This window comes from Mustela erminea, chromosome 5 (assembly GCF_009829155.1).
Source record: "Mustela erminea isolate mMusErm1 chromosome 5, mMusErm1.Pri, whole genome shotgun sequence".
NCBI lineage: Eukaryota > Metazoa > Chordata > Mammalia > Carnivora > Mustelidae > Mustela > Mustela erminea.
Window position 1 is genome coordinate 15,551,666 of NC_045618.1, and position 144,179 is coordinate 15,695,844.

At 41.1% G+C, this 144,179-nt stretch overlaps 1 long non-coding RNA gene across 4 annotated transcripts in view; it reads right to left on the reverse strand.

Moving 5' to 3' along the window:
- Window positions 1–136,968: 136,968 nt before the first annotated feature.
- Window positions 136,969–144,179, reverse strand: part of LOC116590416 — a 16,758-nt gene continuing 9,547 nt past the window's right edge. For all 4 annotated transcript variants that reach the window (XR_004285597.1, XR_004285594.1, XR_004285596.1 and 1 more), the window contains one exon: window positions 136,969–137,399. This is a non-coding gene — a long non-coding RNA (uncharacterized LOC116590416). The remainder of the gene's footprint in view (window positions 137,400–144,179) is intronic.

Genomic DNA, 144,179 nt, shown 5'->3' on the forward strand with positions numbered 1-144,179 from the left:
CTGGAGTGCTGGGATCAAGTCCTGCACTGGGCTCCCTGCTCAGTAGAGGGGTGGGTGGACATGGGTCGGCTTCTCCCTCTGACCTTCCCCATCTCACGCTCACTCTCTCTCATTCTCTCTCTCTCTCAGATAAATAAATGAAATCTTAAAAAAAAAAAAAAAAGAAAGAAAGAAAAGAAAAGAAAAAAGACAAGACAAGACATGTTGGAGTCTTAGCTATGTTTGAAAACAAGCAATTGAATCAATATCAGTGGTCACATATTGCCAAGGAAAATTCTGGTAACCCATTTTGAAATGAATGTCTGCCCAACCAAGGACACAATTCTTAACCAGAGTCACCTGAGAAACTGCTCCCTGTAGTAAAGCCATATCATTTGTAATCATTTACCTCCATCCTGAGCAGAAGGTTCCATCTATTTCAAAGAGCTTTTCAGTCAGTGGCTCTGTCTTCTTTTACTTTTCCTATTCTTTGAAAAAGCACTTTCCTCACAATCCCACTGGACACGTAGTTCATGGAATATGATCATTCCAGCGGGCCCTGGATATTTCCTGGATATTCAATATGGTGGCATGGTCACAATGACCTGTGGCTAGGACAACTTGAACAATGGACTTAATTCCTCCAAACCAGTAGAGGGCACTAAAATATTCGCCTTGTGTTTAAGTATCAAATCTGTTCTCAAGAAGAGATGGAGGCCCAGAGAGATTAAGTAAATACCTTAACTAAGAGCATCTCGTAAGTGGCTAAGTGGGGGTTCAGATCCAGGCCATACTGTCTTTCAAATGAACCCATTCTCACCCACTCAAACTCCTTTTCTAATATGCAGCATCTGTGGTGACTCTCTGTGTCTCAGATTCATTTTTAAAAATCGTAAAAATGTCAACTCCCCCCCCCCGAAAAAAAATAGTTTCTGTGGGGATGGAACATAAAAGAAAGAGCCGGAACATGCCCTTATTTTCCTAAGTATAACTCACCACCCAGAACAAGGAAGGGGAAATACGTGCTCTATCTGGTTTATTTGCTCAGCTGAAACAGCAACCCACAAAGCCCACTCTGGTCTCAACGAAAGCCCTACTGGTCCTCTTCCTGTGCCTAAGAAGTATCTAGCTTGTCTCCTCATCTGGGCCTTTACCTGTGCCGTTCCCTCCGTCTGGAATGCTGTTTCCCCTCACACAGATCTGTTGGGACCTTTCCATCCTCTGGGCAGCAACACCCTCTCCTCATGTACACCTAATTTGGCCGCCTCATCTGAAGCCAAGTCAGCCTTCTCTCATCCAGTCACCCCATGAGCCCCTGGTAGGTCTTGTTCGCAGCTGCCAACAGAATCTGAGGACATTGTTTATTTGATTTGTTTTAAATCTCATTCCTTCCCCTCTCTCCCACCAAGCGCAGGCATCCTGTCTGTCTCGCTGGCCGTCACATTCCCACGGTCCGATGCAGTGCCTGAATGAATGAGTGAATGAAGGCATGGCTTCTGGCAAAGTCATGCCACGAAACGGAGCCTTAGGAGGATAATTCTTTACCCACTTATTTTGGGGGTGTTGCAGAAGGAGCAACTAGAGCTGTAGAAGATTCTGTGACTTGTATTAAGCAGCAAGGAGGCCGAATCCACTCCTTTGACAAAATCCTAAGGACAAATCCATGGGCCTCTGCTCAGCACAAATGTTAAGGAACCGTATCCTATTCTCTCTTCTCAAAAGGGATCTCTAAGGATGTGCATGTCCATTTTTACACTGTCTTTCACTTTAGCGCTCTGCTAGGTGCTTTCTGCAGACAATCCTGCTACAAAAGCAAGACTGACCAAAAATACAGAAGCTCACTCTTGTAGGAGGGCACCCGTCACCCCGGGGGGTGACCAACGCTTTTTGGGTTTTCCTAAAAACCCTCAAGAAGACTTTTGTCCTCATTCTGTTGATAAGGAAACAGAAATCCACTGAGGACTAGCAAAACTTGGGGAGAAGTCCAACCTCAAATCCTGTGCCCCGTCCGCTCTGCCTCACAATCATCGTTCAGAACAGAAGATGCACAGCGTTCACTCATGGGTGAGTGTTTGCCCCACACCACAGACCTCCTGGAGCACATTCATGAGTCCATCACTTGAAAATAATGAAGTAAAAATCACTAATGCATGATTTGAGATAATACCTTACTCTCATTCACCCAACCGCTGGACACAAGGGTCGATTTTGCCTTCCAGAAGGGCTCTCTAATAGCCCAAAGTCATGTTATGACATAAGCCTCTCGGAGGTCAGGCTGAGAAGGCTGATGGGTCAGGGGGCAGACGGCTCCTACTTACATCCCATGGGCCCCCTCACCTTTCCTTGGGAATGTCCCCAACCTCAGAGTGAGGACGGTGCCTTGTAGTCACTCACCAGATTAAGGGCATGAACGTGTGACAACCTTGACCCACAGAGACCTCCGGAAGCTTTCCCTTTAAAATTTCCCTCAACTCCAAGATGATAAAAGCCCATCGCTGGGCTCCCTCTTGAGACTTCAAGATCACACATGTTCCAGCTTCTCCCATCCCCATCAGCCCTCCCTCTTGATCATCCTCATTGGCGCCTGGTGGGGTTTCCATCCTCACTGCACAACGATGATGGCCTCCAAACCCCACCTTCCCTGGGCCTGAGCAGCTCCAAGCATGCTGCTGACCCCACACATCTCCATGCTCCTGGGGGAGGTAGAACCCTGCTGGGGAAATGTGAGATCTGGGCCACCCCGCTTGCCTTTCAAACTACAAAGCAACGTGGCTAAGAAAGCGTGCGGGTAAAGTACAAAATTCAGCAGCCGGCACCTCCGTAGGCCTGTCCAAACAACAGAGCAATGCCAAAATGGCCCGAGCTTACACGGCCGAGTGACAAGAGAGGCAACTGTAATCTCACGAGTTGTCTGTGTACCTGGTCTTGCTCATGTCAGGTACACTGCACGGATCTGAAGCAGATGGCATGATTTTATAACTTTGCCAGGGCTTCACACCTTGAGACCAGATCCCAATTGTACGGTGGGTATGCAGAGAAAAAAAGTCTGGAAAGAATCGCTAAAATTACTACTATTCTCAGGAAAGATACAAATCTAGGCCAAAAAGGCTACTCATTACAACCAGCTCATCGGAGCCCTTCTAAAAATTTCTCATCACATGTTCACCCTTAACAAGGAGTGAGGGAATCATACGCAGTTAAATTTATATCTTCCATATTCTCCCACTGAAACAATTTATATTATTTTTTAAGGAACAATCTTTGGTATTTATTTTACAAAGTCGTTAAAACCAAATGAAGGAGTCTTGCTGTTAAATTGTAAGAACTTTAACATGTAGCCTGTAAGAAGAAGTCTTCGCCAGAAGAATAAATGTTTAGCACCTCACAATGGGTCACGGTTTTAAACATTATTAACAAAAATCTGCCGATATACTATGTCCTCCAAGAATAGTTGCTTTCTGGAGACAGAATCCAGGGCTTTGGAAGGGCCTCCAGCAAGGCAAAGTAGCACCCCGGAAGAGATTATAAGATATTGGTAAGAGCTTTTCTAGAGTTAAAAGATTTCGGGTTCAAATCTCCGCTCTCCTCCTACTAGCCTTTTGACCTTGAGTTGGTTAGTTACACGGCTCTCTAAGCCTTAGTTTTGCCATCTGTACAATGGGGACATTAACCTTGACTTTAGGTTCTGATTACAAAGATGAGAGGGTGTGTGTTGCACCTAAAAAAAAAAATGGAGACTAAAGTTTCCTTCCTTGAAGACTTACCCAGTACAATCGCGGGATAGTTTTCATTACTCTAAACTGTACATTTCTCTGAAATGAATTCAAGTTCTAACTCTCCTGGGCTACATCATATTGTTCTAACTGTTCACAGATGAGGAATTTGGATTAGAAGCTAAACTACAGAACCCAAAGGGAATTCTTCCTAGGAGGAATTGGCTCCAGTTATTAAAAAATCTTTTTTTTTTTTTTCCTAGGACAGCTGTACCCAGGCGACATTGCATGACACCCCAGCGTGTCTCAAATGATTTCTAGAGATATTAAGAAATCCTCAAGTTGTCCTCAAATAATTTTAAAAAAAAGAGAGAGAAAAAAAACACCTCACTTGGGTTTCAGAATGAGCATGTACCCTGTACGAACGTGACTATTTGGTCAAGTGATAAGGCTAGTGAACATAGAAAAAATAGGGGTGTCCAAAGTCCCGAAGATTGGGAGTCCTTTTAGTGCATGACTCTTAATGGCTTTCCTGATTTGTCATTGTAAGGATTCCCACATTCTTCAACTTGGTAAGTCAAAGGGTGTATGACAGGGTATAAAACATCAGAAAAAGCCAGGAACTCATGTCAGGGTCTGTGTGTATATTTATAAAGCAGGTGTTTTTGGTTTTTGGTTTTTGGTTTTTCTTGGTCACTTAAGTAGTGGATGATCCTCAGGGTGATTCCTGCATTGGCCTTTCAGTGTACAGTGGTGGAAGCAAGTAGATTGAGTCTGCACAACTCATTCTTCCTGGGCCCTTGGCTCAAATCTGTCCTTGGGAATCCATCCACACAGACTGGCTTCATCCTGCTTACCACTGCTGCCAATGTCAAAGAGCATGTCTGCTGAGGCAGCAGCTTCAAGCTTCTGTCAAGTAATGCTCCCTTTCAGCCCCCGGCACTCACTGACCCCCAACATGAAAGACATTGATTTCCCTAACTGAACACAACAACTTAAAAAATCATGCAAACCCCTCTCCAAAAATGAGAATGGGTTCTCCCTGTCTACTCTGAAGGTGTTACCCTAAAGAAATAATAATCTTCCTAAAATTAAACTCAATGCACAACAGAGAGAGGTATATAGCAAGTTTTGCGGAACTTACAGTTGTTGGAAGGAAAGAAGGAAGGAAGGAAAGGGAGAGAGAAAGAAAATGAAAAGAAATCGCAAACCACTTGTTCCAAAGGTCTCCTTTAATGGCATAAGCAAAACGATTTGCCCTCATTTTGAACGATTCCCAAAAGAAAAACATCACTAAAGTCCTTAGGTTGGAAAAATCCACCAAAGATCGCCCTTGATCTGACTACATCTGACTTCCTTATCATTTTCCATTTGAAACTGTGGTGAGAACATTTCTTTGTCAGTGATCAAAAACTCCTTTTTGATACACTTGGGCCCTGCGTTTGTAACAAGAAGGGGCCAGGAAGGGATTTCAGAGTTATGATTGTCCAAATGAAAAGCAAGACCAGAGGGTACAAATGAGAGCATGGGATTTGGGGGCAAGGGCTTGTGGAATTTTGTGGGAAAACCCATTGCTGAGAGAGGCCAGAAGAGCGTGGTTGGTGAACTGTAATAAAGATCATTTTTACGTTTATGAAGAACCTCAGATACCAGGAGTCTTTTACCAAGCAGGGGGAAAATCCGTTCATCACTGTGGGTTGCTATTGATCTTCTAAAAGTCCTCCTCATTTTCTCCCTCAAAAGACCCTTGCCTTTCTCCTGCACAACCCAGGCTCCCAGCTCTTCCTGGTTTGTGTCACAAGTTCAATTAGGTTATTTAGACACTGCAGACATTTAAATTCTTTGTTTGTGTATGTTTAAAATCAAGGAAAAATGTCATGGAAGGTTACCAAATCCATGTAATTTACCCAAGAAATGAGTCTACTGGGTAAATACATATTGAGGCAATTTTTAAAGTCATATTTATTTACTCTACACACCTCGGTCTGTGGAATAAATAAATATTTGAGCTGTGCATTCTGTGTTGAAGCACCTCATGAAAATGTATGCTGACACTAGATGTGCAAGAAGGATCTCTTCCAAGTTTTATATCTAAGCTGTTTGACTCTTGTGGGGGGGGGGTAGAAAAAGGAGCAAATGGAACCATTTTTATGGGTATAATTATCTGCCCACACTCTTCTCACCCCCCTCCACCTCCCAGCAACCCCCCACCCCCATCGAAACGTATTCAGGATCAGGATTGGCATCTGAAACTTTCCACAGTTTTCCCCTTTTCTTTTCAAAGCACTTTGCACCAAAAAAGTATGCTTTATACTTAATTCCTTTCAATCTCCGCCCCCTACCCCACACACCTCTCCTTCCAGGAGGCTTCAGATCATTTCAGGAGGGTCCCGCCGTCAGGGTTAGATCTGTTGAAATGGACGCAATCTTCAAATCTGTGGTTTTCTCTCTTTGTTCTCTTCTGCAGACCTGGGAGCCGTACCCTTCAGACATTTTATTGATCTTTCTCCCCCTTTCTCTCATACATGCTAATTGTACCTCTGTAGCAAAACAATCTTATTATCATGTTAATTAGTGGGAGGGCTGTTGAGGTTTTCCACTTCATTACCTACTAATTTCAAGATAAATGAATCCACAGGTTACTAAGTAAATAAGGTCACCTATCAAGCACTTGTAAACGTGTTTGTAAACAGGGAGGGGGGAGGCAGAAGGAAACATGTTTGGTTTTCAAATGAGTGGGCTGGTTGGGTTTGGCCTGGGAGTGGGGGGTTGGAGTTGGGAGTCCCACCGGGGGTGGCCCTGTCCCTGAACTCATTTGTAATGGAAAGGGAACGTTTGCTGTCCACCTGGCTTCCCAGTGGGGCATTTCCTTTCGTGCTCTCAAAGGGCTCTTTGTGGCCTAATTCATTCTGTGCATTGGGCGCTCTTCGTGGTGGCTTTTGTAGAGAAAGCCAGAAGTGAGGTTTACACCGGGCATGAGAACTTTGAAAGGGCCAGGCCAGTGGGTGGCGGGATCGTTGATCACACTATTTCTGGCTTCCCACCCGGCCTCCCGTCTGGGGCCGGGGCCACCCTCCCCTCCCCTCCACCCACCTCCCAAACCGGGTTTCTGTGGCTGATTCAAAAGTGTAAGAATTCGTTGCGAGGGGAATTAGACAGGAGGCCTGTCAAAAGCAAAGAGTTTGAGCAGGTTTCATTAAGGAAGAAAGGGGAGAAAAAAGAAGTCAGGAGACTTTCACCTTAAGTACCAAAGGCTTTTCACAAGAAAGGTGGCCTAGGAATGCCTTTCTTACACTCTTTTATCCATTTGTCTTTAAGAAAGGTCAATACGAATGAGTTACTCTTTTGCCCTTTAATCTGTTATTGATGCTAACATTTAAAAAATATAAAGTAAAGAAAAAGTGAAAGCCCCCCCCCCTTTAATTTGTATCCACCAGGAGATTCTGGTCTGGAACTCTGTGAGGACTCGATTTTGTGCGTGGTACCTCCAGGGGCGTCCTCGTCCAACAATCTGACTGGCATCTGAAACATTGAATTCTCCCTTCTTTTTTTTTTTTTTTTTTAATTAAGATAATAAATTGGTCTTAAATTATCCCTGAAATCAGACCAGTGTTGATTACAATGGGGCTCATGCTGTGACAGCTCAAGATGATGTTATTTTTATTCCTTTTCAACGAGATCTTAATCTCTCCCTGCGTGTAAACAAATTGTCACTGTAACCTTGTTCTAATCTCCCAGTCGAAGACCTTTAAAGCATTGAGAGATAACAGATCAGGCTGAGATTTCCTGAGCTGTTCAGCGTGTGCCGAGAGGCCACGTTTCACTCCCACTGGCTGGGTCTTTAGACATCGAAGGAGAGTTAATAACTACATCTTACATGAAAAGCTCCACAGAAACCTTTGAAAGCTGTATGTGTCGTGTAGTTACCGTTCTGGAACTGCCAGCCACTGGTCTGGATGAGAAGTGGAAGCCACTGCTTCCACAGGAAGGACGCCAGCCAGCCCTCCTCATCCTTCCTCAGCGCCGGGTCACCTACAGCATGGGGTGGGGGACCTCAGAAAAGAGACGTTCAGAGACACAGACACACAGAGAGAGACAAAGAGGGACTTAGAAAGGGGCAAGGAGGGTGTGAGAGAGGTAGGGACGGAGTGGGAGTCAAAAAGAGTGAGACTGCTGGAGAAAACGTTTGACCCAACCATGGGTAAACACCACGTGACCAGCCCACTCTGCTCTCCTTTCCACTACGTTCATGGGCAAAAACAATCCAGTAAGAGTGGATCAGGCGACCTTCCCAGCCAGTGCAATATGTGTGAATTTCCATCTCAGAATGTTCTCGCATGCCGTGAAAGGGGAAGTTCTGGAAACGTTACCCAACACTGATGCGCAAGAAGCAATTAAAATGAGACAAACTTGGGAACCCCAGCTACGAAACCCCAGAGGAACCATTCAGCTTGCTGGTTTTGAAATCAGTTAACAGCCATGCCCAGGATGTTGGAGACCCTGAGGAGCGATTCTAAGAAAATGGGGAGCTAGAGGCAAGCTCGTGGGAAAAAGGACGAGAATTCTCTTTCTGAGGCCTCATCCCAGACTCCAGCAGAACTCACCAAGGCATTTTCAGACACTCGTTGCCCTTCTTTAGGTCATCGCGATCCAACTTCCCCTGTCCTGTGACTCCCAACCTTTCCTGGCTAACTCTCTTAAAGAAAGAAAAAGGAAAGAAAGAAAGAAAGAAAGAAAGAAAGAAAGAAAGAAAGAAAGAAAGAAAGAAAGAAAGAAAGAAAGAAAGAGAGAAAGAAAGAGAGAAAGAAAGACAGTGAGGTTTAATGGGTGGTTTTCTCTTTAATTAGTCTCCTACTAATTAGTAGGACACCTTGATCACCCAAAAGGGGTGATTCGAAAGCAAGAGGAAGTTCTGCATTTGCTTGGCCTCTAAGTTGCTTCTTTGGAAATGACATGGATTTCTTTGTGTCCGTGGAAAAGTCATGGTGCCTGCTTCAGCTCTGTAACCTCAGGGGATCTGTTTAATTCTCACTGCCCTATAGAACATATAGGAACCCGAATTCCCCCCCTCCTCCCAGATCCTGAATTTAAATACCATTAGTCAGTGGACAAAAGCCTTTGCTTTGAGGTCTGAGCAAAGCTTTGCCCTCCCAGACAAATGAGTAGTTTATAGGAGGAATTGCTTGGTAATTTTCGGGCATGCTGTGAAAAACAGTCCCACGCGTAGGAAATTTCTTCCGGGGTCAGGGGCTGCTTCTTTCTGGAGTTTCTCCAGGGATGTTTTTCCTCTTTAAGAAACACTGGCTTTTATAATATTAGGTGATGTTTAAGTACCTGCTGGGTATTAGTCCGCTTAATTTTATTTTTCATTAAGTCAAAGGATTTGCACATAATTGGTTTCCCTCCGGGCTTTCATACCCACCTGCGGTTAGCGGCCAGGATTGGGATACAGCATCCAGACAAAGGTGTTTGCTTCTTTTTCTTTCTTTCTTCCTTTTTCCTTTCTTTTTCTTTCTTTCTCTCTCTCTCTTTCTTTCTTTCTTTCTTTCTTTCTTTCTTTCTTTCTCTTTTTTTTTAAACAACTTTTGGAGGCTTACATCAGGTCATTGGTTTACTTCATTTTTGACAATAATATTTATTGCGCTTTTTCAGAGTATGAGAGTAATATGTTCATTAAAGAAAGTTTGGCAAAAAACATGTGCATCTATTTCCTACCATTTATTGAATACTTATTATTTGCAAGATCTTGTAAAGCTTTGTACCTTGCAGGCGTATGCTGCTTAATCTCCATAATGATTCTGTGAAATAAGTAACTTACCCAAGACCATGAAATTACAAAGTGAAAAGTCAAGTCATGAAGGTAGATCTGTCTTTCCCTAAAGGAGATATTAGTTAGCCCTACCTGTGATAGGAGACACGTAGGAGGCACACTGTTACTATGTAAAGAGGAAAATTAGAATCAACACATCCACTGTTAGCCACTGGGTTGAGCGGATCCTTCCTTCTAAAGCCCCGTTGAGGGGCACCTGGGTGGCTCAGTCAGTTAAGCATCTGCCTTTGGCTCAGGTAACGATCCCTGGGTCCTGGGATTGAGCCCCCAATAGGGGGTCCCTGCTCAGTGGGAAGCCTGCTTCTCCTTCTCCCACTCGCCCCTGCCCGTGCCTCTCTCGCTGTCAAATAAGTAATAAATAAAGTCTTTAAATAAATAAATAAATAAATCCCAGTTGATTGGAGCATGTGTTGGAGCCATGCTGGTTACTAGCACAAGTTTTAAGTCAACCATGGACATGAAAATCCTGGTCTCAGCATTCATTGAGAAGACTTTCAGCATCTTCATCCAGTCACCCATCCGTACCACACAATGGGTGGCTTACAAACCAGAGAAACTCACCACTCCTGGTTCTGAAGGCTAGAAGTTCAAGATCAAGGTCCCCGCATGGACAAGTGAGGGTCTTCTTCTGAATCCCTGACTTCTCTTTGTATCCTCCTATGGTGGAAGCGGTCAGGGAACTCGGTGGAGTCTGTTTCATGAGAGAACGCATCCCATTCAAGAGGGCTGCATACTCAGGACCGGTTACTTCCCAAAGTCCCCACATCCTAACATCATCACTTTGGGGGTTAGGATTCTGACATATAAATTTTGGGGGAAAGCAGACATTTAGACCATAACACTGAGGAAGTTCCTTACCCTTATTATTCTTATTCTTCCTCTGGAATAAGGCATTCACTTCCCAGTTGATATGAAGATTCAGTGGGGAAAAAAAACCTGTATAGAAACCATTGAGCACAACAATGTAATAACTGAAGCATGTGAGGACTCATTACCCACATAGTATGTGGACACATACAAGCTACACACACCTGTTAGAAAATTAGAACGCTGCTCTGTACGGCTAGCATGCCTTTTAAAATTTAACATTACATCCTGAATATTTCCATTTCAGCTAATATTCTTTCAATGGCCATATATTTTTCTTTCTTGTAATTTCCCTATAATTTATTTAATTTAATGATTCTCTTATTGTTGCATGTTTAATTCATCTCAAATTTTTGTCGTTTATGCTTCAATGTAACCCTCCTACGTGAATCATTGCATAGCTTTTTATTTTGAGTCTCAGAATTGCCCTAAAAATTGTTGAGTAAAAACATATGCACCTTTTTAGGGCTTTCTATCAATAAAACCAAATGCTTTTCTGGAAGAAAAGTAAATTTACACTCTTGTAAGAATATGACCATTTTTTTTTTTTACCTTGACCGATAAAAAATAACCAATTTAATAGGTCAAGAAAGTCTCTGTGAAACTTTAGTTTTCTTTTCCAAATAAAAATAATTTTTAGGGGCGCCTGGGTGGCTCAGTGGGTTAAGCCGCTGCCTTCGGCTCAGGTCATGATCTCAGGGTCCTGGGATCGAGTCCCGCATCGGGCTCTCTGCTCAGCGGGGAGCCTGCTTCCTCCTCTCTCTCTCTGCCTGCCTCTCTGCCTACTTGTGATCTCTCTCTGTCAAATAAATAAATAAAATCTTTTAAAAAAAAATAAATAATTTTTATTTCTTTGTCAGTATCGGTGAAAAATTTTGTATTTCCATTGACTACCTGCATTAATTTTCAGTTATCAATATTTATCTTTTTACAATGTTCTATTGGTTTATCTATTTTGTTTTTAAGAATGCATTATAGATTATGATTTTTTTTTCAATTTAATTTCCTATATCTTGCAGGGGCACCTGGATGGCTTGGTCAGTTAAGTGTCTGCCTTTGGCTCAGTCATGATTCTGGAGTCCTGCACTCGAGCCCCTCATCAGGCCCCCTCTGTTCTTCCCCCCATCTCATGCTCTTTCTCATGTGTGCTCGCTCTCTCTCAAATAAATAAAAATAATCTTCTAAAAAATTAAAATAAAATAAAAAATAGTTTCCTTTATCATGCAGAATTTTTCATGCTAATATAGTTAAATGTCTGTTTTTATATGTTCTCACTGCATTTATACTTAGAAAGGGATAGAATATATTCATTTATATATTCTCCTAATTATTTATGATTTGAATTCAACAGTTACCTGTACTAGAGTTTAGTTTTCCTTTTAAGGAAAATTTGACTTAGGAGTTAATACTATGTTCTTGGGGATGCATATGTATTATCTCATTTAACCCCTGTCTGCCCCACCCCCCAAAATGTAAGGCAGCTGTTGGCATATCTTTTTCACAGATGAAGGTGTAGACTTGCTCAAGCGTAAGAAACATTAAGTGTCTGGCTGGTGAGTCAAATTCAGTTGTGCTTATTTAAATCAAAATAGGAAGAGGCTTAAAATCAAAATTGCTGAGTGTCTTTATCACAAAGAAGGGTAGGTAAAAATAAGAGGAGGTATGTGGCTTAAAAAAAGTTGGGGGAGTGAATGAATGGATTGATGGATGAATGGGGAGATGAATTAATGATCTAAAACAATAATTCGTCAGCCTGACAAAATGTCTTTCTCTGTCCGGTAGACCATAAGTCTGGATCAGCCTATTGCCATTTTACAATCTCCCAGCTCTAGTTTAAGGCGAGACTTAGGAGATGCACAGCGTCAAAGTAACTGGTGTGGATGAGAGATTCTCCACTACCTGAAAGCCAAAGTCAGTCCACAAGTGAGCACTTTGATTGGATGTTTTGTAGAGGGGAGGAACAAGAGCCTGTGAGGCTGATTGTTCAGGTCTGAATCTCAGCTTCTTAGCTCTTCGGCACCAAGCAAGTGAGTTACGTCTCTTCCCAGTTTGATGGTCTGTAAAATTGAGATGGTAACAGTTACTGCCCCAGAAGACTTTGGTTTGTTTGTTGCAGATCAATGAATTAATAAGTCTGAACCCCTCTAAATGGCACCTGGCATGCAGTAAGTGCTCAATAGATGTTACTCATTATTACTGTCATTATTGTCTTCCTTTACAAAGTTGCATGTGTGTGTATATGTGTGCCGTTTCATAAAAAAATAAAATATTCCATAGGGCTTTTCCTAGTTGAGTCATGTGGTCCTACATACTCCCAGGAAAGATGTAAGAACATAGGGCTACCCAAATGGTCTCTGATTAACCTTAAAAATCCAATCTTTGGAGACACACATGACTATTCTGAGGTTATGTAAGTTGCCTAAATTTCCTACAATTGTTAGCTGCAACATAGTTCAGATGCAAAAATCATGATCTGTACTTGTCAAGATGAAATCATGAGGGTTATCACATTTTGAAACTGAAACAATTTTATGATGACTACATCAAATAGGTTTTGGCAGTGTCTACATGTTGTTGGAAAGTGAACCTCAAAAAACCATTTATTCAACATCATTATGAGCCTCTAAACCTAAATGTCCAGCAAAGATCACAGAGATCAGTGTGCAAGTATGTGTGTGTGTGTGTCTTTGTGTGCAGTGTAGACAGTCTTAAATTGCCTAATGTTGGAAAAGCAGACGGTGACAGCCACACATGTAAGCACTGGAAGGCTTTGTGGAGCATGATCCTTGGGATCACATATCCAGAAATGCTCTCCCGTATCTTATCCATAGAACCTGGGCTGCCCACCATGCACAGAGGGCAGCCCGCCCAGTCAGAGAGCAAAAGAGCCACCTATGCAAACAAAAATGGCCCCAGATAACCACAGTTTGAAGTTTATAATAAAGAAACATCCTATCTCTGGATAAGCAGGGCCTCTGGGGCACTTCTATTTTTCTTCTTGGATTTCTGAAATCTCTTCCCCTCAAGTGTAATCTGCACTTTGCCCCTTCCGCCCACCACCATCACCATCACCCCTGTTCCAAACAAACACCCAGGAACTTTGATAGGAGGAGAATGTTTGCCTTGGTGAGCGGCTGGTTGATAAGTCACTTTAGGCTGAGCTGAATAAAACCAAGAAAGTTACAATGCCCCTTGTTAGTGACTTAATTTATAAAAGTGAAAAAAAAAACTTAATCATTTAAGAGCTTCACTAAAACAAAATCAGAAGATGTTATAAGAAGGATTATCCATGTCTTATAAGGAATTGATTCTCTCTGTTACTTCATACATGCCAGATTGGAACTTTGTACTAAAAACCTTAAACTGCTCACAGGGCAGCCAAAGGGGAAAGTGGTGACAATGGGTAGTTGTATCTGTACGTTAGCTGCAAATACACCTGTGTTTATTGGGACATGAGAGAGCTATCAAAGTTAAGAGACAATTTTAACAAAAGTATATGCTTTTTCGGAGAAAAGTAGAATACTGTGAAAGCCAAACAAGAAATGTTATAACTGTATCATTCAAACACACACAGATGTTTGGAATATGGTGCGATGTCTACGAGTAGGATAAGAAATAAAAGCATTCCGGACTCGTGCACGCTGTTGTACAGTAAGAGGATACTTCATTTTTTAGGCAAAACCTCCGAAGACTGGATACACCAGCAGGTTGCTTTGGGATAATGGAAAATATGATCTCATTAGCACCAGGTTTGTTATTTGTTCTATAGCAAAAAAAGTAAATTACAATATATTAATGCAGTTAGTGTTGTTTTTAATGCACGTGGGGATACAATAAAACTTTTATTAGGGAAGTGTGATGGCATGTTCGTGCTATAGTTTCAGCATCCGGCTCTGTTTCTACAGCCAATCACCTGGCCCAATGGAATATTCTCATAATGATGTCATAAAATTTGACTCTGATATTGTAAAATATGTTTATGGTAAGGCTGTTGGGATATTTTTATGCAATCTTATTAGAGCAGGTGCCTAAACCTATTATATTTTGCAGTCCAATTTCGGTGGAATTTTTAAAATGTCAAATTCCTAATCTGGAGTTTGAATGCTGAAATGATCACATTGTAATGCATAATAGAATATGCACCCCCCTCCAAGCCTCACTCATAGGAGTTAGCATGAAATCGCCACCGACGGTAGAGATCTAAACAGGCATTTTGTCAGTTAATACAAATATATTGGCCATATCAGGGAATTGTTCTCATGGACCATTGGGCATTTTATAAGTATATGTAACTCCATAATGTTTTTCTGAGTCCTCTTTAGTGAATACAGTGTATCTGTAGTTATTTTGCTTCTCCTGTTGTTGGCCATCATTCCCAATGTTGGCCATTCCCTCCATCCCCAACACAGTTAATCATCATTTTGAGGCCCCAGCAGCAGGTTTTGAAGGGAGGGGAACATATGTATGCTTACCAAGAGGATGGTGGACCAAGAAATCTAATGATAATTCTTGGCAAGGAAAGCTATCACACATCCCTAAGGTTTAGACTCAGAGCTGGGTTTGCAAAACTCTTATTCAGGGTAGCATGGGTTGTTCAAAGATAGGTATCATTAATCCACGTTTTGTGGGGGAGAAGGTCTTTTGTACAAATAATTGTTTGTTTAATACATATTAATCAGTATGTACAAGGTACAAGTCTAATAGGTGGGAAGATGATGGGAAGAGCCCCAAACTATTAATTTTAAATTAAGATGATATTTCAGTTTTCTGAAGTACATTTCTTAGACACCAGCCTTGAGAGATATTCCTTAACTATATATATAAATTATATATTAAATATAATTATTTATATATATAATTATATATTAAGTATAATTAAATATATAGGGAGATATATGTGTGTATATATATGCCAAATCAATTTAGAGAACTTTGCATATAATACTAATTATTGCAAATTTGCTGTGCACGTTCACACTGAGAAGTTCCTAAGACAAAACTGGTTGCATTAATGGAGTTTATTTCAAAATTATTTGATCACGCCATCTACTTTTTGGTCATTGTTATGTTTTTGCATAACATAATAGAAAATGCTGCAACAGGAAAAAAGTATAGCTTACATAAACTAGAGTAACTGCCTAGAAAAAATATATTTAAAAATAATTTGTTTGATTAATTAATTATTTGGTTAATTAGCATTATAGAATCTTAAAGCTGGGGAAGACTTACTTTTTTTACTTCTGTGTCACTTCAGGGCAAGTCGTTTATTTTTTAAATAATATTTTTCAACTTCTCCTTTCATTGAATAATTTGTGCTAAGCAAATTTTGGTCTCTGAAAGGTAAAATCCTCAAAAAATTTCTACACTCAAACTTAAATGAATTGCTATCCTCAGGGATTGAAATTCTGGTTAATTTAATTTTTTAATTAAATAGGAAAGTCTTTTTGTTTCGGCTCATTATTGAAAACTTTTCTTCGATGTATGGGCATGTTTTTATGTTTTACTATGGAGTCCTCTTGATCTCAACAGAGTTTTCTTCTATCATTTAAACTTTTCCATGATGCCGCTGAATTATTCTAAAGATCATCAGTGTAAAGATTTAAATGGCCATAGTTAGAGACATCCAGCATATAGGAGCATATAGTTCAGCATAGACTGAACTGAATTGGTGTATTTTAGAAACACAGAGAGAGTGCACAAGTGCAAGCTGAGGGGAGGGGCATTGGGAGGGAGAAGGAGAATCTTAAGCAGGTTCCACACCCAGTGGCGAGCCTTAGGTGGGGTTCGATCTCACAACCCTGAGATGATAACCTGAGATGAAATCAGGAGTCAGACACTTACCTGACTGAACCAACCAGATGTTATATTTTTAGATAATTTTATATTTTATTTATTATACATAACTATACAATTATAGTTATATATAAACTATATATATATAATTTTATATTTTTAGATAAAATTTAGATACAGAACTTCTTGACATAATAGGTTACATATTATATTAATTTTTTTAAAGAAAGGGGTTGAATTTTGTCCGTGTTCGTCACACAAGTTTCAAAATAATGAAATTTAAATATTCTTCCAACTTGATCTCTCTGTGTAGTAGGTCACTTCATTATATTGTTCTTGGGCCCCTAGACATGGGTGAAGACAAGGGCAAGACATTCCAAACTTCCAGACATTCCAGGGTCATTCCCAAAAGCATGGGCAGAGGGTGGAGAGAGAGATGAATTGGAACAAAAGGATTTTCCTTTCACAAGACACACAAACACACTCTGTGGCCTCCCCAGAGAAGACATATTAGTAGCTTGTTCTGCAGGGAATGAACGTGGTTAGGTGCTTTAACATCGAGGTAGTGGAAGGTTCCCTGACCAGGGAGCAGAAGGCATGCCTTCTAGAACTTTCCCTCTGCATTCCCTTTTCAGCTCCCTGTTTTTGCATCAGCAAAATAAGGCCTTTAACAATAGCAGAGTCCTGAATTTTTTTAAATGTGCAATTCTCTACAATGACCCATACCTCCCATCCCATTTCCCTTCATGCTTCTGGGAAAACCCAAACTGAATTTAATGTTGACTCAGCAAATAACAATGGTATATGAGCACATACTGATGTCCAGACACTTAACTCCATGCTCGGAGTTTGGCCATGACAAGGTCCTACTCCTGTAGAGCTTGTGTTCTAGATGGTTTACAGAACTGGATCTATCCACATTTCAGGAAAAGTATTAGTATCCATCTCTCACATGGCTTCAAGTCTCTCTTTCTCCCTAATTTGATCTGATTCATCATTCAATTGCCTTTGGTGTGAACAGCCTCCAAGTCTCTTTTAGGAAAGCAGAATGAATCTGAAATAAAAATAAATAATGATTTTGGACACTTATGGAGAACAACACACACATCTAAAATCTCCAAACCATGGCGCACCTGGGTGGTTTGGTTGGTTGAGTGAGTGACTCTTAGTTTCAGCTCAAATCAAAGTCTCGGAGTCCTGGGACTGAGTGCTGGGTTAACTTCTGCGTTGAGCATGGAGCCTGCTTGAGATTCTCTCTCCTTCTCCTCTGCCCACCCTCCCTCTCATGTGCTGTCTCTCTCTCTCTCAAATGAAATGAAATGAAATGAAATGAAATGAAATGAAATGAAATGATTAAATGAAATGAAAAAAATAAAATAAAATAAGGTCTCGAAACCCAGTATGAATTTCAGGGAGAATCCTGGAAAAGAATTGTGTTGTTGGCAATGACATCGTAAAAAAGGGAAGAAAAGAAACATTTCTTTAATTGATTAAAGGCTTTAATGGAAGAGAACAGAAAGTCAGGGCGGAGTAGTGACTGTGACTCATTACCACTGAGGAAGGTCATTTAAGAAGTATCAATAAGATTTCTTAAAATCCTTCCTATTTGTAATCCACAGAGCAAAGCTTACAGGAAAACCAGCACTACAAAAATTACAAATGGCCATGCTATTATATGGCACATAGTTGCCAAAGGCATTCAATATAAAGATTTTACTGAGGTGTCAACTGATATATAGCAAACACACAAACAGTCTCAAATGCTGTAAAATATGCAAGGAGACTGGGGCAAAATATTAGGCATATGAATTATATTTTTTGCAATGTAGGCTGAGAAAGTGCTTGCTAGGCACTGTAGTTAAAATGAGCCATAAATACCAGGGTTAATGTTGCCAATGTCTCGTTGAGCAAGGAGGAGGCTGTTTCCACCTACCATAATTTGGGTTTCCCAATCCATGTTTCCAATCCATATTTGGGGTTACAAAGTAATTAAACTATTTAAAACTGGTTTCAGGTTTCTCTCTCTGTCTCTCTATATCTCTCTGTCTGTCTCTGTCTCTGTCTCTCTTCTGCTCACTGAGCCATGACAGGCTGTCCCAGTGCCAAACACATTGTGCTTATCTATTGGAGCACTGTGAAGAATCAAGACAGAAAAGGGAAAATGTTGTATAACAAGAAATAGAGTTGGAGGATTGTTTCCTTATATACATGGAACCAAATGGATCAACTATGAAAAGAAAATTACCTTGATACCCACTTATCTATGGCATTTTGATTAAAAAATAACAGTAACACTACTACTTACACTGAGGAATAGTCAAGGGATTGGCATTGAACCCTTTCCATGAGTCAACCAATAAATAGGTTGTTTTGTTTGCGGTTTTGTTCTTAACTCAATACAATTATCCTTTTGTCTCTTTCTTGTTGCACTGACTAGAGAAAGTCAGGGTTGTTCTAATTTGGTTTGTTCTGATGGTGTTAAGAAAACAGAACTTGAGATCTGCCCTCTTAACACATTTCTAAGGGCATGATACAGTATCGTTCACTATGGGCATCACACTGTGTAGTACATCTTTAGAAAGAGACAGTCTTATTTCAAGTCTTCCCTTTATTATGTTTAGTCTATCTGATAAAGGACATCTCTGCTAGTCCTTATGCCAGTTCTTCTCTTTCTAGAGCCTCCAAATTGGTAAGGAAGTCCCTGGAGTTGAACTTCCACTCATTCCTACTCTGGGCAAATTTGAAGCTCAAAAAGGCTAGCTCTTCTTACCATCACACCTATGTCATTTGGACAGGAGAGCTGCTCTGTCTCAAAGCTGGGGGAGGAATGAGTCATCCGGAGAGGGTTGGCCAGAGACCCTCATAGATATGAATGCCTAATATTGGGGTGCCTGGGTGGCTCAGTGGGTTAAGCGTCTGCCTTTAGCTCAGGTCATGATCCCAGGCTACTGGGATCAAGCTCCAACAACATCAGGCTCCCTCTGCCTGCCACTCCATCTCCCTCTCCCTCTGCCTGCCGCTCCTCCCGCTTGTGTGCTTTCTCTCTCTCTTGTTATCTCTCTCTCTCTGTGCCAAATAAATAAATAAAACCTTGAAAAAAAGAATGCCCAACATTAAGTTTTGAGTTGTTGGCTTTGCTGTGAAGTACTTACCCAAGTTTGCTGTGCACACAGTTGTTCACCACAAATGAGGTTTTTTGGAAAAGTCTTGCAGACATGGTTCATGCTTATGTCACTGGGGAGCAGAGGAAGGAGCCATAGGAGGTGAGATGCTAGTGAATGGGAACTCAAAAAAAGTCAAACTAGGGCAAAAGCAACAACAAAAAATATACTCAGAGGAGGGGCGCATGGGTGGCTCAGTCGGTTAAGTGTCAGCCTTAGAGTCCTGGGATCAAGCCCCACATCAGAGCTCCCTGATGTCAAGGAGTCTGCTTCTCCCTCTCGCTCTACCTGCTGCTCCCCGTGTGTGCTCTCTCTTCTCTCTGTCAAATAAATAAAGTTTTAACAAAATACATATATACTCAGAGGAGTCTTTGAGGTTTGGGGGGTAGACACCTGGTTGTCCACCATAAGTAAAATGGATGTTTTGGCCCAATTTAGTTTCATTTTTTTTTTTTTTTAGGAATATGACTTCTAATTAACATACAAATTAAAATATGTAATATATGCAAAGCAATTAACATGGTGGCTGGCCCGTGTTGATCCCATAATAAATGGTTAATATTATTATTGTTATTTATTATGATGATGCTTTTACGTTCAACGTGACAAAAGGTTTTCTATTTTTGGTCTTTATCAGGAGGAAGTTCTGGCAATTATACACAATTGCCATGGGAAAACAGTCTTGTTCAATGATGATTACATTTTCCCATCATTGTAAGCCTGTCACAGACTCTCAGAGCTTTTCTAAGTGGGCTTAACTCTTATCATCTCTGAGAACCCAGGAGGAACTTGTTCTCAAACTCCAAAGAAGAGCAGTTGGGGAAATGGGTTGGAGCCATTGATGAAGCCCAAGTGTTCTTTGGTGAAGAATAGTTGGCTTCTTGCCCTTCCCAGTGAGTGGAAGGTAATTGGTGGCACCTTGGCTCAGGACCTTCCTTGTATCTAAGTCTTTGTTATAGCCAAGTGTTCCACATACCTGTCCACATGCCAGAGAGAAGACAAGGAGATCCAAAGAAGTTGGAATTCATTCCAAGGAGAATGACCTCTATTCCGGGTCTTACCACAAATTCGGAAGTATCCTGTGAGCAAACTTTTCCTTCCTCTGAACTTCGCTGAATTTCTCTATCCAGAGAAAAAGCAACATGGTAACAGATTTCTTATGCAAAAGCCCTCCCCAGTATATCCAAATCAGGTAGTAGAAATAACTACCCAGATTACTAATGGAGGAGTCACTATTAGTTTCCCAGACACTGGTTTCATTTCTTTGGTGATCCCAGCATATCACAGGGAAAATATCATTATTAATGATGCCACATTCTTTTGGCAACTTAGTGTTAGCCTTCCTACAATCTCTATGCCCAGGCCAAACATTTTCTTTCTAATGGGTTCCACATTCATGGAATATCATGACGGATTATTGAAAAGCGCAGGAAAGACGTGTGTGTGTGTGAGAGAGAGAGAGAGAAAGAAAGAGAGAGAAGATGACTGGAAACTCCAGACTTAAAGACACAACTTTAAATCACCTTTAATACATGGCGCCCTATAAGCACCATAAAAAGTCAAGAACTGTAAATAAAAGATAAGATTTGAAACTAGGTGGAAATACGAGAATTTGTAACAAAAATTTGGGCCCCATATTTCTAAATCTATAGTCCCCTAAAAATGAGTAGCCCGAGATGATAGAGGAAAACTTTTCAAATAAAATGATGCCAGATTATTGAAACATATTTAAGTTCCCTAAAAAATGTAAACATTAAGATTTAGAGGCCTGTGATTTATTGCTCCAGCCAAAAATCCAATAATACATCACTGCAGACGCGAACATGGTCATCAACTTTTGAAGGGTAAAAATTGGATATATGTCCAGGATGTCTAGCGGTTCCCTCCCCTGAGCTCTCCTGCTTGTAGCTGAACAGAAATTTCCCCAGCATTCTTTTTCCTTGGAGAGAGCCAAAGAAGTTCTCAGCATAGAGCACCCATCATGGACTTAGAACCAACCCAGGTATTTCTGGTATGTCTGCTGTAGCCCTCATAAACAGCCTGGTGAGGTAGGCATGAGTGGCCCCATTGGACAGGAGAGGAAACAGAATCAGAGAAGTTAAGCAGTGTGTCTGAAGTCACACAGGCAGGGGAGGAAAGCTGGAGCTCAGAGTCACAGCCTGCCTCCCGAGGTCTGCTCTGTGCATCACTCCCATCCCTTCCCGCATGGATAGGACTCCACAGCAGGTAGATTATATGCTAGTCTAAGCCCTGGTCACATTTTAACCCTGTTAATTCTCAGGCAGTGTTTGGTACGATTGTTTTACCTCCCCAACGAGCCTATTGAATTCTTTATTTAAAAAGAAAAGATTGAGGGACACCTGGGTGGCTCGGTGGGTTAAGCATCTGCCGTCGGCTCAGGTCATGACCCTGGGATCCCGATGTCGAGTCCCATGTCGGGCTCTCTGCTCAGTGGGGAGTCTGCTTCTCCTTCTCCCTCTGCTCCTCTCCTGCTCCTGGGCTCTCACAAATAAACAAAATCTTAAAAAAAAAAAAAAAAAAAAAAGATCACGAGCTCAAAATGTGTCCATATTCCCTCGAACAGCCTCCTCTACTCTCGAAGGGCCCCAGAAATCTACTAACATAAATAAGACTTTCCGTTAAAAGGGCCTGCCTGGGGGCGCCTGGGTGGCTCAGTGGGTTAAGCCGCTGCCTTCGGCTCAGGTCATGATCTCAGGGTCCTGGTATCGAGTCCCGCATCGGGTTCTCTGCTCCGCGGGGAGCCTGCTTCCTCCTCTCTCTCTCTGCCTGCCTCTCTGCCTGCCTCTCTGCCTACTTGTGATCTCTCTGTGTCAAATGAATAAATAAAAAATCTTTAAAAAAAAAAAAAAAAAGGGCCTGCCTGTTTCAAATGTTCTGATCAAACCTTTCTGTTCTGATCTCGCAGGGACACACTCCCCACAATTCGCAAGTACCTTCAGAAGAAGCCAGCCACGGAGCTCTGAAAAGAGAGCCCGGTTTAACACTCAAACTTGCGGCGGGGAGCGGGCCGTTTTCTGTGCAACTGTGTGCAATTCTTATCAGGAGACGTCCAGCTGCTCCTGCCTAACTAGCTTGGCCAAGCGACTCCCCCGGGCCCCAGTGCGGAGCAACTAAAATAAAATGCAGAAGGCACAACCCCTTCCCCCTCACAGATAAAAGGCAGTGGAATATATAGGCCTCATTTTAATAGGGCCGCGGCTAGGTCTCTGTTTTTTGCACCCACAGCTAATTGAAGGGGCGACTAGAGCAGACACAATCGAACACGCAGTAAAGGAGCCACCTCCCCACCTGGCTTGCACACACAATTAAATATTTGCACCTGCAGTGGCAGTATGTGTGAAAGTTATCCCTGTAATTAGTTGTCGGGGCAGAAATAGATGTAATTTTAAAAACCCTCTCTAATTCCAATACTTATTTTTAAATAGATATTTCAGTGGAAATAAGGGAACTCCAAACTAGTTAGAGCTTTCAAAAGCAACTATTTCATATTGAGTAGCCCCCCCCGCCCCGGTAATCTACTAAAAATATAGCTTTGTACTATTTCTTTCTTTTTTTAAAATACGTATAGAGATCCCTTTCTTTTTTTAAGATTTATTTATTTATTTGAGAAAAAGAGAGAGAGAGAGCGTGAGCGGGATGACGGGCGGTGGAGGCGGAGGGAGAGAAATAAGAATCCTTGAGCAGACTCCTTGCCGAGTGGGGAGCCCGATGTGGGGCTGGATCCCAGGGCTCTGAGAGCATGACCTGAGCCAAAATCAAGAGTCAGCTGCTTAACAGACTGAGCCCCCCGGGTGCCCCAGCTTCGTATTACTTTTCCGTACAACCCAGGGGCGTGTTCTTCGTATGTTTCTCAGCTGCGTTTGGCTGCCGTTTTCCTCATTCGTTCTCTCCTTCCTTTCTCACTTCCTTTATTTATTCAATAAACACACAGGTCACGTCCTGTGGCCTGGTCCCAGGTATCCTAGTGTGTCTAAGCCAGCTCATCTATCTAGAGGCTCACAGGCATGGACTGAAGCTAAGGTCGATGTTTTTAGCAAACCATTAGAATTCAATATGAAAAGTCCATATATATCACTTATCAGAGGCGATGGTCCGTGCAAAATGCCAGGCGGCACTTAGTTCTCCCAAGAAGGTCCTCCAGGGGAATATCTTGAATACTTTTTTAATACTTAAACATTTGAGGGGTGCCTGGGTGGCTCAGTTGGTTAAGCAACTGCCTTTGGCTCAGGTTATGATCCCAGAGTCCCGGGATCGAGTCCCACATCAGGCTCCCAGCTCTGCAGGGAGCCTGCTTCTCCCTCTGACCTTCTCTCCTCTCATGCTCTCCCTCTCTCTCCCTCTCTCTCTCAAATGAATAAGTAAAATCATTAAAAAAAAAAAACAACTTAGACATTTGAGTTTTGGAGGGCCGCTGGATTGCTCAGTGAGTTAAGCGCCTGCCCTCAGCTCAGGTCATGATCCTGGGGTCCTAATCAGCGAGGAGTCTGCTTTTCCCTCTTCCTCTGTCCCTACCCTCACTCATGCAAGCATGCTCTCTCTCTCTCTCTCTCTCTCAAATAAATAAATATAATCTTTTAAAAAAAATTTTAGAGTTTTTTTCATCAGTGGAAGAATGGTATGTATAACAATCTTGGCAATTACACAAGTTCCTTATTTGAAAAGATTCTACTGTTTAATTCACTTCAGATGCTGTTTAACAACATGAAAGAATTGTCTGTTTTTTCTAAGTGCTATGTCAAAGAGAACAATAAAGGGTTTTAGCAAGTAAGCATATTGCTATACTATGGGACAGGAAATGCTTCTTGGCAGTGATGAGAAACGAACCCCCCACCTTTCCCCGCACCCCGCCCCACAAGAGAGACAAAACGCCCATGTTTTAGGGACTTCAGTCCACCTGGATATTATCTGTTTATCCATAACAGGCCTTTGTACTGCGATTGTTACCCTCACATCCCTTATAGCATTCAAACAATGCGAGAGAATGTCTACAGCTTTAGGAGTAAATCTGCAACATCTAGATTTTACATGGATTGTTTCTCTTTTCTTCTCTTTGTACTTGAACGGGTGATTTCTTCCTTCGAAGAACATACTGCTTTGGCCTGATCATATCTTGTCTCCTGATCAGCTGGCCTGTTGAGGGGTGACCCGCGGAGATTTTTGTCAGTCCCAATCTCGTGATTATCACCCACTATGGAATTCCTCCTCAAACATTCTGAGTGTTTGGAACATTGGAAAAAGCACCAAGGGGACTCACTCTTTCCAGTGAGGGGACGTACAAGTTTGGGTGCTGGACAGGAAAGCAGCCGAGCGCTGGGCTTGGAGAAGAAGCAGGGGGGTGTGGGGGAGGCTGGGAGTTGGGGGGGGGCAGCCTCTGGAGCGTAAAGTGCAGCAGCTGTGGCCTCCCTTTGAGGCTGAGGATCAAGCAGAGAATATGAGATAGGCAAACGTTGGCTTAAACTTTCTTCTCTCTTTGATTGTCCTTGGACATCTGCCTCATCTCCTGTCAAGAATGTTTGGCAGCTGTTAGCCCAGAATAACATGGTTCTGCCGCGCCAGCCGCGACGCTGGGCTTCTAATACTTTAAGCCAACTAGTCTCCGTTATATGCCGGGGCCTGATACACAACTATGCTAATGCCTTGAGCTAACTAGCTTTCTCTCGGCCCTGGAAAACAAGGGGAGAGTCTTTGGTTTATTTTCCTCACGTGCTAATTGGCTTTAATTGTTGGCCAATTGGATTTCAAGTTCAGAAAAGAGTAGGCCGCACAAAGCCAATTGTTAACTTCAGACCGTGGGAGAGGCTGGCCAGTCCTTTTGGTCTCTAAAGTGATAGGCTTTATGCAGATGAACCTGTCTCTTGAACACAGGGGTCCAAAGGAGAATCCTCTGGGCCATACGGGTGGTTTCTTAAAATTCAAACGTGTCTGCAAAAACCAAGCCTTGAAATAGCTTACCATGAGTTGGGAGGAAGCTTCTCTATGTTTGTCCATTTTCGTAGAAAATGCACGCTATAGGACAACTTGGGCCTATTTCCTTGCATTAATGTACCATATTTTTATTTTCAGAGCCTTCCTCCTGTCATTAAGAAATGACCAGTGTGAGAAAAACTGCTGAGTTAAAAATATTAAAAATGCACATTTTTCTACTTGATCCATGAGACTGATAGGCCCTGATGGCAAAAATGTAGATTTATTCCACTCATATGCCTCCGTAGTACCCTCCTGAGAATTCACTCATGGTGAAATAGAAGCACGGAAGCCTGGGCTTTCAAAGGAAAGCGCAAATGGAATCATCGTAGCCAATTGTGCAGGAAGATCAGGACAGACACCATCAATAGCACTGATTTATTTTCAATGCCGGCCAGGGACTGTTCCTCAGGTAGTACGGTAAGCTCACTTCACCACTGATATGGAATGATTTTGCAAAATGCTGTCTTACTTCCTATCCTCTGAGTCAAAATGGCCCTCAAGGAGATTACTCACTAATGCCCCAAATTCCCTTTTTCTATATTGGGTCTGAAATGTATCTACAAGCACAAATGTTTCCACGGCTTTGATGGAATTGACCAGTCGGTCAGCTTACCACCTGTCAATGCAGTCACAGAATTTTGACGTTTTTGACTGAATCGCACAGGTGTTAAACTAAAGCCACTGGTCGATTTCAGAAAAATGGTCAAACCCAGCTTTCGTGATTGGGCAAAGTCAGAATCCATACCCTCGTTAGTATTCTTCTATGTGCCTTGTTAACGCTCTAAGCCTCTCATTTTTCTCAAGCTAGAGGCAGAAGCACCATGATTATACATGTATTTGTATATGCCTATATGTGAGGACCTCTGCCACTGCACGGGTTTTGCATTTCTCATGCACAAATGGTATATACAGCATTAGCATCCTGCCATATAGCCCTAATTTCAAATAAAACATGTTCATCACCTATCAATTTATTCCACAACTACTTTTCATTGCTAACCCTCATCTAGCAAAGAGGGTGGCAAGAGCAAGGTAATTATCGCTTGGCAGGCTGGGCAGAGGATTCCAGGCCACGTGAAGTCACTTCAGCTTTTCTTTTTTTCTCCCCAGAAGACTTAACAAGTAATTTATTACAAGTGTTGGTCATGGCCTATTCCCACTTCCCAGCTCCCTCAGGAATTGAAGCACCATGAGAGCAGAAAATCTTTGTTTTCTTTCCCAATGATCTTCAAATTCTTAGGGCTGTGCCTAGTACATCACATCTAGACCTCTGGCTGTAGGATGCTTGAGGATTCTGGGACCAGCAGTGTTCACTATAATGGGTTGGGTCAGAAAAGCCCATTCTGGCACTTAACTTTTTTTTTTTTTTTTAAATCTCAAATCCTTCTTTCCTTTAGCATTTTCCACTTGCTTATCTTGAATTATTTGACCTGCTCTGTATTGTATTGATGACAGTATTTTATCCTTTTTCCCCTAGACAGTGAATTCTCACACTATGGACAGTGCCCTTAGTGTAGTCAATAATGTGCCAACCACAGGACCCTACAGAGATTGGGCAAAGAGACACATGTACAGAATCAAGAACATAGTCACTTATGGATGAAACAGCAGTATTCACTACTAAAGATCAATGCTCATTAGAAAAAACTTCTTTTTTTTTTTTAAGATTCCATCTATTCATTTGATGGACAGAGATCACAAGTAGGCATAGACGCAGGCAGACAGAAAGGAAGGGAAGCAGGCTCCCTGCGGAACAGAGAGCCCGATGTGGGGCTCGATCCCAGGACCCTGAGATCATGACCTGCGCGGAAAGCAGAGGCTTCTAACCCACTGAGCCACCTAGGCGCCCCTAGAAAAAAACTTCTTGAACTTGACTCTATCCCATATACCACTCTTGGGCACTTGAGTTTGGTTAGGTGTGGTGAGAAGCGAAGGTTACTGTCCGAGTGATTAGAAACGAGACGTATTGTGATTCATTGGTGGTCTTGAGCAGAACTCAGAGTTATTAAAGAAAAGTTAAAGAAAGAGTTATTAAAGAAAATATCCTTAGAAACATGGGTCAGTGTCACCACATACTCCCCATATTAAAGCCAGGTTATTTTAGAATGTATAGTGTCTTTGACACTGGTATAGTGAAAAGAAGGGGCACATGCACCCCAGTGTTCCCAGCAGCAATGTCCACAGTAGCCAAATTGTGGTAGGAGACGAGATGCCCTTCAACAGATGAATGGATAAAGACGGAGATGTGGCCCATATGTACAGTGGAATATTACGCAGCCATCAGAAAGGATTAACACCCACCATTTGCATCAATGTGGACGGAACTGGAGGACAATATGCTGCGTGAAATAAGTCAAGCAGAGAAAGACACTCATAGAGTTTCACTTACTTGTGGAACATAAAAAATAGTATGGAACGCATTAGGAGTTGGAAAGGATGCGTGAAGGAGGGGGCGGATCAGAGAGGGAGACAAGCTATGAGAGACTCTGGACTCCGGGAAGCAAACTGAGGGTTACAGAAGGGAGGTGGGTGGGGGGATTCCCAGGCCTGAGTTTGAGCCCCAAATTGGGCTCCCTGATCAGCGAGGAGTTTGCTTCTTCCTCTGCCTCTGCTCCCACCCCCCACCCTTGTGCTCTCTTTCTCTCTTTCAAAGAAATAAATAGAATGTTTAAAAAAATAAATGAACAGATTTTTATATTGACATATATTGGGTATCTCAATAAATGCGAACAAACGTTATTAGAGAGTCCGACTCTATTGACGATGCAACCATTTCCCTCTTCTTCTATGCCCACGTGCCTTCACATGAGAAGTCATGAAAGCCATGGTAAAGGTCGGTCCAGGGTAGTTACCAGTCACCTGTCATGGTGCCCGACATCGTCAGTGTTCTGTGACAGATGGATGATCATTTAAATAAAACAATGGTCTGGGACCATCACCCTACACCGGTGCTAAGACATTTCACTCTTTCTGTATTACGGGTCCCGAGCCCTCAGAAAATGCTATGAATGCTTTCAATTTTAGAAGGGAATATAGGAATTCATCGACGTAGAGGGACTAATAATTTGATTCAATAACAAAGATGATCACGATTGTTTTAGTACCGGCCATTTGCGCTTCCATACGTGAAATACCCAAAGAGATTCTGAAACATTTTTCTGGATCAAACAGCTCACAACGTTAGCATCTCTCATCCAATAGCAAGCCACTGGTGCTTTTGAAAAGAAAAACAATTTTCTTCAAAGCTAACAATCATACATGATCCAGGGCTCCCGAACTGCAAGAAGCTTGTGTTTTTAACCCAGTGATTTTTTTTTTTAGTCTTGTTCTGTTGATATATTGCATGTGAAAGAAAGACAAAGGAGTTAACATACAAAAAAAAAAAAAAAAAAAAAATCTTTCCATCCAAACGTGGAAGCCGCCTGAGCAGCACAGCTGTTATGGGGCAAGGCTTCCATTCTGGGCTCGCCTGACCTCAGGCTTCTGCCTCCCCTTGGTCTCTTGGAAATATCTTGTCCTCCCAGGTGGGTCATTTTCCTTTGAAGACTGGGGCTTGGAAGAGGGATCTGGAAAGCCTCCTGCTATCTGCCTTTCTCTCTGCTCAAGACAAGACCACCCACAGGTTTGCCTGGAGAAATATTACACCAGCTCTGGGACGTGCAGCTCAGACACTAGCCCAGATTGTGCAGTGACGCTGATGAGTGACCCAAATGAGGACGGGGAAGAGGGTTAGTTGGGACAGAGTCACCGGAATAAGACAGAATATCACATCCCTGCAGACCCATCTCTCTGTCCCCCAATATTTAGCTCCACGACAAGGTAGATTTTCAACAATTTATGCCAATAAAGTATTTCTCTTATAAACGTTCCCCATCACTCTGATTCTTATTACCAAACTCATAGTGCCAAGTGCAGTATAAGTTTCTGCCTGCCTTTCATTTTATAATGAATATGCATTGTCTCCATGACCCCAAAAGGGAATCTTTCAAGACAGACAATGTTTACCTCTCTATACAGAAACTTTCCTGAGTAGGAACTGCTCACAGTGAGATTTTCTCATTGCTCTACCCCACTCTGTCACCCTGCCTCTGACCCCCCAGGAGATTTCCTCTTTTCTATTACTTAACTTTTTACCTGATTAGGCAAGACAATTCCAAACTAACTGATAATCCAGATGCTTCTTTCATAAGGAGGATCTTGCATCTCTGTAGTTGGCTTGCTGGTGAATGTTCCGCCCACCATGTAGGGTCCCCATTTCATTGGAAGGAAAGACTCCCTTAATTTTGTCTTGGGGCTGTTTCAGTGAATTTCCAAAGTTATGGGAACACAAAGCCACAGTCTTTGCAAGCGTGAATCCGACGAGATCACCATAAGCTAGCTGGTGGATAGCTCTCTCCACCCGAAGCCCCTCTTTCCGGATTCGTGTGTGCAGCATGCACTGAAGGTTCCTCAGTGACTCTCAGGGCCCCTTCTCGACCCCTTTGGCTACCGGATTACCAAGTCTCACTGCACCGTTCTTCAGCCAAACAAAGCTTTGTAGAGAATCTGATAGAGTCCGCCAGAGGTGTGTGTCTTATCCAAGACTACGCAAAGCATGTTATCATGAGTATGAGTGAGAAGAGGGTTTTCCACCCTCAGAAGAGATGACTGAGACAAAAGCAATTGCTCTCTCTCTCCTGGTCTGTAACAGCTCAGTGTATGTTCCATTCAAGGTCTCAGAAACAGCTGTCTGGACGGAGGACTCAAAGGGATGGACCCTGTTCTCCTATTAAGCAATTTTACAAGGCAGGGTAGAACAAAGATATGCAGACTGAATTAAGAGCATGAATCCCTAGAGAGCGCCTTGACCTTGACACTATTGATACTCCGGACTGGGTCATTTTTTGTGGTGAGGACTGTCTTGTGCATCACTGAATGTTTACCAGCATCTCTGGGCTAGATCCATTGGATCCTGGTATACGCACCCCTAGATGTAGCAACCCAAAAGCTCTCTTGGCATTACTAAGTGTCCCACTACAGATGAAGAGAGGTGACGGTGAATTTTAAAGTGAAGGAAGGCTGAATCTGTGGCAGAGAGAAAAAAGCATGTATCAGGCAAGATCATCAGCCGGAACAAAAGTCCAAAGTGTCCCAGGGCCTATCACGTAACACACACCTCCGTAGTCTAGCATTCAAGGTGCTTGATGATTGACCCCAACCTAGCTGTTCAGACTCACACTGCTGACCCTCCACCACCTCACACTCCAGCCACACCTGACAAATCACCACTGCGGTGTTACATCCCCCTGTTTCGGGCAGCCATGTGATCAGTCACTAGTAGGCTTTCTTTCATTCAAAAGCTTCTTCTTTACCTTAACCACTATGAAGGACTTTACCGACCTGTAAGACCAAGGCGTAACTCAGACAGTGATTCCTGCATGAAGCTCCGTACAGTCCCCACATCCGTGTTTCCTTCAGCGCTTTCTGTGTTGGTCCTTACCGGCTGTCTGTCTTCTTCCCAAGGGGCCTCCAGAGCCAGAACTATGTCTCCTGTTCATCCGTGAAACCCAGGTAAGTGACATCCTGCTCTGCAAATAATACGCCCAACATGAGAGTTCTTGGAAGGAAAGAGTGGCAGAGGTAAATATGGTTGAAAAGAACTCAATTGTCTGTGTACGTAAAAAAGCCATCCACTCATTCCACAAATATTTGTTGAGCAATTATTGTATGCGGGCATTGTGCCAGCTGCTGTGGCTCAGACAGTGTTCAAGAAACTGATTCTTGTGCTTACCGTCTAAGGGGGGGAAGGCGCAGATAATAAACATTTTCCATGCAATGTTTACATCAGGAAGAGCACAATAATAACATGGTAGCCACTATGACGGATAAAGAGTGGTGGGCTGAAGCTAGGTTAAATGTGATGGTCCAGAGAACTCTATTTGAGAAGGTGACTTTTGATTCTGATAGGGGATTCAGCTTTGTTAAGCACTGGGATAAGAACATTGCAGAGAGAGGAAAGGTAAGTGAGAAGTCCATGGAGTGGTAAATGGTTCACTTTAATTAAAAAAGAGAAAAGAGGCCAATGCATTAGAGTATGTGAATGATGGGAATTAAGGTAAGAAATGAAATAGGACATAAATAGTAGTAGAAAAGAGGAACCACCAAGAAGCCCAGACTATACACACATACACACACACACACGCATATATAATATTGCTATAATATAATATAATTTTATATTATAATTTGTGTGTGTGTATGTTTATGTGTGTGTGTGTGTGTGTATATATATATATATATATATATATATATATATATATATATATGAAATGGCCTTTGTTTTCCAGGCATGTCATGGGCCCTGTTCACCCAACACCCACTTTTCACCTTAGGGTTTATTTCAGGAGCATTGTTAATTTGTGTTTCTACCGGCCATAAATGTCTGGTCATGTAGATTTAGAATTGCCAGCCTCACTGAATGCAGAGCGGATATATATATGATGTAGGATATGTATATATATAATTAAATATATATTATATTTTATATATTTATATAATATTTTAATATAGTATATATTTCATATATTATATAGTATATAAAATATATAATGTATGTGTATATGTATATATGTATAATATGTATATATATTATAATAATGTATATGATACATTTTATATCATATATTAGAAATATAATAAAATACATAATTACATAAAATAAATAATATATAATTTATACAATACAATAGGTATATAATTATATATTTATTATATATCATTAAAATCATAATCATAATCTTCAGACATCTGAAAATAATAATATTATAAGCTGTAGCATTCAAGCTTGCAACTTACCTTATTGAATTTCAAGCTACCCATAAAGGATGGCGATTATTATTTCCTTTTTCTTTCAATTAGGAGACCATGAAAGTTAAGTAATTTCTCCAAGATCATATAATTAATGAGTGACAGAGCCAAATGTCAGACCCACATCTGCTCCCACCCCGTATGTTTCTGAAAGTTATTAGAAAAAAAATAAATGGGCTATTTCCCTCCAGCACATAGCACTTTCCTTGTTGTTTTAGTAGAACTAATGGTTATGTTAAAAATTAAAAAATAAAATAAAATAGTGTAACTGGCCATGAACCGCCAAGTAGAAATTCCTACGTGAATTAAGGATTCATGCATGTGCACTCACTTCAGTTACACTTTGATCACAAACATCGTCATATAGAAGAGTGTTATCACTTGCACTCTCCGTTTTCTTTTCCATGATTGTGGAAGATAGGCTCCTTGGTTCAGATGGTTTGGGATGTGGGAAAATTCACAGGGGCTCACTAACACTCAATGGCGACCCTGTGGGAACGTCTAGAACAGTGACAAAAACCATTGACCAAAAGCAAAATCCCACCCTGATAATAGTCGTAGGAAATGAAGAGAGACCGTTCGCATGGGATGCTCCGTAAAGGCTTAAAATAAATCCCATTACATTGCCAAGGGGAGACTGCTAAAAAGATTCTTTTCACCGTGTTCAAGTAAAGACTGGAGTTTCCCTAAAGGAGAGATGGCCTGGTTTGGGTTTAGATACATTTGTATTCCTGAGGGCCTCTCACAGTATATTTTGCTTTGTGTCAGAGCCATAAGACCTGGCTGGAAACAAACACCAAGGGTGGGGATCATTTTATGGCTTGCTGGGATGCCCTCCCCAAATCTTCCTTCCAGAACGAATTCAGACACAGCTCTAAATATTGGCTGCGTCCTAACACACCATACCGCTGAGTGGAGTTAGCTGAAGGGGGGCTGCTAACATTCCTCTATGTGGTGGTCTCTTCAGAAGGCATTGGATTACATCACCCAGCGGCCACCAGCTCTTCCTTTAGCCTCAGCAAACGTGGTGGTGGTGCCATTTTTTTCTGACACAGCAGGCCCCACTAGCGCCTGTTTGGCTGCTGGGGCGGAATCCCAGAAGTCAAGGGGTGTGGGGCCCAAATTGATAACTGTGTCCATTGGCTTTCCTTTTCCAATACCACCTCTTTCATTATGTTGGAGAGCTTTGTCCCGGAGAAGGAGATTATGCAGTGGACGGCAGAAGAGATGGAACTTCAGAAAGATAGAGCGCACAAAAAAGTGTGACAAATTGCCATGACAGGACTGGGATGGTCGCTTGTGATGGAGTGAAATTAAATCCCCCACCAAACAATACTTCTTTATTCTGTGTCTATGGGGACCCTTGTTGAGCCTAGATTGAGAGAGAAAGTCAGAAGAAGAGGGTTAGAAAGACGCAGTCAGACAGTCAAAAAGGATATTTTTTTTCTACATTCATCAGACTTTCTTCCACAAAATGGCAATATAAGACACATCTGGATATGCGGCAAATGTCTTGACATCCCGCAGCCCTTCTGGAAGGGCGTGGGACAATCTTGGTCTCTCCCGAATACTTATACTAATAACCCTAAGGTTAAGATGCAAAGCTAAATCCTTTCTCACATTTATGGCCTTGATTCACACCATTTCTGAGGATCTGTATTAGAATCCTCGTTCCAAACAAAAAGTGGTATTGATGCATTAGGCCTTTGTTTTTCTAGGCATGTCATGGGCCCTGTTCATCCAATACCTGCTTTCCACTTTAGGGTTTATTCCAGGACCCTAAGGAGAATTACTAATTTGTGTTTCTTCCAACCATAAATGTCTGGTCTCATCGATTCAGAATTGCTGGCCTCACTGAATTCAGAGCAGAGAGAAATTCCTAGGTACTTGGTCGTGAATCCCACCTTTTTAAAGTCCCCAAGGAAATTGCCCTAGCTCATTTCACAACATTATATAGAAAGAATCATACCATCTATTTCTCTTTCTTTTATCTAGAATAATGTTTTCAATGTTTACCTACCCTGTGGCGTGAACAGTATCCTATTCCTTTTTATGGCTGAGTAATATTCCACTGTATGTATATACCACATCTTGTTTATTATCCATCAGTTCATGGCCATGTGGTGGTTTCCATTGTTTGGCTATTACAAATAATCTTCTTGAACATTTCTATACTTGTTTGTTTGTTTGTTTATTTTAACATATGTTTTCACTTTTTGGACATATAAACCAAGGAGTGGAGTTTCTGGGTCATGTGGTAATTCTATGATGAACATTTTGAGAAACTGGCTAACTGTTTTCCACAATGGCTGCGCCATTTTACATTTCCACCAGCAAAATAATGAACGTTCCAAATTCTCTGCTTTCTCGCCAAACCTTGCTATTTTCCTGGTTTTTTACTGCCATCCTAGTGGGTATGAAGTGGTATCTTCTTGCAGTTAGGATTTGTATATCCCTGATGGCTGATAACATTGAGTATCTTCTCATGAGTTTATTGGGCATATGTATAACTTTCTGGAGAAATGTCTTTTCAAGTCATTTGCTCATTTTAAAGATTGAGTTGTCTTTTTATTGTTGAGCTGATGCATTTTGACAGGACAGTGATAAACACTCCAGAAAATCAACAGTATAGGACAGAAATAGCCAGGAGCAGAAGTGAGACTATTTTCATTGTGAACCATGGCACACAAACCTTGTTTGAGACCTTGCTCTGTCATTCAGAGGCTAGATGAGCTTAGTCAAGTTCTTGGCATCACTAAGTTTTATAATATGACAAATATAAGCCTGGAGTGGGGTAATGTACATGCCACTAATGGCACTGTGGCTGACAATGAGCAGTCAAATACACGTTGATGCATGGCTTGCATATTCAACTTGCCATTATGATTGGCGCCAATGAAAGAAAGAGAAGTAGGGAATTCTGGGCTAAGTGTACAGCAACCCCAAGACCAAACACATTCTTGATAGAATGGTTGTTTCTGCTCACCTCCCCATTGGAGGAAACTGAAGCATTAATCTCATTGCCTTACGTCCTCAGAGATAACTCAAAAAACAAACAGAGAAACCCACCCTAAACTTGGAGTGGGAATTTGGGAGAGTGTTTTAACCAAACATTGCTGGCTTTTGCTATTCTGTAATTCAAGCGGTCATGTGATAAGCATGCACTCAGCGACCACTCTATGCTAGCCGCATGGAGGTAAAGAAATCATGGTGCTTGCCTTCGAGGAAAAGTGGAGATGAGATAAGAAATCCCCAAAAGAGCACTCATATCATTTCCCCAGAGACATAGATCGACTGGTAGACTCCGTTGAAATGGACACTAATGGGTCACCTAGGTGGCTCAGTTGGTTAAGTGCCTGCCTTCAGCTCAGGTGGAAATCCCAGTCTCCTGGGATCAAGCCCCACAACAGGCTTCTTGCTCAGTGGGAAGCCTGCTTCTCCCTCTCCTTCTGCTGCTCCTCCTGCTTATTCTCTCTCTCTATCTCTCTGTCAAATAAATAAATAAACAGGGTGACTGGGTGCCTCAGTCAGTTAAGCATCTGCCTTCAGCTCAGGTCATGATCTCAGGGTCCTGGGATCAAGTCCCCACATTGGGCTCCCTGCTCAGTGGAGAGTCTGCTTCTCTCTCTGACCCTCTCATGCTCTGTCTCTCTGTAATAAATAAACAAAACCTTTCTAAATAAATGAATAAATAAATATCTTTAAAAAAGAAAAAGAAATGGTCATTAACCAAGAACTCTTCAGGTAAAGAAATCCTAGACTGATGGTATCAACCGGTTTAACTAAATATGTTAAACAAACAGTTGCAGAAAACAATCTTTTGATCATTTTCTTCATGAATAATTGTCAGTTTTGCTTTGGATCTGTGGCTTAGAAAACATATGGTTGTTTAACTCTACTCCTATATCGTAAAAGAGGGGTCAAGACACTGTACACCCTCATCGTTCTCTTTTGTTTGGATTTGATCTCTTCTCTTTAGTTCAGGAATATAAGGTCAAATGATGAAGAAAAATTGTAACCTCCCATTGTAGAAACAACATCAACTACCACTTAATTTATTTCAAGGGGTCTGTTGCTCCAAGGAGTGTAAGAAAATACCGAGGTAAAAAGAGTCAATTTACTAGGGCATGAGTTGTGTTCAGTAAAAGTTCAAAGCATCTCACTTGATTTTAGTCTGTCCATTGAGATCTACAAGTTAAGTCTGGGAAACTGCGACATGGAAATGGTCATCACCAATTGTTCCAGAGGCTTAAATGCTGAACCAAAGATGGGCTTCTAGTTTTTCTCTGTGCACTCGGCATCTGTCATGAGGGTATCTGGATCTAGGGATGCTTCGCCCCTCCCCCTTTCCTGCCTTCCCTTCCTCACCATACACCCATAAAGAAAGTTACAAGTGAGTTCCAGTTGTTTGGATAAGTGGCTAGCCAGCCAGGCACAGTACCATGTCCCTGCATCATGAAATAGACAATTTCTGTCTCCTGAGAGTCACTCATCCCAGTTTGGATGGATCCAGTCACTATGATGATGCCATTTTTGGCTTATTTGAATGCAACCATAGTTCAAGCTGAGAACGTTTTTTTAGATACCCGTTTCCCAACTGGTTTCCCTGCCTCGGGTTTCGTCCTCCCTCCCCGTGCACACCCCAGCTTCGGTTGCCATGGCCAGACTTTAAAAAACATTTCAGACTTAAAAGGTTAAGATCTAAGGGCTGCTGATTTTATCTGGGCTTTTAACTAACACAGGCAGGTGGATTAGAGATATGTGTACAATCCCTACTCTAGACACTTGGGCAAATATGCACAAGTGCTGGGGCAGCCGAAGAAGCAATCCGATGTTATTGTCTATTAATTCCAAAGTGGAGATTAAAGAAATCAGTAGTGTAAATATCAAAAAGGATTTCCACTTACATATAAGAACATGGCTCAAGCAGACTGGTTGTTCCAAATTATATGAAAGCTTTTTGCTTTTAGAAAAGTGTGAATTTGTTTTGCTGGAAATTTGCATTTTGGGTTTTTGGTGTCTGTCTTTTTATTTTTTTTCTTCTTTTCTTTTTATTCTTGTCTCTTTTTGTCTGCAAAAAAAGGGTGCTAACCCTACCAAGAATTCCATTCACATGGTAGTAATTTGTGCTGCTTATGGTTTCCATGTCGTCTTACCACAATAACAGACATATTTGCCAGAGTTGTAATGTAGAGTCAAAAATCTTTTGGTCTCCCTTCTTGTAACATTTCCTAGAAATGCCAAACTACAGGGTGAGGGAAACTGTGTATCAAGTTGAGAGCATTTCTAACTTTAGACCGTATAAAATCTCCACCTAGTTTGGCAGACGTTCCCTTGAAATCTCAGAATCTAAACTGAAGTTAAGCCACCGTTGTGCCCCCCACGGATGAACAGTGTCTGATGGCTGGAGATGTTAAACACGAACCCAGAGATTTTCCAGCCTGCGCAAGTGAGCCGAGACGGATGTCCCAAAGCCGTGCTTCAGGGAGGGAAATGCCAAATAAATCGCAGGTGTCCCTATGTCCACAAAAAGTCATCAAGAATCGCCATTAGCTTTTTATTGTATGATATGTGCATTAAAAAAAAAATGCACAGGCTCGCATAGCTTTTTAATCTGCCCAGCCGCCCAGCCAACGACGTAGGGAAAGAGTTTCAAAATTGTCAGAAATTGGAGTAAGTCGTGACTTTTCCGCCCTGTGTTTTGAGACCCCTGTCACAGATCTCAGGCCATCTTGAGGTGATGCCCCCCTGTGCTCCCTGTCGTCTAATGGAACCCACAGCAAGTCCCGAGCTCTCTCCTGAGGGATTATGCCAAACAGAAGACAAAGAAAAACAATGCGTTATCAAAAACGCCCAGCACTATGGTATAGAAAACATCACTATAAAATAACCAAGCAGCCAGTTCTAGCAAGATACCTGGTCAACTCCATGAAAAATATGCATCAAACCTCTTTGGGCATGAGTCAGAACAAAGATCAGAGACCGTTCACAAAAAGAATGCCAAGTGTCTGACCCACATTCATCGAAAGTGCGGGAACTCAGAGGAAGGAAATGAAGCAGCAGCGCCTGCCTTTCAGAAGAGGCTTTGAGAAATCTTCCCCTGACAAAAATATTATTTCTAGAGTCCAGTGTGGACAAATATGGTCACTGCTTCTCATTTTAATTCACAAGACTCCCCTTTTTTTACTCTGAGACTAGCCCTTTTGACATGAGCATCTCTCCCACAATGAACATAGACGTTTCTGTAGAACGGTCAATTGGGATGCCCAGCACTGGAGAAAAGGAAGTTTAGATCAGAAGTTGGAGGTGGGGGCACCTGGGTGGCTCAGTGAGTTGAGGCCTCTGCCTTCAACTCAGGTCATGATCCTGGGGTCCTGGGATCGAGCCCCGCATCGGGCTCTCTGCTCAGTGGGAAGCCTGCTTCTCCCTCTCTCTCTGCCTACATGTGATCTCTGTCTGTCAAATAAATAAATAAAATTACAAAAAAAAAAAGAAGTTGGAGGTGGGGGGACGTTCATGTGAAGCAAGAATGCTTCAGGAAACTGGAGGCTTGGGTAAGGTGTAACAACAGGGGGTTTTTCTGAAGGGCAAGAAAGGGACAACAGTGGGCAGAAGGAGAGCCAGGAGAATACAGAGGACTGCTTCCCTCTACACTGACATGTGGCCCAAGATTTGGTTCCATCAACAATCACCTAGAGGGCACCTGGTGCCTCAGTCGGTTAAGTGTCTGCCTTCTGCTCAGGTCATGATCCCACTCTTGTGGGATCAAGTCCTACATAGGGCTCCTTGCCCAGCCTGGAGTCTGGCTCTTCCTCTGCCTCTGCCCCTTCCCCTTGCTCATGCTCGTTTTCTCTCTCTCTCTCATTCTCTTTCAAATAAATAAATAAAACCTTTTAAAAAATCATCTAGCATTTAGCCGATTAATCTCATACTCTTTTCTTATTACCGAGTTTGAAACAAATATTAAAAACCTGATCAATGTATGAACATTTGAATTCTCAACTGTTCGCATGGAATTTAGCATAGTCATTATTTCGACCCAAGTGGGGACCACTAATTTGTCAAGGAGCTCAACAAATTTCCAACCCTGGCATGTGACGAGATTTATTTCAGATTTTTTTTTTTTTTTAACATTAAGGAAGAGGTAGTCTGGACGTAACTCAGCTGAGAGCTGCTTCTGAAAAGGGGGAAGAGTAGGCATGCCTCAAAAAGATTCCCCTGAAAATCAAGCCATGCGCCATCTTTGGCAAGCTTGCCTTAAATGTGACAAGCTACTGTTGAATCCTGGGGAAACTCTAAAGAAGTCAAATGCCCAACGCTTAGCATCTCTATCTGGAAAGATGAGTCCTATTTTCACCTTTACAAGATTAACAGAAAAAACAAAAAGCAAAAAACAAAAAACAAAGCAAAACAAAACAAAACAAAAAACTCAGTAAAAAAATAGAACTGAAAATGTTCTTGATTTAATATCCTACTCTAAAAAGTGCAATATTATTTGTATTTTGTTCAAGTGCATATTTTCTTTTTTTCAATTTTAATTGGGCTTGTTTTTGTATTAAAGCAGGAAATACATTCATTATGTGTCTTTTGCATCAAAAGCTAAAATTTGTCTAAAAAAACAAAATATATTAAGTGACTCCCTTGTTTTTTTGCAGACATTCCCATCTTTTTGTGGATGGTTGTGTTTGGAGGCCCAGTTGACATCTACTCATTAACATTCATTCACAAAATCTGAGATTAAAAAAAAAACAAAAAACAAAAAACAATGTGATTGCAATAGCTGTGACTTTTCTTTGGTACATTCCCGGAGTTTCAGATATGGGAAGAAAAAGCAAATGATGAAAATACCACTCTTAGAACTCTTAGGATGTTTCAGGGTGAGAGTCTGGGTGGGGAGGGTGGGGAAGAATGGTAAAATCAGTCTCTGAGACAAATGATTAATAGTTCAAAGTCCTGATGGCTTTTCTATGAAGAACAGACCCAACACGAACAGTATGAAACCAAACAGATATCCTCGATTAGCTTGTCCACACTCTCTTTGGGGTTCTGAATGAGTACGCTCTCAAGGTCAAAGAGTGTTTCAAGCGCCATGCTCTTGGTGCACCCCCCACACATTTGGGTGTCTCTGGTTTCCAGAATCCGAGCGCCTTGATTCTGTTTGGTAATTGTACCTCTGTTAGCGGCAAGCAGAGGCTTTGTTACAGAAGGAGGGATGTGTGTGGGCAAAGCCACAGAGCTGAAAGACCCCTCCTTTCTAGTCACATGACCCTTGGACGCATCTTTTAACCTTTCCCAGCCTCAGTTTTGACATCTGTAAAATGGAAACAGTGTCTTGTTCTAGGATGAGGTTTGCTGATGAAACATATTGAAGACTGAGAGGCTCTACCTGGGAAGACTCAACTCCTCCTGTTCCACTTTTCCTCCCTCTACTCCTCTGTTTAGTCCTCTTGTGTCTCCACAACTAAACAGAAAACTCAGGACTGAAGTTTTATCTCTCACAGAGACATCCTTGTGGATTCGATTCCATAGTCTTCCGTATTGAATTCTTTACTTGGTCTGCCTTTCAGCTGTACCAGGAGCTCCCACAAGCAAGTCAGGTCCAAAGAATTCTGTGAACAATGAGAAGACAACTAGAAAGAAAGAAAGAAAGAAAGAAAGAAAGAAAGAAAGAAAGAAAGAAAGAAAGAAAGAAAGAAAACAACTTGAAAGAAAGAAAGAAAGAAAGAAAACAACTTGAAAGAAAGAAAGAGAACGAACATGGGTCTGCACAAATCTCCAAACCAAACCCTAACCTCACCAACGTCTCTGAAATCCAATTCACACTCCATGAAAAGACAGAGCATTCCTGGAAAACAGGTCGACTCCAAAGGTGAGGGCCCTTTGTGCAAAAACCAAACCAATTTCAGTCTCCACGTTAGCTGGAAATCTAATTCCATGGACGGAGAAAGAAACTATGCCAAAAATCAGGGACCACAGAAAAGCAAACAAACAAAAACTTCCCCGTGCACCTGCTGGAGACGCTGTGGCGTGGGCTCCGCGTTCCGACCCTAACCTATATTGGATGCGGTGCTGTTGCAGCTGTGGGACTGGGGTGGTTTATTTAAGTGGCTCCAAATGCCTGTCAGTGTGGCAACCAGCTGAATACATAAAACAGGCTCTCCAAACCCTTTATGGCCCAGGGTCAGAGTAAATGGAATAATAAAATCCAAATGCTTTTGTCTCATTTTCCATCACCCAACCCTTCTGCATAAATCTGCAGCTTCGCAGTAACCTCCGTGTTCCGTGCGGGATGAGGCCGCGGGTCGGAGATGCATTTGGTCTGCATCTTGGGTCTTTAAAAGCTTTTTCCAATTAATTTTAACTGGCTTCCATAAGGATCAAGTACAGCTTCCTCCCTCCTGCCACCCTTCTCTCCCACCTTTTAAACCAGCCGAGTGACACAATGCTCCAGAGTAATATAACAGGTATCAACCCTATTATGCTTTGAATCACCAGAGACAACACATGATTCCAAGCCCCAGAAAGTCTGAAAGGAGCAAAGGACCCTTGTTTCCAAAGCACAGAGATCGACCCCCTGTTTCATTCTGGCAGCCTCTCCTCCTGCCGCCAAGCCTCTACACGAAGGGGTGGGTCGGGGAGGGGGATATTGTGAAATCCTGAGACCGCCCTAATTTGAATTCTGGACCTTTGAGCGTTTGTCCTTGGAGTCAACCGAAGAAGTCCCCTGTCTGATTATTTTGCGTGGTGTGGACATCTGGAAGCCCGGTAGTGAAAAAGGCGCTCTGCCTGCTAGGCTTGTTGCCTTGGTGCTCCGGAAGACACAGAAGTGAGAAGGAAGGAGGAGGGAATGACCGGGGACGAGCAGAGAGCGATGGAAGCAGAAACCCTGACCCAGAGCCTCTTCCTGTCGCCTCCGTCAGCAGCCCCAGGCACGGAGGAAGCGAGGAGCATTGGAATAAAAGCACAAGGAGCTTCCTTTATTTCCATTCACCAGAGAAGCTCAGTTTCACGCTGCCCATCGATTTAGTGTGTGACTTCTTGCGCGAGCGAGGATAAAGGAGGCAGACCTCAATAAGACCGTATTCCAGTTTTCCAAGTGTTCACAAACTTTCTGGGGGAAGGTGGTTAACGAGCAGACAGGATCCATCTTGAAAAGTCTCACAGTATCAGGGAAGGGAAGAATTGAAATAGGAACTTTGAATCCCCGGAGCGCCTTGGTGGCCCAGTCGGTTAAGCATCGGCCTTACGGAACATTTTCCGTTCCCATGCTGCCTCTAATCTGCCCCTTTTCTTCCTTCTTTTCAAATTTTTATTCCCCATTCTTACATTTGTCCCTGCTTTTTCACCATTTTTCGGTCTCCAGGAAATATAAGGAATAAATGTATTTTTTAAAGATTTTATTTATTTATTTATTTTAGAGAGAGAGTGCAAGTGGGGGGAGGGAGAGGGGCAAGCAGACACCCTGCTGATCACAGACCACCCCCTACCAACCTCCCCAGACACGAGGCTTGATCCCATGTTCCTGAAATCATGACCTGAGCCAAAATCAAAAGTTGGTCGGTTAACTAACTGAGCCATCCAGGTGCCCCAGAAAGTACAAGGTATTTATAAAGAAAGGAAACCGCAATACTAAATCTGAAAATATATTTATCTAAAAATTCAAGGTGTTTCATAAACCTATAGAATGTTCTAGCAGGAAGCAGACCTGATGTTCTTTGGTTTTGACCTCCTTCATTTTGCAGGAAAAAAAGAAAACTGTGGAAGCGGGTCCTAAGAGAGGGACACAACGTCCAAAGCCATAAAACCAGTTAGTGGAAGGGCTGAGTGACAGTAGGTCCAAATTTACTCAGAACTGCCACTGTGTTAGTACTTTTAAATGGAGCTCTGTTAACTCCCAACCTTTCTGTTCAAGAATTTTTCTGCCAGTGAGTGGAACTTGGGTCATCACATTTTATCACGTCCCATTCCACACTTAACTAACCTGGAATCAGTTATCAGGCAAAAAGAATATATTAAAAAGTGATATTTCCATTGCTACAATGATTGACCAAATAGAAAAGGAAATTTGACTCAAGACTAAGAAAATGGGTCCCCTGAATTAAGATTATTCACATCACCGAAGTTTGACTTAAAAACCTGGGCCAATGGGATTCAAGGTTTATATAGCATGTATAGCATGAATGACAGAAAAAAAGAAAAAAGATTTCAAAATAATTTTTTAATTGATTAAAGGTCTTAGCTTTATGTAAATCAGCCCACAATTACTTAATAAGGAGGTCTTTCATTAAAGATTGCTTATTTATTTATTTGTCAGAGAGGTAGAGAAGAGAGAGAGCACAAGCAGGGGGAGCAGCAGGCAGAGGGAGAAGCAGGGTCCCTGCTAAGCAAGGACCTCGATGTGGGGCTCCATCTCAGGACCTTGGGATCATGACCTGAGCTGAAGGCAGACACTTAATAACTAAGCCACCCACAAGCCCCATGAGTTTGAAGTTTCAATGAAAATATTTCTAGGTCCAAAACTTGCCTGAGCAAACCTGGACATATTAACTTAAATTCTCTGGTCATTAGTTTCTTCATCTACAAAATGTGGACAGTAAAATATACCGTGCAAGGTTGTCAATAACATTAGGTAGAATTACATAAGTTATGGAAGGATGGCTTACATAGTGGCATATAGTTACAAATATCCCCTTGATCTCTCTCTTACACACACACACACTCACACTATATTGCTGTGTGATTCTACCCATATTCTCTTTTTTTCATTCAACACCCAACTCAGTATTGGGAAGCATCGACTATTTTACCAAGTTAAACATCCCAGTTGCTTTGACTGTATCAAATATTCCCTCAAAACTCCAGCTCTCCTCTGGGTAGTTCTTCCAGTTTTCTAATATCCTTCTCAAGGAGGTGGACATCATTTTTTTCAGCTGTGGATTAACTAACACAGAGAAAAGGGATATTTAGTACGAGTTTTGCATTAATGCAGCCTAACATACATCAGGGTCTGGTAGCTTATTCTATCCAGGAAGAAAATGACCAATTAGTAACTTAAGGCAGTCAAAAGGATAGTCACAAGAGGAAGTGTGAAACTTCCCCTTGGTCATTACCTGACGTGGTCAGAGTTGACTGGCCAGTGTCCACATTGCACAATTATAAACCCAAATCCTTATTATTTCTGAATTTGAACCAACCATACACTTGTGGCCCCTACTTACATACTCTGCCACATAATTCTGTTGGTTTAAAAAGACTGTCTAGCCTCCAAATATTTTGGGGTACATAAAAGAGGATTTTTAAGATAAGCTTTTTAAAAAGTGAGAGGAATCATAACAAATGACCTCAGTTTCTCCAAAGTCAAACATAGATTTTTTGAAACAGGAACAAAAAGTTTTGCCTAAAATTTGTCTCAAAGTTTGAATGACTTTTCAGCCTAGATATGATGACTTCTTCATGTACAGAGATAACTGCGCATCATGTCGATCGATCCAGGCAGAGTGCCTGTAGGTGCAGAGATCCCCTTTGGGCTCTAACTCTGCCCTTGTTCACTGATTGCTTCTCTCCCAGTTCCTTGGCCCAAACATTCATAAGGATGAAACTATTTAATGAAGGAGTTCACTTCCTGTGAGAGACTAGATGATCCAACAGGAAGTCAAAGTAGTAACACAACCCAAATCAAGCCAAAAATGAGTCAAAGCAGCCATGTCAGTCCTACTATAACTTCAGATTTGGAGCTACACATAATGCAAAGAGCCTGACACTACTCATCAGAGCCCTTGTGGCAACTCCAAATCAGAACAGTAATACAAGCTTTCTAGTGGGAAGAACTTTCTGGATCAGAGCTCATGCATGAGTCTCACTGCCAACTCAGGCAGCTGTGAGCTAAACAATCCTCTTCTCTGGTCTTTCCTTGACAATTTCCCAATCTTGTCAACATGCTTCTCTTCTGAGCCACCTGTGCACCATCCACTGTGATCACACAGGAAAGCTCATTGCCCGTTTACCTGTCTTCTGCACCAGACTCAGAGTTCTGGAAGAACTAAGGCCACTGCTGATTTGTTGCTGCTCCCACACAGTCTAAAACATAGCAGGTAGCCAGTAAATGTTGATTTTTTTTTTTTAAATAAATGAATATTCCTGGGAACTCAGAGGTAAGAAGGAAAACAGAGAGCCTACCCATTTCTCATCCTGGACGTAAGCTTCAAAATTGAATGCACACCTAGCATAGAGTGGATCACAGCACAGGGGCTTGGCAAATACCCAGTTAGGCTACTGCAATACATAAAAGGGCTGGCAGAATGAAATGCACAGAGGCACGGTAAATGGAATGCTGTGTAACACCTTTTTTTTTTCTTTTTAAAGATTTTATTTATTTATTTGAGAGAGAGCACAAACAGGGGAGGGGCAGAGAGAGAAGGAGATGGACAAGCAGACTTCCTGGTGAATGCAGAGCCCAATGTGGGGCTCAATCCCAGGACCCCAAGATAAAGATCTGAGCCAAAGTCAGAAGCTTAACCAACTGAGCCACCCAGGTACCACCGTGTCACACCTGTTCAGGAATAGTTGACACCTGGGACATATGGCAGGAAGATCAATGCAACAAACCTGTTACCCCACCATCAGGGGCTCCATCTGAGTAAAGGTACTTGCTTCCAGAGCCCAAGGATGCAGGCCTCAAAAGGGGAAATCTGGAGAAAAAAACACTCACCAGGGGAGCAAAGCAAGTAAGAGTTTTGAATGCAGATGGACAGGATTCCATCCCAACTCCCTAATCCAACACATTACATGGGACTGTGTGTTTAACCTCCCTCATCCTCAAGGGTTGGGGAGGTAGCTATAAACTGGTAACAGTAAGATATACTTTCCAAGGCTGCCAAAGGAAGGAATGAGATAAGGCAGGTAATGAGCTTGACAGGAAGAAGGGCTTTCATTTTATTATTGTTTTTAAGGGAAGCCTGGATAATTTATGCACGCAGGTAGGACACAGGCAATGGAAACTCACTTAAGAGAGCCAGACAAAATGCCATCCACAGTCATGAAGGACAACAGAATATATGCTTGTGAGGCCAAATTCTTTCATAAATCCCCCATCTGACAACATAAAGATTCTTTATCTTGTGAAATCGTAATGTTTTCTAAAGAAACCAACTACAAGGTTCAACACTGAAGTCCTTGGTCCCATGTTGAGAAATTGGATCTCAGGAAACTCAAGAAAAATCCAAGTGGGATCATTTTGACTAGAATCTGAGCCATGGATAGCTAGATAATAAAAATATCTGAATTAATGTATTTGTTAAATCTAAGATAACTTCGATGTTAAAACACACTATTGTTTTATGTTCTAAAAATTGCTATTATTTTAAGTGCTAAAAAAAGCTTCTGACTAAATTTTGATGTGTTATCAATATGATATACCCTCTTCAGAAATACTAGAATGTGAAAAAAAAAAAAGTTGTGCAGGGAAATGCAGAATTGAAAAACAAAGGGTGAAGAAGGAAAATGTGAAACATTTTGTAACTGGAATAGTTAGAACAAACTTGGATTGTGTGTGTGTGTGTGTGTGTGTGTGTGTGCACATCCACACATGTGCACGTGTTTCTGAGAGGTATTTCAAACATAGTTAGCAACTCTTCAGCAATCGCAGACCTGTTTGGTAACCATCACTTTTCTTTACAGTGAGCATACAAGCATGGAGCTCTTTCCAAGCTTTCTGTCTTGCCTTCTGTAAAAGGAATTTCTTTTGAGGCCCAGAGAGCAAGAGCCGTAGTAACCTTCTAGACAAGCATCTGGAAAGCAATCTTGACACTAATTCTGAGGCTACATTTAGAGTTGCGACATTTATGTTAATGCTAACAGATTTGGAGAGAGAAGACATAAAATCACTTCTACGTGGGTTACTCTCGGATTGGGTGATGGTGTGGGACAATGACATCATACGGAACATTTGTGTTAAAACTAAAATATTGTGGTTCCAACACTTAATTTTATGTGCAGCACAAAAACTTTTAGATAATGTAAATCTCAAAGCAGCCATTCGCTCTCACGCCTGTGTGTGTGTGTGTGTGTGTGTTCACTCGCATTTACTCATTTATTTAAGTTCATGTGTTTCAAATCAGCATTGCACAGATCCAGTAATTCCTTCCGTCTGTCAAATTTTTGCCTCCTTTTCATTCTTCTTTTATTTTACTCATTTAGGATACAGGAAAGCAAATCTGTCAGCGGATTTTTGGTTATGGACAGAAGTTCCATTTTGCTGGTCATGTATTAGTTATATTCAATTTAGGAAAAGTTAGGATAAAAGATGGAATACTTAAACCCCAAAATGGAATGACAACCTAAAGCCAAAACCTAGAATATGCTGTTGCATACTCAGGCTTTATCTTAGAATGACCTGTTTGATTCATGAAGGTCTCGGTGAATTTCAATGCCTCATCCAAGTTAACTAACACTGAACACTTATTATGTGTCAAGCATTCTACTTTAATGACCTCAGATAAATTGTCCCAATAAACCTGTAGAAGAGGTATTATTAAACCCTCTTGTTGAAGGAAAAACTTAAACATTATTAAGTTATTAAACTCAAGCAAGTAATTTTTCCAAGGTTTCACAATGAGGCTGTAGCAAAGCCAAAATTCAAACAAATTCTGTGTCTTATTGGTTTTAAGACCTGTAATCTTCCCATCACTAAACCCTACCACTGAACGATGCAGGTGGATATGCAGCTGTCTCCCCACCCTCATCCTTCTTGAGGAACAAAGCTAGAAAATTTCAACCCTATCAATAGCTTATAGCCAAGAAAAATTGTTGGTTTGCCTCAGTCTTCATTCCAGTAATAGATACACTTTAGAAATGATGCTTCAGTATGTTTTGTAGGTGATGAACTCACTTTCCCACCATGTCTGGATTGGAGGCCTTCAGTGACATTATTCCTGACTCAGCCAAGACCAGCCTGTACCATACAAAAGGCTTATTGGGGATCACATATCACATCCATTTCACAAGAAGGCTAAAAAGAGTTTATTTGAATGAAGATGATTAAAATGGACTCATTTTTTTCATTTTGTGTAGCTTAAGAGATAATAAAAGACTGCCATATTTTTTTGCTAGAAAAAGTTAGCTTCTAATTCAGACATGTTTCATTAATATGGCCCAACAATACCATGAAAAAATCAGTGAGACTGTAAGAGCATGAAATAAATGAGCAACAAGACGTTTGAGGATAACAGAAGTTATTATATACCTCTACCATATGAACCAGTAATGACAATCCTTGGTATTTGCCAAATGAGGTGAAAATTCCTACTTACCCAAAAATCTACAAATAAGATTTATAGCAAAGGAGTTCATAGTTGCCAAAGTTTGGAAACAACCAAGATATCCTTCAGTCAGTGAACAGATAAAAAAAAAAAATCAACACAAACAAAACAAAAACAAAAACAAAAAACCACTGTGCTACATCCAAACAATGCAATATTATTCAACACTATACAGAAATGAGCTATTGAGGCTTAAGAAGATGTGGAGGAAACTGAAATGCATAGGCCAAAGTGAAAGATTCCAGCCTGTAAAGATTATGTCTTATAGGTGATTCTAGCTATCTGACGTTCTGGAAAAGGCAAACCCCAGGAGAAGGTAAAAGGATCTGTGATTGCCACAGGTTGAGAAAGGGAGGGGGGAATAGGCAGAACACAGATTTTTTTAAGGCAGTGAAATAATTCTATATGATATGATAATGATGGATTCCTGTTATTAGACATTCGTCCAAATCCAGACAAGGTACACTAAGAGCAAACCATAATGTAAACATAGGACATAGCAATAATGCCATGTCAATGTAAGTTCATGAGTTGTAATGAATGCACCACTCTGGGGTGGGGGCAGGGAGAGGGATATTGATAATGGAGAAGGTCGTATCTGTGGGAGTACAAGGAGTATATGGGAAATCTCTGTACTTTCCTCTCAGTTTTGCTGTGAACCTGAAACTACTCAAAAAATGAAGTGTCTTAATTAAATGAATTCAAGTTTTCTTTTCCTTATGTCAATAATTGGTCAATGATATTAAAGATAAGAGTGAAAACAGTTCTTTAAAGTGAAGAGACAATTTTGGTGATGGGGAAAATCTGCTGCTCCCTAAGGTCCACTCTTCCTCAAAGTCCTGTTCCTGGAGAGGAAATGTGAGCCCCTAACTGCAGTTCCTGAGATCGGTATGTGTGCTGTATACCCAATCTGTCAGGCAGGCCAGCTGTCATGCTTTCTGGCACTGCCATGCCTCTTCAGCTGGTCTATGTCATAGTGTACTGATGGAAAGACTCTTCAGAAGGTGCCCCTGGAGCATCTGGCTCCCCAGATCAAGGGTGTTCCCTATTTACCATCACACCAAGGGCCCAAACATCTGGCCAGAACCCAGTAGAGGATAGGAAGTGTAAGGTAAGGGAGATGAAGGGTGATGGGGAAAGGTCCGAGAGGATGGGAGATGAGGGGAAAGAGGAACATTTTGCTGAGATGTGGAGTTTCATTTACTACCAGTAGTTGAAAGAACTGTGTCCCAAACTTGAGCCCTTAGGAAGGAGTCCTGCTCACCACTCTCATCAAACAGACAGAGATTTGGGACAAAGGCAAACAACATAGGGCGTCTCTAAATGGCCTGTGTAAGTAGGGCTTGATTGAAAATCTTTTTCCCTCCATCAAATTCAAGTTTTACTAGCCAGCCTCCAGATGCTTCTCCTTAAGACAGATTAATATCAAGTTCATTGTTCCACTTGAGGTTAAGGAATGAGAATGGCAGTGTTAGACCCAAGCACATGTCACGTGTTCAAAAGCCACAGTAGGAAATCTCCTTCGCAAATAATTTATAGGTGAGCTCTGTTGTACTTTGCGTTGATCACCTTTAATGTGCCAGATCAGACAGGAGAGGCTGGGAGACTCTTGCTTCCCCAAAGTAGTAAACATTTGTTTATTGTCTAGAGACAACTTTGTATTGACTACAAAAGGTGGCCCCATTCTACTTGGGCTGCATTATTCTTGAGAAGACTCTAGTTCTCTGAGGAGAATGACAGGGGGCCAGGCTAATGCAGAGAAATAGAAAAAGGGGAGAGATTTCTATGCAAGAAGCCTTAGTAGAGAGTTAATGACTTCCAAACAATGTGGGCCAGTGGTTGAGTAAGAAATGGATGCTGGCCTCATTTGAGAAGAGATGGTAGGTATCAAGGGAAATCCAAGAGGCCACTCCTGTTCTCAGTTCCCAGGAGAAGGGAATTCTGGGACTTTTTTTCTTCAGGGCAAATGAAATGGCTACAAACGACCACCATTTATGCTTCAGTTGTTTCTCAAAGTGACAGAATCTGTGAAACTATGCCAAATTCTAAGAAGTGTAGACACCATTGCTGACCCAAGCTCTCTAGGGACAGGTTCACACTTCTTGTGTGTAAGGGCATATCAGAATGATGTACTTGCCCTGAGTTTTTCCTCAGAGACAGCACATAGGGCTCAGAGCCTCCCTCGGTGTCATATGGTTTATGTAGAATGAATCACCATGGCAAAAGTTCTTAGAAACTAGAATTTGAGGCCAAACACCCAGATAGAAATGAGAGGCGTTAATGTGACAATGAGTACAGTGTGCATCTGATTTTGCTGGGCTCCCAGATCTCTGTTCTGCACAGAACTTGGAGCCTTCCCAGGAACTGTTGGTGATGGAGTGGGGCATTTTCCATTTGGAGAGGTGATTTTTATTATTATTACTGGCTTTTGTCAGTATTGCAGAAATCGGGGGGAGAAAAAGAAAAGGAACTAATCACAAATGCTATTTACCAAACCACATTAGTCAAAATACTGCATTTTAAAACCCTTTAAGTTGTTATACATCATCATATAAGTCATCGCCAAGTAGTAATACAAATTCTTGAGAGTTATGTTGACATGGAATTTGTCAGCCGAAGTGCTGGAAAATTTACCTCTGCTCATATATCTGTAGTCATATCCTCCAAAGAAATTAACATATCATAACGCTAATATTTCAAGGTAATGTTTTCTCATGAGGATGCCATATTTTATCAGTTAATATCATCTGTGTAAAAACTATTCAATTACAGTATCAAGCCGTATATGATTAATATTGATTTCAGCACAGTACCAGTGACTTTGTAAGGCATGAAAGTCTTACATGCAACTCTACAGTGAACCTGGAGAAAGAAATGAATTCATTTCTGCTAAGCAACTAAAAGGTGAGTGAATTGGGAACTCGTGGTTGTGGGGGGGAAGAGAAATCAATGGACCCACTGAGAGCCAGCCACCTTTCCTAACATTTCTAATGCTCTGGAATTCTCCTGAGTGTTAAACGGAGGTTTAGGGGAGAAGCCTCTGTGGAAGACCCTGGGGTACAGAAGAGAGTGGCTGCTAAGTGGGAAGGAGTCCCTTTAAAAGTACTTGGAGATGAGTAAGCTGTAAACACTCATCGTCAGAAAGAATTTAGGGACATTTTTAAAAACTAGCATTTCTTTTCCGTGATGCCCATTCCATTCACTTTTGTTATGACTATTTTCTCAGTAACTTTTTTGTTCTCTAACGTATTTACTGATGCTATGTCTTCTTTTAAATTCTACCATTTGTCTTCTGCCCTCTACCAAGGTTTCCTTCCTAATTCAAAAAATCATTCGTGATATCTCATCTCAGAAGGGCTTCCTGATTACTGAGACATTTGTCAGAGATACGGCTTCCTACATATACTCCTGGCTCCTTCTCCAACTCCTTGTTTCATTTATAAGTTTGCTTGATTGCTACTTAAATTCACCCAAATATAGGTATGGATCCATGTCAGAGAACAGAGATGAAAGAAAGAAAGAAAGAAAGAAAGAAAGAAAGAAAGAAAGAAAGAAAGAGAAAAGGAAAGAAATGAAATGAAGGGGTCTATCACTGTAGAGCTAGAAGGCTCTACCTTGTTTTATTGATAATATCATCAATAGTGGCCAGCCATCTTGCACACTCATACCACTGGTCTTAATGAAAATCAAGTTGCGAATATGACCACTATAATTCTGATTTTGAACAAGAAGCTAGAAGCTAGTATCCTGCCACAGGTGAAGCTGAGGCATGATCAGAGATATCAGAATATGAGGAAATAACCTTCATTAATCCAAATACTTCATTGGGAGCTGATACTCTAAACTCAAATAACTTGTGGGTCAGATAATTAATAGAGTAGGTATGCTTAGTCAGTGAGGAACTATATGGTTTTAAATGTTTACTAGTAACTTATTTTTGCCATGTAGGAATGGCATAGTACTATGAGATTTTCTGAAAAGGAAAATTGGAATCTGGATTTCTAGCTGTCATCTCCTAACTAAATTTTAGGGATTTGGTACAGCTTAAACAAGTCATATTGCAGACTGGCTCCAGTCCACAGTTTACCATCTGATTTAGAGTAAATCACCATCTGATTTACTCCCTGTTCCTCCCCATCACTCAAAGTGTTGGCAAGCATGGATTGAGGTACGATTGGTAGACTCTGTGTAAAGCAAGTTAGACTGAAATAATCTCTGCCCATTTCATCTATGCCAGTGTTTCCCAAAGTGTCTGCAAAAGTCCTACATTCAGCAACTGTTACTAGGTGTTACTTAAAAGAAGAAGGACTACTGTCAAGTAAGTCTTGGAAATGTTGATTAAAATAGAAATAAAAAGATGGGAGTCCAGAATGATAGAGTGAGAAGTCGAGCAAGCCCTCCTCCTAAAAATTGTAAAACAGGACAAAATTGTCCAAAACAATCATGTTTTGGGAATCAACCAAAGGCATCTAGCAAACTAAGAAGGATTTATTCAAGAAAAATGACTAAAACTCAGATAAAATCTGTTTTCACCTGAGGCTGCTTGGATAGCTTCCACATCAAGTCTGTGGCCTCCATAATTCTATTAGTGTGGGTTAGGCCAAGCAAACCAACAGCTTGACTGACAAAGAGGACTGACTTGGAGTGAAATATGGAAAAATCCCACAGGTAGAGATTTCAGTGGCAAATAAAGAGAGGTGATCAGTGTTGCACATAGATTGAGGTGATATTCTGGTTGGGGAAAGCTAAAAGCTGTGAGCCAGAAATTTACCAGTTAGACCTGGAAAATAAGACAAGCATAGTGAGTCTTGAGATGTCCTTGCCTACCCCTGGCAGTGTGGAAGGCTAGTCACTTCCTCAAGACTACCCCAAATCTCAAGAAAAACCAGAGAGTGTCCCAAGTCCCACTACATATTTGGCTGAATGTAAAGTCTTGTGCTTGAATAACAAAGATGTGGGAAATAAAAACCAAAGAAGACTTTGCAGTTAATTTATTTCTTTTTTTCTAAAGATTTATGCATTCATTCCAGAGAGAAAGAGAGTGAAAGAGGACACAGTGGGGAGGGGCAGAGGGAGAGGAGAAAGAAGCTCCAGCAGACTCCACTCTGAGCACAGCCCAGTGCAAGTCTTGATCCCACCACCATGAGATCACGACCTGAGAAGAAACCAAGAGCCAGACATCCAACTGACTGTGCCATCGAAGCACCCCCAAAGAAGACTTTTAAATGAACTGAACTTTAACCTAACTCCACATTCAGGTCCATTGGCAAAGGGTGGAGGATTCACTGGCTTTAAGTATTTGAAAGCAACTTATGACCATACACTGGTTGAAGGAATCATCAAAATCAAGGCAGATTTATGGATTCAGGACAACCTCTACATGTCCAAGATTAAAAATAAAAACAAGGTTAAAATAAAGAAAGAAAGAAATTTAAACCCATCAGCAGCCACACTGTTTGAAAAATGGAATCTACAGAATTCTTCCTGGAAAATCACTAAGCAAATAAATAGCAACAAGAGTGGGGGGGGGGGGTGGTTCAGAATCCAGAGTTGTTAAAATACTTTATGCAACAAGTCCCATTTTCTACAAAAACTTATAAGACATGAAAGAGAACATTAACTGTGACCCCTTTGTGGAAAAAGGAGTCAATAAAGGCCCTCTGAAGCCCCCCAGATGTTAACCCCAGCACACAAAGGCTACAAGGTAATTAACTACTTAAAATATGTTAAAGTAATTGAAGAAAATCATGCTTAAAGAATTAAAAGAAAGTATGACAACAAAGACTTATCAAAGAGAAAGTGTCAATAAAAGGGAAAAAAAATCCTGAAAGATACCTATATAAATTATACATATTATACACAATCATTGGTACGTGTATAATATATATCTTGAGGCATATGAAAATATGGGGAGTCGAGAGGGAGAACACAAATGCAAATTCAGTAGTTGAAAAGCTACAATAATTGAAATGAAAAATTTAGCAGATTTGTCTGGAAAAATAAAAGAATCTGTGAAATAAAAGATAGATAAATAGATTTTATTTAATCCAAAGGACAAAGAATGAAGAAAAATTAACAAAACCTCAGAGAACTGACGGACACCATAAAAGCATATTAAATGGAAACCTCAGAATGAGAAATTAGTAAGAAACAGCAGGAAAAAAAAATAAAGAAATTATGGGTAAAAACTTCACAAATTTGATGAGTAGGCAGAGCATAGAGGATTTTTAAGGCAATGAAATTCTCTGTACAACACTATAGTGAATACATGTCATTATATACTTGCCAAAGGCTTAAAGTGTGGGGCACCTGGGTGACACAATTAGTTAAGTGTCTGATTCTTGCTGTCAGCTCAGGTCAAGATCTCAGGATTGTGAAATCGAGCCCTGTGTTGAGTTCCATGCTCAGTGCAGAGTCTGCTTGAAATTCTCTCTCCTCCGCCTGCCCCTCACCCTTGTGTTCAATCTCTCTCTCTAAAATAAATGGATAACTCTTTTTTAAAAAGCCTTCAAATGTGTAACACCATGAGTAAACTATCATGTAAACCATGGAATTTAGGTGATAATGACATGGCACGTGGGTGATTCATTTGTAGCAAATGTACCCCTATGGGGTGCGATATTGGCAGTGTGTAAGGGTATACGGGAACTCTCTACTTTACTAAAACTGCCTTTAAAAAAAGGTCTATTTAAAAAACTTCTTCAAATTGATAAATAACATTAATGTACTCATCAAGAAGCTCAACAAACTACAAGCACAGGATAAGCACAGAGCTCTATACATAGACATATCATAGGAAATTTAAAGACAAAGAGAATATCAAAATAACAAGATAAAAAATGATCTATCACATGTAAGACACTTACAGAAAACAAACATCAGAAGCAAATTCAACCATATCAATAATTATATTAAATGTAACTGGGTTAAGCAGTCTAACAAAAAGTCAGACATTGTCACACTGGATTAACCCCAAGATCAACCTATATGTGTTAAAGACACCCTTGAAGTTCAAAGACACAAATACATTAGAAGTAAGAGGTTGGAAAGTATATATCATGAAAACCGTCATCATAAGAGAATCGGAATGGCAATTCCAGAGAAAATAGAGTATCAGAGAAAATACACTTTAAGATTAAAATAATTACTTGCTAAAAAGAAGGGCAATTCCTAATGAGAAGTATGGCCAATTCGTCAAGATGTGAAAATTATAAACATTTATACACCTAACTAAAGAGTCCCAAAATACATGAAGCAAAACCAAACATAACTGAAAGGAGACAGACACTTTCCATAGTAACAGTTGGAGATGTCGTTACTACACTCTCAGTAACAGCATGCTCTGGGTTGATCTAGAGCAACTAGATCGAAAATCAGTCAGGACATAGAGTAATTGAACTGCACTATTAGCTAACTTGACTTAATCGATATCTATTGAACACCACACCCACTTATAGTAGAACATGCATTGTATTTAAGTTCCATCTTGGAACGTTCACCAAAGTAGACTTTATGTCAAGCAAAAAACGAGTCTCAATAATTGAATGAATGAATTGAAACCACACAAAATATATTACCTGACCACAATGGAATTGAAATAAAAGTTAACAACAGAAAGACATTAGAGGAACCCCCAAATATTTGGAAATTAAACATGCACTTTAAAAAAAAATATATGGCTCAAAGAATAAATCACAAAACATGAAATACTTTGAATGCATTAAAATGGAAACACAATATATCCAAATATGCCTATATTAGAAATGAAGAAAGATTACAAAGCAATTCCTAAGCTTACATTATAAAAAACTAGAAAAAGTATCATTCCAAAGTCAAAATCAAAGGAAGGAAGAAAATAGTAGAACTTAAATTAAGAATCAGCTAAGTAGAAAACAAAAACAAAAATAAGGAAAATAAAGTTATTATCTGAAAAGATCAATAAAAGTGACACATTTTTATTAGACTAAACAAGAAAAACAAAAATCATCAAATATCAGGAATAACAACATCACTACCAATGCTGTGAAAGTTAAAAAGATTAAAGGGTGTGCTATTAAAACTTACGCTAAAAATTAGACAACTTAAATGAAATGGACATGAAACAAATTCTTAGATATTCACAAATTCCCAAACTATTTCCATCTGAAACAGAAAAACTAAATAGATTTATAAAGAAATTATCTTAGTAATTAAAAATTTTTACACAGAGATCTCAGGTACAGAAAGCTTTGCTGGCAATTTCTATTAAATATTTAAAGAAATAATACCAATCCTTATAAATAGACATTTCTAAAGATATTTATTTATTTATTTATTTGATAGAGAGAGATCACAAGTAGGCAGAAGTCAGGCAGAGACAGAGGGGGAAGCAGGCTCCCCACTGAGCAGCGAGCCCGATGTGGGGCTCAATTCCAGGACCCTGAGATCATGACCTGAGCTGAAGGCAGAGGTTTAAACCACTGAGCCACCCAGGCACCCCCTTATAAATAGACATTTCACTAAAGAAGTACATGAAATGCTAACATGCATATGAAAACTTGATCAACACCATTAGTTGTCTGGAAAAAACAAATTGAAATCACAATGAGATGCTACTACCTCTCACCCATCAGGATGAAAATAATTAAAAGTTCAACCTTTTGGGACTTCATCAAAATCAAAAGCGTCTACAGAGCAAAAGAAACAGCCTGGTATGAAGATGATACTGCCATGAGATGGTGGTCCCAGGGCCACCTGATAAGAAAAAGCACGTCCCCTCCTTAGCTATATGCCTTGGGCATGAAGCGTGAGACAGAAATAAATCTCTGTTTTTAAATCAATGTTTTAAATCACCTGTTTTTAAATCACTGTTATTGATTCTTTGTGACCATAGGATGACTTACTCAGCTTCTCCTTATCAGTACAATCTCCAGGTTCACCTCAAGTGAGAAAGATACTACAATGAAGGATGAACAAACATGGCAAGCTCTTTCTTTTCATCCAGGTGCCTTAAACTTTATGTCCCTTGTGAATAACACATACTTCCTACTTGGGAGGATATTATTTCTCAATGATCACCACTCTCCCCACCCAGGGCTTTTAGAGAAATTACTTTATTCTAAGTGTCTCTTTATGTCTCTTATTGGACTTTAAGAAAAAGTCTAATTCAAGATTTGAAGAAATTTTTAAAATAAAACATCTGCATAGATTGCCCAAGCCTATTTTCAGCATTTGGCCCAGATTATAACTTTGGCTCTAAAATTGCCCCCAATTCCCAGAACCTGATTAGTCCAAGACAATGCGGGTCAGAAATTCCCTTAGGGTCTGGGTGATTGGCAATAATCCTGTGTTTCTAAGTCTTACTTGTGGAAAATAGAGCAGAGTGGATGTGGCTAATGACAGCAGTTATGCCACACTTGAGTCAACAAAATATAAGCCCAGGGAATATAGAGTTAATCTGAAATCCCTGAGAGAGCCCAGACAGTTCACCTCTGGAGAAAAGCAAAAATAGATGTAAATGCTTGGGGAAAGTACCGAATGACCTAAGGGATCCACTAGTGAAATAGGCCTGCGCAGCCATTGTTAAGTGAAGACACCTATGAATTCAGCAGTTTTGACTTGGTCTAGTCACTTACACTTCTGTCCAACTCGATCACAAGGGTTAAATTAGCAATGCTTGCCCTGAGTCAAATGTACCTTTCAACAAAGTCAAAGAAGGATGGGATGTTTGTCTAAATGAACACTGGGAGGTTCTGTTCTGAAAGAAGGAGGCATGCTCATGGAGCAGTCAATACAATGCCATGCAAACGGTCATTCTCCTGTAGTTACAAGCTATCAACTGCTCCTCGCAGAGAAGGGCTCAGCCTGGTGCAAGGTGTCGAGAGTCATTAGCAAGGACCAGGGAAGAAGATGCTGGGAAAATAAATCTGACTTCTTTGTCCTTTTTATGGCGCAATGATTAAATACCCATCTCATCCAGAGCAGAATACTAAGCACACACCTTTTTTTAGGCAATTCTCAGAATAATCCCATGAAGTATATACTATTTCCATTTTACTCACAGAGAATCTGAGACCCCTCAGAAGCATAGTGGTTCCCTGGATTTGTTTTTTTTTGAAAATTCAAATTAAGAGCCTATCTTTCAAAACCCACATGTCTGGCCTTCTAAGGAAAAAAATCTGATGACCTTCGAAGTTGGTCCCTGCTTTCACATGGCCAACTCCCACGAGAGGTGACCAGGAGCTGTTTCTCTTGGACAGGGCATGTGCTCGCCACTTCTCTACAAACTCCCCTGGTTTGCGGTACTCTTCTTGGTCACGACCCAGTGCCTCTACGGATATTTGAGTTTGAAGACTCCACCTTGAATTAGGCTGAGAAAGGGCAGCCGGGTGGCTCAATCAGTAAACATCTGCCTTTGGCTCAGGTCATGACCTCAGGATCCTGGGATTGGGGTCCCCGCTGGGTGGGGAGTCTCTTCTTGTTCTCCCTCTGACTTTGTGAGCCGCGCATTGCCTGCCCCTCGCTCCGCTCATGTGTTCTTTCTCTCTCTCTCTCTGTCTCAAATAATAAAATGTTTTAAAAAATCAATAAATTATGCTGAAAAAATGAAGGGAGAAGTATTTGCTATGAGATCTATATTCCTCTAAAGTAGGGTTTCCCAATCTTGGCACTAGTGACATTTGGAGCTAGGTAGTTGCTGAGGGGGCCATCCTATATCAGTAGATAGAGACATACTCAGCCTCTACTCCAAGAGGCCAAGACCACCACTTCATCCCCCAGTTGGGACAACCAAAAAGGTCTCTGGAATTTGCCAAATGTCCCCTGGGTGACATCACTGCCAGTCGAGAAGCTTGTCCTTGAAACATGCTTTTTTTTTTTTTTTTTTTTTTTTGAGGTACAAAACACTTAAAAATGGTCAAGCAAATAGGGTCTGTGTAATAAATAGTTATTGTCCCCATGTTAATTTCCTGGTTTGGGGAACCATTTACAAATATGTATGTTTTCTTGGGGGAAACCAGTACATGGGAACTATCTGTGTCATTTTTGCAATTTCTAACGTACCTTTAAGTATTTTAAAATGTTATTAAAAATTAAGGAAATAGTTGAACAAGTATTTGAATGAATGAATCCAACTTTTTAAATTTTTCTTTTTTTCTTTTTTTTTTTTTTAAAGATTTTATTTATTTATTTGACAGACAGAGATCACAAGTAGGCAGAGAGGCAGGCAGAGAGAGAGGAGGAAGCAGGCTCCCCGCTGAGCAGAGAGCCCGATATGGGGCTCGATCCCAGGATCATGACCTGAGCTGAAGGCAGCTGCTTAACCCACTGAGCCACCCAGGCACCCCTTTAAATTTTTCATATTGTATATTTTATTTCCTTCCAAGTAGAAGCCCTCATGTTTTATATTTCTCAATGCCAGGTGCCGAAGAAGGTTGTTAGAGAAAATCTTCAGGAACTAGTTCCGGGCAAGGTAATTTAGGGCAAAGTTCTTAAAACTGTAACTCCTGGTAAACTCTTGAAGTAAAAGAAGTTACTTTTCTTGATAAAAGTATGGGCAAAGGACGGAGATAGAGGCGATGATACAATGAACAGGGAAGAAATTTGGGTTGTTCAATTCATCGGACATATTTAAGGCAATCACATTTCAAAGCAGAGATAGGGGGAAAGAAGGAGAGGGGAAAAAAGGCACGCTGAAGAGGAAAAGAAATTATTCCTATAATGATTCTCTGTCATAAACTCATTTTGAGCAGATTGTAAAAAGTAATTCAACTGCAATTAGATTACAAAGAACACACAGTACACTTTATCCAACTGTATTATGAAAACAGGATATTCATTAGTCTGGAATACAGTTATTTCCACTAGTTTATAAGAGTCTGAGTCTTGTGGGTGACAACCTGGGGTCGTTTCTGGTAAAGTCCTATGAGTCACGGTAGCATGACAAGTCGAGGCTTTGACTGGTCCACCACTACCCGCTGTAGTCAGTCACCTGATCTTTAATCTTAGTGTGAGTAGTGACACCTAGACTCATGGGGGATGCTATATTCTCAGAAGGAAGCTGGTTACTTCCGGCTCAGCATTCACGTAAGCCCCTAACACAGGCAGGGGCATTTCAGTTGTCAGTGCAAAAGGGTAATGAAACACCTCCTTGCGGGTTTTGGAAAATGCTCTCTCCACAATGATGAACGTGGTTTTGAATTGTACACTAACACTCATTAATAATTCTGATAGTCAACAACTAAAACAGATCCTTGGGGCGTTGCCATCATTCTACTTGCTTCTTAGGCCACCCTACAGGCTTGCCATTTTATTTCAGTATGGTGGCATGGGATCTGAGTTCCTTGGGCTGGGCTGAAAAGATTCAAGAGGATTTTTTGTTGTTGTTGTTTTTTAAGATTTTATTTATTTATTTGACAGAGAGAGAGAGAGAGATCACGAACAGGCAGAGAGACAGACAGAGGAAGGGAGAAGCAGGCTCCCCGCCGAGCAGAGAGCCCCATGCAGGCCTCAATCCCAGGACCCCGAGATCATGACCTGAGCCGAAGGCAGAGGCTCAAGCCACTGAGCCCTCCAGGTGTTCTCGAGAGGATTTTTTTGCGGTTGTAAATCACAGACACATAGCAGCGATTTTGTAAATGTGTCCACATTTCAGATTAAAAAGAAGGCTGGAAAGAGGGTGAAGAGCTCCCAAGCACTCTTGTGCACAGATTATCAGAGGAGGACGTTCAGATTCACAACGAGCAAACTTGACCTGAGCTGGGCACATTCACAGTAAATATTTTTCATCCTTCTTAGGATCCTATGAGTTCAGTATGATATTCCCCCCATTTAACGCGTCGGTCATGAAGGTTCCAAGAAGTCAAGTGATGTCCTTACTGTGGGCCACAGAAGAGGCAGCCTTGGATTGAAACTTGGGCTTGAATTCAAGCTTGAGGTCCTTGCTCTTGCCACCTTCCCTGCTCCTGTGTCGTGAATAATCCCGCCCAAAATCATGAATAACACTGACATCCATGAATAGAGAGCATAAAAAGAAGTGAAGTACACAGGCAAGGAAGCGGTCATCCCAAACGGCCAACCCCCAGACTCCTGCTTTTCGGCTAAGAGCTCCCCCAAGATCCATCACCAGGAGCGAGAGGGGTGCCTGGCATTAGGACTCTGACAGCAACCTGAGTTCACCGCAAGGACCAACGGGAAATGCCAACACCAGCCTTGCAAGACCCTCCAAGCTCCAAGCCTGATTTCCTGCTACGAAACACCCCCACGCCCGCCTGCCACTCTCTCACCAAAGCCAGAGTCGCCGCTCCCCAGTCATCGTCTTTCAATTTCTGTTTTGCAGCACGCTCCATCACCAGGGAGGCTCAGGCTCCGCCATTCTCCCAGCATCTCTCCATTATCAAACGCGCACCTTGTTCCCACTACAGGCTGCTGAGGGAGATGTTCACTGATTCCCTGTTTTAAATCTGCAGCACTTCGAAAGGCTATTCTGTCTTCACTAGCACCGAGACCTGGAGCCCAGCCACGGCCGGGGAGCTGTGGTTGCCTCCTGAGTCCCAATGCAATCACACACTGTCTGCTTCTCACTGCTCCCAGGTTCTGAAAGTGTTTCCAAAAACCCTCCAGTGTCGCCAGAATGACAACTGACTCATGATAGCCAGAGCCATCCAGGTGCTGAGAAGTGCCTCTCTGAGACAGAGTGACGAGAGGGACATTTCCTTGCAGGTGGAGTCCTTTTGCAAAGGAGATTGGGGGGCTGGGAGGCAGGGAGTCTAGGGCAAGTTCCCCCCTCTGAAGCGTTTCTCAAGAAGCCTTCACTCTGCATGACAGGAGGCCCTGGCAGTGCAGAGGTCTGACAAAGAAACACACTCCCCAATATCTGGGAGTTGGCAAACCAACCGTCCAACAAGAGTAATCCCGGTCAAGGGGCTGGACACATTTGAGAAAAAGACATAAGGGCTGTCCTCAAGCAGGTTGCTTTCTCAAAGAAAGAGGAGGGGACAGAAGCATAAATCATTAATCGTGAGGGATTAATGAGAAGGTAGAGGTGCACACAAGGAAGCCCAGAGATGCACACTTGGGCTAGTGTGTGTGTGTGTGTGTGTGTGTGTGTGTGTGTGTGTGTGTGTGATGAGGGAGGGCAGAACAGAAGAGCTGTCTTCAAAAGGCATTAGCCAGAAGAAAATACCACAAAATACTCACCTTCAACCACTTGTACTCCTGGTAGATACCAAGGCAGGTGGGCTGGAAACTGAGCCTGAAGGAAAAACTAAGCTTGAGGTGAGACAGGTCTCTAACACTGTACACCCAAGCCCAGACATGTCCTCCATGGGGCTTCTTTTCCAGTGTATAGTGTGGTCAGTCCGCCATGTTAGGTGACCCCCATCCAGAAGCAGATGGGGAAACCATGAGAGCCACCCCAGAGGGGTCAGTGAAAGATGCTAAATCATTTGTCCCAACAAGCGGCAGCTAGAATCCGAACACAGGGAACATGGATGCCTAATTTTGCCCCTGTCAGTCCCCCAAGACACACTGACGGATTAGGGGAGAGGTGAGCTGAGCAGGTTTCTGGCTTCTGTCTTGGCTGCCTGAGAGGAGATGCAGTCAGTGGGAGCAGGTATCATATTAACCTTCCACGGTAAGCAGATGGTGAATTGACAAGTCCCTGGAGGGTTCACTCACGAACACGGGAGAAACAAGGGCCTTGTAGGTCTAGCTTCAGAAGCCACAAGAGTGGAAAAGTTTGCCCAAAACTACGTGAAGGATAGAAATTCCAGGAAACATACATTCCCATGTGGCGGGAAATGCAAAACAAAACAAAACCCAAATCTAACGTTTCAATGGGGTGGGCATGCTCTAAGATATGAAGGGAGCAGAGGGCTAAGGACTCTCCAGGCTGCCCTTTGTCAGCTGAGCCTCTTATATATAATATATAAATAAGTAAATACATATATATAAAATATACATCAGCATAAAATATATATATATATATACAAATACATATTTAAAATATGTATTTATATATCTATCTGGATAGAAATATAGAAATATATATAGATATCTAGATATATCTAGATCTAGATATAGATGTATCTAGATCTAGATCTAGATATATCTAGATATATCTATATTTAGATATCTAGATATAGATATATATATATCAGGATAGAAATGAAAGTGAATTCTTACCTAGGAATATAAAAGGGGAAACAGGCATCATTCAGGTGCTACCTGGACATCTTTAAAATTCAGTTGTTTCAAAGAGGCAGGCACTGTGTCTCCTACACCAGCATGGCTTCTCAGAGCATCCTTATAAGAGCTAACACCAATGGCATTAAGTCAAAAGTACAAAAGAACAACCTATAAGAGGAAGTAGCGGTACAAAAGAATTTTCACAAACACTTCCAGAAGAATAAAAAAAAAATTACCTTCTTCGCTTGATGAGGCTGATGGAGATAAAAGATCCCCTAAATTAGTACAGTTCCTGGAAAATGCCATAAGAGAGACAATAGACAAGGAAAAAAAAAGAAATTTAAATCAGGCCTAGGTTATGCCAAATAGAGATTGTCTAATTAAACAAAGAAATAAGACAAAATTAACGTATAGGAACTTTTTCATCATAGAGAAAGAAAATAAAGCTTGACAATTTAAGTAGGAAAGTTTATGGTAATTTTTAAGAGGAAAAGGAGAAAAAGCAAAGACAGAAGATAGGTTGGTATCGGGCAGTTCAGGCGTTTGCAGGTAGACGGATACTTCTCAAAGCACCACATGAAACCTGGCGGTCAGGATGCCTGACAGGATCTGGCGAGGGAGGGCAATGATATGGTTCCAGAGAAAGTTAGAGAGTTAGCTGTGAGGAGATTGCTAACTGCCTCTAAAAGCATCCTCCTCTGCCTCCTGGACAGATGGAAAGATGGTCCTCCCTCACCTTCTTTGCATTGAGGTGGGGTCATGTGACGACTCAGGGCAGAAGGAATCTGAGAAGAGCTGATGCATGCCATTTCCTCACCAGGGCCTTGAGTCACTGTTTCCCTCATGCTTCCATTCCCTTCCTGCCAGCTGGACTGCAGAAAGGTTGTGACCTTGTTTCAACCTGACAATGTCCCATGGGTGGAGCCCGAGTCCCCGCATGACTTCACAAGGAAGAGATCTTCCCCCAACCTGGACCACTTGCCTTGGAGCTAAATGACTTCGACAGTCTTCATGCCACTGTCTTTTTGTGTCTGTACCTTTGCCTTTCCCTGAACTGTATACCAACAAACAAAAGACTCATTCAAAACGATTTACTAAGAAGTTACTAAGTCTTTAGTCTGGCAGTAGGCCCTGAACGCTCAGTGCTAAATCAGATCCAGGCATACATGACTCACTCCAGTGCAATCGTCATCTTATTCTGAAGCCATGAGCTCAGAGAAATGGGGAAAAACCAAAGAGGGGGCATGCCATTCTGCTTGGAAGAAGAGAAGGAGAAATCAGTGGGGCAGTAGTATTTAGAATGAGCCCATAAGCAGCTTCTTGTAGGCAGAGAAGCGGGGAAGGAAATGGGAGAGGACATTCCATGGTTTGCTCAGAAAGGCAAGCCTGGCCAGTCAGTGGGGTGAATGGCTGGGAACCCAGAAGGCAGAGCCAGGAGGACACCTGAGGACCGGAATGTGAAGAGGCTTGCTTGGACTTTGCCCCGCATGACAGTAGGATCTACTGAGATTTAAAGTAATCTCGGCATACGGCCGGATTTGTGCCTAAGAAAGGCTTGCAGGAGGGGGTGTGCAGAATGGACCCAAGGGAGAGGCCACGATGGGAAACCTAAGATGGAAATGTCACACCAGCCCAGGACAGGGATAGTGGAGGCCTGAATGGGAATGTCACAGCAAGACTGGAGATGAACGGTCTGCTTTGAGAGAGCTTTCAGAGTGGAGGTAGATGGACTATGGCTGCAGCTGAATGAATGGGAAAGTGACGGAGGCACCTGCTCACCTGGCTCTCACTCTGCATTCTAGACAGTTGCTCTGAGGTCATTTCTAAAAGAATCAATTCACTTTCCCTATCCCTCACCAGAATGCAGAGCAGTTCCCCTTTACAGATGCTGATGACCTTTCCTGTCCCCTTCCACCCAAGAACTCTCAAGAGCTGCCCCAGATTCCAATCAACACCTTCCAGAACCCAGTGCTTCCTCCTGTGGCTGAGGACCTCCCATGTCTCACAGCTGAGGACTAACCATATTCGGTTTAAAGGATGAGGGATAATAAGGCTGGAGATAATGAATGAAATTTGAGAAAGCAGAGCAGCATTCTTAAGTGACGGGACGAGTAGAGGAAAATTAAAAGACAGAAGACGGATATTAGTTGGGCTGGGTTATGAGCCTGGGCTGGTCACCAAAGCTCCTCAGGGCTCCTATTTGTAATGTGAAAGCATCATGCAAAGTATTTTCTAAGAATATTGATAGTCCTCACAAAAGGAACAAACAAATGATTCTAGAACAATGAAGAAATAATTGTTGTTCATGAATTGTGTATTACAGAGCAAATAACAACAATGTCTGGATTTCAGATATGACCAAATTAACTTTGTAAAACTACCTAACTAAATCACAAATTAAATGAGCTAAGAAATGGAAAAGTTATATGAGTGCATGTTTTTAGGGCCTAAACAAACACAATAGTTTTAAGATTCAGAATCATTTACCAGGAGTCAATGTAGAATATGGAATTAAATTAACAATAATTGCCACTCTTACAGAAGGAATAATAATTCTGGTAACCAGAAAGGGTATATAAAATTAATACTAATAATTACAGAGGAATTACTTAATTATCTGACTTATCGAGAGAATATAATCAGATGCTATTAAATAGAAATGAACCTTATATTATTTTACTCTTATGTGTCAGTCAAACTGGATCTTTTGGAACAAAGAAGCAGGGTTGAATTGATGTGTTATGCAAGATGATGGTTTGCTAGAATAATTATCAGCTTTAATTAATTTAATTTCTTTTATTGTGCCCTAGGTTCACAGAGGTACCAAAATCACAAGATATTTGGGGACATCATACAGTCAGGCAAACATTAAGGAAACTAGAACCTTTTCATGAACTTTAAAGCAAACATGTCAATAAGAAGATGTAGACTATAGATATCGTACAAAATTCCACATGATGGAATTTTTATGGTAAACATTTCTCAAGTCTTTTGGAAATAGTTTTACCTAAAGATTGAAAGTCCTCTCAAGAGCATTAAGAAAAATATGGAAGTGTGTGGTAAAAGATCTTCAAATTATTGAGCCCTAGGAGATTGGAACTATAAGGACCCCCATTTTGCAGATGAGGAAATTAAGGCATAGAGAGGTATGGAGAGGTTCAGGACAAGAGATGACAAATTTCTGAGCCAGAACTAGAAGCCTGGAGCAGAGTCAATGTTCTAACCACTACCCTTGGCATCAATGTCCATTATTCCTAACACACTAGATAGGAATTTATGCCAGAGTTTCCCAATGGCTGCTGAAAAATCAGGGAGAAAGAGCTTCCTTCTGGGGTAACACCTTCACCTGAAGCACGGGGGTATCTCTCTGAAGACTTACCTCAGATCATGACGTCAGCCATTTCCAAGAATCTTGATCAGACATTTTGGACCAGCCAAGATCAGGCTTCCACCAGTTCCTTGAAGCCCAGAGACTTGACTTAAAGATAAATCAAGTATTTAAATTTGCCTTTTGCCTTACTGAAACCATCTCTGTAACTCCTGCCAAAACTTCCATAGATGTCACCAACAGGAATATTATCCACAACAGGCCAGGGAAGACAGCCTGATGTTCTCAAGCTCCACTCCAGTGACTTGCTAGGCACCCAGAACATGTTCAGCTTGTCCTCAGGAAAGAAAGGTAACTTACTCCTTATGTTTCCAGTGACAAGATAATTTATTGTCCAAATCAGGCACTTTTGAGAAGAAAAAGAGACACTATTAATAATGACTCTAGGGGGAAAAAAATGACAAAAACAATACTTGCTCCATGCAAACTGGGACATGTCATCATCACACTTTTCATGGTTTATTGTTTTCTCTATCTGGATTATGATACATTATGTCTTTTTCCAGTTTTGCATTCCTTAAACTCGGTTTTAAGCTTTTCCAAGGAGACAGAAACATGGGTATGTCCATGAGCCAACAAAATCATTTCTCTGCGGCAGAGAACGATAGAACCACCAGGAAGAAAGAACGTCCTCACGTGTCACGCCAAGCCTTCGTGTGGATCTAGCATCACGTGGCCTCGGGGTCACCCCTTCAGGCGAATTTGTGTTTATTAACAAACAATCTAGATAAAGTCTGACAAAGTGTCTGCTTACCAAATCTGTAAATGGTTAAAGAATCTGATCAAGACAATGGCAATTGTTTTCTTTTTTTTTCCTCCTAGGATCCTTAACATTTATTAATTTGGAGAATTTTTTAGAAATTTTTTATTATAACTATGCAGAAATAGGAGACACATTTATTTATTCATTCATGCATTCTCACATTGATATATATATATTTTTTTTAATTTTTTTGAAGATTTATTTATTTATTCTAGAGAAATAGAAACAGAGAGAGAATGTGCCTGTGCACTCACGGAGGTCAGGGAGGGACAGGAGGAGGGGGAGAGAGAAACTTGAGCAGACTCCATGCTGAGCATGGATCCCAATGTAGGGCTCAATCTCACAATTCCAAAATTACAACCTGACCCAAAAACAAGAGTGGGACACATAACCAACTGTGTCACCCAGGCACCTGATACATATATTTTTTAAAACATTTATCAAAATAAGAGGTCAGTGCTTCCTTTTACCCATGGAAATAATCAAAATTCATTCATCTATTTATTCATCCCACTCACCTGGATGTTTATGTACCAAGCACTGTGCTAGGTACTGAGGGGCATATCAATTAATTAAATAAGATGGGCATAGTTTCTGTGCAAAAACAGACAAATGAAGCGATTGAAAATCGAGATCAGTGCTGTGAAGGAAATTATAAATATAGAAAATGCAGAGTTGGGATACAACAAGAGAGACGTACTTCACTGTTCGTTTATTTCCAAATACATATTTTGAATCTCCTTTGTACCAACAGCCCTTCTAGGCTCTGAGAGCATCGTGATAAACAAAAGGGGCACCACTCCTTCCTTGCCCAATATACAGTCAGCTGGGAAGAACAAACAGCAAACAAGTTAATGAGCACAAGATTATTTTTAAATTGCAATAAATGCCACCAAGAACTCGAAAAGGGGTTAAGCAATAGTGCCAGGGTGGTCAACTCCAGCCCACTTAGCTGTCTTAACTCCAGCCCACTTAGGTATCTAGCCACGGATACCTCATGGCCCACGGGACTTGAGATGTTCACTGTCTGCTTTACTACTTCTCAGCAAAAAAGTTTACTGACCCCCGCCATAGAGAATAAGTGACGGCAGATGGGAAGAGGGCAAATTCCGCCGTGTTAGTCAAGGAATATTTCCGTGCAGACATGACATTTAACCAGAGGCCAGACCGAGAAGGAACTAGTACATTCCATTCTACAGAGAAGGAAATCAAGACTCAGTAGGTAAGAGCTTTCTTCAGTGTCAGACACAAGCAAAGAGTCGAGTCTGCAATCATGCAGGAACCATGTTCTTCGCACCATATTGAGCTGTCTTCTTGTGCGGCAGGGTTGAGATTGACAAACAGAGTTTCAGTGAGGGCACTGTGCATTCTGTGCATATACTAGTACTAGTACAGGAAGAGCCCTCTGTCGAGGGAGTTACAGGAGTGAAGGACTCAAGGCAGCCAAGAGGTCCAGGAGCTGAAAGGAGGGGTGAGTGACTTGATTGTGGTGTGGGCGGGCGGGGACAGTGGAAGGGGCCAGATTCCAAGGGTGTTGGCATTTGGGAGAAGAGTTTTCGATCACATTCTTTTTTTTTTTTTTTTTTTTAAGAAGGTGCCTTTATTTATTTATTTTTTAAAGATTTTGCTTATTTATTTGACAGAGATCACAGGTAGGCAGAGAGGCAGGCAGAGAGAGAGGGAGGGAAGCAGGCTCCCCGCTGAGTAGAGAGCGCGATGCAGGGCTCTAACCCAGGACCCTGAGATCATGGCCTGAGCTGAAGGCAGAGGCTTAACCCACTGAACCACCCAGGCGCCCCTTCGATCACATTCGAAGAGCAATGGAGAACAGGAATGATACTCTGTAAGTGGTAAGGTGATTTGTCTGGAATTTTAAAAGATGGCTCCAATTGCTGATTGGCAATCAAAGTTGGAAAGTGGAAGCTGAATGCAAGGGGCAGATTAGGAAACTAAGTCTACTGTCCAGGTGAGGGTTGATGGACCATCGCTACTCTATTGGCCAAGGCAATTCGGAGAAATCAGTCATATGGAAGCACTTCGGAGCTAAATTCTTTTGTATCATTGGTTTCTCCATCCCAGGAGCATGAATCTAAGACTGGTAAAAATATCCAGATTGTGTTTGCCTCTCTGCCTGAGCGAAACACCTGGAGCCCCAGAGCTCCAGAGCCAGATTCTGAAGCTCACTTGAACTTGATTGTCCACAGATGAGCTACATAGTTTTATGATTATTCTTGATCTGGATAATGTCACTGTGATTCTCTCAGAGCCTGAAATGTAGGAGGCCGGAGAGACTTGGCTACACCCCGTGATACAGTCCTGCTTTATCCTGGAGTCCCCCGGGAAGCAGAGGCTGAAGCAGGGCTTCCCAAAACCACAAACAGCAGCCAGTTGAGAAGACCACACAAGGGGACATGCTTGAGTCAGTCACTGCTTTGAGCTCCATCTGTCTAGGGCCCTCCAAGGAGCACTTAGAACAGGTCTCAGTTCTTCACCGGAGTGTAGCATCAAGTGTCATTTGCTTCTGCCTCTCATACCCCATGATTCAACAGTTTCTTCATGGGTCGTTCTGATGAATTCATGTGTGGCCCTAACAGAGCATCAGAGAAGCTCTGGCCCAGAAACCTAGAGGGACAGAGACCAGGAGAAGCCAAGGGGAGGGCTACCGAGTGACAACAAACAACTTGTCAAGCTCTCAAGCTGTTTCTTCCGGCAACAACTCAAGGAAAAAGTGGGTCTAAATCATGCAATGAGGGGCACAAATGTGCCCCATTAAACCCCTATACAGACTATGAAACACTCGTATTATTATATCCTCTCCCATTTGACCTTTACAAAGACACCCCTCCTTTTTTTTAATAAAACTTAACATTCCCATTTTGGAGATGAACAAACTGAGCCTTGGAGGTACACTAGAAACAATGGCAGAACCAGGGCTAGAATCCACATCCTCTTACCCCTCACTAGGGCTCTTTACCCCCCACCTGCTACTTCTCCTAAAGGACTGAATAAAAGATCAATGCAACAGCGAAACAAATTCTTATGAGCATGAATGCAAAGCAAGGGGGAGGAAAGCTGCTTTTGCCTGGAAGTGAGCAACGTAGGATGGTCTCTCGATGAAGCCATCTTGTTCAAATGATCCAGTGTTTGGTAAACAATTCCTTAATCATAACCTTCAGTATTTTATACACTTCTAATAATGCCATCTTTCAACTCCCCCCTTTCCAGGCTGAGTAATCCCAGGTTCTTTGGTCTCCCCACACATGATAACATTACTTGCCCATCGTCTGTCAATTCCCCAGTTCTGTTCTAGCCTTCATGGGGGAGAAGACAGACATTCTACAATGTGCTGGGAAATGCTAATTCCTATTTATTACTTAAGAAAAAGATAATCAATCCAAGAGTGTAACTGAGCTCCCCAAGGTAAGAGGTTGCCACTGATTCTGGTCCCTGTCCCTTATTGGGTGGATGACTTGTCCCTGTGTGCTTAAATCTACAAGTGGAGTGAAAGTCAAAACCATAAGTGACTGCAGAATTTCCCCTTATATTCCCACACTTCATGGAAAATCGCCTTTGGATTTTCTCACACTCCCTGCCTGTGACTCACCTGGCAAGGTGACCATGTGGGGGCAAGCAAGGGGGTGGGGGTCACACCTGAAAAGCTGCCGTGATGTGTGGCTACCTGGGCCTCCCAGGAGGAAAGCAAACGTTGCCCCAAGGAGTGAAAAACTAGGCTTTATGATAAAGGACGATCTAGATCCCACATTAGTTTACATAAAATAAAATAAATCCCTAGCAAACTTCATCCCTTGAACAATGATTAATAATTAGTCATGGAAGACCTCACTCTGGATGCCAGCCCTGTCTGGAAAGCCGGCTGGCTCTAGACTTAGTGAAAACTTAGACTAGACATGAATGCATGAGATCCTCATTGAATGCACAGTGCCCTCACTGAAACTCTGCTTGTCAATCTCAACCCTGCCGCACAAGAAGACAGCTCAATATGGTGCGAAGAACATGGTTCCTGCATGATTGCAGACTCGACTCTTTGCTTGTGTCTGACACTGAAGAAAGCTCTTACCTACTGAGTCTTGATTTCCTTCTCTGTAGAATGGGGACACAGAAGAACTGGGTGAGTAAGGCCAAGCACATAGGAGGTATTTAATACATTGTTATTATTTTTAAAGATGTACTTATTTATTTGAGAGAAGGTGTGTGGGTGGGGGAGGGGCAGAGAGAAGGAGACAAACAGACACTCTCTGCTGAGCATGGAGCCCAGCTCGGGGCTCGATCCCAAGACCCTGAGATCATTACCTGAGCCAAAATCAAGAGTGGGACGCTTAACCCACTTAGCCATCTGGGTGCCCCAATACTATTATTATTATTAACATAATATTATTAACTTATTTGTTGTAATAGCCACAGCCTTAGAATCACAAAAGAAAACCAGCCTGCCCAGTGACCCATGGAATCTCCCCCAATAAACCTTCTGGGACCCAGAGGACACTGCGTCATGCCCACCCCCACCACCAGTTTCCTAACAAACCCTTTCCCCTGCGACCAAATATAAACCAGCTTCACAATCGTCCCCGCAGACCTTCTAATTATCTCCACTGTTTACAGCATCCAGCCACTCCGCTACCAAATTCTCCATTATTCTGACAGCCAACAAACTAGGCCTATTAGAACCAGCACAACTTCTGCCTAAGGCAGGAACTTTGTGAGACCACAAATCGTCTTGGTATTAAAAGTCGGTGCATAAGAACTGCCCTCAGCTTTTGCGCTAAATTGCTAGTTTGAAGACATTCATTGCAGTACATTGTATTTCCACTATATTTTGCTTTAATAGACTTCGCGGTGAAGTGTATAAGAAGAGTTTTAAAGCCTGAGGTAGCACACAGCCAACTTTTTTTTCCCCCCTTTTATATATTTTTCCATCTTTTGTTTGTCACCTTATATTGTTTTGTTGTTTCACATACATAAAACAACCTGGCAATCACAGAACAATCCCCAGCAGTTAGTTGGAGGCACATATTGACTTTACTATTAAAAGTTGAAACAATCAAGCTAAAGAATCTGTGGTGTATTTTTCTGCTGCTTGCATGAGACTTTAATTTTAAAACGAATGGAAAATATCCCCTCTGAATGTAATAGCGTTTTCATCGACCTTGGTTTATTTCTATCCTCTTGTGTTGCCCGCCTAGGACCACTCTGCAGTTAGAGAGAGGAGTAGAATTTTCATCTGAAAGTGCCTGAGTGCTTTATGGCCACGATTCTTTGATTCCAAGTTAATTGGTGGGCTGAGGGATGCCTGCCTTGCCTTGCCTTGGTGTAAGCAGCACTGCTCATTCCTGTGTTCATCTTTGTGATGCCATGGCGGGTGTCTAGGGATCCTGTGTTAATGCTCTGCATCACTGGAGATGGCAGGAGGGGTGAAGCCTGCATATTCCCTGTCTTCATGTAGCACACAGTCTCATCGGAGAGAAGGGGCAAATATTCCCATGACTATGGATGCCAGGAGCCTCTTCACCATCAGAGTTATAAAGAACACGTATTATCAGGGGATCAACTTCAGATGTTGGGGGTCAGAGAAGGTCTTGCAGAAAATGACTGAGATGAGGAGGTGAGGAGATTGAATGAGGGACATCTGAAAGAAAAGCACCAAAAAAAGAAATCATACATCAAAAGGCCTTAGGGCAAGATGGACCTTTGGAGAAACCAAGACAAGGATGGCACTGGGGAGCAGAGACCATGGTCAAGAGAAATGGGAAGTAGAACCGAAATGGAGGACAGATCTAGAACAGCGGGACTCTAGTGATGATGATAGAGCCGAGATTTTACTCCAAGGCCAAAAGGAGGTCATGGAAAGGATTTCAGCAGAGGACTTGCATGATCCATTTATACGATCCACTTTTAGAAGAATCCCTCTCCCTCTGGCTTTGTTTGGAGAATGCCGAAGGAAGGCTGGAGCAGAAATGGAGAAAACTATCTTGAGAGCGAGGAGTCCAAGTGAGAGATGGTCCCTAAAATGAATGGTTTGGAAAAAAAAAAATTGGGGAGGGGGAAATGATGTTGAAATGGCTTCAGGACAGAGTAAATATGGTGCTGAAGGAGGAGACAATTTTTAGAAAGAGGTCAAGAGGTCCAGTTGAGCAACTACTAGAGGAAGGTACAACTTTTGAGACAGGAAACTCTAGAAGAAGATTTGAAAGAACCTCAAGTGTTCAATGGTAGACACTTTTAAGAGCTTTTTGGGGGGACATGAGTCATCTGAATCCAACTCTAAGTGAAGTTGAGATCAATTCAAAGAACAAAGGGCTACCTCAAGAAACTCGAGAAAGAAATCATATCCTGGAAGAGAATAATCAGGAAGCCCAGAGATCCAGATAGCAGGAATCCACTGATGCTCCAAGCTGTGACGTTGCTATAACTCAGTTCAGCAGCTCCCAGTGTCTGAGTCTTGACAACAAGGGCCAATTATGGGAAGAGACAATCTGAGCAGTTTGGTTTAGGACAGAGGCCCACTTGTCCAGTCTATAGTGGTTGGGGAGAAAGGACGTTATAGCACAACACAGACACTCCAGGCTCATTCAGGTCGTGTGGGAGTACTTCTCAGAGAAGGCTGTGAGTTATGAAATAGGAAGATACTCCAAATGTCTCCAGTCTATACACGCAATCTCATTTAGTCTTCGCAACAACCCTCTGAGACTGATCCTGCTATAATCACACTATAGAGAAGGCCATTAAACCTGGGGAAGTGAATCAGCCTCCAATGCCACACTGTTAGTAGGTGGTAGAGCTCAGTTAAACTCATGCTGGTCTTTAAGTGCCTTCCAAATCCAGTGGATTCAGTCTATACTCACAGCTACTCAAAACGCACTCTCCCAACCATGGCCTTACTATGCAGGATACTGAGCACTCCAGAGGAAAGAAAGGAAATTTGGTAAAGTTTAATTATGTTCTAGTTGATTCATCAGACTTCTGGAATCTGAAATTTATGCCTTTCCACAGATGGTTAACATGATGATTAGAAGGATGAAAGTGCATTCACCCAGAGATAAACGTAAGGTTGGTTAAAGCAGCACAATTGCTTCTATTCCCAAGCTTGGCCCAAAACTGTGACTTTCAGAGACCTAAAACAAGAGTGCATATCTCCTTCTGAAGCTGTCACACAAATTGTTCACTGGTCTTTCTGTGAATCCAGCGATAGATAGATGAGATTCATCCTGACTGAAGTGGAAAGAATGGAAACCCCTCCATCAACATCAGAGGGAAAAGACTGATTACACATAATAAAGTGCCCTCCATAGCATGTCATACTCCCCTTTGTGTTAAGTGGATTTGTGAATGGCAGCAGGAAATATATTAGTTATATTACAGAGAGCTCCTAAACATGTGTACTGGGTTGGCCAAAGTCTCCTCTCCAAGGATATAAACTCTATAAACACAGGTGCTGTCCTGTTCATTGCAGTATCCAGGGTCAAAACCAGTGTCTGGCATGTAACATCCAAATGCTTAGAACATGCCTGAGAAAAGAAGGAATGACTCCAATCGCCCAACTGTCCATTTCCAGGTGTCATTTTGTGAAGTTCTGTTTTTCAGAATTTTCTATGTTTATGACACCACAATAAAAAGCTTCATTCATACAGAAAACATGAGAAATTCAGAAACGTTGAACACAGAAATAGGCAAATCACCTGAAGAATGTATTATAGATGTTTGCTTCCACAATTTTCTTGGTTTACTTTACCAGCCTGTATCCTTCCCATCTACTCTAATAGCACATACATACACATGGTTGGGAGTGGGAAAAGGGAAGATCAAAGCAAGCTGACAAAAACAAACAAAAACTAGAGGAACCCATCTGTACTGTGCGTCCACAAACCAGGAAGAGTGCTCTTACCAGAAACCTACCAACTGGAACCCCCATCTTGCATTTCCAGACCCCAAAACTGCACGGGACATGATTTCTGTTTCCATCACCCAGATCCTGACCACCCTCTTCCTTCCTTCAGGACACCTCTTCCTGCAGGACACCCACAGCCACCACCTTTGAGGAGCAATGGAGGGGGGGCATGGAGTGCAGCAACACAGGACACTGGGTTGAAAGAGCTTTGCCCACACTTTTTCAGGATTTCCTGGGAGTGAGGGGGCTGAGGCATAGCAAAGCCATATTCATTACCCTCCAGGAGACTGCTACATACTGGAGAATGAAATCCACTGCTCCAAGCCCATCCTTGGGAGTAGAAAATGACACTGTAGCCTAATAGATTCAATATATCAGTGGCCCCTTCCGATAAGGACCTTCCTTTTTGCCACAGTGGGGTCCAATGTGATACTGAACAGCAGAAGCAGAGATTTCAGAAAGCTCACACGGTCACTTGGGCCCCAAGTCGTAATTCTCTATTCCGGTACATCTGGAAGCACTGAAGCTATGAAGACATTCCCATCCTGTACCTAAAGATGTAGGATGTAATGAAAAAGGCAGCAGGGTCAGAAGAAACTGAGGGAAAAGCAAAAGCAACAAGAACAATTAAAAACAAACAACAAAACAAACAAACAAAAAAACCCCTTCAATTATCTGTATATTTCAGGGCATTGCAGTAAAGATTTCCTCTATCAGTCATTTTCAAAATTTGTTTTTGACAACGCTGGAGTCCAGCCCCATGGCCTTCTTTGGCGACCCTGAGACCCTGTGGCATCACTAGGAAACCCCACAAGTATGGCAAAGGGCAGCCTGAGCCACTCTCTAGAGAGGATATCCTACTTCATGCCCATCGTCCCAGACAACAGCAGAGAGAACACAGCAACGGAAGCATTCTTTGGCAGCAAAACAGACGATTGGTTTAGTTGTGAGTCTGTTGAGGTCCCTAGACTATGTTTGAAAAGATCAATGTGTTTAATAGATTTATAATGATTCAGAATTTAAGCTCCCGCCCCCAAAAAAAGAAAACAGAAAAAGAAAGAAAGAAAAAGAAAGAAAGAAAGAAAGAAAGAAAGAAAGAAAGAAAGAAAGAAAGAAAGAAAAGAAAAGAAAAGAAAAGAAAAGAAAAGAAAAGAAAAGAGGGGGAGAAAGAGGAAGAAGAAAGCAAGCAGCTCTGAACTACTCAACGGTCTCATTGGTTTTACTTTCCGTCTTGAGATGCCTGGAAGCACCGACTTTTGTTGTCACTCTGGGCGCTAGGCGCCCCTTCTTTTCCCACGCTGACCTCTGCCTTTTCTGTAGGTGGTTTACATAGCACAGCGAAGGGTTACAGCTCTTCGGCAAACTTCTTCACAGCAGAAAGGGCAAACAAGGTTTCACATAACTTCCTGTTTCTCAACAGAGCTATGGGTCTTCCCCCTCCCCCATGTTTTTGTTTTTCTGTTCATTCTCATGGAAAAAAAAAAAAACCTGGAGATTGTTAGAAAAGGAAAATTACTTAATTAAAAGCAGGGGAAGCATCAGAAGCTTACATGGGGCTAAATGTGCATTTGGTCTTTTATTTTTTTCCCCTCTGCCATGTGTCTGAGAAGTTTGTATATATTCTGTCTATTTTGTAAGTAGCAAGTGAAAAATGTAACATGTGTATAGTTTTCTCTTCCTGTGTTTTATGGTCTTTTTTCTTTTTTCTTTTCTTTTTTCTTTTTTTTAAAGTCAGATGCCCTGGAGAGGTTTAACTCTAGGGTTATTGTGTGAAGAAGAGTATTTGGGATTAAGATTTTCAGATGAGGTTAAGGCTTTTTGGTTGACCCTTAACATGACCTTTAGCTAGAAGCACCTCCAGAGAGGGAACTGGGGTGTCCTCATCTTTATGACCCCTGAACCCCTCGCCACAGCACTGGGTACAAAGTAGACACTCAGAAAGTTTAGAGTCTGTGTGGGTTGAATGTCGTAACCCCAAACTTTCTTTTACCATCTGTAAAGATAGTAACAGTAATTCAGAGCCAAGAAAATTGTGTCATTTGTAACTTCTGAAAGCACTTCAAAATTAGTTCCAGAAAGATTCTCAATGACTTCCTGAAAGAATAAGATGCGGTATGTACAGTTTTAAACTCTGACCTGTTCAATACAAACTTTCACCTTGTCTGTATGTGAATATATTTCCAACAAATGTAAAATGTTCTGTTTCAGGTGAGGAGGTTTGCCAGCAGGACTGGCCAACTACATAAAATGAAAACAGTCTCCTGGAAACAACCAGGCGGCTGACTATGTTATTTTTACTCGCCAAGGAGTGACAGGAAAATTCTATGTAAGTCTGAAAGATGCCCTTGCCTCCAGACAATAATCTAGAAATCAAAATGTGTCCTGACATAGTATCTGTAACCTTTAATACAGGCACAGATGCATTCTTTAGTATGGAACTATTCAGATCCCCCAAGCTGGGAAAAGTTTACAGGAGACGCTCTTTGCCCTTAAGAACCAACATGTAGGGGCGCCTGGGTGGCTCGGTGGGTTAAAGCCTCTGCCTTCGGCTCAGGTCATGATCCCAGGGTCCTGGGATCGAGCCCCACATCGGCTCTCTGCTCAGCAGGGAGCCTGCTTCCTCCTCTCTCTCTGCCTCTCTGCCTACTTGTGATCTCTGTCTGTCAGATAAATAAATAAAATTAAAAAAAAAAAAAAAAAAAAGAACCAACATGTAGATAGAATCACCTACTATCCCTGTCTTAAGGATCCGGGATATTCAAGACAACTAGGAATTCCTTTCCACATCCCAACACCACATTTGTTGAACATTTCTTTCATTCCAGGCCAGACCAGTGTGTTCAAATTTCTACCCAGATTGTTTGCCATATACACACTTGGGGAAGCAGTTTGCGAATAATGCAAATCACTCTGTGTGTAATTAACAAAGACTGCGTTGTTTCTATCTGCAACTGAGAGGGGAGAGAAACCCCTGAGAAATATGTCACTTAGAAGACATGACCTTAACTTCCTTATCCATTTAAGCATTGTTGGAAGGAATGATGGGTTCCTAGCAGATCTTGGTTCACACTTACCTGGATACTCACTGGAAATCCGTCCAAACTTTTTTAGTTTGGGACCAGAATTGTATTGAGGGATTTTCCAGTTGGACCAAAATTGTATTGAGATGAGAGTTCTCAGACCAATTCCCTCTATTTTGCTCCTATCAACCAAGGAATATAAAAAGAGACTTTCTTAGATTATTCCAACTGCAAATAAAAGCTGGAAGGGAAGGAGGGGGAGGAACTATTGAGGGGAGATGAAATGCAAAGGCAGGTGTTGAAGAATGTGGAAAAAATTTCTGTTTTATTTTTGTGATTCTGGGATTTATGCAGAGCAGATCGGACATCCTATTATTGGCTGCGTTTAGCAGGATGCAGAATACCGAAGCCGAAGTAAAACCTGAGGCAAAGCCTCCAATGGGACATGGAAGAGTCAGAGTCAGAGAAAAAGAGAAGGCGAGAAGGAGAGGGTCAGAGAGACAGAAAGGAGGGCAGCACTGGGAGAAGACATGAAAAATTAGAACAGGAGCTCAGAGCACTCGGGAGAGCAGGGGAAATGACAGTTGAAATTAGAACAGGAGCTAAGAGGAGCAAGCAGAAGGGGACGGCAGGAACCAAGAAATTTAAGGAGGGGAGAGCCAACTCAGAGAAGTGGCCAGAAAAAAGCCCGCTGAGCTTCTCTAAGAAAGCCGGAGACTCGTGTGTGTCCAGCAGATAGACAGACGTTCCCCATACGGATGAAAACAAATTATTTGTCATTCTGAAATGACTCTGAAAGGGGGAATGGAATGTGCCCCAACAATCAATATTAAATTTTATGCCTGCTGCACCTTTCAAAAGCCTCAAGAAGACATTGATTCAAGTAAGTGTCACCTTATTTTCAACGACCTTTGATTATTCACTTTGAACAGTTTTAGAACCGAAGTTGGCACCCAGACTTGGGGGACCAGGGAAGGCGGAGGGGGCGGTTTCCCGCTGCGGCTGCGGGGAGACGAGGATGCGCTGTCAAGGCGGCGGGGGAGGGATGCTCTGGCGGGAGGAAGGGCTGGTCCCCGTCCAACAGCAGCGCGCGTGCGCGTGGAAGCTGGGGCTTTATGGTTTTCATTATATAGTAGACGTTCTTAGAAAGCCGAGAGGAACTGTGCTTGCCGGCGGGTCTGGCTGAGCGGTTTGGGGCACTTTCTAAGTTGTATTTTGTGGCCAGTTTTACAAGAGGAAAATCCCTGATTCCAGTAGAATGGCTTGGGAAACGGAACGATGGGTTTCCCAGATGGGGCTTTTGCAGAACCGGCCAGTCGGGACTCTGGCTTTGCAGTTTTTCCTGACTGCCTTATCTCTGGTAGTCAGACACCCATCCTGGGTCGGAATTGGTTAGGTCGGGTATAGGCTTCTGTCTGGGACTGAATGAATAGGTCTTCAAGCTGGGGCACGTGATACAGTCACACTCTGTTTCTCTGTATCTTAATGCCAGACTAGAGCCTGGGTTTGAGGCCTAGAATACTCTCTCCATTGTATCAAAAATGTGCATGTATTGCTGATTTGTTTCTTTGAAGGTTATCAACCAGCCTGTCTCTTCCATGCTTGATTCAAATACCACCTTCCCAAGAATCCGATGCCAGCCATAGTTCTTCCTACATCCGAGTCTGAATTTTTGGTTCTGGTGACCAATCTATCTTCTAAATTTGGTTGATTTCCTGGATTTGGCTTCTTGATAACCCCTGATGTAGGAATCCCTCTCACCAGCTGGTCCTGAGAAACCCAGTCCCACCCTGGGTGGGTCACCCTGTCAATATCCCATCATGTTGCAGATGATGTGAAACATCCTGGCGAGCCTAGTTCCAGGACTTACTTGGTGATAGTATATTTACATGTTATTCAATTAACTACTTCATAATATCTATGTTTCCCCAACTGGCTCTTGCTTTCTACCTGTGAGTGAGTCCATGCCTCCCCAGTCCTGGAAACAGATTCATTCATTCATTCAATAGATGTTTATTGAACCAATATGATGCTTTAAGTAGCGCACTAAGTACCATTGACTTTGCATTCAGTGGAATTTTACTCATTCAGGTATTTATTGCATATGAACCATGTGCTGGGTGCTTTTCTAAGTGGTGGCAATAGAGGACAGTGATGAAGATGATGATGAAAATAAAGTTCCATTTTTCAGAGTTCTTACATGCAGTTGAGTGAAAGCCATAAACATATGAGCAAGTAAATATGGTAGGTCAGATGATTTTGAACACAATGAAGCAGGGTAAGGGAAAGAATGTAGCAGCCAAGTGAAACAGAACATGCAGTTCGTGAGATATTTTCTTTGTTAAAGGAACAGGTGAGAGGCTTGTGTAGCTGGTGTAGAGTGAACTGAAGGAAGCGAAGGAGACAAGGCAAAGAGCGACAAGGGCCCAGATCAAGGTTGGTCTCAAAGTCATTAAAAGGAATTCGGCTCCTACTTTTGGTGAGGTCTAGAAAACCACTAGAGGCCTCTGAGCAGAAGGCTGGTACAAACAATATTTACAAAGAAAAACTCTGGCTTTTCCATTGAGAAGAGATTTTGGATAGGAAGGTATGGAAACAGAAAGACCAGGTAGAAACTGACTGTAATAGTCAAGGCAAGAAATGGTAATGCCTTGGAACAAGATGGTAGCAATGATGTGGCAAGAAGTGAGATGCTATATACATCTGAGAAAATTGACAGCATGTGCTGATGAACAGCTCTAGAGATATGAGAACAAGAAAGGAGATGAATATCTGCATTGTTTTCAACTGGAAGGATGAAGTTGCTATTTGCTAAGGAAAGACTGGAGAAGAAGCAGGCTTGGGAGACTGGTGGTTAGTAGGGATTTGTGAATTTGGTTCTACGAATGTTGAGTTTGAGACACCATTTGAATAATCAACTGGATATGACAAGGAGATATATAGGACCTGCGGTTGATGGTAGACATCCAGTTTGGAGATATGATTTTGGAGTCATCAGTATTTAGGTGATACTCAAAGCCAAAGGCAGGATGGAATCATGTAGGAAGTCAGTGTAGATGGAGATGGAGAAGAAGTGGAAAGAACAGTCACTGGAGTGTTCTAATGTTTCTAAGTCAGGAGGGTGAGGAAGTACCAAAAATAAAATGGAAGTAGTGCCCAGTGATGTGGGAAGAGAACCAAAAGAAAATGGTGTTCTGGAACCCAAAAGCAGTGCAAATTTTGAGAGAAGGGAGTAATCGAATGAGAACCACAAACTGACTCATGAATTTAGCCAAGTGAGGGTCACTATTGCCCTTGATAAGAGCTGTTTCAATGAAGAGGTGAGGTGTGAGATGTTGATTTCACTAAAGTCAAGGGAGAGGAGGAAAAGGCAAATTAGTAGAAGGCAGCGAGTAGAAGCAGAGAAATGGAGTAGGACCTGTGGACAGATGTGGAGTCATGGGAGGGTGTTTTTCCGGTGTGATAAATCAGACTTCCTGTGCAAAGTAGGTGACATGGGCAGTGCAGGAGAGGAGGAAATTGCTGGACGAACATTCTGGAGTAGAAAGGAAGGGATGGCATATAGTGACCAAGAGGTTGGCTTGACCAAAGTGTTTAGACCAATTATTCATAGTACTAGGAGAAGAAGGAGATTGAGTCCATGGGCAAAGACACAGGATAAAACATGTGGGATTTGTCCTCTGATTGCTTCTGTTTTTCCCATTAATGTGGTGGGCAACTTCACAAGCAGAAAGGGGATAATGGAGGATGTTCTAATGGTTTGAAGCAGAATTGTAAAGAGGGCAAGAATGAGCAAACTGAAGATATGTTACTGGCTACCTATTAAGCCTCCCTCCTTTTCCACAGCTAAACTTCTCAGTGGGTGGGAGGCTCCTAGTATCCAAAGGACTTCACTGATGCCCTTCATGCTAGCTCCCAGCATTTTTGGTGAAAAATTCTGTCTCTTCTCCATATCTGATTCGGTATGCTTTCCTCATTGTCCACAACATTTCTGCCACAGACATTCCATACCCCAGACTTCTTGAAGTACTCCCTCATTTCTATGACCATGTTACAACTAGGTCCTCTTTCCATCTTTTTTTAAGGTTTTCATTAAGTTTCTATCTTCCTACTGAATGAAAAAAGTACCCTCCCCATAGAAGTCTGCCCTTACCTTTCCCCAGAGTCAGCCACACTCTTATGGCCAATGTCCCCATGCCAGAGCCTATAGCCAGACATTTCCTGCTTTGTCACTCTCCATTCCAAACTACCCACTAGACATTTTTTATACATTCTTCTGCCAAATATGTTGTTTCTGGGTCAAACCAGGATACTTTGAGCCATCTTTTTCATCATTCTTCCCAGATCAGTTCCTCATCTTGACTTGTCCACTGTTGGTAGCAACACCATGAGTCTGTTAGATCACTAGGTTTTTTGAGATGTTGATCTGATCTTTCCTCTTCCTCTCAACCTCACATCCTGTCAGATTCTCCATGCGCAGAGCCACTGTCTTTACAACGTGTACCCCTCAAGAAGTCTCAGACAGCATCCTAAATATAATAGTAACTTACCTAATATGCTAGGTAATACTCAGGTAATATTTATAAAACCTGACCATTGCCCAAACCATGCTGTCATAGTGTGTCTGCTACCAACGCCTTACCCCCAGCCCCATTTGCTTTGGATTGACCACTGTTAGCACCGCCCATTGGCTGACCCATAAAAGAGGTCATCTCCATCTGCAATAGATCAGAAGAGATGTAGGAAATAGAATAACTAAATGTCATAGAACTTACTGTTATTCAGAAAACATCCTTCATGGCTTTGCAAATAGGCAAAAATGTCAAGTCAGCTCTACTCTGAAGCCATTTGGAGACATTTGCAACAATGAATGCATGATTAAGTTTATTGTTTAGTAAACAGTTTGCAGACATTAGCCAAGGAAGAGTTATGGCGGCAGTTTACAAATAATTGCAATTGAATTAGTCAGACTGCAATGCAAAAGCAGCGCAAATAACTTGCCAATTCCATAAAATGTTTTGCAAACAGATTCTGGGAGAAAATAGAATGAGAAAAGCAGAAAATCCAGAAAGGATGTTTTCAGAATCTGCTCTGCAGATACTGAGAGAGGATGCCCTCATATTTTACCACAAGAGTGAAGTACTAGTGAAAGGTGTTTATTTCTGCTTTGCCTCAGAAACAGAACTTGGCACAGACTTCAGAGGAATGAGAAGGGGGCATGACTCAGTAAATTTGGCAGTTCACAAACTCAATCTTACAAAAATGGCAGAACAATTTTAAAAAGAGTGTGTGTGTGTTTGGACTGAGAGACATTGGTGGGGGGTGGTCGGGATCTTGGCTTAGGGAAATGGACCTCTCAAAACACTGAGCAGTCCATAGCCAAAATAAACCTTTACCCAATGTCAGACAGCCATTGTGTGTCTGGAGTATGCTTAACTGAAGATACTTATTTTATTAAATCTAGATTATGCAGCATGTATATTTATGCTTTATTAAATGTATATTAAATTTTATTAAATATATACTGTTAACATATACTTTTTTTCTTTTTGTTAACATATACTTTTAAAAAGTGATACGTAGCATATGAAACAAATATATATGTAGTTAGGAATATACAGCATATATATATATACAGTATAGCACACACATCTAGTATAGTACATGCCTCTAGTGTAGGGCATGCTTCTAGTACAGAGCATGTATATATTATAATGCACATGTATATTCCATGCATGTATGTAGTATGGTACATGTATATAGTATAGTACTTGTATATTGTATAGACATGTACATAGCATATTATATATATAGTATAGTATATGTACATATATCATAGATTCATATGCATAATAAATCTGTGTATCATACTTGACATTACATAATAAATAAACATAGTACTTAATATATATCAGGTCAATATCAAGATCACTCTCCTAGGCCAATGGGGCAAAAACATTACATTCCTTGGCCATGTTGTGTTTGCTTCCACTGATAGGTTTTATTCATTTCTTACCACTGATTCTATGGATTAAAGATAGAAATGCAAGTACAAACACATAGGAATGACTATAGAAACAAACTCATGAACCCTATATGGTGCTTAAATTGTACAGTTGATCCCTGGACTGCTTAGAGAAGGGTTCTTCAGCTACTTGAACTTAGTTTTTATGTTTAAAAAATTTCATAAAAAGGTGCAAGCATGATTGAGTGAGTTATCATCTGGGTTAGAGGTACTCACAGGGCTCTGCTGGTTAAAGGTTGACCTTTTGTCTCCAAATGTATCCTCAACATGTGGTTTTCCTAGTCTAACCATCCCCTTTGCCGTGTTGAATTTGTGTTGAATTTGCTATTGAATTTGTAGCTATCCAACAAGATTCTGAGATTCAAAATTGCAATTTAGATAATCTAAAATAAACTCGTGAGTTTGCTCCCAGATTGGTTCATGTATATGGCCGACTCCTGTCTCCTCTGAAAGAATCCAGGATTGATCGCAATCAGTAACAATTTGAAGAGGTCAGGAGTATGGATTAAGAACCTGCATTTTCATACCTTCTCCAAAACATTTTGGAGACACAATATTTGGGGATTCACCACAAACATGTTTTGAGTCTGCAGATCTGCTTAGTGACTGAGGCTAGGATGATGGGTCAAGTATACTATAATTGGATACTTCTTAGCACTGAAACTAGAGGCATTTCCAAAGACAAATTATGTTTCTGCAGTGCCTGGTTTCAATTGGCACATTTGAAAGCTTCACTGTCTACCACAGTGATTTGGGAGGGAATAGATCATGCCCATAAATGGAGACTTTGGAATTGGGTCACTGGCAGCATTTCTAGTCACAAAGCAAATCCTGCATCTTATAGGTTGGTGTAATGGGAAACTTCAGCATTGGGAAATAAATAAAAGAACATTAGATGACAAGGAGTCCAGAAGCTATCTTTCCCTTTTACTTTTTGCTCTTCTGTCCCTGAAAAGATCCAGCATTTTCTCTTTACAACCTGCGGAAGAGAAAGATGCCTGGTTTCAGCACTTGTTGATCCCATTAACAGGGTAGATTGACAAGAAGTAGACAATTGTATCTGACATGAATATGGGTATGGTGGGGATTGTTGAAATGGAGACCCTTGCTAATGGAAGAAAGATGACCCCAGCCTTTTGACAGATGTCAAGTAGATTGGAGTCTGGTGAAGTTATAACCATTTAATCTGCATTGCCAGAGAAGACAAATTGTGTGACTGATAACCTCTTTATTTTTTATTCTATAATTTTGTACTCTACAGTGTAGAATAAGATAGGGCTCTCAACTTGCTAATGTGGGTCAGTATTATTCGTCCAGAGTTTCGATGGCATTGGGGCTTTTGTTAGTTGGTGGCCTCTTCTCTGGGTCAAGGAAGAAAAATAAATGAAGAAGAAGTGAATAAAGAAATGATACAAATCAATCCAAAAATCACAACTCTTCAATGAGATTTTGACCTCAGTTACAGGAATGCAATTTCTGACTCTGTCTGAGAGGCATTAAGTGACTTTTTAATGCATTCTATGAAAGTAAGGTAAATTTGAAAAATGTACTTGAACTTTATTTGATTCTAAAATATAATGGAGATAGCATTTTTTTATTCCAAAATAATCTTTTATCCTTTTGAGGTGTGTGTGTGTGTGTGTATTTCTGAGTGAAAATTCTTTTTAAAAAAATAGTTGTTTTGCTTCTCTAGTATCTAACATAAAGAAGTGGGGGAAGAACCGTTCACATGTGGCCTTTGCACCCTTATTCATTGTGACATTTACTGTCATTATTTATTAATAATATTAATAACATTATTATTGTCATTGTGTATTATTTTCTTTGCCTAGAGAAGAAGGTTCCCAAAAACCTGCCGTCTGCCCCCATGTTTAGAATTCTTGAGTCGTATTCAAGGCCAGTTGAATTTGGTAAAATTTGGAATGTTCTTCCAGTAGGAGAAATTTCCTGATGTTAGAATTTGATAACACCCCCAGATGAAAAACCATAAGAAATCCCAGCCACTGATGGTAAATGGTTTTCTCTTGAAGTTTCAAAGGAGTTCACGTTGCAGTTCAGAGATTCATTCTCGCTCCAAGGTGAATGAAGTTGGCCCGGTGAAGCGCCGAACTATATTAGCAATCAGACACAATAAACCAGGTTATGCGCCTTCCATTCCACCATTTCTTTAGGATATCCAGATTACCAGTGATGGTCTTTAGAACTTCATGCATGTTTTGAGTGTCTGTGTTGTGTCAGCCGGTGCAGTAGGTGCTAGATCTGCAAAGACTGGGGACTTGAGGTCAAGTAACTTAGAGTCAAGGGCAAATTTCATAGGCATGTTCCTTCCGTGCAACATAATAACATAAGGAGGTCAGTAAAGGCAGAGCAGGTAGCATGTAATCACTCTCACAGTATCTGAATATTTCCTGCTCAGTGAAGGCTTCCCTAGAGCACTCAGCCTGAGTCAGAGGAAGGGGAACCATAGGAAGTAGTGTGAGGACAGTCACATGGAAGTGAGCAGGCATAATGAGTGAAGGGCATTCCTCAGGAAATTACACTGGCCCAGTCCAGACCTTGCACACCTTCACCTAACAGTCACATTCCAGCTGCTCCCTCCAGCTACAGCTCTAATACCACTTTGGGGATTCCTGTCAGCACCCACCTGTGGAAAGGGTTCCTTCCCTCTTGGAGCTTTGAAAAGTCTCAACTCCCTCCTTTCTTTCCTTCTCTCTCCTTTTTTTTTTTTATTTTTAATTTTTTCTTTTCTTTTTTTTTCTTTCTTTTTCTTTTCTTTTCTATTCTTTTCTTTTCTTTTTTTTCTTTCCTTTCTTTTTTTTTTTTTTTTTGATTTGTTTTAGATTTTCTTAAATTCTATTTACTCACCTAACCAACCAACTGAAATGTGTTTTGAGTGATTTTGCTGAACCAGGATGCCCTAAGACTTTACATGTCCTGCCTCATGGAATTCTTACGATATTCCCTTAACATGAGTAATATCATTCAGCCGACTTTATTACTGTGGAAACTGAGGCACAACTGCATTAAGTAACTGGCTCAAAGATTAAGCTAATGAACTGTGGAAACTGGATTCTACCTTAGGCAATCTGATTCCAGGACCCAGGTAATCTGATTCTAACTAAAGCTGTTTTCATGTGTGTTCCATCTCCTGAACTAGATCTTAAGCCTCATGAGGGCTGAAGTCACAAACTTGTTATTTACCATTTATACAATGCCTACTCTTTTGATATTATAGTTGGTAATTACAGACTATTTATTGAAAGAGTGTGGGTAAATGAACGAATAAATGGATGCATGAGGGGCACCTGGGTGGCTCAGTCAATTTAAGCAACTGCCTTCAACTCAGGTTATGATCCCAGAGTCCTGGGATGGAGCCCCATGTTAGGCACCCTGCTCAGCGGGGAGCCGCCTTCTCCCTCTCCCTCTGTCAGCCAGCCACTTTCCCTGCTTGCTCTCTCTCATTCTATCAAATAAATAAATAAAATCTTAAAAAAAAAAATAAAAAATAAATGGATGCATGAACTCTACTTAAAAGGTTGGTAGAAAAAAAAAAAGTGACCTACAGAAAACTGAGCAGAAGAGTGACTGACAAAAGGAATATACTGGTATTTAAGGATTGTAGGAAAAGCAGTAGAATGCAAATTTTTCACGCAACCTCTGCAATAGTCAGAATATTGGCATAAAGATCTGGGCCAACATACATACTTAGAAATGAAACATGAGGGCAAAACTTGGTGACTGTATGTGGAGATAAGTAGAAAGACATTATTGCAGGAGAAGAAAGTTTCATTGTATGAATGGAAAATACATAAATACTTAAAAAATAAAAACAAAATCACTCATTATCTTACCATTTAATGGTAAACAGAATGAACATTTTAAAAATATTATCAACATTGGTCGTTGCATGAAAATAAAATACTAGACACAGCAAGAAATAAAGTCAAGTCAACTTCTCAAAATTCCAGCCCTCAAATATTTCACTGTGTAATATCCACTTTTTGTGGTCAAATGACTGGTCCATGTGATTGTGTGGAAACTGAGCCCTGATGTAAATAACCAGTCACTCACTGAACTGACTCAGTTTGAGTCTGGTTTCCTCATCATAGGCATCATTGTACACTGAACTTCAAGGATAGAAGGCATACCCAAGCCTGATCTTCTCAACAATGAAAGAGTCCATCAAAACATCTTTTGGTTTGGCTATCTGTTGATCAACAACTCTGACCCAGCTCATTCATTCTACTCACATAGATAATGCTTATGAGCCTTTTCTATACGTCCCTTCTGCCTAGTATCTTAAAAAAAAAAAAAAAAATCACTAACATTATAAACATCATCTATATCGTAGAAATGCTGCTTTGTCTTTGTAAAAAATGTAAATTAATTGAAAAGTTGCATTTCAGATGCCAATCAAGTAGAGCACTTGTTTCTCAGCATAATAATTTCAAAAGCAGCTCACTATAAATGCATATGCAAACATCGGAAATTACAAAACAAATATGTTGAGAAGAGAGCAGAGTTAGTGCTTTATATAACATTTCCTCTGGTATTCCTTCAAGAGGTAAGCCTCTCTAGTTCCAGGAGAATAAATGTTTTGATGTTGGTTAATAAATTTAATATCATGCCTGTCCTCTGTGCCAGGAACTGTACTAGGGCATGACTTACACATGGACACATTTTTTTCCAGAAACATATCTGGCCATACATATGATCAATGTACCTATGTGCAGGTCTTACATTCAGATAATTTATGAGTCAACTGCTATTGTCTGAGTCAATCAGTTTGACAAAGACTGTTGTCAGAGAACTATTTATTCAGATATTTGCCCCGGCTTTGGTATGTTTTCCCACCTGTCTCCACCAGCAGAGTTCATCTGTAGAACTTCAGGAAACATTTCCAGAACTTAAATTAGACTGTTATTATAGCAGAAAAAGAGACAATGTGGTTTGTATTTTAAGTGTCAAGTTATCCCCAAGATTTATTAAATACCTATCATGGGCTCAGAAGGACTATTAGATGTTATTAGCTATTAAGGGATCTTCAGTTGGGAACATTTTTCCTGCAAACTTAGAAATTGAATTTGGAACTTATATTTGCTGGTTGTTCTAGTGTCTATAAATGGAAGACACAGTCTATAAAAAGTAATTTGATGATATTTTGATTGTTAGTTAGAGTTTTTGATGATTCAGTGAATCAAGAAAGAATTACAAAAATCTGCAAGTTGCGTCTGTTACTGGTTGACTTAGAACATCCAGCTTTGAACCCTGGTCTGTGGAAGTACATGACCAAGCTGATTATATAACCCCTCAAAATGTCTGATTCTTCCACTGTAAATTGAAATTTTTATCATGATTAAGATACTGCTATAATACTGAGATAACCAGATATAATGTGTTTTATAAATTCCATAAGTGAAAAAATAATAATAATCTTAATAATATTCCAGTATAAAGCGGTAAGTTGTATCTCATCTTAAATTGCCATCTTCTTCCAAAATTCATGGTCCACAACACTGATGCATGATCAGAACAATTGCAAAAATTCTTATAAATGGTCTTCTCTTGGAGGCTACTATGTTGAAAGTGGAATTCTATATTCCTAATATGCCAGCATGTTGCTGACTGATTACTAGGGCAGGTGAATATGTGCCGTCGACAATCGGACAGGATCTGGCTTTGCCTTCTCATTCAAGGTCTAGGGTCAAGAGAGTAAGCCGATAGTGAAGGGACAAAGTCAAACTGCCCAGACCAGGGGACGCTAAACCACATCTTCTCCAACATGGTGCTTTCCACCGATCATTTCTGCTTCCAAGGAACTTCTAGCTTGCAGCCACTTGAAGGGACTCTAGAAGTTAACCACCTGTGGTGTTTACCTGCAGGCAGGTAGACGCAGCTCCAAGGGCCCCTTGGGATTAGCTGCTCCAGATAGCCCAGTAATGTCTGAATTGTTGATGCAGCAGACACTTCCCCGGGAAAGCAAAACTCACCCCGGAGCCCCCCACGTACAAATTAGAGTCACCATTTAAACCATCATCACAGTATTTGAGGTTAGTAAAACATATTGCTTGGGCTATAAAACATTCTAAACTAGCATTCCAAATGTCTAGCCTCAAGCAAGCACTTAAATTAAAGTTTCAGACAGCTGGCACTAGAATCATAATAACAGTTTTACACAAAGGGATTGGCTAAACATGATTATTGATTTGATAATTTATTGTCAACAGACATTATTGTGCCCTGATCCCAACGCTTAGCTTTCTTTCTTCCCTATTGTCAACAGGTGATGACAAGGTCTGGATTGGGTTATAGAGAAGGTACATTCAACGCCCTGCCCCTAGGTAGATTTCTTCTCTTTCTCTCTCCCAATCTCTCTGTCTCTCCCTCTCTCTCTCTCACACGCGCATGTGCGCGCGCGTGTACACACACACACACACACACACACACATGCACACACAGAAAGCTCATTAATTTCCATAATCCCATAATTTTTACTGTCTCCTTCCTATAAATTGCTTTGTTTATAAAGGGGAAGATTCTGGAAGTACTATTCTTAGCACCCTTGTTACAAAAGAAAAAAAGATACAGGGTGGCTTGTTAAATATAATCTATATTCCCTCGGAATATCTATTGAATATCTAATTTCCTGTACTTCCCTTTGTGAAACAGATAAAAGCAGAAAATGCTACAGTATTTCTTTTGTACTTGGAAGTACTTTGTCCCCAACACTAGTAGCCTCGTGTCTCTTTAGGCGTTTGGGTATTTGTTCACCCAAGAGACAGACGATGCTGACGATAGCTATTTGCCCTTTAGCCAATTCTAAAACACAATATTTTTAAGCCTTATTAACATATTTTCAAGCATAACAGATTCTCTGTTCACTCCAACTTGGAACACTTTGAAAGATTTTATTTCCACCACAGGGAAATATGCCTGATTGACACTGTTGTTCTATTTTACTCAGACTGGACCCATTCACAGATTTTTCTCACAGAATTAGAAACCTAAAATTATATTTTCGTTATTAAAATTGAGTCCAAAAACTTGTACTGGCAAAGTTTGCTCTCAGTCTTTGTGAACTGTTGGAAACAGTGGAAGAACATCTCTTACCATTTTCAGGGAATGTAGACGCTGCTTTTCTTTGAGGGGTGAGAGGACTGTAGCAAAACAACAGGTTTTTCCGGTTTGTATCTCTCTGTGGACAAAACACACTTTTAAAAAAATTGGAAGAGTTAGAAACCGTATTCTCGGATCTGTCAAGAAAGAAATGAAAGGACACATTTGAGCACATTTGAGTACCTTTACTTTTTTTTTTTTTTTTTTTTGGAACATGACTTTTCCATTGACTTTAATTAAGGTTTCATTAAAACCTCAGTTTGGAAAGCTTTTAATTGAGAGAGAATTTGCTTACTGGGCATTTTTTTTTTTTTTTTTTTAGAAAATAGCTATAATAAACGGGTCCTCCAACTTTACAGTAAAATTCAACTTTGTTCTACCTTTGCAGAAATTGCTTATAGATCCACTCTTAAGAAATGAGCCATGCCAACCATAATGATTTTTATCTCATAATCGAGTGGCCCAAAGTTGGCTCCACTATACTTTATAAGTATATTGCCTGCTGACAAATTCATCCAATTAGCAAAGGTGAAGGTTTATAATTGGGGTTAACTAGAATTTAACTGGTCACTGATAATCACACCCTCCCTCACCTCCTCTAGAGCGTAGCTCCCGAAGTTACTTGAGTTGCTGTATCTCGTCCCCTGACAAAAACAAAAGTCTGACTTCAAAAATCCCTTTTCAGGAAAATCCAATAGAGCCATTTTTGCCAAAGCCATGACAACAATGGAACTTCAGGGCATGGTATTTTCCTGCTGTTTGGGGGAGTGAATCTCTGCCCCACCCCCTTCCCACTCCCCTACTACTGAGAGTATTTTTATATAGTTCAAGTCCCTATTGGTCTGCAGTTTGCAGTGCGGTTTAAAAAGTAATACATCTTTTCTTAGATGTACCCCAGTTTCTGCTTTTTAATAGACATGATAATGAGCTTCTGGGTCTTCATTTCCCAGTGTGCAGAGAGCTCGAATAAATCTTCGATTGTTCACAACCCAGGAGAAGGTTCCGGAGCAGTGGGATCCATCAAGGTATCTCTAAACAACTATTGTTTTAAGCATTTTTTCTTTATTAATGTTGGACTTTCCTGGTGCCACTGATTTTTTTTTTCTCAGTATATTCAGTAGCATCTGCTCATAATGAGCTGAGACAGAGTGAAATTCCTTTTGCAGTGAATCAGAATGAATGAAAGTTCCCAACTGTTTTTGGAGTGGCTTAATACGCAAGCTCTAATATTGGCTGTACCAAAGGTTTCCTGGTAGGTAAAAAGAAAGCTTTATTCTGGATTTTCACAAAAACACGTCTGCTTGGGCAGTCTGAGTTTTGCTTCCTAGATTTCAGAATTTTGGAAGATGTTTCACTTTTGTGCAGACAAAAGCCGATGTGAAAATACATTTGGCCAACTTGGGGATTATTTATTGTTTTTGAAGACTGACTTATTTACAGCTATCTAGCATAATATAACTTCTTATGAACAAAATGCTTTCCCCTTCCAAAAAAAAAAAAAAGCAAATTCGAAGGCCTAAGAAACTTAGAAATATATGAATATATAGTTATATATTTCTCTCAGTTTTTTTTAAGAACTCAAAATATCGTTAGAGCAATTTCTGTTTTCAATTTTATTGACAACTTTGAAAACAGAAATCCTGATACTGCGAAAGCTCAGTGTTGCTGGGTTTTTCATACATTAAAAGGAAAAAAAATACACTTCTTCTCTCCCTTTATTTGCAGGGGAGACAATGGCATCAGGTATATATTTTGATATGACCTCAGGTTATGCTTAAAATAACTTATATTACATTGACTAGAATTTTTGTTTATTAGACCTGAGGTGATTGATGATGCCTCCACTAATTCTAAAATAATCCATTGGAAATTATCTTCATATTACTACCGATATAACTCCATCTATTTCCCTAGCCAGCTAGATCTGGTGGGAGGTTGAGATATATTTTAGCTTATTTTTTTTTTTTATTCGGGTCCTTATGAAAAAAGAAGATGGTGGCTCTAGCTCATCCCCAAAGCTTTAACCAATTGACTATGATTGAATACTTTTTCTTATTACTGCTCACTGGGATCTTCTTATGAAATGCACATTTCATTTTTATCCAGGACCTGGGGATATGGGGCGACAGAGGAATATTACTTGAAATTCGGCACACCACAGTCTGTAGAAAGCTGCACACCAGGATTGTGGAAGAGTTATAATTTTAATTCTTTTTACAATGACAAGGTTATTTCAAAGTTAAATTATCATTATCTGTTGAAGCAAACAGCACAGTGGCAGTGTTAATAGGACAAGTCTGGCTTATTCTAATTGGTAGAATCTGTAGTTTCCTATGCTGAATTTTAAATCTAAGCATTTCCAAATTAATAGGGTGATTGAAGAAGAGGGATGTATTTGCAATCTGGTTGGGCTGAAATGGGTACTTGGTGGCACATATCTTAATACAGCAAGTCATCATTATGATTATTACTGCCTCTATGATAGCCAGGTAGAGGCACCTGCTCTCTCTCTCTCTGGCTTTTCCGGTTAAACACTAACAATCAATTAATTCCTGAAAAACAGTAATGACCGGAAAAGATGTGAGCTTTCATAGTATCAAAGAAGGATGTGTTTGACATTGGTCAGTGCAAAGGTTGCACTTGCAGAGTCCCAGACATCTAGGAGCATGGATGCTTAGCTGAAATAAAGCCGAATTTCAATTCCATCATGTCCTGCTACTGAACAGAATCAGCTGCTACTCTGTTTTTTGGTATGAGCTTCAACTGTGATATTCTCTGTTTATAGAGTCTGTGTCAACAGTAGGGTTTGAGTATATGACTCATGAAGATTCTGGGCTTGTAATTTTGTTAGCAGTATTCTTCCGGTTTCGCCTAACAGGGAAAAATAAGACAGTGGAATGTGTTTTACCACAGATGATGTAATAGAGATAAATATTGAGCATACATATATCCAAGATTGGAAAAAAAAAACACAAAAATTCAGAACCATGGCAGAATCAAAACTACAAATGTATTTTGTGTACACCGTTTGGCAGTTTATATTTCTAATGTTAATTTGTCTTCCTCTTAAAGGTAATTAGTGATGAAATAGACCAAATAACTTGACATTTCTCAAACTAGAAAAATAAGAATTTTGTTTATGTTCTCTGCAACAGCAACAGAGATTTCTCACAATCATTTTATATTGCCAGCTCAAAAAATAAATACATTTAGATAAAACCAAATTAAATTAGAGTTCTCTAAGGTCACGAAGGAGGATTGAGGTAGACTCTTCTCTTCCTCTTGTCTTTAATTTACCTGTAGGGAAGGGTTGGATATTTGAATTAGTGGCTGACATTTAAAACTTGAGAGTCCGAATAAAAATAGCGATTTTTAAGTTTTTCTTGAAAATTCAGATCTGGCAACACTGGACTTTCATTTCTACCTGTAAATAAAGGGCTTGGTTTTAGCGGTGGCCCCGGGGAGATTTTCCATTATCCTCACCTAGCCCTGGGACATGAGTCTCCACAATGACATCATGACCTTCCCGTTGACAGCCAACCTGTGGCTGAGGTGAGAACACATCTCTCTATTCTTTGTCAGGAACAGTCTTTGTTGGCCATGTCAACCAGTCTACCATCTTCTCTCCTTCATTTGCTGGTTTCTATACCCATAGCTTTCCCCTACTCAGGAAAACTCACTTGCTTCAATCCAGGTGCCTGAGACAAAATGTCCCTTTCATGAAATGCTTTCAGTCACTCTCACCTGTAACCTGGTCTGATTCTACTCCATATCTCTTCCACACTTTGGTACACGATCCACTCAACAAATGTCTGTGGTATCAAGGAAAAATTAATATTGGCTAAAATAAATGTATCTTCAATGACATGATTCTCCACATCAATTTCTCACAATGACACAATGGGAGACATGCTACTGGTGCTCATAACTTCCCTGTGAATTAGACTTCAGTCTCTGCCATTGGATATCAATAATAATTTGGCTTATGTTCTCCTATAAATAATTCTACATTTCAATCTTACCTCTACTCAATCTCCTCAAATAAGAAAAAATTTTTGAATCAAGGACAAAATCTTCCTGTCCTTGATACCCATTTAAGAACAAGAAATATGACCCTATGGCACAAATACTAGATATCATCTCTCTTGCATCAGAATTCACATCACATTTTGTATCACTTGCAACGTATTTATCCCATTTTATTTCATATTCAATAGTAATAGACTATACTTTCTTTAAGGGTGGAGATTGTACCTTATTCTAGTTTGTATTCTCCTTAAAGAGAGTTATCCTTCTATGTGTTTGAGTTAATGAAAGGTAAGCAATCATCAAAGAATATTGACTGAGTTAATGGACATGAGACATCAATTCCCAATGCCTGAGATGGACATATAATCAAAAATTCATCTAAGATTCACACTCACAACTTGAAATTCCAGGACAGGGACTCACAGAGAGGAGCCTTCAGGCAGTGAACAAATGTACTTTCACTTTACTCATCAGACAACACTCCTGTTTCCTTTAAGATCATACTAATCTCCATATCCCCTTATTGCTGGAAATATTGAATTGTAATTTGAAGAAAACTAAATGTAGACTAGGTGCTTTCCACCAATAGTCCTTCCTTTGATTTAAGGCTTTTAATTTTCCTGATCAAATAGACACACATGCAAAGGGTCATTTTTTGATATCACTAGAGTGGGAGTCAGTTTATCTAGCCTAGAATAGTAACGTCAAGGGAAGGAGACACAAGATGGGTAAGTTTTGATCTATGAGTTGGAAAGGAAAATAACAAGAAAAGTTCTGGAATGGAGAATCTCGGAGGAGTATCTGTGTTGAGGAACTTTATATTAGGGCAAGATAGGTACAGAGAGGTGATGTCTATTTTTGTAAAGGCTGTCAAATGATCTTGAAAATAAACTCATGGGATGGCTTTCAAGAACTGCTTTAAGGGTAATTGGTTCAGGGTGCATTGGGGCAACTCAGATGCTTCCCACAATATTTTTTTTTCCTCAAGATGAAAAGAAGATGATCATGACATCATGTGTCAATCATTTTCAAGTTATATGTTTCATATATGATTTCAGCATAAGAATATGAATTAATAGTACCTCTCAATTCACACGTGCAAAATTCTGGGGGAAATTGCAAGTTTTCAAGGATGAGTAAATTACTCCTCCATAAGGGAAGTGAGAGAAACAGAGCAAGAACGGTTGGCGGCGGGGGGGAAGAAAACAGAAGAAGACAAGTTTAAAATATTGCCTTTAGCTTTCCTTGCTTCTAATTGTGATGCCAAGTTCTATCAATTCCAAAATATACCTTTTTCTCTGAGTCTCCCATTATGTTTCTTGGTCTCTCGATACCAATAAATGTGAATGAACATGCATACACACAGAGTTCAGTTCCTTATTCTGTTTATTTCCAATAGCAGAAACATGATGCAGTGACAAGATCACTAGAGCTTCCTACCAGATTGCAAACTTGCATGATGCACCTTAAAAATCATGTGGACCTAGTGGTTTGCTGGAAGATCCTGGGGTCTCTGTCTTAGGATCTGTATTAAGGACTTCACATTTTCTATTTCTGAACAGGTTCCACTAAATTTTTAAAGAAAAAAAAAAAGACAAAAAACCAATCCCCCCAAACACTGCGACTTATGAGATTATTGTAAAGGCTGATAAAATATGAATCACCAAATGGGGTGAGAGGCACATAGTGGAGATGTGATAACTGGAACTTTCTTACCACTTTCCCAGCATTCCTTATAAGTTTAATGAATCATTCACAGAAATGTTAATAAAATTTGTGTCCTTAGCCAAGTCAATGGAAGTTTTCACTTTTGTGGCAACTGGCTATGAAAGGCTTGTAAAACCAGATGCATGATGAGGGGAAAGCATAGATTGACACAAGCTACCTTCTCAGTGAGGAGATTTGGGCAACAGAATGAACAGGTTCTATGGTTGGACATCTATATAGTTGAGAAGAAAAAGGACCAAAGAGGTCTCCAGAATTCTCTCCTGGGCAACTTTTTCCTCTCAGTATTGATATTTCATGGATTCTTCCACCTAGATTATTAAAAGATCATAGAAGAAATGAAAAACCACATACATTATTCTTTTCCAAGTATATTTCAATGTCCCTGTCAATATTCACTTGGGATACACCACTGATTCTGAGATTGTCAAAGGACATTTGGTCTAGATTAATAGCCTAAATTAATTAATTAGCTTCCTTGTCTCATTGCCTTCCCTTCTCTTCCTCTGTCTTTGCTTCTCCCCTCCCAATTGCTTTCCCTCTGTGTCTTTTCTTCCCCTTCTGGAGGAATAATTTACTCATCCTTGAAGATTTACCATTCCCTCAAGAATTTTGCATATATGAGCTGTGAGGTTCTACTAATTTACATTCCTATTTTGAAGTCATATATGACACATACAGCTAGAAAAAAAATTGATGTGGGATTTTACAATTATGTTCCTTTTATTCTGGGGAAAATGCAAAAAAAAAAATGGGGAACATTTGAGATAACAATGAGAAATCCCAATACACTCTGAATCAATTAGCCTTGGTGCAATTTTTTGGAAGCGATCACATGAGGTAGGTCAAGGAATTTACTGTTACATGTTGAGAGAAGAAACCCCACACATTGAGATGGGAGGCAAAGAGTCAGTGAGTCAACATTTATAATTTCTTCAAGATAACCATTTTAAGGTTTCCCCAAATTCAGTCCTACTGCACTAAGATCCAGATAAGACAGAATTTACCAGCAGTACCCACCAATTTATTATGGAAACGAGGAGTCCTCTGAAGTTCCAGAGTCATTATCTTTGTTTATGTTTCAAGTAAGCCCTCTTATATAGGTAAAGATCTTCTTGTCACACTTTAACTTTTAATAAGAAACAAGTCTATCAGTTATGTAGTATTAAAGTGAAGGATTAAAGAATGAGGATAGAGAGGTGATTTGAAAAAGTGGAAATTGAAAAATATGACTAAAAACCTTTCTTTCCTCCTTTTTGCCTGCATCGCTTCTCTGTCAACATGTCTCCTACTCCTAATGGGAAGTCCACTGAGCAGAAGACAATCATCATGAAAGCAGCTAAACATGGGGGGTTTGCCAGTTAATCAGTACCTCAGTGCTGACCATTGTTTACACAGGGAAGGGGCCCCAAGATTCTTCATCTCCCATACTGGAGGGCTGCAAGGCAGGGCCCTCACTCTCCAGCAAGCCGCCAAGCCTCTATTTAATTAACTGCCTATCTCTGCCCTGGTGTGACTTGCATGGCCGGGAAGGTGTTTCCCAAGGAAATCAGAATGGGGGGCAGAGCGGGAAAGAAGGGGAAAAAAAAGGTGAGTTCAGGAGGGCAATGAGGCGGGGGTTAACAACGCTGCTTAAGATCAAGGGCTGGAGTGCTGAGATGCTGCCAGACTTGAAAACTTTAATTTACTGTCACTGTTAGCCCCCTTTGAGGTTTATAGTGGTATTTATACACACAGCATCAATCACATGAAACAAGGAGGGGATTTATAGTTTGTTTTAAAGACTGCAAATGCAATGTAATGCAAATAGCTTGCCTCATGGGCATTTACGTTTAATGGGAAAATTACAGATGCAAAAGATTGGTAGAACAAATTTTAAATTGACTTTATTACATCTAGTGCTTTTCAGAGAATACTATTAAAAAAAAAAAAAAAGAAAGATATGGTAATGGAGTTCTGCACTGTAGCCTGACAACTTAAATTCCACTTAACTGACTTCCTTTCTTTTTTTTTTTCTTTTCTTTCTTCTGTTTTTCGTTATTGTTGTTTCTTGCATCTTCCTGCTTACATTACTCTTACAATAAGTTTGGCTGAAAATTCTTCATGTTCATAAACTGATTAGGAATTTGATTTTTCTTTATTTTGCTTCAGATGGCTTTCTTCTAGGCCCAGGCAAATAACATCCACAGGAAATGTATTCATGAAATGGTATCATGGCTGCATATGTATTTTTCAGCTTCTGCAGTAAAATGACTGGTATATTAACTGGTATATTAACATGTGAATGCCTCTAATCAAAGATTGAAAGTTTCAGAATAAATCAGTTCTCTTACCCTCATTTCTTTAAAACATACATGTGCATGTTTGTGTGTGGGCAGGTACATGTGCACGTGTACGCATGCACACATCCCAAGGCATCATCAATGGTTCTTTGACTTGGAACGTTTTTGATGAAGATGTTTTCCTGAGCTGAGAACACCAAAGGTTATCATGTGTGAGCTGTTGAATTATTTGCATGGGATGAACTGGTGGTCTCAGCTTGTCCTCTGGCCAATGCCTGGTGCCCCCAGTGCAAAGCTGACATGCAAATTGGTACCACCTGATCAAAGGAAAGACCAGGGCTAAACAGGCAGCAGCCAGGAGCTTTGCTGGTATTAGTGACTGCAAAATCTCCATCCGCCTGTGGACAAAAAGCACAGCCTTCCTATCAGTGAAGAACATTTCCAGGCATAATCTGACTAGCACCATTAGAATTTGCATCTGTACTACCTTCTGGAAGGGTTTTTGTTATGTTGATTTGTTCTTTCCTCCCTACCTCTTCCACAAAGGACTTCAGAATGGCTTACAAAAACATCTATGATTGTAAATACAAGAATTTAGGATTATATTCTCTTTTTATTAACTTTAGAATTTTATCTCATAAGTCCTTACTTTTATATATTTCTATTGCTCATATATATTCTGGTATTCATATAAAACTCCTAAAAATTAATAAAAATCTTCATTAATAAAAATTAAGATATGCATGATGTAGAATTGTCCTGTCCTGTAACTATTTGTACTCTAAACAATAAGCGACTTAAGTTAGAAAGAAAATACACCTTTTCAAGAAATTCATAGTGACAAGGAAGTCCCTGAAAGGCCATGTCCTTACTTGACCTCCAAACACTTCTGCAATAAGACTACTATGTTAGGGTTGGTTTCATGTTCATAAATGAAAATTCCAAATAACAGTGGTGAAAATAGAAAATTAATATCTTCTGTCTTAAGCAAACCAAAGCAGTTATGGTGGCCTTCTTCCACACAGTTCAGAGGAGCTCAGAGTTTCTGTCATTTTTCTTTTGCATATACATGACTTCTATTCTGGAAGTCACCCACCATCCAAGATGGTGGCTCCATTTTTATCCATGATGTCTTCATTTTAAACAGAAAGGTGGAGAAGGGGACAAGGAAGGGCACAATGCCCCCCATCCCTGCTTTAAATACACTCCTTGGGAGTGGTATATATATATATATATATATATATATATATATATATATATATATCACTTCTACTTTCATCTCATTGGCCAGAAGTTTGTCACATGGATACACTTTGCTTCTCGGGTGGCCAAAAACATAATCTTATTTTCTTGACAGCTGTAAGTCCGGTTAAAATCTAGGGGTTCTGTACTAAAGTATAAAGTAGAGGATAAATATCAAGGAAAATAGCAATATGTAACAGCAGCATATACCAGAGTCAACAAGATTATTTTTACCCATAGTTTGATTGATACTAATCCTTACACAAAAGATTCAGATAATAATCTATGTCTATTGATAAGAGAACCAGAAGGACCAATTTAGCTAGGTGATTATCAAATCATCAACTATATAGACTTGCCTCCTTTGATGAGACCATTAGTTTCATTTTGAGCATTAGTGATATATTATAGTTTGATTTTTTAAAAATTTGATAGGCATAGGCATGACTTCAAGATTTGCATTATTAGCTGCTTGGTAGTTTATATCTGGGTGCTGTTGTCTGGGTATTTAAAGCAAAACAACATGCATGCATTTTTCTTGATTCAGCAAATAATGTAAGACAATATATTTGGCCTAATATTTCAAAATCAAAGTTGTCTGAATAGCTTTCCGTGCTCTATTTCTTTATGCAGAGTCAACTAGTACTTATTGAAGATCCCAGTATTTGCCAGACATTGGGCTTAATGTATTTGCTTCATTTACTCCCAATTGAGAGTAAGTAGGAAGAGGAAGGTAGGATTCTCTGCGTCTTTATTCACAGATGAGACTCTGAGGTTTCGAGAGCTAGCTATATGCTAATTACTATCAGGACCAATGTCATTGGATCGAAAGACCAGGTCCACTGAGAGCAAGCAGGAGATATCTGAAAAATGCATTTGAACAGAAATCAAAGAAAAAAAAGCCATGAAATTTATATTAACAACAGTAATGTAACTACCTTTAAATGATTAAGCAGCCTTTCAAATGCAAAGGCAAGTGACCAATTAAGGCTTAAACCTTTGATCTGTGAATTTGCTAGTAGCCTTGAATTATTAAATTAAAAGCTAAAAGACACAAATAACTTCATTAAGTTGATCTCTCAATAATACCAATAAATCTAGTAAGGATAAATTATGGGAGAGTAAAATGCCTTCCCACAACAGTGCTTCCTGTTTCTGTTTCATTCTGTTTTCCTTGATAAAATCAAAGGAGAGTTTTCCAAAAAAGACTGTACAATTTATGGGGAAAGATGTTGCAGTTTTTAACCCTTCCCATTTATTTTATCTATAAACAGGTAAGCCAGAATTTTATCTAGAGGGGACCTCTAACGTCTATAATTTAGGATAAGAAGGAGGGACTTGGAGGAAAAATACAGAAATGTATTACAGTTTTGCAAATTTTACAAAAACTTTACGACCGTGTGAACATTTTTCGAATCTTTCCCAAGTCCTGAAAGGTGTGATGAGGAGGACGACGGTGGATCATTCATTGGCTCATGCATGTTCCTGTCTCAGATGAAGAGGCGATGGCCACTACAGCAACATGAGAGCCTCCTTGCCCTTGCCCTTGCCCTTGCCCCCCCACCAGGACCTAGTTTTGTAATGAAAAACCAACTGATTCACTAGAAAAAGATTTCATGTTCTATATTTTGGGAAATACCCCTACATGTTAAAACCTTTCAAGAGGGGCACCTGGGTGGCTCAGTGGGTTAAAGCCTCTGCTTTCAGCTCAGGTCATGGTCCCAGGGTCCTGGGATCGAGCCCCACATTGAGATCTCTGCTCAGCAGGGAGCCTGCTTCCCTCTCTCTATGCCTGCCTCTCTGCCTACTTGTGATCTCTGTCAAATAAATAAAATCTTTAAAAAAAAAAAAAAAAAAAAAAACCTTTCAAGAGAAAGAAGAACAAAGTAGTATGGAGGCATGATGGCTCCAGCATGAATTGACATCAAATGAGAGGCTGGAAAAGAAATTCACTCTATTATTCTAAATACTTCTAAGTTTCTCTATAAGCCTATGTTATCTGTTCTAATTTCAAAATAATCATAGGGGAAGTATTCATTGTAAGAGAACTGGATTGTGATGCATTTTTTTGTTGTTGTTGACTAGGCTATCTAGTTGCACACTTTTTCTCCAATGTGAGTAGCTACAGAAATAGTGTGGCCTAATAAGACTTCTTTCCAGAAGGGAGGCACTCTGAAAATATTGGCAGGGTAGAGATTGAGAAACAGTATAATTGCTGTTCACCCTCAACCCTCACCTTCCTGCCCACTATCAGGATCACCTTGGCCTTTCAGAAAATTTTTTGATACAAGTCAACTGTCACCACCCCAAGGCCATCCTGATGTCTTAGGGACTGGTTCTTAAAGTTGGGTCCCCAGACAATTACTAGACTCTCCTGGGAAGTTATTTAGGAATGCAAGTTCTCAGACCTATTCCTTTACCTCCTGAATCAAATGTGCTGATAGTGAACACCAGATCTGCTTGTATCTGACACATTATCAAGTTCAAGAACCACTTCCTAAGAGAAAATCTCCTAGGGTGAAAGCAGGCATTTAAAATGTCTAGCTTGCCCCTCTTATCTGGCAAGGTCTCTAATTCCTGTATTGCTTTCTGTGATTAAGTTCCCCATAAAAGTAGTAGAGGCACTGTCTTTCCATCCTGCAACCTTTATGGAAAATCTGGGAGAACTACAGATTTACAAAAGGCAAGTCTGTGCCTGTTTCTTTTTTTTTTTTTTTTTCCTTTGCTTTGTTAATCTTTTTTTTTTTTTTTTAAGTGTGAAAAGGGAAATGAAATTAATTCCCATGTGCCAAAACTCATTACAAAAGAAGCCTGGGAAGGATAGACAATCATTTAACCGATGACAGAAAGTAGACCCATGGCACCCAGATGTTGGGGTTTCAGGAGAAACGACATTTTAAAAGAAATGTCAAGGCATTTCTTTTGTTTTCGTTTTTTTAAAACATTTTTTAAAGTCCATCTAACAGTATCATCGTTTTCTTTCAAAACCATTGAATAAAAAAAGAAAAGGAAAGAAAGAAAGAGAGAAAAGGGAAAAAAAGGATATGTTTTCAGTAAAATACAGTAGTCCTGCCCCAGGAAATATTTTTGGCAAGCTTTCACCAACATTTGACCATAGATTGTCAAACTTTACTTAGAGATAGCTCAGGTTGCTAGCTTTAAAAAGAGGCTTTTGATAATTACAATTTGAATATGTCCCAAGACTTCAACACATTCTACATTTGCTGATATTCCTTCTTTGGGTACCCAAAGCCATTCATTCAACAAATATTTGAGTGCCCAATGGGGGGCAGGCAATGGTCTCCATGCTGAAATGGTAGCATGGCCCTGGGAGCCAAGGCTCCCAGGCCTTATGAAGCTCAAGGACTTATATTCCAGTGAAGAAAACAGACAATTAAGCCAATGCAGATGTACTTTTAGGGGCTGGTAAATATGTGAGGAAGAAGGAGGCAGAGATGGAAAGAGAGCATTACAGATTGAACTATGTCTCTCCAAAACTCATACACTGAAGTCCCAACTTCTGGTAGCTCAGAACATGGCTATATTTGGAGATAGGGTCACTGAAGCTAAAATGGGTTCATTAGGGCAGACCCTAATCCATTGTGACTTGTGTCCTTAGAAGAAGAGGAAATTGGGACACAGACAGACAGAGGAAAGACAAAGTGAAAACACAAGGAGAAGATGACCACTTACAAGCCAAGGGAAGAGAACTCAGAAAAAATCATCATCATCATCGTCATCATCATCATCATCTTGCAATTTTCTTGCCCTTGGACTGCTAAGCTTCCAGAACCATGAGAATATAAATTTCTGCTAAGTCACCCCAGTCCGGGGTACACGGTGGCAACAGCCCCAGCAAACTAGTACAGAAAGCTTTAAAGATGGTAAGAGATGGTCTTTCACAGGAGCATTTTTGCAGAAACTTAGAAATTTGTGGTGGGAGGGAAGCATACATAAATTTGAGTGTTGTCTACCACAGGCCAAAGGACTAGCACATGCTTTCTATATTCAGAGCCTTAAACCACAGCCTGGCTGCTCTTCTGTTATTTCTACAATTTTTTTTTTTAATCCCTTGATAGTCATTTTTTTTTTTTTAACAAAGCAGTAGGTTCAAGAAGTAGAAGCTAGTTCGTCCACTAGACAACTCAACTGCATAAACGACTTGATCCCATCCAGATTTTTACTAATAAGGATTGAAATTTGTGCCTCACTAAAAATTCCAACTTCCACACGCAACTCTCCTTCTGATTTGCTCAGAAAAACTGTAATCTTAAAAGTCACAGCCAACTATGCCAAGATCTACTTTTATACACATAGTAGAGTGCGTACATTTTCTGCAATCGATCTTATTTGGTTGCAAACATACTATATTTATTTAAAGTTTGTATAGGAAAGCCGTATGCCATTGTAAGTGATGAGGCAACTACTTTACTTTTTTATTATTCTTAATCTCATAGAGACTTGACTTGATAAAAAGAAAAATCCCGATGCCCCATGGTGAGGCTCGTCATTCGATGACAGTTTATTCTGGTTTCTTTTTTTTAAGTTTATAATTTATATTAAAAACCACATCCTTCAGTGGTACTATGGGTTCTTTAACAGACTGCTATTCTGTGTGCTTCTTGCCGTTTGGCATCAGTAGCTGTCAGTCTGCATTGCAGCACTATTTTGAAACTAATTCAAAGAGGCATTATTCCGCACTTCTTCGGCACAGGCGGAGGGCCTGCTCTCATCTGGGAACGACCCCGTGAGAGCTGCAGGCCAAATCTGGCTTGAATTTATCCAAAGAGTGGCCTTAGTGTTCACATTTCAGCTCTGAATGGGCTATTGAGTTCCACTACCACCCCCCAGCCTTTTTCCCTCTTGAGAGTTGACTGTCTCTCATAAAGGAACATGTAGATTTTTCATTAACTTGTTAAAATCTCTGTCATGGATTACAATGAGGTGTCTTCTCTTCTGCGTTGAGTGATAGAGCTTTGAGTAGGGGTGAAGATACAAGAGACTGGTATCTAGCAGAAGCAAGAATAAAAGAAACAAGTTTTTGGGTGAGTTGTGGATGGCCGGTCTAACTCTGAGACATAAATAAGGTCCCATTTATCCATTCACGAGTGGACCAGTTTTAAGTCCAATTTGAAGTAGACCAGAGTGCTTTTGATATTGCTCAGGTGTGCACCAGGACCTGATTCTTCTGCAGAATTTCCTTGGGACATTTCAATTCACATAGGCTCCTCCTTGTCAGTTTGGGCATTGAAATTGCAGTTGTAATGGAGGAGTTAGTATTTGAATGTCCTCTCATTGCTTATTGAACATGCATTCTGCCTTCCCTGGTTGACAGAGAGATGTTTGAAGTCAGGGAACTGTGTGTGAGGTGCCTTCTGGACCATCCTGACTTCTAGGAGTTTGCTGATCCGTAGTCAAAGCAGCTAGAAACTCTTGGTTGGTAAATAAATGAATCATTGTCTTTCCCGAGAGCTTTAGCAAACATGCATCATGGTTATGTTCCTGCCTTGATTTCAGGTTCTACAATCGTTATGTCCCGTGGAGATTGGTATATACACTTTTGTTTTTCTTTTTTTTTTTTTTTTTAATAATTTGTAAAACCTCTAAGGAAAGATTCTCAGGATGACTTTAGAAAAATGAGATGTGAAGAGCAGATGATCTTTGTAAGGACAGGAGTGTACTCACTTTTGGGTGTCCAGGGCTGACCACAGGGCCTGGAAGATAGTGATACATACAAATATTTGCTGAATAGACACACATGTGTGTAGAAGACTTTGATACAATTTTAAACCATGATGACTACAGCTACTTCCTCTCTCTGTGCAATAATATCCATGTACTTTTTCTAGAATGGAGGTCCCTCAGTCGCTTATATTTAAAGCAAAGTATTTTATTGAAACGCCCTATAGGCAGAGTAAGAAGGAGGCAGAAAACAACAGAAGTAGTAAAACTGTTAGGTGAGGGGAGAAAACTCAAGAATTTTTATTTTTTTTTAATTTTTTTTAAGATTTTATTTATTTGACAGACAGAGATCACAAGTAGGCAGAGAGGCGGGCAGAGAAAGAGAGAGGAAGGGAAGCAGGCTCTCTGCTGAGCAGAGAGTCCAATGCGGGGCTTGATCCCAGGACCCTAAAATCAAGACCTGAGCCAAAGGCAGAGTCTTTAACCCACTGAGCCACCCAGGTGCCCCAAAAATTTTTAGAATTGGAAGCAGCATGGAGAAGAACAAGATATAGAAGAGACTGAAAAAAAGGGACTATCCAACCAATGCAGCTGAAGGGTGACATCCCAGAGGGACGTAGGCCAGGACCCAGGCTGGGGCTAGGCCAGGGCAAGGTGAAAGAAGCACCTTTAATGTCAAATTCATCTAATAGTTTAAGTGGTTTTCTGTGTGATACTGTGCAGTGATTTCTCCCATCACCCTGGTCACCCTCAAACCCTTAGTAAAGTCTGTGCCTTCTGAAAGCCCACTGTTAATACTGCAAATGGAAATAAAGCAAGGAAAAGAGACTGGGGGCCCAGGTGTGGTATAGCAGCCATTGTGGCTGAGATCTGGTGTTCTGTGAGCTTTGAAAGGAAGAACAACCCAGAGAACTCACAAAAAGTCGATGTATACACATTTCATGTATAATTTTAAGAAAGGGTATTCAAGTTAGTTTTGCTAAACTCTCAAACTAGAGTATCACTACAGCTGGTATTTGGGTTACAAATGAATTGATGTTTTATTTTATATTAGTAAGTCTATTTCCCAAATAATGAATATGTTTTAAAGAATACCCTTTCTGGTTATAATAGTCAAGTTCAAGGTACAAAATTCATAGAACACTAGCAAAAAGGAGAAAATTTTACATACCTACAATCCCCTCCCCTAAATACAATGACATTTGTATTTTGTTAGCTATCCTTCAAGACATTTTGCTCAAATGCTTGAATTGTGGCTAGCCTTGTGACTTACATACAATGAAATGACAGAGTGGCAGTTCCAAACCGAGTCTTACAGAAGCTTTGCACTCTTCCACTCTTTCTCTTAAAACTTTTCTTTGCCAAGAAAACAAGCTCAAGGCTTGTTATGATGGAGAGGAGATGCCACTTGTCCCAAACAAAACCATTCTAAATGAGGATGCAGCTTGTCTGTTCACACACGTGTGAGAGAGCCTGGCCGAAATCAGCACACCCACATCCCCAAATTACAACTGCCTACAGACACATGACTAATCCCTGTCTTGTCCAGAAGAATCCCCTAGCTGACCTTCAGATTCTCAAGAAATTCTAAATAAATGCTTAGTATTCCAAACCAAGAAATCTTGGAAGAATTTTTTTTATACAGCAATAGCTAACTGATACATCTTATTTTGGTGGGAACAAAGCAAGTTTATTCAGATTAAATTACTTGCTTGAGTAACATACCACATAAAAACAGACCTAGAACTTCCATCCACATCTTCCTTGTTCCAACAGAGCAAGTGATTCCCCGCCCCCCAGAATTTATCTTTCTAAATGGTTTTCATATATTCCTATTTTCTTAAACTTTAGATATTGTATCTGTTGAAGTCTTCCTTTATATTTATTCTGATAGCTTCCATATGGGAGATGATGTTTCCTATATATTAAATATCTAAACTACTTCTCTCTCCAACTTTTATAGTTTATTTTCAGATAAGCTCAGATATTCCCTTAGATAATAGATGTTTTCTGAAAAGTTCCATGTTAACTTGAATTCAAAATTTATATAGTGGCCATACATGGCAAAAATCTTGAGGCCATCTGTAATTTACCACTCTCCGTCATAAACCATAAACACTATAGGCCATAGCATGGATTTCTCCTTCTAGATGTCTTCTGTAGTCTTTCTGCTTCAGGACCACTGCCACACCCTTAAAACACATTGTTTCTGTCTGTACATTGCTGCTTTCAATTTTCTACCCCATCGAGCTTCTAGCAGGAGAGACTAGAAAGCTAAAAGTTATCACCTTCAGCCTCCTCTTTTGTTCTAGACGTGGATTAGTCTTGTCACTGAGATGCACTTATATAGGATTTGGGAGACAGAAGGAAGACATTACATTTATTAGATCTCGGACTCCTTTTTGGCTGTTTCTCTCTGTAAACTAGATGACAGAAGCTGAGGTGCAATGGTGGCAGTGTCCTAGTTTCCATTGTCTCCAGCTTCCTGAGTGTCAAGAGGCAGTTACAGCTGAAGCAGTGACCTCAGAAATAGTAGCTTCCCTGCTGGGTCTATTCTTTGGTATTCTGGGAGCTTCCCTGAAAAGTGCCTCCTGTGTCCCAACCCTTTAGAACTTCTCAGTGATCTTGTAAACACTTAACTTTTGTATTAAATCCCATTTTCCTTATAATGCCTAAAGTCATTTCTAAGAATTTGAAAAATATCATTAAAACCTATTATGGGATATGAAACCTTGTCCCCCGCCACCACCAAATGGACAATATGGATTTTATTCAGGAGTCACCCCACCATTTATAGTCATGTTTCTCTGAATATGGCTATACTAGGATCAACTAACTATTGGTAAAAAAAGAAAATCCTCAGGCTTAATGAACCATAATCTCCAGAGAGGACTAGATACACGCATGTCATTAAACCCCTCAGGGATTCTTATTTACCCTGAAACCTGGGTGATTTACAATAATTGTGCAAGTGGGGTGCCTGGGTGGCTCAGTGAGTTGGATATCCGACCTTCTGTTTTGGCTCAGGTCATGATCTCATTGGTGGTGAGATCTAGCCCCATGTCCTGCTCCAGACTTAACAGGGAGTCTGCCTGGGATTCTCTCTCCCTCCCCTCTTGCCACTCCACCCGCTCTCTCTCTCAAATAGATAAATAAATCCTTTAAAAAATAATAATCGTGCAAGTGTTAGACTTCAAAGAAAATCTCAATAAATAGAAACTGGGTGTTTCATTTTCTGACCAGCACAATTAAGCTAGATATTAATAACAAAGTATTGCATCAAAATAATTGAAAAGCATATGTATCCTACCGACTAGAGAATCTCAAGTAGGAAAGGAAAATAAAATTATAAGCTTGTTAGACAATTATATATATGATTATCATATAATATCAGGTTATAAATGTAGTCTAAGATATATTTAGAAGCAAATTTGTAGATGCAAACATTTATTCAACAGGAAAAAAATACGAAGTCAAATCAGGAAGTTAGAAAGAGAACAACACAATGAATACCAAAGAAAGTAGGTGAAAAAGACTAATAAAACTAAGGTAATATATCAATAAATTAGAATAATGAAACTAAGTGGAACTGCAAAATAAATAGTAGGGGCATCTGGGTGGCTCAGTCAGTTAAGCATTTGCCTTTGGCTCAGGCATTATCCCAGGGTCCTGGGGTGGAGCCCTGCATGGAGCTCTCTGCTCAGGGGGAATCTGCTTCTCCCATTCCCCCTGCGTATGCTCTCTCTTGCTATCTCTGTCAAATAAATAAATAAATAAAATATTTAAATAAATACTGAGTATTGATATTTGAGGGGAATACACTAACAATTGTCAAATCTAGTTACAATAAGGAAAAATAAATACAAAAATTTAAACACAAAAGTTTTTAATGAAAGCATTAAATAATACAGAAAAACTTTGATACTTCAAAAATATAAAAAGATTAGAAACTTTTCTGATACATAAATCATCAAAATCAATTCAAGAAGGTTAGAATATGTGTGCACCTGAACAGACAAAAGATAAAAGAAATCACAAAATTCCAGTGATTAACCTCCAAGTCAGATGCCTATATAACTTTATACATGCATTTCTTTTTAATTTTTCCCATACTACATAAGCTTTTTTGAGCATGTAAAAAGATGAAATATTTTTCAATTGATTTTTAAAGGCAATAATTCCTAATACCTTGAAGACTAACAAAGATAACACTAAAAGAAGGCTCCAAGTGCATCTTAATTATTAATGTTAAGAAAAAATATTTTTATATAGAATCCCATTAGATCAAATCTATCATCATGGCAGAAGACAAAAATCATGAATGATTTAGTCTATAAGGATGGTATAAAATAGAACAACATACTCCTATTCCTAAGACCAACTGATTAAGGAAAGGAAATTATGTGATTACTACAATAAGCTTTGAAAAATCACTTGGAAAATAAACATACTTTTTAAAATGTAAGTTATTTTTATTATGTTTTGAAGCTTCTTTCCATCTCCACTTTTTTATGCCAAATAACACCAAAGCTCACACTTATTTTTACAACATTTGAGGTATGCCTTTTAGCCTCAAGTGAAAGATTAGACTATCTCCATATCACTACCGCTCCTTTGAATCATTTTGAAAGTTTTCACCATTTCCATGTTCTTTTAGAAGGAGACAACAAAATTATTTAAAGATAATGCAAACAACCCCTAGGAAACTGCCAAAAGTTCAATAAAATATCCTTATAACCTAATAAAAGAATTGCGTCAACAAAATAAATATGGAGGACAAATCTCCCATCCTCCTCTATTTCTGAGTGCCTGGCTTCCTAATTATGTGATAGGTAGTCACGTCCATATGACCAATGCTAGCCAGTGTATTGTGAGAAGTGACCCACTTCCATTTTAAGCCAAAGCATTTTCTTGCCAATACTCAATTCTGCAATGACCCCTTCCTGCCTAAGGCAATTGCGAAAACTTTTCTTTTCTATAAAGGTGCCCCAGGGTAAATTCAATCTAGGTCATTCAGTATAGGTAATATAGGTAATTCCTGTGATGAACTGTCCAACCCTGTTAAGGGGCTTTGCCTGATGAAGAAATCAACATTATTGTGTAGAACTAAGATTTGGGAGTGGTTACTGAAAGATGATCTGTCCCAGAAAATGCAATAGACATTCAAAGACAAGCAACTTTCCCACAAAATAGTTGGGCTAGAAATACAATTAGACAATGCAGTGGGAAAATCTTTGTTACATTATAATAAATATTAAAATATTAAGGCATTAATAAAAATATTCTATGATTATATTAAAATCCTGAAACTTTATTTGAAATATGAGTTTAGGACGCCTGGGTGGCTTAGCTGGTGAAGTGTCTACCTTCAGCTCAGGTCATGAGTCATGATCCTAGTGTCCAGGGACGGAGCCCCACATCAGTCACCCTGCTCCCTGCCCTCAGCGGGGAGCCTGCTTCTCCTTCTGCCTGCCACTCTGCCTGCCTATGCTCTTTCTATCAAATGAATAAATAAAATCTTAAAAAAATAAAATAAAATATGAGTTTAATAAATGGGAAACCATACTGGACTTCTAGTCAGAGGACTGGAAGGAAAGATAGTATTATAAAATTGTTTAGCTTTCCTGAAGCTCATTTAATCATTTCAATGAAATTTAACAATTTCTAATTAAATTTTAAAAGTAAATTGTTTCCAAATTTAACAAAGTCATTCCAGAATATATCTGAAGGAATAGACAGCTGAAAATAACAGAGTTTTTTTTTTTTTTTTAAATAAGGATAGGATTTATGCTCCATTAGATACTTGGAAGAAATATTGGTTTTGTATCCAAAATTTATTCATAGAAAATAACAACAAAAAAATTCTTATTCTCAATAATGAAAAAAATGACCCAACTGGAAAATGGACAATGATTTGAACAAATACCTCACAAAGACACCTGAGTCATAATGAAAATGAAAGATACACTTAATACGTTTGTAAATTAGACCACCGCTGTTGTCACCTATAAGTGCAAGTTAAGACCACAAGGAGATACCCCTACTCACATACAAGAATGGTTAAAGTGTTAAAACACTGACAATATCAAGTGTTTGCAAATACGTGGAACGACTTGATTTGGTGTGTGAGAGAGTAAAAGCAACCGGGAAAAGAAATGACAGTGACTTATGAAGTTAAATGTATTCTTACTAACATGTGACCCTGTAATTCCAATGCTAGGTGTCCACCCACAAGAAATACAAGTGGTACACAAAGACATGTACAGGAATGTCCATAGCAGCTCTGTTCATGATAGCTCAAAACCTCAAAACAGTGCAGATGTCCATCAACAGGTAAATGCACAGACGGGTCAGACTCTAGCCGTATGATGAAACATTGCTCAGCAACAAGAAACAGCAAACTGTTGACAGATGCCAAAGCATGCGTGAATCTCAAAACATGTGGTGTGAGAGACACCAGACACAAAAGAGCACATATCCCATGATACCACGTATGCACAATCCTACGAAGAGTACTGAGAGTTTTATATATCTCGACTGTCTTGAAATGTTATATATCTTGACTGTTACGTTAATCACCGTGCATCAGACAGAACACTTAATACGTTTGTAAATTAGACCACCGCAGAGCTGATTTTTTTTTTAAAGATCTATTTATTTATTTATTTGACAGAGAGAGAGAGAGAGAGATCACAAGTAGGCAGAGAGGCAGACAGAGAGAGAGGAAGGGAAGCAGGCTCCCTGCTGAGCAGAGAGCCCGATGCAGGGCTCGATCCCAGGACCCTGAGATCATGACCTGAGCCGAAGGCAGCAGCTTAACCCACTGAGCCACCCAGGCGCCCCCAGAGCTGATTTTTTAAAAGATGGAATAGGCCACCAAGATCATGTCAGCTTTTTGACCCTAACATTCTCTGGTGTATGTTCAACAATTTGTGATAAAGGATGTTTTAAAAATATTACCTCTCCCAGAGGAGAGTTGTAATGCCTCCAGTTTTAGAAGAAATAAAGTCTTACAAACAAATCTCCAGTGGTAGAACTTGGGAAAAGAGAGACGTAGAAATACTGTCTTTCCTGTCTCTCCTGTGTGTTTCGTTCACTGCAGGATTTCTATTTAGACTGAACTTGCTACTGATAAATGGAAAGGGTAAGTGAATCAGCCCTATTTGTAGTATTAGCAGAGAAACACCTTCTGCTTTCAGACTTCGACAAAAACAAAGTCAGTGCGTTTGACGAAGAAGGAGCAATGAGAATCAGATGCCAGAAAGAAAGAAGGAAGGAAGGAAAGAGAGAGGAGGGGACGGCGGAAGGGAAAAGGGGGGAAGGGAGGGCAGCGAGGGGTGGGGGAGGGGGGTGGGGGTGGGGAGGCAGGAGAAGCGAGAAGAAGGAGAGGAAGGAGGAAGGAAAGTAAAAGGGGCGTGTGGGAGAAAGAAGGACGAGGGCAGCATTTGCTAAGTCAGGAAAAGATAAGGCAGATAGAACAGGCCAGCCTTTGTCCAGAGCATTTCTGTTTGACTAGCTTAGGGCTACACTTTGCTATCACTGTTTATCTGGGGACTTCTATGATGACAAAGGCCACTGAAAGGAACCAATTCTTCTCTGAAGATGCACAATGGCCAGCTATTTTCTTTAAAGTTTAATATTAAAAACAAAATCAAACAAACAAACAAAAAATCCAACCCAGCATTAAGAAGCAGGAAGCCTAGAATCTAAAGCCAGATTATTTGGGGGTTTTCTTAACCCTCTCGGACTTAACAGAATATGAAGATGTTCTATCTTCACAGAATTTGATAGGGCACCATTAATAGCAAAGTCTCTTTTAATTAAAAAAAAATCAAACATTTTACATATTTTTTATTAGCTACAGTCAAGGCCAAAGGACCCACAAGCCACGCAAAGGTCGCTCTGTACTTACTCTTCATGCAAACTAGAAATGAATGGGAACTGTCCTCCCAAATCTGGACAGCGGTTCTACTCACGTCGCTAGAAAGTCCACAGAGGCCGTAAGGAACAAGTTAAGGGAGAGGCAGTTGGAGGGTGAATGCCCTCGACAGACAGGTCAGAACTAAGTTTCTTGAGATAGGCGAGTACGATTGTGAAAGGCAATGCTGGATTCCTGTGGCCATCCCACCTTGGCTCAGACTGAGGCCGGCAGCATCATAAAGCAAACCTGTGGGTATGTCTTGAGCCAATTAGGAGATCAAACACACGTGGGAGAAGTGAGAGGCTCTGGCCGGTCTGCAATTGAAACAGAGGCCATAAAGTTCTGGAAATGAGGGGTTTTTTGGGCTATCAAGCCAATGATTGCCACATGCCAAAACATAAACCAGATTGCATAATGAGTAGGTTTTTCATAATTTCCTCAAATTAGGTTTTTATTAATGCCTGTCAACAGCAAATGATAGGCATGCCTTGGGTTAGCAGCTGCTACGGAGCAGGCCTGCTTTGGCATCACAGCTTGTCTAAAGCTTACAGTCAGCCGAGGACCCACAGGCTGTCTTGGAGGGAGACCTCAAATTGTTCATCATAAAGGAAAAAAAAAAAAATAGTTGAGTCAGCAGTTCACCCTTAATGGTGAAAAATTGATGTTGAATGTGGTTTTAGATAAATTAAGTTGATTTTCATCCCAAAGTGAATGTCCTCACTTTTCTCCATTGTGTGCGGACAACTTGATTTAATGCAGGGCCTCTGGCATCTTTCTGGAATATTTCAAGGGTTCTGGTCTATTTAAATTCCACCCTCCTTTAGCGTCTCACACGTAATCATGAGGACTTGTTGCCTCCTAAGGGGGATACTGATGATGTGGTTGATTTCAGAGGCAACCTCATGCTGGGTTTCTAGACAGAGGAGCTAGAAGGCAACCATTTTGAAGCAGGGTATTGGATGGTAAGTGAACTTAGCTGACTACTTTTGCTTTAATGGAAAACACAACAAAATACGGACAAAGATGCTGTTTTTTTTTTTTTTAAGGTTTTATTTATTTATTTGACAGATCACATGTAGGCAGAGAGAGAAAGAGGGGAGGAAGCAGGCTCCCTGCTGAGCAGAGAGTCCAATGTGGGGCTCGCAATCCCAGGACCCTGAGATCATGACCTGAGCCAAAGGCAGAGGCTTTAACCCACTAAGCCACCCACGTTTCCCAAAGATGCTATTTTTTACCAAAAGCTAAAACACTGTTTTAATACCATAAATGTAAAGCTCATAATGATGGGAAACATTTTCATTAGGGGGAAACGGTTCCAAGCAAAGGAGTCAGCTTAGCCAAACCTAGCCACCCATGGGGACGCAATGGTGGTGAGGAGGCCAGGCCTCTAAGGGAAGAAATCCTTCTGACGGAGTGAAGTCAAAAGACCAGATAATGGAAGAACAGACTTGGATCTCAAAGTAGACAAGGTGGATTTTAAAGCAATGTACCACAAAAGTAGGTCCCCAAATATCCCTTACCATGGTGGTCATGGAATCTTTAGCCAGTTATTTGAAAGAACAATGTCTTCTTCAGTGTGCATTATTATAATAAAATATGGCAGCCAGCAGGGCGGGCAGGGGGGAAGGGGAACTTATGCAACAAACATTTATTTCTGACAGTTCTGGAGGCTGTGAAGTCCAAGGTCAGGGTGGCAACCCATTCGGCTCCTGGGGAGAGTGCTCCATTGCCGGCTTGCAGATGTCCACTTTCTCGGGTGAGAGAGAACGTAAGCTCTTGTGTCTCTTCCTTTTCTTATTAGGCACTAATCTCATCACAAGGGCTCTACCCTCATGGCCTCATCTAAATCTAATCATCTTCCAAAGGCCTCACCCCCTAACACTACAACGTTTGGGATTAGAGCTCCAACATATGAGTTTCCAAGGCACACAAACATTCAGTCCCTAACACATGACTTAAATGGAGGAGAAGATGGTCAAAGGAAAAGGTAGTTGGGAAATACACATGATCATGCAGAGAAGTGAAAAGAACCTGAATTCAAGTAGTGGTGGAAATGGGGGTGGGGGAGGGAGATCAATCTATGTGACATTTCACGACAGTTATGGGACAAAGTGACAGCAAGGAATTATGAACCAAGACGGGTTACAAATAACTGAGCTGTAGAACCTGAGAACTGAAGCCAGGATAAAATGTTTGTGCCGGTTTTGTTTTTCTTTTTGTAGGAACGGAGAAGGTAGAGAGATTTGCCTGGTTGAAGGTACACAGATGGTCAGTTCCACCCTGGGATTATTTTAAGCCAAGAACATAGGCGAGAGGGCCAGCTTTGTAACATACACGTTAGGATGAACATTCCTGAGTTCAAGGATCCCTTCCACCACAAGGAATTGTTGTTCCCCCTCTGTACATATCTGATGCACATTCCCTCAGCCACAGTTAATAGAGTCACCTAAGGGTTCAAGTTTGAGTTCCAACAATTCAAGTTCATCTCTGTGGGTAGCTTGAATTGGGGGTAGATAAACCCCAGAGTCTGAAAGGACACAGAGAAACAAAGGAAGCTTGTCATGGGAAAGAAGGTTACACAGAGATATAACAACGAAATAAATCCTCAGAGGCAGTCCTCAGTGGTGCGCAATGACTAGAGCCAGTGAGAGAGAGAAACTGAGAGAAAAGCCATCTTGGATCCTATCCTCTTTCCCAGCCTGGGTCAGTCATTCTTCCTAAAATCTAACAGGCTCCTTCACTTTTCTCCCCTTCTCCTCTTTTCTGTTTTTTGTTTTTATTTTTATTCCTTTTTGTGAAGGTAGCTTCAACTTATTTCTGTTTCTACAAAAAAGAGAACTTGACCAAAGTAAGCCTGTAGATGGACCATGGTTTGAGATGTCACCAGCTGACAGGTTGTCGGTAAGGAAGTAATTCCAGAAAGAGAATAGAAGGGAACTCGTGAGAACAAAGAAATATTCAAGTTGAGCAAAGTCTGTTTTAAAAAAAAAAAAAAAAAAAAAATGAGGTAAACCAAGAAGCAAGAGACCGAGCAGCAGTTGTGTTGTTCAAAGCCAAGAAAGTGGCAGTTGGAGCAAAAAGACTAGGGTAAATTCCACTGGGAAAAGTTTGTAACTATAGTGAATGTGAGTGTTATCAAATAATTCTTTCTTTTCTTGTTGGTGCTGATAGAACACATACGTAGCACTTGGAAGGGTGGATTTATGCCTCAAGTCGTGCAGAATTCCAAATGTTGACATAAGTCCTCACTTCTCCATCAAAACAGAATCCTCAGAAGGCTTTGTTGGCTCAGCAGCCAGATTCCATTCCTTTCCCAGCCCATGTTTCTAGAGCCAGTTATTATTCAGGGAATAACTCCCAGTAGGTCCTTAGTTCCCTCGGTCCCCCTCTCCCTTCCCCACTGCTGATCCTGGTCACAGCTCTATTAGCTAACTCTTCTGGCAGGTAAAGGTAGGATTCAGAAATCGGATGGATTCTTCAAAACTGCTGGTAGGAAAGTATGTCGAAATGATTGGCTAACAAAGTTCCTTATTCACTCTCTCCCCGTGTCCCAGGATTACAGAAAAATCATGCGTTGGCTCTAATAGGCATGAAAACATCATTTAAAAATATAGAAAACCATATTTGTATGCATTAAATAACTTCAATTCAATACCAAATTTAATTTTTCCACATGAATGAAGCTGGCGTACTTTCAACTGCCCATTATTCACGTAAGCACATTCTTACCTCACTGGAAAGCAGGGGGAAAAAAATGTAAAACTCTCTGAAGGCGGGATTGGGTCATTTTAATAGATCCAACAGCTTATTGATCATTTGTGTGCTCAATAAGTGCTTGCTAAATTGAAAGGGAAATGCATTCCTTGCCTCACAAAACTGCCAGCATTCTCTATCTTCCCACAAAATTTCAAATATTTTCGATGGGTCTCCTTTCAGAAGGTGGCTGACCCAAGGTTAGGTTTCAAGCCCTGTGAGCAAGAGTTAATATGTATGGCCCTAATTCCTCCCGATTTTTAAAATCCTTTGCTGGAGACCTTGCAGGTTTTGCAGTGTTAAGCAAGTGTCTATAACAATCATTAGCTGTGTGGCCATGACCGCAGCTCTTTTAATTGATGAAACTAATCCAATTTGCTAACAAGTAAGTAAACTTGGGGAGAAAAAGGGGGAGAGATAGCTAATAAGTTTTTAAGTGCCTGGAAGAAAATAGAGTTTCTTTTTAAATAGGGTTTCTTTTTAAATGAACGGGGCACGTGTGGCATTTGGATATAATAACAAATTAGAACTGAAATGTAGGCAATTCAGAATGTTTGGGGGAAGAAAGGAGTTTGCGGAGGACAGAGCCTTTTTACTCTCCTGTACTAGAAAGTGGAAAGTCGAAAACCTTTTCCAAGGGATGAAATAACCAGCCCAGCTTTCTGTAGTGGTAGGGAAATAAGTTTCCAGAAATCCTCAAACATCTCAAAATTCCCTTGCATCTTTTTTATTTTCAAAGAGAAGTTTAAAAGTGAAGACTTGAACTTGGCTTCAGTGTTCTTTTGGGGCAGGCGACCTCGCAGCCTCTAGGCCAAGATGGACGGGGCTACAAGAAATTTAATGAGTTATCTAAAATAGGGGACTCTGGGTGATGGTAAGTTATAAGAAAAGTGCCCCAATTTTGAATGTTTACTCACAGACACACATCTACTCTACATTTAAGGACAGAAGCAAGTTTCTTCCTAGAGCACTATCTGTGCCATCGGCTCGGGGACATGTGTTCCTATGTATGGGGGGACATGTGTGTGCCACCCCAGCCAGTGGCCAGAAAGTACCTTTCCTAAGGACCCATGGGAAAACCTAACTTGCTTGTGTGTTACTGCCGAAAAAGAACTTTTGTCAGACTGAATTCAACCCAAGAATTTTCTCTGGAGAAGCTTGCGCTGTAACTTGACTTCATTGGACACCATATGTGGACCTGAGTAGCCTGAGATAAAGTATGTAGCTGAACCCCAGAACAATAATTCCTCTTTACAAATAATCAATTATCGAGTGGATTTTATATACAGGGACTTTAGTCTGGAATAATATGGAGTGGTTGTTTTTGTTTTTGTTTGGTGTTTTTTTTTGGACACAGGACAATATGGACCAATACCTCATCACAACAAACCTTGGATTGTTAAAAAAAAAAAAAAAAAAATGCTAGCTGTTCTTTGTGTCTGGTACCAAGCTGGAATTTGTGCCCACTGTATCTCTAATGCTCATTTCACCCTTGAAAGGGATGACATTGCCCTAATTGATAACAGGAAATTGAAGTTGAGGTAAATTAATGTTAGTGAGCAAACAGCCTACTTGAGATGGGGGCCCCATCTGTGAGAAAAGCTGAGGCATTTCCACTACCTCATGCCACCCTCCCAGTGAGATCCGGGATGCACTCCCCTGTAACAGTTCCATGTCCGAGTATCACAGAATTCTACAGGTGACAAGATTTTAGAGGTCAGCTCACCATCCTATTTGATGAGTGAAGTTCCCCCTCAAACTCTTGTGTCCTGAACCAAACCCATGATCATTTCTTACAAATCTGGTCCCTTTGCCATGTTTCCAGTCTACCCATAATCTCACCATCCAACGGATCACTCCATCAAAGGCCCATTCTTGAGGACCTGTTCCCATTAAATTTTAAGCCTAACTCATCACCACGTGCTGCTGATGGTGTCTCTTCAATATCTCTTCGTTCTGTAGTGTGAGTAACCGTCGAGTCTTGACTGATCAACCTACCTGTTTGACCTGTTTCTACTCCTGATCTTCTCCAAGTTCCCATGAATATGGTTTCCCACTCAGATCTGACCATACCCCATCCTCTTGCCCTCTACCGCTGCTACCTTACCTCCCTGCCCTCACTCCCTTGCTGTGTATCTTCCAATCCTGGGCACCTGCCTCACTTCTCCCCTGCACATTCTGTTAGCTCTACCTGGACAGTAATTCATCAGACCTCCGCTCAAGACTTACTTCCTCCCTGAAGGCTCAGATATCCTTCCCTCCCCATGCTCTCTGATTGCCATCTAGTTCTGTCTGTTGCAATTTTGCTGCATTACTCTGGGTATCTGATTAATGTTTTTCTCTCCTGATGGACTCAAAGCCCGTGAAGGAAGGGCATGTGCCCCCTCTCTGGGCTGACTTTTGAATCCCCAGAATTTACCAGACTTCATGCTCTATGGTAGATGTTCAATAAATATTAATTGAATAAATCCTCCCTCTCCTTTTTATAGATCATAAAATCGGGTCCCTTTGAGGGTAAGTAAATCTCTCAAGGTGCGCAGCTGTTTAGAGGCAGGATTGGAACTTAAACCCATACCTCCTCACTCCGGGTTCACTGTCCCTTCCCTCGTGTGCCCCATTTCCTGCCACCCACCCACCCCCACACACGAACATCTGCTCTACCCCCATTCTTCCTGTCCCTTGTCACCCACCAATACACGCATACGCTAGCTGTATTTAGAAGACACAGTGCAGCGAAGTCTTCACAGAGGGAAGATGGCAAAGACTGAAGGACTCCATCCTCAAAGTCACAAGCACAATAAACAATTCCAGCCTCAAAAATGAATCCTAACTGACGCCCTCCAGCCAGGCCTTCCTTCTTCTTGGCAGGAGGAGAATTTTATCAACCTGTCACTATCCAATCAATTATTGGCTTCAGTAGGGAGGGAGATGATAAGTGTGTTCTTCCAACACACAATGGAAATTGAAATTAATCTAATTAGTTTGAAGGAGCACTTCAATGCCATCGTGGTAGGCACTAGCTGCAGAGATGAAAGACAGAAATACAGATGAAAATTGATGGTTATTTTCTGTCTAGTTTGGGGTTAGAGGTAACTTCCAGAGATTTGTTTCATCATTAAAATTCCATACGCTGATGAGACCCAATGGCTTAACTCTTGAAAGACCCCCAGACCCACACCCACACCACACCCACACACAACTTGACAACAGGTAGGTAAAAGGTTATAAAGGTTACAAACAAATCAGTTCCAGCTTCAGAATTTCTTCTTCTTCCGCTTTGGTGACGGTGCAAGATGTCTTCTTCTTTTTTTTTTACTTTTTTTCTCCCGTGTAAAACACGTAACCAGGGTGGCCAAGTTCAATTTGTGTGGTGGCTTGTGATGAATACTTGGGGTTACACAAACACTATTTCTATCAAAAAACTCACCTTCTCAATGAATTAACCAATGCTCCACCACCTAGCTTTTACTTATACATCTCCCCTCGATGCATTAAAAAAATATATATATACACATTTGGCCTCTGTTTCTAATTAATATGGCACTTTCCAGTATTTCAAGGGGAAGCTGATGGGGCATTATTAAGAAAAAGTGAACTCATTCTAAACAACTGAAGTAGAACTCGAGAGAGAATATGTCAGCAGCTGCTTAATAATAGTTTGTATAATAAAATATTCATACCATCATATAGTCCCCATCATAGAGGATGGATCGTAATGTCATTTTAATATTTTTCTGACTAAAATAAAATTTTAATTAAGGCTAAAGATATATTGCCTAAGGAAAGCTAAACTGTTTAAAATTATTAACTGCTCGAATACTTGTTGCTATCCTACAAGCTGCCATAAAAGAAAAGAAATTAAGTACTCGAGAGATTAACGCCATTTTGAAAGCTGCATCCCCCCCCCCCCCCTTCTCCTTTTTAGCTACGCCTAGCTGAGCCATAACTATTTTTCTCCACTCAGCCAGACTCCGGCTTTGTGGCTTTTTTAATAACCTGGCTTTTCAAGGCCCTGCTCCTGAAAGCCTTTCATTTCTGCCGCACTACCTACAAGCAAATTTCTTCCAGTTGCCCTACAGTCCAATGGCCTTCCTTTCTTCGGCGTTGAAGCATTTCATTGCAGTTTCATTGACGGGGTGGTGTTCTGTTACAGTGCAATCAATAGCTCAGTGCTTCCCAGCACACCGATTAGCTTGTCAGTCAGGACCTGGGGGGAGGTAGTGTAAATCCCAGAATACCAGGGGCCAGGAGTTTGCAAACGGAGGAATGCAGGCGGCCCCCGTGGTTCTCTACCACCTGTTGCTTTGCAACATGTGCAAAGTGAATTAACTTTTTTGCTGCAACATGCCTTAAAGGTCAACGGCAATGGGAGCCTTAGGCTTTTGGAATATTTTGCCTCATTACCAAAAATCCACCTCTCCTGATTAGTTACTGGGTCTGTGACAAAAAGAGAATTTATTCTCTGATAAGCCAAGTTTGACAAACAGGTTGGCGGTGGGCGGTAGACTGGGCGGGGGGGGGGGGGCAGTCATCATTGGAAAGAGAATATGGGGTGGGAGACGGGTTTCTTATTTTATTTTTCAAGGTAAATGGGCTGCTTGCTTCTTGATTACACATAAATGGAAACCAGTTTCCACAGTTAATGTGGGCATGCTGTGGGTTTCCGTGTGTGTGTGTGTGTGTGTGTGTGTGTGTGTGTGTGTGTGTGTGTTTCTTTCTTAAACTCCTAACGGGACTCCAATAACGGAGGGGCCATAAGGTTATATTTTCCTGGTCTCAAAGTTGGAGACACAGAATAATGAAAGGATAAAGAAAGAGATACAAAATGATAATGCATGAATTCTTGGCCCACAAACCAAAAAGCAGTATGGAGTGTTAGAACTAATAGGGGATTAGATAATTATTGTCTGTTAGGACATGATTAAGAAGTGAAGTTATTTAAAAAAAAAAAATACACACACACACACACACACACACACATATAGATAGGTGTATGTTTAAAAGGCTTCAAATTCCATTGTGGAAAGCCGTGCAATCAACTACTTAATGTGTCAATGATGCCTTGCAGTCAACCTCAGGAAATCTTTTTACAGATATTTATTATCCAAAGCCACGTCACCTCAGACCACAAAAGGAAATTCTGTGCTTAGTACATAAAGGCACTACGGTCTAAAGAAGGTTTGCTTTCAGCACTTGGAGTTTTCTCGCAAAACCTCCATAAACTCACCACAAACCACAATGTAAACCAGCTCACTTTAGATATGACTTGTTAACCTAATTCTTCCAAATTAATTCGCCCATTTTAAAAGGGATTTCTTGCTAAAGATGCAAACAGAAGCTCCAAAGCCATGAGAACACCCGTTTGAGTTCTAAGGTTGGCAGGGACAAATATTAATCTTCGGGAAAATAAAAGCACGTAAGGAAAACACCAAATCCTACAGTGCCAAATGTAATATTTTTACAAGTTTAACTTAATTCAATCTGAGAAATAAATATCTCCATTTCGGGAACGGAGAACGTATGTGGCATCCCTAGTCCATTTCCCTAAAGGGGAAAAAGAATGTGGATTCTGTTTTCAATTGCTCAGTTGCTGATCTCTCTGCTACTCTATATGTAAGGTTGCTAGACAAATATTATCAAGAGGCTTAATTCTTACTGATTTTTTTTTACATGTCAGTATTTTATTTTGCTTCCCCCCTCCTTCGTTGCGTCCACGTATTTCATTCCATGGGTATATCCCGCACACACACACATCTGTAACTGGCAATCAGGGATGTAGAGATACAGACATGACCCCCAAAAATCGAGTACCTCATCTCTGTACTCCAATATTCTCAATTCAGCAACACACCAAGTCAGGCAGAGTTTGGAAACAGAAACTCATTCCCATTTGGTAGTAAACACAGCAGTTCTCCTAGGCGTGCATGACTCAGTGTTGCATTTTTTCAAAACAATGTTACCTTCCTCCTTCTCTAAAAGCAGTACACTCTTAACTTCCCACATGTTCTCAGAGAAAAGACTTGGTGAAGTAAAATCAAACACAGCTTCACACTCAGACAAAATAACAACCCTGCTGGGGTACTGGGCATTGTTTTCTCCTGCAAGTGTTCAATTGTGGTTAATAGCTCCTTTTTCTGGAATCCTGCAGCAACCTTTAGTAAATGAATTCAGGAGCTGCTACCAGGAAAAACTTAAAACTTGTGTCATTAAAAAAAAAAAAAAATTGTGAAACACACAAAGAAGAATGATTTGCTGTTGCCTTGCGATTTCCTCTCTGCAAATTTTCCCTAGAAGTTGCCAGATCCATCCACATCCCTCTGGGCCCTAAGTGGCTAAGTGATGTACGTTGTGTAGACAGACACATGCATAGACTTTAGAGCTTAAGACTGTGTTTAGAAGGAATGCGGAACAATATGTGAAATTTCTTTATCAACATTCTGCTGCAGTTTCCGTTTTCAATCAAAACTATCTAGCTGTGTAAATTGCAGTCGACTTGGTCTTTTATAATCGCTACTGCTCTGTGTGAGTATAAATTTGTTTTATTTCACAAGGATGTGTGAATAGCTGTTTTTGACATCTTCTAACTGGAGCCTATAGTCAACTCTTACAGAGTAAGAATCCTTTGAGGTCACAGTATAAATGATTGTACTTCTCTACAACACTTCAAGCAAGGCTTGACCTGCTCCGTGCTGCCTAGTGCTCGTGTACTCTGCACTCCAGCCAAAGGCTGGTCTAGATATGGCCCAGGCTCCTGGTGGCCCTTCCTCCAGCAGCCATGCCCTGGGAGTATGTCCATTTGCAGAGAAGCAAACACCTGTGAACATCCAGCAGGGCCCAAGATCAAGTAAACTTACAAAAAGCTCTGAAAGAACAGTTCTAACGATGCTACTATCAGCTACATTTCTGGCATTGTTTGGAAAAAGCAAGGTGAGGATACGGGTGAAGGCTGCCCAGGGCACTTTCCTGCCCAAACCCTGAGAGCGTTAATTTCTTACTAAATTTTAAATTTTTTAATGTTAAAAATATAAATAAAAATTTTCATCTTTAATTTGTTAAAGTTCTCAGTTATTTTGTTTTGGTCCAAGATTATTATATTTGAAACTTGTCTTCTTATTAGATATCTTTCACAGTGTATTAACATTATATACATTTTGGAATCATCTCAATTATTTCTCCAAACTTGGACGCCATTGGCCGTTTTAAATAGTAGTAGCAATCGATAGGGCCATTTGGAACATAGAGAATTCTCCACCATTTGCTCATTTCATGAGTATACCATGGCCTGAGAAATTCAAGAAATGAGGTGATTCAACTCAATTATTCTTTCTAAACAGGATTAAAATCCACTTTTTTAAAGATTTTATTTATTTATTTGACAGACAGAGATCACAAGTAGGCAGAGAGGCAGGCAGAGAGAGACAGAGGAGGAAGCAGGCTCCCTGCTGAGCAGAGAGCCCGATTCGGGGCTCGATCCCAGGATCCTGGGATCATGACCAGAGCCGAAGGCAGAGGCTTTAACCCACTGAGTCACCAGGCACCCCTAAAATCCACTTTTTAACTACCACGGGAAACCTGACACAGTGAAGACATCCAGAGCTCACGTACCCTGTACAGAACTTCTCGCAGTGTCTACTACATTGTATTTTTTTAATTTCACTCTGTTAAAGGCTCAGAAAAAGGTAACAGGAATTATAGCTACAATACACAAAGATAACATAAAACTGTAGTAAACAGGCAAACAGAACAAAGGAAGAAGAGGTCAAAAGGGAAGATAGTAAGACAAATGTATTCCAGTGCCAAGTGGGGGAGGTTTCACCTCAGAGCTCAGGCCCAGGTGACTGCCCCGTTGGGTCACGCCGCCCACAACGGTACAAGCCTAACATAGTTTATATCGTCAAACAAGGAATACAGAAATGATTATTTGGGAATTTTTAGAAGATGAGTTGTACTTGAGACGAAATTTTATTTTATAACCCCAGGCCCATATGGAGAGAAAGTGGATAGTAAATTTCTTTATTTTTTTATTTAGAAATTGTGATACAGAAATATGCTAATTAGACCTTATTAAATATAAATTCTATTTATCTAATTATCTGAATGACTTAAGGCTGAATTTATCTTAATTTCATATTATAATTGGCTTTACATTAAGCATTGCAAATGTGAATTCCTACACCCGCTCAACATGCTTCTTTTCATTAACAAACTTGCAGGACCTTTGCTTTATACTGTAGTTTTTCAGGGACTAGATACAAATGTACACAAAATCCTACTTCTACAAGTTTGGTTTATTCCGGTAAAGGCTCTTAATTCTTGGAGAATGATTTCCGAATCCTTCCAACAGATGACGCACACCCAATTTCTACCTCCATATGCAAAGCAGAACTTTCTCCTGGTTTTATCATTTCATTTCATCTTCTGTCTTCCGGTAGAAAGAAGCAGCAAGAACGACTAGGAAGGAGAATGGGAAGGATGCAAGAGGAGTGCGGTTGCTTCAGATCTACTGTCCAGATGCCGTACTCTCAGTGTTCATGGCTGGCTGCTGGCACCTTCAGAGTTTTCCCCTAAATACAAACATTCCAGGCAGCACCTAAATTAGCAATTCGCTCTAACATCAGGAGTGGTGACAAGGAAGGAGCAAAAAACCATTGGGGTCAGGTGGACCGGGTGTTAAATTCTATCCTTGCTATTTATGAAGCTTTTCTTGAGACCACGGGGCCAGAGACTTAACTTGCTGAACCTCTGTTTGGCTCAGTTGTAAAAAAGAGATGATACGGTAGTCCTCCCTTATCAGGGGTCTCACTTAGCCGTGGTCAACAGCAATCCAGGAGGAGGTGCCCCTCCTTTGGACGTATGGTCAGAAGGTCAATGGTAGCCCAACACTGTGTCACAATGCTTTTGTCTGTCACCTCACTTCATCTCACCACGCAGGGATTTTATCATTTCGCCTCATCACGGGAAGGGTGAGTACAGTCTAGCAAGCTATTTTAAGAGAGAAAGACCACATTTACAGAACTCTTGTTACAATCATGTGCTAATCGATCGCTTTGAGTATTAGTTATTGTCGTTAATCTCTTACTGTGCTTACTTTCTGAACTTTATCATTCGTATGTAGGTATGTATGTATAGGAAAACATACAATATATATGAGCTTTGGTACTATTCACCATTTCACTATTTAGGCATCCCCTGGGATCTTGGAATGTGTCCCCTGTGGATAGGGCAGAGTATTTTTGACATCAATATTCAGGATCGTTACTAGGATTAGGGACATACATGAACCCCTAATAGCACACAGTCTGGCCCACGTTTGGAACTCACTAAAACGTAGATGATGTTATTAAGTATCCTGCTCAGAGACAAATATATTATATCCCCAGAAATGAACTGCAACATAAACAGATTCTAAATCAAGTGGCTAATTCACATGATTTTCAGTATTGTGCACTGAGTCCCAATTTTTTTTATTTAATTTATTTAAATTTTTTTCAGTGATCCAAAACTCGTTGTTTATGCACCACACCCAGTGCTTCATACAATATGCTCCATGAAGTATGTGCCCTCTGTAATACCCACCACCAGGCTCACCCCCTCCACCTGCCCCCCCGCACAAAACTCTCAGTCGCAATGTGGTTTTTTTTTAATTATTTATTTATTTGATAGAGATACCAAGTAGGCAGAAAAGCAGGCAGAGAGAGAGGAGGAAGCAGGCTCCCTGCAGAGCAGAGAGCCTGATACGGGGCTCCATCCCAGGACCCTGGGATCATGACCTGAGCCAAAGGCAGAGGCTATAACCCACTGAGCCACCCAGGTGCCCCAGTCCCAATGTTTTTAAAGATGGTCCTAACTGAGGTTTCTGAAAGACACTAGAAAGTCATATTATGCAGGCTTCAACAGGGGACCTAGAAGGGATTACGAGATTGTCAGTCCAAGGAAACTAGAATGCAGAGAGAGATGTGTGATGTTTTTATAGTACTTCTCATTGAGCATCTAAACACCAGGCAAAGTAATTTATAGACATTCCCTTCTTAATACAACACATCTATAAGGCAGGTACTATGTACACACGCACTCTAAAATAGAGAAAACTGAGACACAGGGAATAAATTCCCTCCAGGTCCCAAAGCTTGTAAGTGGAGTTGATGAGATTTTAACTCTCACAGTTGGACTCTGGAGCACATGCTGCTAACTTCTATGTCAGAATAAATACAAGAAGCAAAGCTACAGATCAGGTTTGTGATGGAAGAGGTACTAAAGGATTAGACAGAGGGAAGAAGAGAGAACACAAATCTTAGCTACAAAAGTCAAGAGACATGGCAAGGTGCCAGCAGGTGGAACTATTTGTTTCAAGGCCAATGGCAGTCTATCCAAGTGACCAGGTTGAGTTCGAAAAATCAGCACATTTCCTTGTCATTGACTATGTCTTTTTCTGAAACAACAAATCACTTTCTCCAAAAGAAAGCATTTATACAGGTCTACAAATGGCCAAGACACATATGAAAAGATGCTCAACGTCATTAACAGCTAGAGAACCGTAAATCACAACCATACACAATACTACACGCATACGAGGATAGCTTTCAGAAAAGGAGACAATAACAAGTGTTGACAGGATGTGAAGAAACCGGAACCTTCACACACTGCTGGCAGGAACGTGTTGTGGCAGGCAGCCACCGTGAAAGCAGTTTGGGTGTTCCTCCATAAGTCATACAGAGAATTACCATATGACCTACCAACTCTACCCCTAAATATATATCTGAAAGAATTGAAAACAGATGTTGAAACAAAAATACGTACACAAATGTTCACAGCGGCACAGTTCCTAATAGCCAAAAGGTGGAAACATCCCAAACGTCCATTGACTGAGGAGTGGGTAAACAGCATGAGGCCTATCCGTTCAGTGGAATCTTATTTGGCCATAAACAAAAACAAACATTCTTCTTTTTTTTTTTTTTTTTAAGATTTTTATTTTATTTATTTGACAGAGAGAGATCACAAGTAGGCAGAGAGACAGGCAGAGAGAGTGGGGGAAGCAGGCTCCCCACTGAGCAGAGAGCCCGACATGGGGCTCGATCCCAGGACCCTGAGATCATGACCCAAGCCGAAGGCAGAGGCTTTAACCCATTGAGTCACTCAGGCACCCCAAAGAAAGACATTCTAATCGTTACTACAACATGAATGAGCCTTAAAAACAGCATGCTCCATGAAAAAAGCCAGACACAAAAGGCTACATGCTGTATAATTTCATTTATATGAAATATAAAAATCGAGTCCAAAAAAAAATCCCTAGAGACAAAAAGCAGATGAGTGGTTGTTGCCAGGACTTGGGGGCTGAAAGGTGATAGGAAGTCACTGCTTAAGGGGAATGGGGTTTCCTTTTGGGGTGATTAAAATATTCTCCTAGGGGCACCTGGGTGGCTCAGTGGGTTAAAGCCTCTACCTTCAGCTCGGGTGGTGATCTCGGGGTCCTGGGATCGAACCCCACGTGGGGTTCTTTGCTCAGTGGGGAGCCTGCTTCCCCCTCTCTCTCTACCTGCCTCACTGTCTACCTGTGATCTCTCTCTCCATCAAATAAATAAATAAATTTTTTTAAAAAAAATTTTTTTAAATAAATAAATTAATTAAATATCCTCCTAGCGATGATGACCCAATACCATCGCTAATAGCACTAAATGTCACTAATGGTAAAGTTGGTGTTATAGGTATATTATCACACCTTGAAGAAAGAAAAAGAGGACCTTTATGGAAAGCCAGTATGCAGAATAGATCAAAAGTCCCTAAGGAATCTGGCACAGACAGGGGACCTGCAGCCAGTGACCCCCTGCCTCACTAGAAGCACTGTCTTTGAAACAGAGAAAGCCAACATGGGTTATTCCTACAACCCATACCCTGATGCTCTGAGGAAAAGCGGAACTGAAGTTTGTCTGTTGCCTCCACATGGAAACGCCAATAAATCTATGAGCCCAATGCTAAGGAAGAGATTTACTAGCTAGAACTTAGAGAATCCACACTGGAAGTTCAGTTTGCATGAAAAACTAAAGGAAGCTTTTCCTCAAACAAACAGAACTGTGGGGATTTTTAGAGTGCTTTTTAAGTTTTTACAGATAGAAATCATAAGCCAAAGAAAAAGAACTTTTCTCTGTTGACTGTCCTGAGAAAAAGAAAATGTAAGAGGTCGTCTTACTTTATAGCACGCACAGCCATTCCTCAATTCCTCTTGCAAAACCAAGTGTGAGGACATGTCTCCCAAGGCGAACCCAGCATTTTAAGGTCATTCCATCCATTGCTTTAAAAGTCTCTTCGATAGATGTTGGAATCTTTTTGTCTACTTATTTGTGAGGAAGCATTCCGCCTGGTGTCCTATGGCAGGACTCAAGATTCAGCCTTTCTCCTGGTGCTCAAATGAATTATGGGAGACAATACAGCCACTCTAGAACCACCCTTGAACTTGCTCACCTCCTTGAGATCTAATCTCCTCTGTCCCATCTCCCTCTGGACAGTTTCCCACAAACCGCTTATTAGGTGTTATTATTATGTGTTCCCATCCCTACCCGGCAAGGGGCAGGGAGGGATGGTGGTGCTTAGGATAAGACCCTTTCTTCATTGTAAGCAGGAGAATTTCTCAAGAGCAACACAGGCAAATGCTAAAGTGAATGTTGAACCTGGGTTTTCTTGCCACTGTTTGTGTGTGGTGCAGGAAACGGGCTCTCAACATGGTGGTGAGAAGCCTTAAACCCAGATTACAGCACCCGTCTCTCCAGAGTGCTCTTTTTTTGGATAGGAGGTGAAAGGTCATCCTCTCAGACTGGATAGTTGTACTCAAGTAATTACAAGACCCCAGTGTTTCTACAAAAGACATCTTTGAAAGTCCATCCAGAGATTTTTTTTTGGTGGGGGGGGAGGGCAAGTGATTTACAAAAAGCACAATTAAGCAAATGGGGGCATCATTCAAGACCATTTTGTGGAAGAGGCCATAGATTTTAAGTCCCTGTATAATTATTAATAGCATAAAAATACAGATTTTTAAAAATGGCAGATAATAAAACGTGCACACTATCTCTCCTATTTTAACAGACTACATAGTATCTCCATTTGTGTCGTCAAGGTCCAAATATAAAAAGAAGTGAACATTGAACTATTGAAATGCTAGAACAGAAGAACTCTGTGCAGATGCCGAGGTAATGCTCAGTAGAAAACCATGGGTGGCCTTGGACTCCCAATTACACATCTTTATTTTCTCCGCTTAACTTGAGGAATTAAAACTGCTTAAGTAAAAAGGAGATTCAATTTTTTTTTTTCTTTTCTCTGGGCATCATTCAACCAAGGACAATGACTTGCTAGGATTTTCTCTCTTCTTGAAGGGCAATTGTCAAATGTGAATCTCCAGCATAACAAGATGTTGAGTCAGTGTATTTCTGTGTCAAAGATGGCAGAACCTACTGCAGGTCTAAATGCCCTCCTTTGGATTTAATATAATCAGAGGGAATTTAGGTCAACACTTGGGTCAATAAGTCAGTTTATCCATAGCTAATACTTGGTTTTCCTGTGTTTCTTTAAGGAGCTGTGCACAATTTTCTTTCTTTTTTTTTTTTTTTGGCCAGATCCCTGCTCTTTTTTTCCTACACAGAAAGCCTTAACTTGTTGAGACGAAAACCATTTTGACAGAGAATTTCAAAATGGAAACACAATGGTTCATTTTAGGAAATACATTTGCCCTATTATCTTTATTGTTTCTTCCCACACAAAAGGAATCATGTTCTTCAAAAACATATCCCAGCAACTTTAAGAAATTCTGAATGGTAATAAAACAGTGCCTTGCCATCTCGAGATGGAGGGCTAGAAGTTAGCAAGTTCACCCTCCGTGCTTTAAAATGGAGGCCCCAGCGATGGCTCACTTTGTTTGCAAATATTGACTGGGATCTTATGGTGAGGTTTTGGTGTCTTCACGGCGAAGCAGAGCAATGAGGAATCAGCCAGGAAGCAACCTCAGAGTTCAGTCATGAAGTACAAAGTGCAGAAGATTCTTACGGAGTGTGACCAATAAAAGAAAGTGGAAAAAAAAAAAAAATAGGAAAGGCATGTAAGTTTGTCGCAAATTTAAATTTCAGGAAAAGATCAGATTATATTTACAGGGGAAAAAGACACTTGAATGAGAAATTCCCAGGGTAGAGGTCATGCGCCTGATGCCCTCCTGGGCCCAGAAGGGCAATGAATGGAGTCGGTGAAGGGCCAGAAATATTCTCGGGCTTCCTTGTAAGCTCAGCTCTTGAAAAAAGGACATTAAAGAGTCATTTCAGATGATAGAGATGTAGCTTCTCTATTAGTCAGTTTTTTTGAGATATAATTGACATATAACATTATATTAGTTTCAGGTGTACAACATAATGATTCATACTTCAAAATGATCACCACAGTAAATCGCGCTAACGTCCATCACTACACGTAATTCAATTTCTTTTCTCATGTTGAAAACTTTTAAAAGATCTACTTTCTTAGCAACTCCCAAATACGTAATACAATACTATTAACTATAGTCACTACGCTTCGCATTATACCTACAGAATTGTTTTTCTTTTTTTTTAAATGAGGTGCTTACTCTTTCCAAAGCAGCAGCAAAAAAGCAAAGTCCTTAAATTGCCTCCTGACCATTGAATATTTGCTCTGAAAACCTTGGGAAATAGCTCACTCCATTCCTCACCTAATTCTTTTTTTTTTTTTTTTTTTAGGATTTTGTTATTTATTTATTTGAGAGCTTGAAAGCACAAGCAGGGAAAGGACGGAGGGAGAGGGAGAAGCAGGCTTCCGGCTGAGCAGGGAGCCTGATGCAGGGCTTGATTCCAGGACCCTGAGATCATGAACTAAGATACTTAACCAACTAAACCACACAGGCACCCCTATTTCTCATCTAATTCTTCAGGAAAAGAACCACTGTGAGCATAAGAGAATAGGAGTCCACTGATGTCTATAGAGGATGAGTGAATCTTTCATAAACTGCATAAAAACAGAAGCATAACAACAATATTGTTAGTAAAGGGCCCAAGTTGAATGAGGTGTAGAGTTCTAGGCCATGGATAGGCAGCAAGAAACAAAACAGACACCTACCTTGCCCTCACAGCGTTTAGATCCTAGTAGGGAAAGAGAGACAGGATCAATTAAGCAAACCATTATTTGCCCTGTCAGGTGGGGAGAGGAAATCAGGAAGTGGTGGTGGGCACTGATACTTCACCCAGTGTGGAAACGGAAGGTTTTTCCAAAAAAGGAACCCTGGGGCAGAGACCCCAGTGAAATGTGTTGGGGCGCCTGGGCACATCCGGGGAAGAACGTTTTGGACACAGGGAACCACTGAGGCAAACCCTCCCTCATCCATCCACCCGCTCATCCAGGCATGAGTGTGCAAAGTATATCCAAGTGACGGAACAGTAGGGCTGGGACAGAGTGAACAAGGCAGGAGGGCCCAGCAGGGAGCGGGGTCGGGGGAGGGGGGCAAGAAGATGAAATACAACTGAATCCCGGGTAAGCAGAAAAAAGATTCAGAAACTACAGAAAAGATGTGCTTGGTTCAAGATCTGTGGTTCTTGTGAGCTGAGAACAGGGAGATTTCTAGAACAAGAGCTCTATGAATCCAGAGCAAATCTTTGGAGAGGATGGCGGGAGAACCAGCGTGGGATGCTAGTTTGTGCTGGTGATGTGGCCAGAAGTTTCCTCCTTGTCTACAAAATGACCTTTAAAAGAACAGAAGGAGTTGCCTAGGGCGAATCCAAACTGTGGTAGATATTTCGGGAGCCCACACAATCCCAGCCCTGTAGGTTCCCCCACTGTCCCATACCAGTGAGATGACCCCACACAGGACTAGGAAAGCGGGCAAGAAGCCTGGCTCCAAATTCCGGGGGTAGGAAGATTACTATTACATGAGTCAATGAATCTTCACCTCTCAAATTTGCCACAAATGAAAGAACTTCCTCCGCCCCCTCAAAACATCTGGATGCTGCCTGCCCTAATCACAAGTGGAAACATCTGGGTATCAGCAGCGAGGGGGAATGGGATGGCATCTAAGTAGGATTTTGAACAGTGGAGTAGAAGCATCAAAAAATAGTTTTGCCTTGTATAATGTAAATTTACAGTAAACGTAGATATCTCTTGTTTCTTTGTCCATCGGCTGCCCACACCATGGGAAGGAGACAAGGCTTGATGACCAAGAAATGTAATTCTGTGGCCAGGCAGGCTTTTCCCAGTTGATCTGACTCTTAACTACTGAACACGCAGTCTTTTGTATTCTTTCTCCTCTGGCTAGTGAGGTTCCCCTCTGCGACTCTGGAAATCTGGAATTCCTGGGTAATTTTGGTCGCGGCAGATCTCAACTCCCACCCTGCATGCTTTTTGTATGACTGGCTTTCACTCAGGAGGTTCAAGGGGAACATAGAAGCAGTGTGTGTGAGAGAGAGAGAAGGGGTGCATCCGTCATTTTATTCAGTGCGTACTACATTGTCATCGCTGTCAAACACAATAAACGTGAGGCTAAAACACTTGGCCATGGATTGATCTGCTCCCACATCTCCCATAGAGAACTCACAGTCACAGAGCCTCCTCCACGAGCCCCCCTCCCAATCTTTAAGGCAGAGGGGAGTGAGCTTCCTGTAACTGTTTATTTTGGAAACAGTTGAGGAAGCATCTGACCTCACATTTTCCCATTGTTCAGCCATATAATTCCTTGTATGAACTGGAATATCTTACAAGAAACGTTAAAATGAACTTGGGTGGTTTGGGAAGAGGCTGGTTTGTTACTAGTAGGATTATTGTTGTTGTTGTTGTTATTATTATTAACATATGATCTCTGACAATAAGAGTTTCTCCCCCTTCCCAAACCATACACCTATATTTTACTAGTAATTGGAATGACAACCACTAGATTGTGAATGTTCACGGCGTTATAAAAAACTATTCAGGGGTGCCTGGGTGGCTCAGTGGGTTAAAGCCTCTGCCTTCGGCTCAGGTCATGATCCCAGGGTCCTGGGATCGAGCCCCGCATCAGGCTCTCTGCTCAGCAGGGACCCTGCTTTCCCCTCTCTCTCTTTGCCTACCACTCTGACTACTTGTGATCTCCGTCTGTCAAATAGATGAATAAAAATCTTAAAAAAAAAAAAAAAAGCCTCTGCCTTCAGCTCGGGTCATGATCCCAGGGTCCTGGGATCGAGCCCTCCATCGGGCTCTCTGCTGAGCAGAGAGCCTGCATCCTCTTCTCTTGCTGCCTGCCTCTCTGCTTGCTTGTGATCTCTGTCAAATAAATAAAACCTTTTAAAAAAAAGAAAAAAAGAAAAAACCTGTACAAAGGGTTTGATGTAGATGTTCATTTAAACTTTTATCACATACCTCTAAGATACATGGTAGTCAGTGTCTTTTGCAGATAAGGAAGTTGACACACAGAGGAGAAAGGAAGAGAGGGCAAGTGACTTCTTATTACGTCACTATGAGAACAGCAGGTTGGGCCTAAATTCGAACCTATGTCTGACTGATTCTGAGGCCCAGACAGTCAACCACTTTGCTAGGCTGCAGGCTCCTGTCTAGATCTTGGAAGGCGCTGTCCTGCTGAATAAATGTGAATGTTGGAACACAAACCCAGAGGATATATATATATATACAGCAATGCCCCCAAACCCCAGGGTTGAAATCAGCACGGGAATCCCCAGCTCCCCTTGCATCTCCCATGGTGCTGCCTCCATGAGACACATGGCTGGGGCATTTGGTTCAAAGTCCTGGTGGAGTTTCCATTTTCTGGGTTCGTGTGGCAACATAAGCTTCCAGTCTTGGGTTGCAACATTGAGTTCCCACTGCAAGATTAGCATCCATCACCGGAGGCCCCAGCAGAGCTGCAAAAGTTTGGAAGTCTACAGTTCGTGAAGGAGCAATGACAAATGTCTACTCATACTGTGGTTTTGTGATTTGATGTGGGACATGTTTCTGGAAACTTAGCCTCAAATCTGTTTCTACAGCCATCCGCCCCCCACCACAGTGATTCTATGAGCTACCCATTTCCCTTATTAAATCCCTTTTCTGCCTAAACTTACTTGAGTGGATTCTATTGTTTGCAACAATACACACAGAGGAAAGACAAATGGACAGAAAGCATATATTTGCCCTTTCCTTGGGATTGTTTCTCTGGTGAACTGTCGTTCTATGCCACCATAGAAACTGTCCAACTTCCCCCAGAAAGCCCTGAGGTTATCCTATGGGAAATATATCTAACATCTCCCTTTATGGCGTGGAAGTCAGAAAACAGAAGCTTGGAACTCTGAAGAGCTTCTCTAGTTGGCGAAAAAGGAACGAGAGTTTCAACTCTCCCAGTGGAAGCCTCATCCACAATGAATAAAGATCTGTTCTGTTATTGGCAGGTTTGAAAACATGGTTCTTTACAATAATGCCCAAATGCCCGCTGGGAGTGAAAAACACGAAATCGTTCACAATGGTTTCCCTCTTCCCTAGACTTGTGTTTACTGCTCTCTGCTGATTCCACACATTTCCAGATAAATTCAGGCTCCACTTCATTTCACTAAAGCAAAATCTGTTCAGCTATGTCCGTAGTTGAGTAGAAAAGCTTCCCACTCCAAGGTTATTTGTATTCAAGCTCAAGGCATTCGGGCCAGAGCTGAAGAGTTGGAGTGTACCGTGGCTTTGCCCAAGGCCAAGCAGAAAGCTGAGAGAACCCAACCACAGCGGATACGAAGGTCCTTCAGGATACCAGGCTCACCGGGAGCATTCAGCAAACCATGGGCGAGGCAGAGAGGTAGATGAACAGTGGGGCATGCCACAGGAAAAGCTTGAGCCCAGTGAGATAAGCAAGTGGTAGCGTGTGATCCAGGAGCTCGGACAACAAATAATGGTTCTATTTTCTCCCAACCTGAAAGAAGTCATATAGAACACGGTCAAACATAACTTCCATTTAAAGTTGCACTGCAAATTCATTTAGCCATGAAGCAAGACAAAGTTAGATGCCTTAGAAATTCATAATGTCTCTTTGGGGCCATAATGTACTACTTAATAGCTTACTCCTCCAGAGTTGATAAATTCTGGTGAAAGTTGTCTTTTTGGTTTGTTGGTTTGTTTGTTTGTGTGCATGTGTGTGTTTGTTGGCTTTTAATAGCAACCTTCTGCTGTTCCTGAAAAATAAGAACACAAGCCTGTGTTCTTGAAAAAAACAAAAGGGACGAGATACTTGACAAACTAGAATTTCTAAATTCCCTTACAGTAATTCCAAACTATGGTGAGTTATGGTAAGTTCTAGTGTCTCCACTATGTTTTCTTTTTTCCCCTTGTTAACATCCAAAAGGCAGAAATCCAACCTTAAAGGAAGCAACATATGATACAAAGGAAGTCTCAGATTGGAATACAGAAGGCAGTCCAGCGCAATTTTCAAGTTTAGGAAAAATATGCATACACACACACACACACACACGTTTTTAATTTTTTTGCAGAAGTTACCAAATATAGCATTAAAATTTGTGTACCCTTCAACTTCTGAATCTTATCCTATCCCCCCAAAGTCACTTGTGTGTCAGGCATGTTCACATTCCTGAGGACACAGCAAAAGTGCATGATTTTTGATCCAATAGCTTCATTTCTAAGCAATCCATGCAAGCCAGGGAAAATTATATAGGCAGCCAAAATATATGCAGAAGATTATTTCTAAGAGCAACGATTAGAAATAACCTACATACTCAGAAATGGAGGAATTATTAACCCGTATTATGAAAATTATAATAAATCCTTACAATGAATGTTATATAATCATTGAAAATACAAATTTTGAAGAATATTTGATACTGAAACTTGTTTACGAAGTAAAAAAGTAGCATCAACAAAACACATGACAGTGGTCCTACTTTTTCCTCACAGATTTCATGTGAAATAAGGCCGGAAGAGAAAAATGCCAAAGTATTTTCAGCCATAGAATTTTCAATGAGTTTCTCTTTTTTTCTTTGTGGTTCTCCCAATTTTCTTTATTAATATATAATATTTTTTTTGTGATTGGAAAAATCAGTAGAGCTGCCTTATATGGACTGAAGCAAAACCAAACACTAACCAGGCAACACTTCTTCATTTCCTGACGTGGTCTGACACTTAGAGAAGTGATAAACTCTTCTGACTCAAGGTAGATTTGCTAGGGGGTGGGGGTGAGGGGAGTAAGAGGGCCATGTTTGTATCAGTGGAACAATGTGGAGGATGGAGGTCACCGTGGTGAGTAATCTATGAAAAAACACTTTATCATGAAGTAATTAGCTTCATATTCTGAGAGCAGCTTCTACAATGTAACAGAAATCTATTTGCCCTAAAGAAGGGCTACATTAGGATTAACTAGAAATTACCTCTTATATTCCTGACAACCCCAGTTCTCAACTGTCATTCTCTCTTATGGCTTTTGCTCTAATATCTCTGCAAAGCCCCCTTCTACTGTAAAGACGCCCGTGTCTTCATGGACCTGTCTTGTTTCCTGGGTGTTTACCATGACAGACCATGCCTTATACCGTGCCTTATACTTCTAGGTGAAAAGCCTGGGAATTTGGTCTTACAGTGGAGAAGAATAGTCAAGGGTTTTTTCCTGTCCCCCAAAATCCAATAATTCTAAATACTATGTGGATTTAGTTGTGTAAGTTTATTTATATATATTTTTTAAGATTTTATTTATTTATTTGACAGAGAGATCACAAGTAGGCAGAGAGGCAGGCAGAGAGAGAGAGAAGGAAGCAGGCTCCCTGCTGAGCAAAAAGCCCGATGTGGGGCTCTATCCCAGGACTCTGGGATCATGACCTGAGCCGAAGGCAGAGGTTTTAACCCACTGAGCCACCCAGGCGCCCCGCGATAAGTTTATTAAATGTGATGAGGAAGACATAAATGTTGCTGCTGACCATGATGATGATAAATTGCCCAGTCTCCTTAACTGCAAAGTGAGAAAATACTTACTTTACAGGACTTGGGGGCGAGAAGATAATGAGAGGCTTGTATAAAAAGTTCACAGTAGTGTCTGGCAATGAGTAACTTTTAAGTTATGTGTTCCATTGTGATAACTAGTTCCTGGAAAATAGATTGTTTGAAAGGAAGAAAGTAATACACAGCTATGTGCATACATACAACGCCCATGGAATCATCCAGGGGCAGCGTAAGAGCATGGACTCATGCTTGGGTCTGCATTTCTCTGTTGTGAAACATTGGCCAAATGACTGAATTTCTCCACAGCTCACTTTCCCCCCATATAAAGTGGAGTTCCTGGGGTGTTAGGAGGATTAGGCCGAGTATCAAGGAGGAGGCCTGGCAAACAGTAATCACGATAGGTAATCCCTAAGGTAAATATCTTCCTATTCCGACTTGTTTCACAATAACACACATGAAATTGCCCAGGGTAGAGCACTTCTAGCTCTGTGAAGTTTGCTCGGATGCCCAGAGTTAGGAGCTTTCAGCTCTGGGACCCCATACCCTACCCACAGAGATTTCTTATACATACACTGAATCCCTCCGACTTTCCATAACCAATCTAGCTCCCGATGGTGTCTTGTTCATTTCTGGGCCCCCAAAACCTAGCACCCTGTATGCCCACACTAAATGTTTCATGCCACTAGAAACAGACTTACTGAGAAATACTCTTTGTGACTATGGACAATGGATTTTATTAATGTACAATAATATAATAAAAATTAATATTCTTAATATTAATCCCCTATCCCCCACCACGCACACATTTAATGTACTCTTTAGGGAAGTTTTGGAAGAGGGGATACATTATACCTCACTCACTAAAATGTATTAAAAAATCTGTATTCAGACTTCTTTTTAATAAAATGTATATAAAATGTTAGAATTCTAGCAATGAAAATTATATCAGGTACTGGAATTACTTTACTATGCCTAATTAGACATTTCCATTATTGGAATTTGGACTTCTAAGAACTTATGCAGAAGCTATGTAACCAGTGACTTTTATGGTGCTAAGAACAAAAATTTCCAAGGGCTCTGGCTCACACTGCACACTCTGGGTAGGCAGAGCAGGGACTCCGTGGGAACACAGCAAAAACTGCCTTGGACTTGCAGGCCTGGGGCCTGGCTTCTGGATCTGGTGAACCTGGGGAAGTCACCGCACCTCTCCAGATCTGATTTCCTTCTTTGCATAGCAATGGGGCTGCCGGACCGGTCTAGAATTTAGGCTAAAATGGAAGGCAATTACTTCCGACTAATTTCGGCCCTATTTGGGGATGGGGGGGCAGGAGGGTTGGCAAATGATAAGGAGGAAGTGAGGTGGTGCCTTTCATTCAATGAGTAACGAAAGTGTCTCCTGCTTGAAAATTTCTGGACGAAGTTTCTAGATGTATCTAAAGCGGTGCTCCCTGTCTGCATTTTCCTACACAGCTCCGAGTCACCCTTCAACATCGCAGTGGACGTTCCCAGGCAAAGTCTTTCAAGCCGTTCAGCTAGGCACCACCGCCTTCCCATATCAAAGGGGGCTTCCTGCTGAGTTTGTTTACACCATTAAATTTCCTCACATGTAAAGCCGGGAGAATTTTTCCAGGTGTTCAAATTCCTGGAGGGTGGGGAAAGTGCCGAGGCCTATATTAGATCAATACCACGCTAGAGTGAAACACAAAGAACCTTTTTCACGGTGTTGCCCCCTCTGGAGATCTTTATTTTGAAGGCAGCCTTGGCAGGGCCCACAGGGCCGGCTGTCACTCTCCTGGGACACCGACCGCCCGACCGGGGCGGTCCCGGATCTCCCCGGCGGGCGGCCGCCGCGCAGACCCCCGGCACCGCCTGCAGCCGACCTGCGCCTAGCGCAAGGTGGTCGCGCGGGGCTCACCTGCCGCGCGCACCTGTACCTCCCGGCGTGCGGGTCGCCCGCGGCAGGGTCAGAGCGCGAGGGGGAGGACAGCTCCCCCTCTTTAAATAAGAAGGGAGGGCGATTCCAATCCCGAGCTACAGGTAGAAATGCGAGCGGGATCCTGGGCTTCTCCGAGCCAGGTGAAAAGAGCTGGCAAGGTCACCCATTCAGTCACCAGGTGGTGCATTTAATTTAAAAGGACTGTTAACCTTGTTTATACAAAATAACACCAATATGCAGAGAAGCAGTAAATCCATTGTCGTTAAACAGCGGGGAGCCGCCGGCGCTGGCAGCCTGCCCACCGGCGACGTGAACTCGGCTGGCACCGAGCGGGGAGCGGCGCGGGCCGGGCCGGGCCTGCGATCCCCGCCGGCCGCGCCAGAGAAGGCCCGAGCCGTGCCCTCGGTGCCCTCCAGATGACTCTTTGCATTCTTGTCAAATATATTTAGAACAAGAGGTGTCCACTTAAAGAGAAACATTTGTTAATCACTTCAATGCAGGCGCTTGGCAGCCCTCCAGTTTCACCTTTATAAATATGTAGGATCGGTTTCCAGCTAAGCCGGGGAACTCCGGAGCAACTTCTCTTTCTCTCCGTGTCCCCTCGAATTGACCTAAGGTGAACGTCCCTAGCACCTTATTAATTTCCGATCCCAGCGGGTTTCCCCGAGTCAATGCCAGCCTTCCATCGGGACGTTGACGGAGATGAATTAATGATGCCCGCAGCCCAGAGAAGGAGAGGGGTGCTCCTTTAAGCAAAGGGACAGATTAAAGTTAAATTCCTGCGGACTGCGGCGCTGGTGTCGACATCCGCCTTGTTTACCAGCAGCTGTCCCCGTTAACGACACTCTGATAACTTGCGGAGGCCGCCCCGCGGTAAGTGAGTGAGGCCGGCCGATCAAGGGGCCTCTGTGTAGATAACCCAGTCCTGGACCCCGCGCATTCTAACTCCCCTGCATTTGAGAGTCGCTGAAACTGTCGGGAAAAGGCAAACCCTGGGCGCCGAGGTTTTCCCTCTCCGATCTGGAGAGTTCACAGCGTCCACCCCGCGGCCGCAGCGGCCAGCACTCCGCGGGGCTGGTGAGCGTCCCAGGATGGGGATAGGGGGAAAGGGATACCAGGAGGGGAGGAGGGGCGGCTGGTGGGCAAGGCCAGGAGGTCAGCGCTAGGCGTCTTGGAGAACTCTTCATTTTGTTCCGGAAATACTCTGGCGTCCCCACCCCCAACCAGACTTGGTAAGCGACAGGGCTGGGACGAGGTTACCCAATTACTAGTCTTTGAGGGTCCATTCAGCACATGGGTTGACCGTGGGAGAATTGCTTTTAATACTTGGGACAATCTCCCTCCCGCTTCAGATTGTGATGTTGTAGGAGACCTGGCCGGGCATGCAAGCTGATATTCTGATCTTACAGCTGAGAAAACAGGTGTCCCGGAAGCAAAGGCGCTTGCCTCAAGTCCACTAGCAAGCGGAGTGGTAGGATGAGAGTGGGGCAGGGGGGTTGGGAGGGGCAGGTCCCTGTCCACTATTCTTGTCAGACAGAGGGATACAAAATATTATACACATTTTATAATAGATCTACACAATACAGTCCTAGAACATATCGTATGTATCTACATCAGGCTAGGAAGAGAAATTTAAATATTACATATATGTAATGCATACATGCATTATATGTCTTATATAATAGACATAAGTTTGTATAAAGGTAGGCATATATCTTTAAATTTTCTCTTCCTGGCCTGATGTAATGGGCAGACAGGGGCTATCCCCGATCAGAGAATGCCACAGCCCTCACCTGGCTCAGATCCCAACCTGGTAGATCCCTGGGCTGCCCTCCAGACCGCCCCCACCCTGATTACTTCATGAATACAATCCATTTAAAGATCAACAGTCCTGGAATCCCATAATCTTTTTCATGCTCTAACTAGTCGAGCAGACATACCTCCAATAAGGCAAATGCAGAGAACAAATTTACTTCTGCGTTTAGAAAGGGAAGATAATGTGAAACTAAATGATCTAATTTCCATTCACCTCAGTTTTCTCACCTGTGGGATGTACCCACAGGTACCCCCTAGGTGTACCCCCTAAATGAATATGTTGAGGTACTTCTGAAAAAAGGACCTTATTTGGGGACAGGGTCTTTACAGATATAATCAGTTAAAATGAGTTCTTCAGGATAGGGGCCCTAATCTAATATGACTGATGTCCTTATACAGAAGGGAAATCAGACACAGAGATACATATAGAGGGAAGAAGATGTCTTCCAATGGCCACAGAGAGGAGCCTGAGACAGAGTCTTCCTCATGGCCCTCCCAAGGAGCAAGAGCTGCCAACACCTTGATTTTGGACTTCCAGCCTCCAGAGCTATGAGACTCTAACTTTTTGTCTTTTAAGCCACCCAGTCTGTGATGCTTTGTTACAGAACCCCACAAACATCATACCAATCACTTTAAAAAAGATTTTATCTTTTTTTTTTTTTTTTTTTTGAGAGAAAGAGAGAGTGCATGTGCACAAGTGGAGGTAGGGGAAGGCAGAGGGAGAGTGACAAGCAACTGAGCAGGGAGCCCAATGCAGGAGCTCAATCCCAGAACCCCAAGATCATGACCTGAGCTGAAGGCAGATGCTTAACTGACTGAGCCACCCAGGTGTCCCTATGCCAACCAATTTTAACCATCTCGGTAACTTCAAAAATCCCCTAGAATCGATAATTTAAAAACTTATAAGACAATTTAGATGGCCTAAAATTAGGTGTCATCTGTAATGGGAGGCAAGCAGAACTAATAGTTATTATGTATCTACTCGATCCCGATCAAGATTTG